This window comes from Delphinapterus leucas, chromosome 11, assembly GCF_059928025.1.
Source record: "Delphinapterus leucas isolate spDelLeu-1000000601 "Yukka" chromosome 11, BTC_Dleu_Yukka2, whole genome shotgun sequence".
NCBI lineage: Eukaryota > Metazoa > Chordata > Mammalia > Artiodactyla > Monodontidae > Delphinapterus > Delphinapterus leucas.
The window spans coordinates 27208868-27353046 of record NC_143139.1 but is presented as its reverse complement, the minus strand read 5'-3'; the positions used below and the strand labels follow the sequence as shown (position 1 = coordinate 27353046).

Here is a 144179-nt window from a genome sequence, read left to right as displayed (position 1 = left end):
GCCAAATTGAGGATTATAACCTTAAAACAGCCTCTCAGAAAACTCCTAGAACTGTTTCACCCATTAGAAGTCAAAACACAGCTACATAAGTTTTTTGAGATAGAGGGCTATACATTAGATGACATATTATTGACAGTTTACACAATCCAGGTCTAAGCATCATCATAGGTCACCATGGCCCCTTACAAGATTAAGAAGAGGGACTTTCCTGGTGGTCCAGTGGTTAAGACTCCATGCGTCCATTGCAGGGGGAACGGGTTTGATTCCCGGTTGGGGAACTAAGATCCTGCGTGGTGCAGCCAAAAAAAAAAAGAAAAGAAAAAAGATTAAGAAGGAATATTATCTTTTAAAAAATTGTCTTGTTGGTGCTAGAAGAATATTGCTCTTTACTGTTGAGCAATATTTCTGCCAATGGGGAAGTTCTGGTTGATGCATAATGCAGTTACACAATGCACAGCAGAGGGGAGTAGGTCAAAGGGCAGAAAAAAATTTTTATCTTTAATTTTTTCTTGTCTTGCCATAAAATATCAATATAAATTTTATTTTACACTTTATATGGATATACAATAATTTCTCAAGTCTATTGCTTGGCTATTATAACATTTTCAAATTTTTGATGTTAAAAGCAATGATGTGAGAATATTGTCAGGTTATTTCTATGGATACAATTCTACAAGAAAAATTGTGGATCAAAGGAAATTACGTATTTTAATGTACATGTTACTGAAAAAGTTACAACAATTTAAATTTTGAGAACTCCCCTTTTCACACAATTTTATCTAAATTGGAAATTATCATTTTATATCATTGTCAAGTGAAAATTAGTGTATCATGGTTACCTTAAATTGCATTTCCTTAATTGCTAGTGCATTTCAACAATTTTTTATACACGTACTCACAATATGAATTTTTAATTGCCTACTCATATCCTTTGCCCATTTTTCTACTGATATGTTTGTTCAAGTGGTTTTGAAAGATAAATCTAGTTAGGATATGCTAAAGAGATTGAGGCATGTGTGCCTCCTGACTGTAACTGAAGGAAGGTAAGATTTCAGAACCATAAATCTTCATTTCATTTATATTGTTGTAAAGCTGCAGCTTGTTTTGTTTAGGATCAGAATGATACTGTGGCCAGAAGAACAATATACTAAAGTAATTTCAATTTTTAACACAATATAGTCAATAATCATGGTCCATGTAGTCAAAAGCCATTTCAATTTTTAAACCCAAGTCTTTTACTCTGTTTCTTGAAGGCTGTGAAAGAAAATGGATATATAAGGTGACTAATAGTATTTGTTAAAAATTTTCTTTTTCCTCTCCCATCCATTCTCTCATTTTAGTGCCTTTTGACCCTAATTTCTCTCTTCAAAGCCACATAAAAACTCCTCCAAGTGCAGGCAACATTTGTTCCTATCCCCTCCCTCTGTCTCACTACTATTTATCATGTGTTGTGCAAATGTAATTAAAAACAAAATCTCAGGAGTGCCCTGGCTGTCCTATGGTTAGGGCTCCATGCTTCCACTGCAGGAAGCCCAGGTTCGATCTCTGGTTGGGGAACTAAGGTCCCGCAAGTTGTGCAGCAAAAAAAAAACTCCAAAAAACAACACTCCGGCCAACTCAGATATCCTCTCCACAAAGGTAGAAGGGAAAGAAAACAGTTTTATTATTGAATAAGCATTAAACCTGAATGTTACGCACATCACAGGTAATCCACTAAAAGACTGCAAAGACCGAAAGAAAGCTCACCCTTTTATATAGCCAGGCATATTCAACACATTACGTTCATGTTCTTAAGCTAAATGACAACTAGTCCTCAAGTAGGAACTTGAGAGCACCATTTGTCACACATTGTCCATCCTAGATTCACTTGGTAATTGGGGTGGTCATTTGGGTTACACAATTGGCTTTATCCAGAGGAGAAACAAACCTCTCAGATCTTTATGGCAGGAGGTAGTTTTGAAGTGAGGCTCCCACAGAAACTAGGCTCCTACCCTCAGAGGAGGAAAATGCTCTACTGTCCCTGAGGAAATTTTCCTGAGGTGATTAAAACACATTTAGACTAACAGTCAGTGTCCTCAAGCTCCAATCCTACTTCTGCAATTAATTTGCTAAGTGCTCTTGTGGCAAAGTAATTTAACTTTTGTAAATCGAAGTTTCTTCCTCAGAAAACTGAGAGAATAATTATTATGTAGTTCCTTCCAACTACAAAGTTCTGTTTTTCATGAAAAACTAAATGGTAATGGATTCTACAAAGAGATGCCCTAGTAAACACTGAAGTGGACAAATTTCCAGAAAATTGAAACATGACTTCAGATAATGAAGAGAAGCAGCTGAGAAGGTAGAGAAGCAGAAGGACCAGTTTTTCTCATCCAGAGCAACGTGGAGCCATTGACTTAGAACCACCAACAGCCATGAAGCAGCAGGCACAAACTATGCTGGGAAATGATTACCAAATCTCTGTGCACTAAATTCTACTAAATTACATCTCTGATCCTCCAGCCATATCCTGAAAAGTCATCAGTTCAATCATCTGGCATAGGATAATAACGATATCTAAATTATAAAACAAGTTTAAACACAAATACATAAATATAATGTTCTTATCTTACAGATTAAGGGTTATTCTGTTCTTTATTCCCTAATTTGTCAGTAAGTCTAAATAATATATATGTTAAATAAATGTAATTAGGTGTATCACTTTTCTACTGCACAATAATGCTGTATAGCAAACACCCACAGTGGCATCCAACAGCAGATATTTATTTAGCTCAGAGTCTGGATTTGAACAGATTTGGCTGAGCTCATGCATGGATGCATGGTCCACTAAAGATCAGCTGACATACGAATCCTCAGCTGGGAGAACTGGGAGAACACAACTCTGCTCACCATCCAGCAAGCCAACCTGAGCAATCTCCTCAAAGATGAGGCAAGAGTGGCAGATGAAGACTCCCTTCCAGCCTCTGCTTTGTCACTTTGCCAAGTTCTTAACGTGATAGACTCATCTTGGTTTGCCTGGTCTTTCCCAAATCCAGGAAGCCCCCTCAACTCCAGGCAAACTAGGGCAGTTGGTCACCTTGTAACGGAAAGTGGGGTCTGGCTGCTCACCACTCAAAAGCAAATAAGGAGGCAAGGTTGGTGGAAAGGAAAGTTTGCTTTATTTTGGATTCCAACAACTGGGGGTGGAGGGGGACGGTGGACTCCTGTCCAAAGGCCGACTCCCCCCGCCCCCAACAATCAGGGGGCAAGAGCTTTTATAGACAGAGGGAGGAGACTACATGCAGAAACAGCACAGTCAGCTCTGACAGCCTTGAAATTGGTCATCAGTGGTCTGACCAGCATCATCTTGATCGTTTTAAGTACAGTTAATCTTCAGTTCCATGATCAGTTTGTTCCCATTTCTTTGAGGCCAATTCTCGGACTTGTGGCAGCTAATGTCATGGCAGCTAACTTCTTCCATGTGGTGGAGGTTTCAGTACCTATAAGACAGCTCACAGGATATGGCTCAGAATATTATCTATAGCCCTTGAGAGGAAACTAAAAGTCCTTGACTATGCTTAATGACTAAACTATTATTATTTAGTCTTGTTGGACTGTTTTCCTTTGTTTCTGCATTTTCTCACTTCTCTGATCAAATTTATTCTTTGGCTAAAGTTTTTGTTCACAGACAAAAGGCAGGCTGAAGACATTGGGTGGGCGAAGGTACAGAGGGTCCTGCTTCCTTTCAACCTTACAACTACCCATTGGACAAAGCAAGTAACATGGCCCGGCCCAGAGTCAGAGTGGGAGGGCCCTACAAATTTACATAGCAAAGAGTGTGGATAGAGAGAGTCATTAATGCCATCAGTCTACCACACAAGGTTTTTAATTTCTTGCTGCTTAAGCGTTCTATTCTTGAGTTTCCAATAAAACAATCCACAGGGATGGTTTTGTGTCCCATGCCTATGATTCCACCTGGCTAAGGTGTGGTTTTTGCATTGCAAAAGTAGGGAAGTACAAAGCTCTTGACTTGATATTAAAACTGTCTGACCCAGTAAAATGATGTCTAACCTAGAGGCTTCAGACCTACAGAGATAAGCCCTTTGAATGTTCCTCCTCAAAAACACAGATCAAATACGTTCTGGCTTAACCTATTAATAATTTTCTCATTAACAAGAGACCTGCTAGAACTCACCAGTGTATCTCCAAATTCAAGAACTTTACTTAGACCTAACCTACAAAACTAATTAACAAAGGTGTATGAGACCCTCCCTCCTCAAAAAAAATTAAAAGGTTACTCTACCCATATGGTCAAATCACATAAACTTTCCCGTGAAGTGTGTAGCATTAGGCACATATTTCAGAGAAAAAAGAACATTCCATAGTTTGAAAAATGTAAATCTAATATTCATTTGTAGTCCCTCCAGTTGTTATTTCAACAGATGTGAAGGAGGCTTATCAGCTCCACATCTGAGCAATTTTTTCTTTCCTGTATTCTTACTAAAGTCTCTATTGCCCACAAGGATCTCATAGAACCTCTTTTAGGGAAGATAATATCATTAGTCATCTAATTTGGGTGGGATAATTTTTTGGCATCTCATTTAATCCTCATAATAACCTCATACAATTTACTAATATCCATCCTTCATCTTTTTTTTTTCTATTTCAGAAACTTGAGAATAAGAAAACTGTTATCTTGTTCTTTGGGATTATTCTAGTCTTTCTTTCAACTGTCCTTAAATATTTAATGATTATGTCTCCAGGAAAGGAGATAATGTGTTATTAAGAATATTTCTCAATGACTATGTTTCTCAAACATAAGCAAGACCTATCTGAGATGTCCCTAATAGTACATGTGAAAAACATACAAACTCCTACTCAGCACAGGGATTTTGTCACCATAGTCCCTTGTTATCTCCCATAATCCTCAGCTTTGACAGCAATTAAAGCTAGATCTTCATACATCTATCAATTTATATAATATTGGGACTATATTGACAATATTTATTAAATATGGTTACTGAATTTTTGCAAAGAAAAAAGTAATATATTCTGTCCTTTCCACAGTAAAAAATCAGGGAAATAAACAAATCTGTAAAATATAATAAAATTATAAGACAGATTATATGTTGTCATATATTATATATGAATATATCTTATACATTTTAATATATATTGTATATATAAATTACCTATGTTTACTATTGTATTATTGTTGTGTTTTGTATAGAGTTATGGATTGTATTATTATTATTATATGTAAAAATCATGACAAATGTGACACCTTAAATCAGTGGGGAAAGGATAGTTAAGTCAATAAGTGGTATTAGAAAATTATCTAAACTTATGAACAAATAAATTCTAGAATGATTAAAGATTTAAATGTCAGCATAAAAAATAAGTGATACTAAGTGAAAATATAGAAAAAGGTATATAAATATCAGGGTGGGACAGGCGTTTGCAATATAATATAAAATCATAATAATATGTGATGGGCAAGAAAAGCAGCAATACTGTTTCCAAAATATTACTGTTAAAAATAGATGTTACCAAAAATGAAGGAGGGCTCTGAAGATTTTATCAAATTATCCCCATTAACTCCAGTCTACTGGCACAGCTATTTGTATGGTGATGAGGGGATGGGTCAGAATAGATCCATCCATACCTATGAGATTACCCATGGTGTGCTAAGCACCATGGCAGGTTCTGGGAATGATGAGATTATCCCATATTATGATGGAAAAACTTGGAGTCTTGTGAATCAGATAGATTTCTGCTCATAAGACAGGGAGTTCTGGATAGGCAGGGAGACTCAGAAGGTACCAACCCTGCAATTGGATATATACCTTCAAGTAGAAAGATATATATCAAAGGTATTGGAAATGATGAAAATCAGAATAATAATCTAAAAATCTAAAGATCTGCTTAGATTTTACTCTGCTCATGAGTATGTTAGAAATTTTCCTGTGATCCTGAAAAATAATTTGTTTTCCCTTAACCTCAGTGACCTTAAGGTCACTTCTTGTTGTACCATTACAACAGTCTCTCAAGCAGCTTCATAATCATAAGACAGTTATCCAAGCCATAGATCACACTATGACCTGGAGTATATGTATTCATCTTATGTGCTAGAACTGCTTAGGTCTACTCTATAAATTTTCCTGAGATGAACTCTTTCTAGAATATACTATATCTCTCACCTTTCTGGGGTCTAGGAATTCATGAAAAATTCTCCTAAGTTTTCATGTATCTTGTGCTGGCAGTTTTGCATTCTCATAAAGAGATTTGCCTTGTATAAACTCCTCAGAAAATTTTCTTTTACAAGTTTGTAAGTATATAGCTTCTCAAAGACTTTGGTTAAGAAAATTAGGCAATTGCTTTCTTAAGTACATATGCTGTATATAATGGAAACAGCATTAGCCTGAGAGTGAAAAAACCTGGATCCTTGTTTCAGAAAAGTCAGTAGCCTGTATATCATTAGACAGTATCTTACACATAGCAGGCACTCAGTGAATGCCTGGGGAATTGGAGCTGCTAGGCCATTATTTTGAAGGATTTTGATGTTGTAACGCTACCACCTAGTGGGAAATCTGATCAGAAAAAAAATTCAAGGTACTGCTAAAAACATCCTTTGAACATCTTTGAATCAAAATATTTGAGGTCTATTTTTAAACAACAGCCAAATATAATGCAGAATTTCTTGATAGTTGGAGTCACAATATATGAATAGGTGATATATGAAAAAAGACATTTGTGGTCAAGTAATTTTGGAAAACCCTGGATAAAACAAAAATAAACAAGCTTTTTTATATGTGAGGCTTCTCAAAGCATTTTTTACCTTATAATGTTCACCTTGTAATGTTTTTAGAATTGAGGATTTGACCTATAATTGATGAGTATATTTCACGTAGCAATAGACTTTTCTCCAAAAGTTATTAATCAATGGCAAGACTTAAAATCACACCTACATGGGACTTCCCTTGTGGTCCATTGGTTAAGACTCCTTGCTTCCACTGAAAGGGTATGGGTTTGATCCCCAGTCGGGGAACTAAGATCCTGCTTGCCACGCCGCCAAAAAAAAAGATAAGATAATTTACACCTACACTTTTATTGAGGATAAATATAGCAATTTGCAGATCTCACAACCTTTATTTGAATATTGGTCTCTTTTTTCTTGGAGCATCCCATAGGAATATGTTCCACATAACACATTTCTATCATAGATCAAATTTAAAATGTTGATCTAGTTATACTGATAAATTATCATGATAAATTGGTTAATTGCACAATTATTTTGGCACTCTTGCTGTGCAAATCTGTTTCACCTTTGTGATCTGTTCAATGGCTTGAAGACCAGAATTAGAGCAGCTGGGAAAAGTAAAACCTGGCTAAAAATACTAAATTTAGTAGGATCATAGGAATATGTCCTATAGAAGAACAGTGAGGATATAGGGACTCATCTTTTTAATCTCAAATTGCACACCAGGGCACCCTGGGGCACTGCAGGAAACTTATAGGGTTAATGCAAGATATGTTAAATTTTCAAGTGAAACATATCTTGACCTCTATTGAATACTCCATTAACTATTATCCCAAGGTAGTTCAGTTTCACCATTAGTTCACACTACATTCCTTTAATTGACGTCATATCTTGTGAAGCTGAGTTTTCTATAGTTACTGTGATACAAAAAAAAAAAAAGGCACTGTTTGAAAATCAATTGGAATTATTACCTTTTTTCTTTTTTCTTTTTCCACCATGAACCAAGAAAGTTTGAGAACCTCTGGATTAATCCATTCACTATTTAACAAATATTTGAGAATTGACCAGATACCAGGCATTGTTTTGAAAGCTGTCAATAACAGCAATAAAGCAAAACAAAATCTCTACTCTTCTGGGACTTACATTTTAGAAAGGAAAGACAGATAATAACAACTTAATATGCATTTATACCAATGTGGTATGAAGAGCAATTTAGTGCTACCCAATTCTGCTTTGTTTCCATTAATCTTGTTCAAAAATCTCTGATGGATTCCCACTACCTATCAAATAAAATTTAAAGTTCTTAACCTGGCTTTCAAGTCCCTCCACAATGCATTCAATAATTTAATGGTTAAAATTTCTGCCATGAAATTCCTTGATATAGAGGTTTTTTACATACTGCCTTACAGACAGTCACCTATGTGAATGTATCATCTTCCTTATTAGGATACAAACTACTTGAGGGAAGGGACAGAATCTCATTCAATTTTATATTCCTTTCAAGATCAATATAGTTCCTTTTCTATGGAAATCACTCATTAAATAATTGTTGCATAAATGAAAGACAGTAGATAACAACATTGTACAACAAACAGGATCACTTCAATACCCAACCTCACTAGAGATTATTCATGTACATAAATTTCTTGAGGACTAATCCAATCTTCTCCACTTACTCAGTGGATATCCAAAATTGCATTCTTACATACCCATTCCTTTGGGTTAGGATCTCCAGTGCAATGAGAATATACCTCGAAAATCTTCTTAGCCTTTTTTGCCTTCCTAGAAATTCACTTTCTTAAATCTAAATTGTGAACAGTTTTAGGCATTCAGTAAATACTTGTGGGTTGGCAAATATCATCAATTACTTTTCTTGAACTGACAGGCTCACATTGCTCATTTTCAAGAAAAGTATGTTAATACCCAAGTCAAAATAACCATAGCTTTGTGTCAGTTGTTCTTCCAAGTAAATATTAGTTTCAAGGAAATGCTGCTTTTCAGCTTACAACTCAAGTGCTTTTCTTCAAGCTAACAATCATACTTGAGTAATCAGCAGAAGTACTTTATGTCTACTGCATATTTCATCACATAGAGTATTAAAAGTTTGCTCTTGAGGATAGAAAATTAATAAAATTATTAATTTTTACTGCTTCATTAAGTGAAAAAATACTTGTGGGTTGGAAGAGAATGAATTAATAAGTAGATGAGTAATAGTGAGGATGATTCCACAATTAACACAAAATACAGAACTTATGCCAATCCAAATATTACAAGATCTAGCTGGCTATCACTTTCCACTAGACATAGACAATCCTTATTAAAAATTCTCCTGATTGTGATTATTAAAGATAAATAAAACATAACAATTGAAAATTAAGTACCCTATGGTCTGTATACTATCATTTAATATAGGCTTTAACTGGTTTCCACTGCCAGGCTACAAATTAAAAAATTAAACGCCCCAATAATAGTCCATCTTAAGATTAAAATGAATGGAAAATGAATTATTCCCAGAAAGAGATTGAGTTAAAGGGGGAACAATTTGCTTAATATCACTTTGAAAACCATCAAGTCCAATATACTGCTAGTGCCTGTCTAGAAAATGCCATTCCTTTTCAGTAATTTCTACATATGGACTCTGTTCATAGTTATCTTGAAAAATCATGTTTATGTACTGTCCGAATACCATATATCTCACCACCACCACCACCGCCACTAGAATATAAGCTATAAGTCAGGGGCCTTGTCTGTCTTATTCTCCACTGTGTTATAGTGCCTACAATAGTGTGTAACCCATAATAAGCACTCAATTAAAGAAGATACCAATGTAAGCTTGGTTTACCACCAGATTTCTTTCCAATGCTGAAATGCATATTAGAAAGAACAATATTAGCCAGAAGACATTAAACAAATTTTTATAACATCTCTATTACAGTGAAAGTGTCTGCCAGGTCTTACCATGAATTTCTCATTTTAATAAGTCATTTTTTAAATTAGTGCTTTAAATTCCCAGGCTTCCCTTGTGGTGCAGTGGTTAAGAATCCACCTGCCAATGCAGGGGACACGGGTTCAGGAAGATCCTACATGCCCAGGAGCAACTAAGCCCATGAGCCACAACTACTGAGCTGATGTGTCACTACAACTGAAGCCCACACACCTAGAGCCCATGCTCCACAACAAGAGAAGCCACCACAATGAGAGGCCCACGCACCGAAACAAAGAGTAGCCCCCACTGACCGCAATGAGAGAAAGCCCGCACGCAGCAACAAAGACCTGAAGCAGCCAAAAATAAATAAATAAAAATTTTAAATCTTTTTTAAAAATAATAAATTCCCTAAAAGCAAGTTTAAACAAGAGAAATCCGAGCATTTTCTTTTCAAAACAATTTTGAGAAGTACGTTTGACTTTATTCAGCAGGCAAGATCTTCTCCCTTAGCATTACCCTGCCATGCTTGATTGGGGGTACTTTTTCAATATCTAGACATAGGGACTAGCAGGAATCTGAATTTACATATAAATGGAATCATCCTATGGTATTGCCCTGTGATTTTTTTCTTTATACTTAAAATGATATGTATCATGGATGTTTTTTGGTTTCAGAACATGTTGATCTTTCTTATCTTATTTCTGCTAATCACCTCCTGAATAAGAGAAATGACAGATTGTAGACAGATCGTGACATTGTTGACTAAATTTTGAGAATTCTGCTATCAACTACCCTATCCCTCACGCCCAGCTCCCCACCAAAAAGAAAAGGTTTACCTCTCCATAGATAGTAAATACCAATTTTTCTAGACTCTCCCATTCTTTCTCAAAACAGCCATTTGAGACTTTGTAGTAGTTTGATATGACTACCACAGCAAGTACCACAAACTGTGTGGCTTAAACAATAGAAATTTATTTCCAAACAGTTCTGGAGACTAGAAGTTCAAAATCAAGGTGTTGACAGGGTTGTTTCTTCTAATGCCTCTCTCCTTTGCTGCAGATAGCTGTCTTTTCCTTGTAGCTTCACATCATCTTTCATCTGTGCATGTCTGTATCCTAATCTCCTCTTCTTATAAGGACATCGACTTATTGGATTATGGCCCACCCAAATGACCTCATTTTATCATTTTTAAAGACCCCCATCTTCAAAAACAGTCATATTCTGAAGTACTGGAGGTTAGGACTTCAACATATGAAATTGGGGGAAAACAGTTCAGCCATATTTAAGAATATATTCATGTTTCCATAATATAACAAACATTAATTTTAGCAATAGAAACTATGAGACTAGAGTACTTTATCAAAATTCTAAGTTAAGTAGTGCATATGAGAGAACTACAACTATGATTAGAGATCTCAGTTACTGGCAGGGATAGAGGTGGGTTTGCTACTTTATTTATTACTTTTTCCATTTGGATTTGATGCTCATATATCAGAATGGATGTTTACTAGGAAACACACTTATCTTCCTTGTAAAATCATCCTCAGAAAATAATGTCATCAATGACAGCCAATAGCAATTGAGGAGATACGATTATCTAGATTACTGCCCTTGATAAAAATGAAGTACTTAAAATCTTTAACGCAGTCACTTATCATTCTGTCATCCAGACATTTCCATTTCCCAGTTAATACCCAAGCCTCAATTGCATCTTAAATTTATGTAGTATCTATTACCTTTGCCATTCAATGTGGCACAACCTTTTCATAAAGCACCTGCTGAGGAGTAATTTCTTGCATAATTTCCACATTGATTTCCAAGATACCAATGGCCTGAATCAAGGTGCATATTAATCTCCTGCTCATTTAAATTCTTTGATTTGGGAAGTATTTTTATGTATTAACCTTGGTGTGAACAATTTTCAACACCTAACCTACAAAAGGCAATTACAGAGACAGAGTTCACAGGCAGTTTTGAGCTCACAGGAACCTCACACACTTATTGTCACAATGGGGTCAATGACCCACTTGTTGATTCAGCCTTTTCTTGTGAGCTCAAGAAAGAAGTGGAGGTATTCAATGTATTCTGGCTTAGAAATAAAGACTCTCCTCTTTGATAAGGGAGATACAGCAATCTAGTCTATGTTGCTTTTTAATTTCTTGTGTGTATTGTGATAAACATAACTTTGGTTTAGAGTATGGAATAAAAATTGTGGAGAAAAAGTCCTGAGAAAATAAATTTCCTTTCATAGCAGAAGCAGTCGGCTGCACAGAAAAAGAAACTATAACTCTTTTTTTTTTTTTTTTTTGCGGTACGCAGGCCTCTCACTGTTGTGGCCTCTCCCGTTGCGGAACCCAGGCTCTGGACGCACAGGTTCAGCGGCCATGGCTCATGGGCCCAGCCGCTCCGCGGCATGTGGGATCTTCCTGGACCGAGGCACGAACCCATGACCCCTGCCTCGGCAGGCGGACTCTCAACCACTGCGCCACCAGGGAAGCCAGAAACTATAACTCTTATAGTGTTGTTCTATACCCCAACATCTCTTGTGATAATCAGTGGTCCCAAGATCACATTAAATTGGAGCTCCAGTTAACATGAAGGGGGACTATTATATACAGTCACAGGTGACTTCTGTGCCCCAGCTATCTTAGCAGGTGGGAAAGAGAATATTTTAAATGTCTCCATCATGGATAAATAACCAGAAAGTAATGTATTTGAGCTAAAGATCATGATCTGAACTTTACCATGACAAGTAGCTAGTGAATATATAAAGTTCTACAGAGCACACTTCACTCTGCAGCTGTAGATATGTTCCAAACACAAAGAACACAGTGGAATTCAACATCATAAATATTGCAAAAATTATTTTATTCATAAGCAAAACATTACTACATCTAGGAAAATCCATTTTAGCAATGTGGGTGGGGAGAGGTGTGCAGGGGATAAACTCACGTTTCTCTTTTCAAAATTACATAAACCCAAAAACTTTTATTAAAACTTGAAAAATCACAAACCAAAATTTATTAGATCACTGAGAAATGGCCTTTATTACTCACACACACACACACACACACACACACACACACACTGCATGTTTATTGATCTTTGCCTTGATATTCCTGAAGCTTCTAAGGGAGAGTTGAATCTCAAGTTCTATCTACCAGTTGATGATAGACCTTATGACCACACCTCTCTTCCACTCCTAGAGAGACAAAGCAGCACCTGTTAAACACTTCTCTCTTCTTCTAACCCAGGAGGGCCAGGGCCAGGCTTATGCCTTTTGACCTGGCCCCCCACTAAGACCCATGGATCACAGCAGGTGCTCTCGCTGGCGCGCGCGCGCGCACGCTCTCTCTCTCTCTCTCTCTCTCTCTCTCTCTCTCTCTCTCCCTACCCCCCTCACTTTTATAAGGAGGCACCTTCAGCACTTTGCCTAATAATCTCCTTAACTAGATCATCCAGTACATGAGGTACATTTTCTACTTTCTACATGAGCTCAGGTGACAATGTTGCTGAACTTTCTACCACCACACAAGAATACCTTTTTATCTAGTTTCCAAAAACATTTCCCCCAGTTTCCCTTAAGCCCTCACTGGCAGCCTCCTGAAAGGCCATCAGGCCTCTACTAACAGTCTCTTCAAGACATCTTAGTCTTTCACTTACACTCTCCTCAGAATTCTTCCAGCTTCTGCCTACTGCCAGGTCCCAAAGCCACACCCACATTTCTACATTTTGTTATGACAGCATTCCATTTCTGGGTACCCAAATATGTAATAGTTATACAGTGCTGCATAGCAAATGATTCCAAAACTTACCAACAATCAACATTCAACATTATTCAATAGCAATCAACATTTATTATCTCACACAGTTCCCATGGGTCAGGAAATTGGAAGTGGCTTAGCTAGGTGGTCTTGGCTCAGAGTTTCTCATGAGATTGCACTTCGGATATCAGATGGAGCTGCAGTTACCTGAAAGCTTGACTGAGACTGGAAGATCTGCCTCCAAGATAGCTCAATTACATGCTGATGATTTTGTGCTCATTGTTGGCAGGAAGCTTCACCTCCTTACCATGTGAATCTCTCTATAAATCTTCTGAGAGTCCTTAGATTTACCCTCCTATCTGAAACAACTAAAAGAAAAGGACAAAAATATATGAAACAATAGTTTTCAGACATTGGACATCAGACAGTGCAAGACAGTGATCCCTGAGAGAGGGAAAGCAAATAAAGTGAACCTGTAGTTTCCCCAGCTTCCTGCCTAAAGAGTTTCCAGGCAATAACACAGGGGGAAAGGAACCCAAGAGAAGCCTGGGCATCATCTGGAGTTGAAGAGATAGAGCTGGGAATCCAGGGAGGCCAAACAGCTATAGTTCACAGGGCAGAAGACCAGAGAAGAGAGAGCTACATAGAGAAAGAACTCTAGAGATCTACAGAGGCACCCCATCAAGTCTTCAGCTGAGTACTGATCAGCACATGTGTATGAGATTAAGGGGAAAATAACCAGAAAACAGTAGAAGAAACAATTCTCAGAGCTCACAAAGGGCCAGGAAATGTTCATGTTCCCACCTAGTAGAGTACACAAAAAGCCTCAGAATGGGGCCAAATTAGCCCTGACCTAAAGGTTGCTCTGATCCAGCCCAACAAAGTCTAAGAGCAAGCCTCAAAATAATTGAACTGTACTGAGTAACTTAACTGCAACCCAGAATAAAGCTCAGGAAATATTAATAGAAAATACAAAGTATCTAGCAGGCAGGTAAAATTCACAATGTCTGACATCCAATAAAAATTACCATACATGCAAAAAGCAGAAAAATAGCACCAATAATAAGGAGATCAATCAGCAGAAAGACTCAGAAATATACAGGTAATAGAATTAGTAGACAAGGATACTAAAACATATGTTTAATATATTATATATTCCTTATGTTCAAGGAGGTAGAGAAAAGATTGAGCATGTTAAGTAGAGAAATAAAAAGTATTTTAAAAATCAAACTTTAAGAGACGAAATATGTTTTAAGTAAAAAATATACAAGTTAGAATTACCAACAGATTAGACACTGCCAAAGAAAACACTTGTAAACTTGAAGGTGTAATAATAGAAGCTATTCAAAATGACTCACCAACAGAAAAACAGACCCAAAAAATTGGAACAGATGTTACATGTCAATTATACCTTAGTGTTAAAAAATTGGAACAGCACATCAATGAACTAAAAGGACCACTTCAAGCACGCTAATATATACATAATAGAAGTTTCTAAAAGAGAGGAGCGGACAGAAAAATTATTTAAATAATGGCTAAGATTTTTTCCAAATCTAGTGAACCCTGTAAGCTCATTCATCCAAAAAGTTCAATAGACCCCAAGAACAGGAAACATGAATAAACTTATACCAAACATCATATAATGCTTTAAATAAATAAAATAGCAACTCTGGAACTCCCTATCCCTTACTCTGCTGTATTTTCTTCACAGCTCTCATCACTACTTAATACCACATTTCATTTATTTATATAATTATGGGATTACTGTCCCTTTAACCCCTGGAAAAATGAGCTTCGTGACAGCAAGAAATCCATCTTGTTTATTACAATATATCCAACATCTAGAACTATGCCTAACACACAGTAGACACTCAATAATTATTTGTTAAATAGTTATTCAGAGAAGTGAGTTTAATTATTTTTGACCCAATTACTTTATCATACTTAAGGAGACAGAGCTTCATTTTAGAAATAAAAATATTATTCCAGATAGTACTCAATGAAGTGACTGCATTATCTCTGATTCATTTTAAACCAAAACATACTGAACATCCAGCTCAATTTTACTCAGTATGCTCTTACTTTTTATACTCTTTTGAAACTTTCCATATTCATGGTGACACCTGCTTTCCTTTTTCTACACCTTTATTCCAGATTTGGCCTCCTCCATAAATACATTCAGACACCATCCTAGGACAAACAGAAACACATTGAACGATACCAGAATATGCCACTCCAAAATATTTTGACATATCGATAGCTTTGAGCTAAAGGCCATTGAGAACCAGCAGCTGCAAGAAAAACTCTTTACCTCACCCTGACTAAAAATAGAGTATAAATTTCCTCTTTTATAAAAGAAATTTACATTTATAAAGGATATTTACACTCGTAAAGATGTTTCTTTACCAGGAAGAGAGATACGCCTGGAGACAGCTCTTATCACCTGAGAGACTCATCTACATAACAAGACAATGTTTACTTACCATACTTCTCCTCCTCTCACCTTCCCAGAACTTGCCTTCCTACCCAGGAGCACACCCACACTTTTATATTTAGTCTTAGGTGGTATATAAGCCTGGATCATCTAGCTGCCTTCTTGAGTCACAGTTTGCAAACTCCTGTGCAAACATAACAAATGAAAAGAGTTTTTTCTGCTGTTAATCTGTCTTTCATCACTTTAATTCAAAGGCCTCAGTCCTTGAATCTAGGAGAGTCCAGGGAAAAATATTTTTCCTCCCCTACAACATCCAGTCACACCCACACCCATGTACACACATACGCACAAGGATACACACTCATACACATATGCATACACATACCACTTAGATAAATAGACAGAGAGACAACCCATATAGGCAGACATACACAGTAAACACAAGTGGACATACACAAACTTAAATGAAGACACTGGAGGGGAACAAAACTTGCCAGCCCAAAATGTGTCTCTTGGGCTTAAGGATTATTTTGGACTGATTGTTTTCAAGAAAAAAAGGCTCAGGAAGAGCTTTTACCTCCTTCCCTTCACTGTCTAAAAGAATTTGGATAAAAGGCCTGTTCCAGGAAGAACTATCACCATAGATAACTAAAGTCTAATACGAACTGGGTGTAGTAGACTAGGGGAAACGAGGCCTGTTTGATCAAAGTTCTCTCTGTGTCCCATTGTCTCTGCATGGCCCAACAAAGATTTGTCTACCAAATATTTGCTGTTTTTCAGCTTCTTATAAATTGCCTTCCTTCCCTTTGAAGCCCCAAACCCCTACCCCCTTCTCCTTCCTTCAAATGGTTTATAAGTTTCAACTGTCCTTGGGCCTCATGTTCTTATGGAACCCTCATACATACATATTAAATTTCATTTTCTCCTGTTAATCTCCCTCATGTCAATTTAATTCTTAGACCATCCAGAAAACCCTAGAATGGTAGAGGAAAGTTTTTTCCACCCCCACAACACACAGACACAAAATGGAATTCTTATAAACAGACTTACAAAAATTTTTTAATCTATACAAAATGGCTACACACTATATCCTCCCTTAGAGATTCATAACTTGCTTTAAAGGAACTTATGTAAAGAAACTGGATTAAGTGAATTAGCATTTTCCAAACTTATCTGAACATAAAACTTCCTTACACTGATATTAGCATAAGAAGGAACAGTTTTCTGTAGGATACTGGCTTGGGAAATAATGAGCAAAATCATCCTGGGAAGTGGGTACATCAGATTATTTTAGCACAAGGAGTAGCCATATGACTTGGGGAGATTTTTCAGAATTCAGAATCTCAGAATCCATCCCAGATGTATTAAATTGAATCTATGCTCTAATCCATTATGAATTGATATACGACTAAAATTTAAGACAGCAATCTACTTTTTTCATTTCTAATTTCTTAGCTGTTAATCCCATATACATACAAAACTCTCTGGAATTCCTTACATGTGATGCCCAGTTGTCTGTTTCTGAGACCAGATGTCACCATCCCTAAGAAGCCCTCACTGGCCTGTCCAGATGTCAATCTGATCCCCCTATCCCATGATGTGGTATCTTTCTAATTGCAATGTTTCTTCCTATCCCTATGTCTGCAACTTTCATCATAATTATTTGTTTGTATGTTTCTCTATTTTCAGACTGTTGCTTCTTTACAGATAAGTCCTCAATTTTACATCTTTATATTCCTAGTGCCTTTCAGCATGTTTAACATAAAATAAATATTCAATAATTTTGCTGTCGTTGGTTTTGACTTGTTTAAGTTAAAGTGAATTGAAATCTCATTTTATTCTACACTGGTGTGGTTCTCAGTTCTCAGTTATTCACACATAACATCCATAAATATTGAGTCCTTTATGTATCACATACCCCACTTAATATATATTTGTCCTTATGTTAGGGAGACATTGTTACTGGCCCAGCCTAAACAATTGTGTCAAAATATTATAAGGAAGATAGTATTGAATAAGATGTCCAAAGTAAGCATTCAGAACACTAGTGTTAGTATGAACCAGGGCCCAGACTCCCAGCTCACTGATCTGCCAATGGCTACCACCTCCTGACTGAGACATACTAACCATGGTCATGTAATATTGGAGAGGTAAGAAGAGGTCAAATACCAAAAAGGCAATACCAAAGATTAAAATAATAATACAACAATAAGTAGTAGTAGTAATAATAATAGCTATCATTTATTGACTGCGTACTACTTGGCTGAACACTTTACATGTATTAACTCATTAATCTTTACAACAATTTTGTGAGGTAATTATTATTAGCTTCCTCTTTCTACAGATGAGAAAATTAAAGCTTAAAGAGTGTTATGGACTGAATATTTGTGTTCCCCAAATTTTATATGTCTAAGCCCTACCCCCCAGTGTATTTGGAGGTGGGGCTTTGGGGTGGTAATTAGGTTTAGATGGGGTCATGTGAGTGGGGCCCACATGATGAGATTAGTTTCCTTGTAAGAAGAACATTCCTTAAAATGTATTTCATCCTGCTCTTTATCCTCCTGGCTTCTGACTTTCCTTACCCTTATCACGTATGCTAAATTTGACAAACAGCACTGTCCTTATTCAACATTTAGTCAGTATTTATTATGACTTTCCATTCCAGACAGTGGCTCAACTTGGGGGACTTTCTCCGTGCTCTTTACTCTCAGCCCTTAATAATTATTCTTCCTCCAGCTGCACCATTTAACACTTTCCTTAACAAACAACCTCCTTCAATTGACTCAGCTTTGGAACTTGCCTTTCTCCCACCTAGCTAACCTGCCTTCATGGACAGAGTGTTTATCAGAGCTCCTATTAGTATGCTTTATTAACTTGTATGTTGATACAAGTAACAACAACAACAGCAAAGAAAAAAAAACCCTGATTAATGGAAGCTTAAACCACAAAAGTTTAACTTATGGTTAACAAAAGTCTAGAGGTAAGTGGTTCCAAGTGGCTCAATGTTGCCAGCCTTCCAGGTTGAAGTCTTTGAGATTCCATGGCTAAGTCAAGAGAATAAAGATGGCTACTATAGTTCCAGTCAGTACTTCCTCCCACTGGTGTACTTAGCAAAAATTGAGAGGAATAAGAAAGTACCTCCCCACCAAGTATATTCCGTTGCCATAACTAGAACTAAGCCCACCCTTTTCCCACTGGCAAAGAAGAATGAGATTAATGTGACTCGCTTAATCGGTTATGGTTCCCTTCTTGCACCAAGGGGCAGGCATAACTTCCATGAGCCCATTGCTGCCTATCTAATACCTCAACAAAAGCAAGGTTCAATTAGAAAGAAGAAAAAGAGGCAATGATTGTTGGGTGGATGAATAGCTGCATTGGCCACAAAGCCACCCAAGCCTCCAGGAGCAGGAACCAGCATGGCAGCCAGAGCCCTACCTGCCTCACTTTGTATCCATCACTTCATCACATAGGGTAAGTAATATTTTGAATGAATGAAAGACCTAAAGATGACTTAAGTAGGATGACAAAAACAAGAACAATAGTTCTCCTTTATGTATGGTGTTTGTGTGTAGTAAGAGGTATTAGGGTTAAATACATGAGTCACACTGATCTTTGAAAGACTGACTTTTTAAAAACTGAGCAAAAATATATAACATGTACAAAGATATAGAATAATTAATACTTATAGCTAAAAAGTCATGTATAGGGTATATAGTAGTATATGATGTGATGATTATTTTTAGGAAAGACTTCCTGAGAAACATGAATTTTCAAAAGGAACCTGAAGAAAGGAAACAACAAATAAGGAAATGAGTGAAAAGAGCACCCAGGGAATGACTGAACTGGAATCAGGAATGTCCAGTAAAGACTGTGTTTTTACCCCTTCTTATTTTTTTCCTTAATACCATTATTTTCCTCTCCTAGTAACCTCTTGTCATTCTCTGCCAAACTTATTTTATAAATAGTCTTTCCACACTGCCTCTACTCCTCACCTCCTAGTGACTGCTTGATTCTGGGCAATTTATCATTCACCATCATATTGCCAGACAAGAACAGAAAAGAAATCACTCTTGGAAGTTACTTAGTCTGCAACCCACTTCTTCTCCTCCAGTTCATCTACCCTAAAACATAGAACCTTATTCCAATAAGGTTGTACAGGAGAACATTTCTCTGGATAAAAGGAGATACTGGAATAAATTCTGAATTCCCCCTAAAATATGTAGATGACCCCTGGTATATCCAGTGTTGTCAGTAACGTTCTTCATTCCTCAGTGCCAGTTTTGCTTACCAGAATTTAGCCCATTAGACTTTCACATTCACTAAGTTGCAGTGATTAAGAAAGCATCTTAGGTCAGAAGATTTTTTATAGAAAATAATAATAAGGTTAGAAGAATATAAAACACAAGCCTGTGAAATAAAGATACACAGCAGTACTTCACACAAGGCAACCACATTAATTCTACCCTCCTCTCCATTCCTCCAGTTTCCCTACCTTTGGTCTCATCCCCCACCAAAATGTCTTACAGACTACCTGTTATGTCTTTCCAAGACCTGATCATCTCTTTTGTTTTCTTGAAAATATCCATTTATTGCTGAAGAAAATATGTGTCATTCATGTTCTGGCCCAGTCTACTCTTCCAGCTTTATCTCATGCTCAGTCAGTGCTTAATACATACTCATTGGAGGAAAAAAATTATAGAACGACTTGACAAAAGGACAACTATTATTGGCTACAATATAAACTTTTATGTTATGCCCATTGTCCAAGTAGACACAGTTTTGTTTGATCCATTTTAACATCTGATTGGGTAAAATAAAAGTGAAAATTCAGTCCTCTTATTTGGGGCCTTTACATAATTTCATAGAGATTTATAAAGTTCCCAGTATTTCAATCCAGGGACACTCTTGGTTTAAAGCAAGGCAAAGCACTCTTCCTCATCTTGGAATTGTTTATTGCTCAGAAGCTAAAGAAAAATACTCATTAATCTCTCCCTATTATTCCCATATGAATGTGAAATGCAGATGGATGCCTCATCACTCAGTCATTCACAAATTTTAGAACATTTAGCTCAAAAATAGATAATTCCTAAAAATTCTCTCCCTGCTTATTATTTCTGATCATTAAATTGTCAATGGCAGCAAGTTCATGATCCATCGTACTAAAAACTGCTGTTTTTAGTTTTTATATCAATTTTCCTCTTGCCAATTTTCTAAATGTGACAGCTTTCTACTAATGACTTAAAATGAGTAAGTATCTAGGAGCTAAACAAAGGACCAGTCCTTTCCCCAACTTAGATAGTGGTTAAATATATCATTTTAAAATGAGACATCTTTCCTTTGCTTTTCAGATTTTAGAAGTGTCGGATAGACATAATGAAGAAAAACTAAGAAAAATGACATTTGAGAAACACAGGAGGAAAAGTAAAGAGCACTTCCTGTAACTTGGTGACTTTGTTCTACAGTTCTCACAATAGCACAGGTAGCCTGGTATAAGTGGCTAATCTGGATGCTTACTGTTGATTCTTTAACCAAATCGGCTGGTTGGTTCTACATACAAAATGATGGTCCCTGAGACAAATAGACCAAGAGTGATCCCATTTCCTTTATGCTTTCTTCTTTATAATTGTGTTCTCTTCTGCCAGTGTTTGAAAGAGTCACGGTCCAGAGTAACTAAATACATTTTTCTTGTCTACATGCCAATTAATTGCCTAACTTCCTCTTCTTTCTTTTGTTTGTAACTTGGGCATGTCTTACTCTGTTTAGCAAATGTATTTTTTTAAGTGTGTATATAAAATTTTTATAAACTTAGTCATGGTATAACTATACTGGTGAGGTCACTGTTTAAAGGAGATCTTTGACAAATGCTATTATAAAGTAGAAATCTTGAGAGCCACCTCTACTTTCTCTCCTATAAAATCTGATTTCCACGGATTGAGTTGCATAAAGCGTTATGTATCAATAAACATTTTTGGTCTTTAGAGTATAAAAGCTTTCCAAATCACTTTTACTTTGTTTGTTTAATCAAGACATTTTGAGTGTTGTTGTTCTTTGGATACTTAAGCTTTAGCTTACCACAGATGATTACAAAGGGAGCTTTGACCTTCATGATAGTCTATTGAGTTCTTGGCATCAGCCTGGAGTATTCTCACTTTAGTCAAGTTCATAGTGCTCCCTAATTTATGTGTCTTATTATTTTAAATACACTGACCGTTTCATCAGCATTATCATAGTTTTTGCAAGTAGAGTTTAGTTTAGGCTTTCTTTCACTTCACTGAAATCACCTGGTTCTATAAACAACTAAACAAAGGTGTTTATATTGGATCAGCACTCAAAGCAGGATCACATGTCAGGGTCAAATTTTGTTTGTTGTTTTTTTCATTCTTTTAGCATTTCCAGAGAGTGAAATGTATAAGAACTAAAGAATACATTCTCTGTTTGGAGGAAGAAAAGGAAAACAACACTATTTAATTTAATTTGTTTAAATATCAAGGTCCCAAATAAAAAGGGAAATACCCTATAACAACCACTTGATGTCACTATTGTAGCTCATCTCTGGCTTTGGAGAGGAATAGAAGTTGCCTCCTTCCTAAGTCACCAGAAAAGAAAAATTAGACAAATGTACTTTTAATATTCTTATGGACATTTTTTAGAGGTAATGATTGTTTCAGTTTTAAATTGGGTTATTCCACCTTGTTTCTTTTTCTTGCTCTGCAGAGAGAAGGCAATTACATGAAGATACTGAGCAGACATTACTAGACAAAGACAAATATTCCACTCCCATATCAGCAGTTCTCAAATGTAGCTATGTATCAAAATTCATCTGGGGATCTTTTTAAAACACAAATCACTGGACTCCACCCAAGATCTCTGGAATGGGGTTCAGAACTCTGATTCAGAACTCTGGAATCAGAATCTCTGGAATGGGGCATAGGGATTTATATTTTAAGTTTCTCAGAGTGATTCTAAATATCAGTAATGAAACCGAGCAGGATCCTGTGGGGCTCCTGGGCATGGAAGCCATTCCTTGTTTGTAGGGAACAGACTCCAGCCTCCACAACCTTCCCAGAGTCCCAAAGGGCAGATTCAAAGAGTTGTTAATCAGGGAAGAGAGAGGATGCAGAGACAAGGAAAGAGCAGACAAGAAACAATAGTACAGACTTGGGGCAGGGTCCTGGCTCTGACACAAGGGATACACATAACAATATCTTTTGAACTTTTTATAGAACTAAAACCCCCAATAAATGGAAGATGTCAGCATTCTTCATTCCAGAGAATACCACCTGAGGCCAGATTAAAAGGAGTGCAGTCCCTGCACACACCCTAATCTTATCAGCCACACCACCCTTGAACCATTGCTATAAGACTCCTTACCAAATCCTTCCAGGTGGGACACACAGTTTTCGAGGGCAGGAGCCCACCATGTCCCCCTTTGCATGGCAAAGCACCCAGAACCCTGTTTCCAAGAATCAATTTGGCACCGGTGCACAGAGACCAAGTTTCAGCATCAGTAAGGATTGGAAATCTCTGTTCCACTTTGCCCTATACCTCTCCTAATTTGTAACATTAGAGAACATAAGCTGACCTGATATTCTATTTAACTGAACAATTTTACGTTTTCACATCCTCATACATCACTCAAAAGGAATTTTTTGGTTGCACTCCATTTCTCATTCAACTTACTCTAATCTTCTTTTTGTCATATTGCCTCTTGATTTTTCCCTTCTTTAAATATTACATAGCATACATTCCCTTAATAGCAATAATTTTATATTTTGCTTTATTGATATATCTATTTTTCAATTGAAAGAAAACTGAGCTGTTGATCCTCCCTTTTATGACAAGCAATAAAAACAAACTCCCTTATTAAATTTACACAATGTTATATGTCAAATATATTTTTAAAGCAACAACAACAGTAGCACTCCCTAAACTGGCCAATTACATACCTAATCTTAAATAAGACATTTTACATAGGTACATTCTCTCATAAAACCTTGTGTGAATAGTACCATTAACTTATCTTTACAAATGAAGAAACTGAAGCCAGCATATTGCCTCCTCCACCCCCACACCCTAATCTGAAGGTCAGAAATTCTAACTCAAACACCTTCTCAGGTTTTTGCACTCTCCTTTAGATGCTGCTTTGTCTTATCAGAAATATGATCACCTTGCTACTGACCAATTTATTAAGTGCCCAGTGTGCAGACCTCAAGGAAAATTAGACTACCAGTTAAATACAAAGAGCCCTGCATAATGGTATAATATGCAATCTTCTTGATGAGTCATATTGTTTCTGGTTACCAGGGAAGAAGGGCTGATGGCAAACTCGAGAACTGTGAGCCAGCAGCTCTGCCCCAATCCAACATGTATAGGATATTTCTCAAAATTTTGCTAAGTGAGGGACAGAAGAACCTATCCTTTGGACAAAGAACCTAATTAGTAATCCCACCTTTGGCTGATAAAATGAAGATTATGTTTTCTTGTGTTCTTTCTGTAACACTCAGTACATTTCTATAGCTCTCCTGTTAAAAAATGTCAGCAATATCAAGTTTCTTGCTTGCTTTTAGACTTCAAAGGAGATTTGTGACTAAAAACAGACTTGCCCAAACCAATCATTTATATAAGAAATACTGATGTGATTTTAACATACTGCCTAATTCTGCCTTTTTCCTGAAAAAACAACTAGGAAGAATATCAAAGAAAAAATTGCACTGCTAATTCTGATAATAGCCAAAATACTGATTACACTAACACCAGATACTTGAAATACGGCCAACAGAAAGAAAACAGGTATCATTAATTATGCTTACTTGAGTAAAATTGAAAAAGAGTTTCTGAATCTATGCCAAGTGCCAGGTTTTGTATCTCGTGATGACCCAGCCATGATTTTTTTCTTTAATTAAGGTGATATTCACCTAACATAAAATTAACTATTTTAAAGTGAACAATTCAAGTGGCATAAATTACATTCACAATGTTGTATAACCACCACCTCTAACTAGTTTCAAAACATTTCCATCACCCCAAAAAGAAAACTTGTACCCATTAAGCAATTGGGTTGGCCAATAAGTGCCTTCGGTTTTTAAGTAAAAATAAAACTCACATTTTTCATTTTCATCAAGAACTTTATTGAAAAACGTATTCACCCTTTTGTTCCCTACCTTTTGCCATTTTTCAAGCAAATTCATAATTCCATCTTCCCAAAACTTTTTATCTTTTTCAGCAAAGAACTGTTCCAGGTGCCTTTTACAGTCTTTTACAGGGAATTGAAATTTCTTCCTTTAAGAGAATTTTGTAAAGATTGAAATAAATGGAAATCTGAAGGTGCAATGTCTGGTGAATACGGCAGATGACTCAGAACTTCCCAGCCAAGCTGTAACAGTTTTTGCCTGGTCATCAAAGAAACATGTGGTCTTGCGTTATCCTGATGGAAGATTATGCGTTTTCTGTTGACTAATTCAGGACTCTTTTTGTTGAGTGCTGCTTTCAGTTGGTCTAATTGGGAGCAGTACTTCTTAGAATTAATCGTTTGGTTTTCCTGAAGGAGCTCATAATAGAGGACTCCCTTCCAATGCCACCATATACGCAACATCACCTTCTTTGGATGAAGACTGGCCTTTGGTGTGGTTGGTGGTGGTTCATTTTGCTTGCCCCACGATCTCTTCCATTCCACATTATTGTACAGTATCCACTTTTTATCTCCCATTGCAATTTGTTTTAAAAATGGAACGTTTTCTTTACATTTAAGTAGAGAATGGCACGTGGAAATACGGTCAAGAAGGTTTTTTTCACTTAAATTATCTGGAAACCAAACGTCAAAGGGATTAACATAACCAAGCTGGTGCAAATGATTTTCAACACTTGATTTGGATATTTTGAGTATGTTAGCTATCTCCAGTGTGGTATAATGTTGATTGTTCTCAATTAATGTCTCAATTTGATCGCTATCAACTTCAACTGGTCCACCTGACTGTGGAGCAACATCCAGCGAGAAATCATCAGCATGAAACTTTGCAAACCTCTTTTGACACGTTCAGTCAGTCACAGCACCTTCTCCATACACTGCACACATCTTTTTTTTTTTTTGCTTTTCAGTTATGTTTTTACCTTTCTTGAAATAATAAAACATAATATGCCAAAAACGTTGCTTTTATTCTTCCACCTTCAATATTAAAATGGCTATATAAAAATTCACCAATTTTGATAAGTGTTTTTTTAATGCACACTGATATGACACCTGTCACAATACAATCAACAAAATTGTTTCAAATGAAGTTAAAGACAACTAAGTGCTACTAGAGCCATCTTATGGAAAAACCCAAATGAACCTTTTGGCCAACCCAATGCTCCCCATTCCCCTCTCTCCCAGGCCCTGCCAACCACCAGTCTGCTTTCTGTCTCTATGGATTTACCTATTCCAGATATTTCATATAAACAGAATCATACAATATGTGACCTTTTGTGTCTGGCTTATTTCACTTAGCATGATGTTTTCAAGGTCTTATCTGTATTGCAACATGTATTGATACTTCATTCCTATTTATGACTGAATAACATTTTATTGTATGTCTATATCACAATTTGTTTATCCATTCATCTGTTGATGGGCATTTGGGTTATTTACACCTTTTGGCTAATTTGAATAACACTGCTCTGCAATGAACTTGTGTGTATTGATACATTTGTTTGAGTAACAGTTTTTAATTAATTTTGGTGTAGTTAGGAGTGGAATTGCTAGATCATATGGTAATTTTATGTATAACTTTTTGAGGTGCAGCTGTAATGCTTCTTGTACCACATCTCTTCTCCTGCCATCAGTCTCCGTTAAGACAGAAAACTAAAGGAATTGGTAGGACTACTTCAATTAAACCAGCAGTTCTCCAAATTTTTGGTCTCCATAACTCTTTACACTCTCAAACATTTTTAAAGAACCCAAAGAGCTTTTGATTGTGTTGGCCATGTCTATCAATATTTATTGTATTAGAAATTAAAACTGAGAATTTTTAAAAATAATGGAGCCATTACATATTAACATAAATATGTCTTAGAAAGATAACTATATTTTCCAAAATGAAAATATTTGGAGACAAGTGGAATTTTTATATATTCACAACTAATGTAAGACAGCTGGATTCTCATATCTGCTTCTACATTCAATCTGTTGTGATAAGTTGTTTTATTGAAGTATAGGAAGAAAATCTAGCTGCACACCGATATGTAGTTGAAAAGGGGTGGTGTGGTTTAATAGCTTTTTCAGATATTTGTAGGCATTTTCTTTGATACTACATGAAAATGTAACAAATGGTAGAATCTTAAAGGTTAGTTGTGATGTGGAATCCGAAAGTATATTAATGAATTTTTCCTAGTTGGTAACATTAAAATCCATTTTTCTATTTAAGCACTTTGAATAGCTCTTTCATCCATGCATGGTTTTAACATTATAAATGTTGGTTTACTGAGCTATATCTCTCCTCAAAATGTTGGTACATCATATTACACAATAACCAAAAAATCATATTTGTTAATATCACCATAAATCTCATTAGAAAAATATGGGAAGCTTTCAAGGTCACAATGGTGGCAGATACATGTTTTCTAAAATTCTAAGTTTTGCTTAAAAGCTTGAATCTTGTCATTTGTAACAAATACTTGTAGCTGGTATCCTTGAATTGGCAGACTTACTCCACTTATTTTCAAGAAAATACCTGCAAATTACCAAACCTGAATAATTATTTTGTCAATCCTCTTCTTACAAGTTGGTTGCAGTTTTCTATGATTCTCCACATTTTTCTATGATTCTATGACTCCTGCAGTTTTATCATAGAGTCCCCAAGGATATTTTTCCCTTTTAAAGATATCCACACATTACTAAATTTGAGAAGTGCTGTTACATAAAGGGCAAAACCCACTCTTAATATCCAAGGCCTTTGGAATTTGGACCTCAACTAAATTTCTTGCTTTATGGTTCACTAATCCTTCTTACTTGTGGTTCCCAAACCTAGCTGTTCATCACAATCACCTTGAAAGTTTTTTCAAGCTACAGATTCCAGATGCCACACCTCAGAGATTCTGATTTAATTGGCATTCTAAAAGATTAAATTTTAATTGGAATCTGTATAATTTTTAAAGTTCCCTCTTTCATTATAATGTCCAACTGGATCTGCGAATACAAGCTGAAGTTACTCTGGTTCAGACTACTTTCCTAGTCAGGCTTCCAACTATCACACTTTTCTACCTCCAAACATCTGCTGCCCACCTTCTTATACCCTCTGCCCACTTTCCACCTAATCAAATGCTACCCGCTCTCAAGATGTGGCTCAGTTAACACCTACAGACTCTACAAATATCCTTCTTGATTGCACCAACTGGAAAGCAATCTCTTACTCTTGGGACTTCAGGAATACTGTTTATCTTTCCAATTTATTTGGCACATCATACTGTACCACCTCTTTTACTGTTGCCTTGAATAACTTTTGACATGCTATTGTTATTTAAATTTTGACATATTTTTGTTTTATCTTCCTATCTACAATAGAAAGGCCTCCAGCACAAGAATGTGCCTTATTCTTTTGGATACCAAGTTCTCAGCTACTGTCTTGCATATTGTTAGCTTTAACACAATCTGTTACTTTGACGGTACATATCAAACATTCTAAAATATGCAAGATAATATTTAACATTCACATAATGCTTTATGATTTATAAAGAATGTTTATATCTGTTATTTCACTTGTCACATTAGCCCTATTAAATGTGGTATTATTTATTACCTCTATCTTCAAGCCAGAAACTAAGGCTTAGAGAAGTCTAACAATCTGACCAAGATGAAATAAGTATAAATTGTCAGAGTATGAAAAATAATCCAGGTTTATCTAATTCCAGAGGCTAAGTTCTGAATTATTATGGTATATTTCTTTATATATCATACACTTACTGGTTACTTTTTTATCCCCTGATTTTTATCTTATGTATATTACATAAGCAAACAAACATAAAACTGTGATCCTTATTCAGGAATGAGTGTGAACTCTTAAAAATGCCATCTCGTTTAATTCCCAGGAGCAAAAACAAATGAATCTAAGGAGTCTGGAGGGTGGGACAAGGGGAAACCCATGAGGGCAAATGAAATCAGCTTTGCTAAGGAGAAGAAGCATAAATTGGACCTTAAAAGACGGGTAGAAATAAACTAGGCAGCCACTGAAAATCAGAGTAAATGAGCACCAACAATTTTTAGGGTGTGATAAGAATTTGAGCCTGGCTAGTTCAGAATGTTTGCACTGGAGAGTTCCATACTGTGAGATAAAGTCAGCTTGGTACAGTGAGGTTGATGAAAAAGATCTTAGAATGCCATGAAATTAATGCTGTCTTGATTCCTTATGCAACCAATCGTTAATGGGGTCATTTCCTCACTTAAGTGCTTTCCTGATAACATTTTTGAAATTTCACTTGAGTCAACTATTGCCTTGTTATTTATGGCTCCAAAGCTTAACATTTCTGCTGAAACCTACAACATTGAAATATTAGCAGGGTCAATCAAAACACCCAGCAAATCATTCTGAACCATTTTATCAGAAGCTGTTGCCACAATCACAACTTCAGAAGGACTACTTTCTTACCCTTTTTTCTGTCTCACAGGGCAATCACTAGGATTCCTATGTGACTTTGGTTCTATGGCCAGAATATTTCTTCAAAATGTTTCCTGCTATCTAAGATACAACACTTAAAGCTTAAAAAGAGGAGACCTGGACATGTTCTAAATTTGGACTAGTGTAGTTCAATCTGGTGAAATAAAATTAGTATCAATAAATAAGTCTAGAATCCCATCTTCCATTATAAACCATTTTTTTCAGAAAAACACAAAACGATTTGTCCCCACACTTAAATTCTATTAAAGAGTGAAGAACTAAAATTAAAATGTATTTCTATTATGCATTCATTTAACAAATCCCATGAGCTTACTATATGTTGGATTCTAAGAACTTCAGATGAATTGGTGAACAAGAAAAACTTTCTGCTTCCATGAATCTTACATTTTAGTAGGGAAATAACAAATATGAATACATATACTTCTGTAAATAAGAAAACTATTAGGTCCTGTAAGTGCTTTGTACAGAGTGATAGAATAGGTACTTCAGACTGGTTGGCCAGGAAAATTCTTTCTGGGAAGGAGATATTTAAACAAATCTGAATGACAAGAAGTCAATCCTATGAAAATGTGGGGAAAGCATCTTCCAGGAAGAGGAAAGAACTAAGGCACAAGTGTATTTCATCAAGAAATAAAAAAGGTTACTACCCCCATTGCTCAACCTCACCTGGACAATTTTTAAACTGGGGTCCATTCTTCAGACCTAATAAAAGTGAACAGAACAGAATTGCTTTTGTCTGAATGTTTGTGTCCCCCTAAAATTCATTTGTTGAAACCTAATGCCCAATGTGATGGTATTAGGAGGTGAGGCCTTTGGGAGATGCATAGGTCATGGAGGTAGAGCCTTCATGAATGGGATTAGTACTTTTATAAAACAGACCCCAGAGAGATCCTTTCCCTATCTGCCATGTGAGGACACAATGAAAAGATGCCTTCTGTGATCCAGGAAGTGGGTTCTCACCAATCACTGAATCTACTGGTGTCTTGATCTTGGATTTCTCAGACTCCAGAACTTAAGAAACAGATGTTTATTGTTATTAAGCTACGCTGTTCATGATATTTCGTGTAGCAGCATGAATGGACTACGACTATAATGGAAAAGCAATGTGAAATAATGGTGTTGGACTAACAATTGTCTACCTTTTCTCATCCACATGTTCTCTTGGTAATTGCTCTTCATTTGGACTACAGCAACAATATTCCAAGTGAATAGTACGCTGTCCTTCTTATTATTGTAAAGGTGTCACGTATTCTTCTTTTATCATTATAAGTAGGAATGCCACAATAAAATTATACTATTAATCACTTTTGAGGTTCAAATTTGCATTTTTAATAATTTTTAAAATTATTAATAAGTATATATAAATATAATCCAAGATGACGATCATTGGAGCACCAGTGACATAACTGAGATGATGAAAATACTGGAAGTCCATCCACTTTTGAACCAGTAGGGGACCAACAGGGAATCCTTCACATCCAGTGAAATATGTCTGGATTAACTGCACTTGATTTCTAAGGGTATCCAAGCTTCCTCTGAATAGAGTTTAAACTGCTTTGATGTAACAGGCAGAGAGTTACATGTATCCACTATCTTGGGTAAATCAAGACTGCTTTCCTTTAGATTCATTCCTCCAGCCATCAAAAGGTAATAACAACAATCCTGCCAACCTTCAAGAGATAAGCCAATTCTGAATAATAATGATAATAATAGCAGCTACCTTTTATTGAGTAGAAAGTATGTTAGACAGTTTGCAAAGATGGCCACAATAAAACTTTGTGATCACTCCCTTAAGGAGTGGGTCTTTCACTGCCCTTTGAATCTAGACTGGTCTTCTGACTTGCTTTAATGAACAGACTGTGGTCAAATGACATTGGGCAAGTGTCAGAGCCTAGGCCTACAAGGTCTATTGCCTCTGCTCTTGCTCTCTTAGAATGCTGCTCAAGAACACTCTGTAAAGAAGCTGAAACCAGCCTACTGGAGAACGTGAGGCCACATGAAAAGAGAGGGTCAACCATCCTAGATGTTCCAGCCATACAAGTTGAGACCCCAGATTCATGAGAATGGCTGTCCTAGACCACCCAACCAGCCCCAACCAAGCCATCAGCTGACCTCAGCCACATGAATGAACCCAGGCAAGACCCACAGAAGAATTGTGGAGTCAACGACAAAAATCATGAGAAAGAAATCATTAGGTTTTTTTTTTTTGAATTTTATTTTTTTTATACAGAAGGTTCTTATCAGTTATGTATTTTTATACATATTAGTGTATATATGTCAATCCCAATATCCCAGTTCATCCCACCACCACAAACCCCTACTGCGCTTTCCCCACTTGGTGTTCATAAGTTTGTTCTTTACATCTGTGTCTTTATTTCTGCCTTGCAAACTGGTTCACCTGTATCATTTTTCTAGAGTCCACATATATGCCTTAATATACGATATTTGTTTTACTCTTTCTTTTTTTTTAAATTAATTAATTTATTTTTTTAAATATATTTAATGGAGTATAATTGCTTTACAATGGTGTGATAGTTTCTGCTTTATAACAAAGTGAATCAATTATACATATACATATTTTCCCATATATCTTCCCTCTTGCATCTCCCTCCCTCCCACCCTCCCTATCCCACCCCTCTAGGTGGTCACAAACCACCTAGCTGACCTCCCTGTGCTATGCAGCTCCTTCCCACTAGCTATCTATTTTATGTTTGGTAGTGCATATATGTCCATGCCACTCTCTCACTTTGTCACAACTTACCCTTCCCCCTCCCCATATCCTCAAGTACATTCTCTAGTAGGTCTGTGCTTTATTCTCAACTTGCCCCTCGGTTCTTCATGACCATTTTTTTCCCGTAGATTCCATATATATGTGTTAGCATACGGTATTTGTTTCTCTCTTTCTGACTTACTTCACTCTGTATGACAGACTCTAGGTCCATCCACCTCACTACAAATAACTCAATTTCGTTTCGTTTTATGGCTGAGTAATATTCCATTGTATATATGTGCCACACCTTCTTTATCCATTCATCTGTTGATGGACACTTAGGTTGCTTCCATGTCCTGGCTATTATAAATAGAGCTGCAATGAACATTTTGGTACATGACTCCTTTTGAATTATGGTTTTCTCAGGGTATATGCCCAGTAATGGGATTGCTGGGTCATATGGTAGTTCTGTTCATAGATTTTTAAGGAACCTCCATACTGTTCTTCATAGTGGCTGTATCAATTTACATTCCCACCAACAGTGCAAGAGGGTTCCCTTTTCTCCACACCCTCTCCAGCATTTATTTTTTCTAGATTTTTTTTTTTAACATCATTATTGGGGTATAATTGCTTTACAATGGTGTGTTAGTTTCTGCTTTATAACAAAGTGAATCAGTTATACATATACATATGTTCCCATATGTCTTCCCTCTTGCGTCTCCTTCCCTCCCACCCTCCCTATCCCACCCCTCCAGGCTGTCATAAAGCACCAAGCCAATATCCCTGTGCCATGCGGCTGCTTCCCACTACCTATCTACCTTACTACGTTTATTAGTGTGTATATGTCCATGACTCTCTCTCGCCCTGTCACAGCTCACCCTTCTCCCTCCCCATATCCTCAAGTCCGTTCTCCAGTAGGTCTGCGTCTTTATTCCTGTCTTACCCCTAGGTTCTTCATGACATTTTTTTTTTCTTAAATTCCATATATATGTGTTAGCATACGGTATTTGTCTTTTCCTTTCTGACTTACTTCACTCTGTATGACAGACTCTAGGTCTATCCACCTCATTGCAAATAGCTCAATTTCGTTTCTTTTTATGGCTGAGTAATATTCCATTGTATATATGTGCACATCTTCTTTATCCATTCATCCGATGATGGGCACTTAGGTTGTTTCCATCTCCAGGCTATTGTAAATAGAGCTGCAATGAATATTTTGGTACATGACTCTTTTTGAATTTTGGTTTTCTCAGGGTATATGCCCAGTAGTGGGATTGCTGGGTCATATGGTAGTTCTATTTGTAGTTTTTCAAGGAACCTCCATACTGTTCTCCATAGTGGCTGAACCAATTCACATTCCCACCAGCAGTGCAAGAGTGTTCCCTTTTCTCCACACCCTCTCCAGCATTTATTGTTTCTAGATTTTTTGATGATGGCCATTCTGACTGGTGTGAGATGATATCTCATTGTAGTTTTGATTTGCATTTCTCTAATGATTAATGATGTTGAGCATTCTTTCATGTGTTTGTTGGCAGTCTGTATATCTTCTTTGGAGAAATGTCTATTTAGGTCTTCTGCCCATTTTTGGATTGGGTTTTGTGTTTTTTTGTTATTGAGCTGCATGAGCTGCTTGTAAATTTTGGAGATTAATCCTTTGTCAGTTGCTTCATTTGCAAATATTTTCTCCCATTCTGAGGGTTGTCTTGTTTATGGTTTCCTTTGCTGTGCAAAAGGTTTTAAGTTTCATTAGGTCCCATTTGTTTATTTTTGTTTTTAATTCCATTTCTCTAGGAGGTGGGTCAAAAAGGATCTTGCTGTGGTTTATGTCATAAAGTGTTCTGCCTATGTTTTTCTCTAAGAGCTTGATAGTGTCTGGCCTTACATTTAGGTCTTTAACCCATTTTGAGTTTTTGTGTATGGTGTTAGGGAGTGTTCTAATTTCATACTTTTACATGTACCTGTCCAGTTTTCCCAGCACCACTTATTGAAGAGGCTGTCTTTTCTCCATTGTATATTCTTGCCTCCTTTATCAAAAATAAGGTGACCACATGTGCGTGGGTTTATCTCTGGTCTTTCTATCCTGTTCCATTGATCTATATTTCTGTTTTTGTGCCAGTACCATACTGTCTTGATTACTGTAGCTTTGTAGTATAGTCTGAAGTCAGGGAACCTGATTCCTCCAGCTCCATTTTTCATTCACAATATTGCTTTGGCTATTCAGAGTCTTTTGTGTTCCCATACAAATTGTGAAATTTTTTGTTCTAGTTCTGTGAAAAATGCCAGTGGTAGTTTGTGTTTTTCTCTTTCTAACTTAGCTCTGTATTACAGACCCTAGGTCCATCCACATCTCTACAAATTACCTAATTTCATTCCCTTTTAAGGCTGAGTAATATTCCATTGTATATATGTACCACATCTTCTTTACCCATTCGTCCGTTCATGGGCATTTACATTGCTTCCATGACATGGTTATTGTAAATAGTGCTGCCATGAACATTGGGGTGCATGTGTCTTTTTGAATTATGGTTTTCTCTGGGTATATACCCAGTAGTGGGATTGCTGGGTCATATGGTAATTCTATTTTAATTTTTTAAGGAACCTCCATACTGTTCTCCATAGTGGCTGTAACAATTTACTTTCCCACCAACAGGGCAAGAGGGTTCCCTTTTCTCCACATCCTCTCAAACATTTGTTGTTTGTAGATTTCCTGGTGATGTCCATTCTAACTGGTGTGAGGAAATACCTCATTGTTGTTTTGATTTGCATATCTCTGATAATTAGTGATGTTGAGCAACTTTTCATGTGCCTCTTGGCCATCTGTATGTCTTCTTTGGAGAAATGTCTATTTAGATCTTCCGCCCATTTTTGGATTGGGCTGTTTGTTTTTTTGTTATTGAGCTACATGAGCTGCTTGTAAATTTTGGAGATTAATCATTTGTCAGTTGCTTCATCTGCAAATATTTTCTCCCATTCTGAGGGTTGTCTTTTGGTCTTGTTTATGGTTTCCTTTGCTGTGCAAAAGGTTTTAAGTTTCATTAGGTCCCATTTGTTTATTTTTATTTTTATTTCCATTTCTCTAGGAGTGGGTCAAAAAAGATCTTGGTGTGGTTTGTCAAAGAGTATTCTTCCTATGTTTTCTCTAATAGTTTTATAGTGTCTGGGCTTACATTTAGGTCTTTAATCCATTTTGAGTTTATTTTTGTGTAAGGTGTTAGGGAGTGTTCTAATTTCATTCTTGTACATGTAGCTGTCTGGTTTTCCCAGCACCACTTATTGAAGAGGCTGTCTTTTCTCCTCTGTATGTTCTTGCTTTCTTTGTCATAGATTAGTTGACCATAGATGCGTGGGTTTATCTCTGGGCTTTCTATCCTGTTCCACTGATCTATATTTCTCTTTTTTTGCCAATACCATACTGTCTTGATTACCGTAGCTTTGTAGTGTAGTCTGAAGTCTGGCAGCCTGATTCCTCCAGCTCTGCTTTTTTCCCTCAAGAATACTTTGGCTATTCAGGGTCTTTTGTGTCTCCATAAAAATTTTAATATTTTTTGTTCTAGTTCTGTAAAAACTGCCATTGGTAATTTGATAGGGATTGCATTGAACCTGTAGATTGGTTTGGGTAGTATAGTCATTTTCATAGTATTGATTCTTCCAATCTTAGAATGTGGTATATCTCTCCGTCAGTTTGTGTCATCTTTGATTTCTTTCATCAGTGTCTTATAGTTTTCTGAGTACAGGCCTTTTACCTCCTTAGGTAGGTTTACTCCTAGGTATTTTATTCTTTTTGTTGCAATGGTAAATGGGAGTGTTTCCTTAAATTCTCTTCCTGATCTTTTGTTGTTAATGTATAGGAATGCAAGAGATTTCTGTGCATTAATTTTGTATCCTGCTACTTTACCAAATTCATTGATTAGCTCTAGTAAATTCTGGTGGCATCTTTCTGATTAGCTATGTATAGTATCATGTCATCTGCAAAGAGTGACAGTTTTACTTCTTCGTTTCCAATTTGTATTCCTTTTATTTCTTTTTCTTCTCTGATTGCTGTGGCTAGAACTTCCAAAACTATGTTGAATAATAGTGGCGAGAGTTGACATCCTTGCCTTGTTCCTGATCTTAGAGGAAAAGCTTTCAGTTTTTCACCATTGAGAATGATGTTTGCTGTGGGTTTGTCGTATATAGCCTTTATCATGTTGAGGTCAGTTCCCTCTATGCCCACTTTTTGGAGAGTTTTTTTTTTTATCATAAATGGGTGTTGAATTTTGTCAAAAGCTTTTTCTGCATCTATTGAGATGATCATATGGTTTTTATTCTTCAATTTCTTAATATGGTGTATCATATTGATTGATTTCCGTATATTGCAGAATACTTGCATCCCTTGCATAAATCCCATTTGATCATGGTACATGATCCTTTTAATGTGTCATTGGATTCTGTGTGCTAGTATTTTGTTGAGGATTTGTGCTAGTATTTTGTTGAGGATTTGTGCTAGTATTTTGTTGAGGATTGAGCATCTATATTCATTAGTGATATTTGTCTGTAATTTTCTTTTTTTGTGGCATCTTTTTCTGGTTTTGGTATTGGGGTGATGGTAGCCTCACAGAATGAGTTTGGGAGTGTTGCTTCCTGTGCAATTATTTGGAAGAGTTTGAGAATTATGGGTGGTGTTAGCTCTTCTCTAAATGTTTGATAGACTTCACCTGTGAAGCCATCTGGTCCTGGACTTTTGTTTGTTGGAAGAATGTTAATCACAGTTTCAACTTCATTACTTGTGATTGGTTTGTTTATATTTTCTATTTCTTCCTGGTTCAGTCTTGGGAGGTTATACCTTTCTAAGAACTTTTCCATTTCTTCCAGGTTGTCCATTTTATTGGCATAAAGTTGCTGGTAGTAGTTTCTTAGGATGCTTTGTATTTCTGTGGTGTCCATTGTAACTTCTCCTTTTTCATTTCTAATTTTATTGATTTGAGTTCTCTCCCTCTTTTTCTTGATGAGTCTAGCTAAAGGTTTATCAATTTTGTTTATCTTCTCAAAGAACCAGCTTTTAATTTTATTGATCTTTGCTATTGTTTCCTTCGTTTCTTTTTCATTTATTTCTGATCAGATTTTTATGATTTCTTTCCTTCTACTAACTTTGGGTTTTCTTTGTTCTTCTTTCTCTAGTTCCTTTTGGTGTAAGGTTAGATTGTTTATTTGAGATTTTTCTTGTTTCTTGAGGTAGGATTGTATTGCTGTAAACTTCCCCCTTTGAACTGCTTTTGCTGCATCCCATAGGTTTTCGGTTGTCATGTTTTCATTGTCATTTTTCTCTAGGTATTTTTTGATTTCCTCTTTTATTTCTTCAGTGATTTCTTGGTTTTTAATAACGTATTGTTTAGCTTCCATGTGTTTGTATTTTTCTCCCTGTAATTTCTTTCTAATCTCATAGTGTTGTGGTCAGAAAAGATGCTTGATATGATTTCAATTTTATTAAATTTACTGAGGCTTGATTTGTGACCCATGATGTGATCTATCCTGGAGAAAGTTCTGTGCGCACTTGAGAAGAAACTGTAATCTGCTGTTTTTGGATGTTATGTCCTATAATTATCAATTAAATCTATCTGGTCTATTGTGTTGTTTAAAGCTTCTGTTTCCTTGTTAATTTTCTGCCTGGATAATCTGCCCATTGGTGTAAGTGAGGTGTTAAAGTCCCCCATTTTATAGCTGTTAGCATTTGCCTTATGTATTGAGGTGCTCCCATGTTGGGTGCAAAAATATTCATAATTGTTATATCTTATTCTTGGACTGATCCCTTGATCATTATGTAGTGTCCTTCCTTGTCTCTTGTAACATTCTTTATTTTAAAGTCTATTTTATCTGATATGAGTATTGCTACTCCAGCCTTTTTCTGATTTCCACTTGCATTGAATATCTTTTTCCATCCCCTCACTTTCAGTCTGTATGTGTCCCTAGGTCTGAAGTGGGTCTTTTGTAGACAGCATACATATGGGTCTTGTTTTTGTATCCATTCAGTAAGCCTGTGTCTTTTGGTTGAAGCTTTAATGTATTCACATTTAAGGTATTCATATGAATGTTCCTATTACCATTTTCTTATTTGTTTTGGGTTTGTTTCTGTAGGTCCTTTTCTTCTCTTGTGTTTCCCACTTAGAGAAGTTCCTTTAGCATTTGTTGTAGAGCTGGTTTGGTGGTGCTGAATTCTCTTAGCTTTCACTTGTGTAAAGCTTTTGATTTCTCTGTTGAATCTGAATGAGAGCCTTGCTGGGTAGAATAATCTTTGCTGTAGGTTCTTCCGTTTTGTCACTTAAATATACCGGGACACTTCCTTCTTGCTTACAGTGTTTCTGCTGAGAAATCAGCTGTTAACCTTATGGGAGTTCCCTTGTATGTTGTCATTTTTCCCTTGTTGCTTTTAATAATTTTTCTTTGTCTTTAATTTTCGTCAGTTTGATTACTATGTGTCTCAGCATGTTTCTCTTTGTGTTTACCTTGCCTGGGACTCTCTGTGCTTCCTGGACTTGGGTGGCTATTTCCTTTCCTATGTTAGGGAAGTTTTCGACTATAATCTCTTCAAATATTTTCTTGGGTCTTTCTCTCTCCCTCTTCTCCTTCTGGGATCCTTATAATGTGAACGTTGCTGCGTTTAATGTCGTCCCAGAGGTCTCTTAGGCTGTCTTAATTTCTTTTCATTCTTTTTTCTTTATTCTGTTCCGCAGCAGTGAATTCCACCATTCTGTCTTCCAGGTCACTTATCTGTTCTTCTGCCTCAGTTATTCTGCTATTGATTCCTTCTAGTATATTTTTCATTTCAGTTATTGTGTTGTTTATCTCTGTTTGTTTGTTCTTTAATTCTTCTAGGTGTTTGTTCTTTAATTCTTCTAGGTCTTTGTTAAACATTCCTTGCATCGTCTCAATCTTTGCCTCCATTCTTTTTCCAAGGTCCTGGATCATCTTCACTATCATTATTCTGAATTCTTTTTCTGGAAGGTTGCCTATCTCCACTTCATTTAGTTGTTTTCCTCAGGTTTTATCTTGTTCCTTCATCTGGTACATTGTCCTTTGCCTTTTCATTTTGTCTATCTTTCTGTGAATGTGGTTTTCATTCCACAGGCTGCAGTACTGTAGTTCTTCTTGCTTCACTGTCTGCCCTCTGGTAGATGATGCTATCTAAGTGGTTTATGCAAGCTTCCTGATGGGAGGGACTGGTGGTGGGTAGAGCTGGGTGTTGCTCTGGGGGGCAGAGCTCAGTAAAACTTTAATCTGCTAGTCTGCTGTTGGGTGAGGCTGGGTTCCCTCCCTGTTGGTTGTTTGGCCTGAGGTGACTGATCACTGGAGGCTACAGGCTGTTTGGTGGGACTAATGGCAGACTCTGGGAGGGCTCATGCCAAGGAGTACTTCCCAGAACTTCTGCTGCCAGTGTCCTTGTCCCAGCAGTGAGCCGCAGCCACCCCCTGCCTCTGTAGGAGACTCTCCAACACTACTAGGTAGGTCTGGTTCAGTCTCCTATGGGGTCACTGCTCCTTCCCCCTGTGTCCTGATGCACACACTAATTTGTGTGTGCCTTCCAAGAGTGGAGTCTCTGTTTCCCCCAGTCCTGTCAAGTCCTGCAATCAAACCCTGCTAGCCTTCAAAGTCTGGTTCTCTGGGAATTCCTCCTCCAATTGCCAGACCCCCAAGTTGGGAAGCCTGATGTGGGCCTCAGAATCTTCACTCCAGTGGGTGGACTTATGTGGTATAATTGTTTTCCAGCTTGTGAGTCACCCACCCAGCAGTTATGGGATTTGATTTTATTGTGATTGCACCCCTCTTACCATCTCATTGCTGCTTCTCCTTCGTCTTTGGATGTGGGGTATCTTTTTGGTGAGTTCCAGTGTCTTCCTGTTCATGACTGTTCAGTAGTTAGTTGTGATTCCAGTGCTCTCGCAAGAGGGAGTGAACACACGTCCTTCTACTCTGCCATCTTGAACCAATCCAAAAAATCGTTTCTTTAAGCTCTTAAACGTTGGGGTGGATTTTTTGTAATTATAGATAAATGATATCCTTAGTATGGACTAGGAGATCTAAGTGTTTTATATTTAGTATCTAAATGAATTTTCTTAACAATACTGTGAGGGCAATACTATTAAAGACACCACGTTACAAATAAAGAACTTGAAGGTCAGTGAATTTAAGTAACTTGCTGAAGGTAAAGCAACAAATTAAATCAAGCTCTGGTCTCAGGAAACTATTTATATCACTCTACCATTCTATGAGGATGTTTTAAAGTATTGAGTTATCCCAAAGTTTCATTCAGTTTTTTCCGTAAGATGGCCCTAGTAGCACTTAGTTGTCTTTAACTTCATTGGAAACAATTTTGTTAGGTTGTATATGACAGCTGTCATATCAGCGTGCATTTAAAAAAAACTTATCAAAATTGCTGGATTTTTGTGTAGCCATTTTAATATAGAAGATGGAAGGAGAAAAGCAACATTTTTGACACATTATGCTTTATTATTGCAAGAAAGGTAAAAACATAACTGAAACTCAAAAAAAGATTTGCGCAGTGTATGGAGAGGTGCTGTGACTGATCAAACGTGTCAAAAGCGGTTTGTGAAGTTTCATGCTGACGATTTCTCGCTGGATGATGCTCCACAGTCAGGTGGACCAGTTGAAGTTGATAGCGATCAAATTGAGACATTAATTGAGAACAATCAACATTATACCACACTGGAGATAGCCAACATACTCAAAATATCCAAATCAAGTGTTGAAAATCATTTGTACCAGCTTGGTTATGTTAATCCCTTTTGACGTTTGGTTTCCAGATTATTTAAGTGAAAAAAACCTTCTTGACCGTATTTCCACGTGCCATTCTCTACTTAAATGTAAAGAAAACGTTCCATTTTTAAAACAAATTGCAATGGGCGATGAAAAGTGGATACTGTACAATAATGTGGAATGGAAGAGATCGTGGGGCAAGCAAAATGAACCACCACCAACCACACCAAAGGCCAGTCTTCATCCAAAGAAGGTGATGTTGTGTATATGGTGGCATTGGAAGGGAGTCCTCTATTATGAGCTCCTTCAGGAAAACCAAACGATTAATTCTAAGAAGTACTGCTCCCAATTAGACCAACTGAAAGCAGCACTCAACAAAAAGAGTCCTGAATTAGTCAACAGAAAACGCATAATCTTCCATCAGGATAACGCAAGACCGCATGTTTCTTTGATGACCAGGCAAAAACTGTTACAGCTTGGCTGGGAAGTTCTGAGTCATCTGCCGTATTCACCAGACATTGCACCTTCAGATTTCCATTTATTTCAATCTTTATAAAATTCTCTTAATGGAAGAAATTTCAATTCCCTGCAAAAGACTGTAAAAGGCACCTGGAACAGTTCTTTGCTGAAAAAGATAAAAAGTTTTGGGAAGATGGAATTATGAATTTGCTTGAAAAATGGCAAAAGGTAGGGAACAAAAGGGTGAATACGTTGTTCAATAAAGTTCTTGGTGAAAATAATAAATGTGTCTTTTATTGTTACTTTAAAAACGAAGGTACTTTTTGGCCAGCCCAATATCATTCTATGATAATATTTGTGAAGGAAAAATGGTGGGTGATGAGGCCTTTAAAATCAAAGCCTGTATTATTTTTCTACATGGAATATAATACTTCAGTTTTTGGAATTGCAAAAAACTAATAGTATGTATCGAAAAAGGAGACAAATCTAAAATACAGATAATTTATTTGTCACTGAATATACATACACGTATATCAATCAGTATCATGTATTCAAATAATTTCCAAACAACTCAAAAAGTGTATAGTGCAATAATTTTAAAAATTTAAACAATGCATGATGCTGAGGTGCTAGATCCTCTACAACAGTGGTCCCAAACCACGGTACCGGTCTGCTACCTGTTAGGAACCGGGTCGCACAGCAGGAGGTGAGCGGTGTGCAAGCAAGCAAAGCTTCATCTGCTCTTCCCCATCGCTCCCTATCCCTCGAATTGCCACCTGAACCATGCCCCCCCACACCGTGGAAAAATTGTCTTCCATGAAACCGGTCCCTGATGCCAAAAAGTTGGGGACCGCTGTTCTACAAAGTTACAAAAAATCAATTCTACCAAATTTCTCTGATACCTTCATAAACTTAAGCTTCATAACTTCATAAGCTTAAAAACACTAAACATTGTGCTCCCTTGGGCACTCAAGTCACTTTGAGATTTTTGTTTCAGGCCAAGCCACTGCCTTCAGGATCCCCAGCTGCACCTGGGCCCCCTCTGAGGCAAGCTAATTAATCAAAATGCCCATAGGTGAGAGGTTACATTCAATTAACTATTTATTGAGCACCTGCTAGTAATCTCATTGCTAGGTTCTGTGGCAGAGACAAAGAAGTAAGAAACATTGTCTCATAGGAAGCCAAAAATTTATGGTGGAAATCCACCAAATTGTTCCCTCCCTTCAGCCTCTTTGGCCATGAGATGGAAGATCTGACAACCATTAATGTATCAGCTGTAGTCATCCACCCAGAAAGTACTAGTTTTAACTGATATACCAAAAGCATACAGGCCCATGAGTCATGAAAGGAACTTTTGAAAGCCTCCGTATGAACAAATTGCTCATTGGTAGCCCTCATGGTTGCCCACCTGGTTTCCATCTCCCACATCATATTTGGGGTCTTTTAAAAAGAATAATTTTCAGACCTACACACTCACAATATATCCAAAATAGCAGATAAAATGAACGTCTGCATTAAAGATAAACACTTTAACCCTCACTGCTGTTGAAAGTCCCCATCAGAGAGTGGTGTTCAGCATCTTCAGCTTCAGCTTCCTTTTCCACTCCTGATCCAGCCTCATTATATGTGGCTAAAGATAAACCTGCTACCATTGCCTTGGCGACATATCCATTTGCTAAAAGAGGAAATAAAGCCCGTGGTTTATATTAAATTTTCTATCTGCCAGGTCTTTTACACTAATTTAGGAAATACGTTTTTTTAATTTATTTATTTGCCCGGGCTGCGAGGCTTGCAGGGATCTTAGTTCCCCAAGCAGGGATCAAACCCGGGCCCACTGCAGTGAAAGCACCAAGTCCTAACTACTGGACTGCCAGGGAATTCCCGGGAAATAGGTTTTAAAAGCAATAGATATTAGTAGCCTACAAATAGTAACAGGAAAATATTTCATAAGGGAAGATACTCATGAAAATGTTAGAGCTTATTTTTTAAATCTGAACCAAAGAGTGTTGGTGCCATTAATGTTCTTTAATGTTCTCTACTAAAATATTATTTATGCTCTAAAATTTATACTATGTTTAGTCTTTTAGTGACTTCCTGGGTTTTTCATATTGGAATTTATATATGGTTAAAGAAAGTAGAGATTATACTGAGGAAGCCCTAACTATAGATTTGAAAACAATAAAAGATTAGTGTTTTAAGGCTATAGTGTGTAAATCAGATAAAAATGCAAGTTTAAAACTCAAGAATTTTTGAATCCTTATTGTAGGTTTCCAGCAGAAGGAATTGTAGCCTCATAATTGTTATCTGTTATTTACACTCCACTTCAAACTTCCTGTGATTTTACTTTCTTTTTTCCTTTTATCAGATTCTGTTGGTAAATGAAAAAAAAAGAGATGGAAGAGTTTTCAAAGCTGAACCTAAACACTAAAAAGTAGCAGATTGTAGAACAGCAAAACACCACAAAAGTATTCATAGTGTTTAATTTCCATGCTTCAATTTGTTGGCTAGAAACTACGATTAGCAGTTATCTCACACGTATTGCTCACAGTTTAGGAAATTGGCTAGGCAGCTTTCCCAGTAAATGCAGAGAAAATGACAGGGCCTGCACTCTGTTGGAACAGAAGTACATCTAGACTATGTTTGGGGGCACAATGCCAGAGTTTGCATTTCTTACCTTGTAAATAACCATTGCTATTGCAATAGGATTCTCACCTCCAAAGTTATTCTTTTAATTAATTTCTATGTTTACCTTATTTTCAAAGGGATTATTCTAATAAATCATTGAATTCTGAAAGCATTCAAAAATTACCTCAGTTTAGTTTGTTTTTTATTTACAGGGACTATTACATAGCTAACTAGTAGAATACCTAAATACTAACAGTTGTTGAGTACTCATGTAATATATAAGTGTTTCTATACATCATTCATTCATTCATTCAACATATCTCTATCTTCTACTATGTGCCCTATTCTAGGTCCTAGAGACAGCTGTGGACAAAACAGTCCCTGCTCACATGGAGTTTACAGTCCAGTAGGGAAACAACAAATAAATTAAACATAAAGCATGTGTATGAAAATAAGTCTATGAAGAAAAATGAAGCAGAGAAGGCAAATAGTGACTGTGTGTGTGTGTGTGAGAAAGAGAGAGAGAGAGAAAGCATCTCATCCAAATGATAAGTTGACATATGAACAGAGACCTGAAGGAGGTGAGGAAATCCAAAACTGGACCTCAGGAGGATGTTCGTTAAAGAGTATTGAGCAATTATTCATTGGGTGTTTCTTATGAACCACTTATTTAATCCTCACAGCAGCACTTCATGGTAGGTATTTTTATTACTCCCATTTTACAGTTAAGAGGATTGAGGCTTAAAAATGTAAAGAAACTTGCTTAAGGCCACACTGTATACAAAGGACAAGTTAAGATTTGAACCCAGATCTGCCTCATTCACAAGCTGTGCTTTTAACCATCCTGTCAAATCATGCAACTACCCAATACCAAGATGTCTACGTGCTCAATAGGATATTAGGCTAGTCAGTTACAACATCACACTTGGAAAAAAAATCAATTTGAGAGGAAAAAAGTAAATGAAGTTTGGCTCAATCAAATAAATAAATGAGAAACATTCCTCTCCACCCCCGTGGTGAAGGATCTAGATGGAAACAGAGCTGACCTTGTAAGTTATGGCTCTCCAGGCACAAAAAACAAAGAATGACCCAGCTGACCCTGTGGGGCAGGTACTGAAATTGTCTTTCAAAGCAGCATTCACAGAGCTGCCAGAGGAGGCCAGGAGTAGGGAGGGGGGGAGAGGAAGAAGAAGGGAACAGGAATGGAGTTTGATGTTGGAAGTCTCTATATCACTTCCCCTTCAGTTCACCCTTCTCTTTTCAGTTGATTCTCAGCACCAGGTTTGGATGTTTACATCTGGCTATATAATTGAGTTCTTCACAAGGTATAATCTACCTCAAGACTGGTCCTGCAGGGATAGAAGGAATTGCATCCAAGACCCACCATCCACATGGCTTCACTTAAGCTGAGAAAGGGTGGCAGAGCTATCACCGCTCCAGCTGTCCAGGCTTTGGGCCCCTTGATTTCCTCTTCACCCCCGGAAGGCCTTATACCTGTGCATTAAGTGTGTGTGTAAAGATAGAAGGGTATGCTGTAGGAAAATGAGGACAGGGGAAGCTGTGTTCTCCAGCCACTGAATAAGTGGGGTTCTGCAATAACTGAGTGATTTGAGGGAAAGTGGACATACAATCCCAAGCAATCAAAGGGAAGATTATCTTAATACCAGGGGTAGATGTTTTCTTTCTGCTTCTCAAGTCTAAAGAGGGAAAGCAGGACGAATGGAGTGGCTTTGTTGTAAACTTTAAGGTCAAGGACTCTTTCTGTTGAGCTTAGCTCTCAAGTTCTCAGAAGTCAACTAAGTGTGAAACATAACTAATAGCCGGGTAAGTATAAGTTGTGGAAGATAGGACTGAAAGTCAGAGGCTCCTTCTATGGGTCCCCTACAAAGAGCCTATCATAAAGAGGACTTCATCAACGTTAGCAGGGCTGTTAGAAAGTATCACCTACTGCAAGTGTGCTCTCTTATTGGAGTTTCTCTGTGTGGGTGTGTTCCTAAGAGAGGAGTGGGTGAGCAAGAGTGTACTGGGTACAATTTGAGTATGTGCAAGAGAAAACAGAAACTCTCAGTGAGGAAAAACATAGGTTTACGGGACGGCATCTGTGCAAAAAAGGACACAGTCCCTGAAACTGTACTAAAGGAAAAACAAAACAAACAAACAATTTTAAAATGTCTTATTTTACACAAGACATCTTCTTGTCACATTTCCCTCCTACTTCCTTTTCCGCCTGACCAAATAGCCCCTTCTCACCCCAGGTCCACGAAATGTTTCGAACAGTCTGACAGAGCCTGACTAACCAGATAGACTACTCACTCCGGGATCCCAGAGGCAAACCCCAGCCCAAGAACAGAAGTTACTCTCCAGGGTGCACGTGCCTGGAGGTCGGCCCCTGAGCAATCAAGCGGAAATCACATCCTTTTCGAGGGCTGGACCGAGGCCGGGCGAGGAAAAGAGAGCGGTGCGCGGCCCCGGCCCACAGGATCCGAGGTGACTCGGAGAGTGTGCACGCCCTGGGGCGGACCGCGCCCCTCTCCCGTTTCCCTACAAGGAGTTCAACTAGTCAGGTGTCGGCGCGCGCGGCCCGCCCGGCCCAGCTCCCTGGCGGATTGCGCTGGCCGCGCTGGAGCCGCGCCCCCTCTCCCGGGCGAAGGCCCAGCGCCAGGATTCCCGAGGCCTTGCTCGCCGCAGCTCTGGCCTCTCACCGGCGCGAAGGCGGGGCCGGAGGCGGGGCCGGCGTGGCGGGGCGGGGCTCGCACCGGTGCCCCGGTCTCCGCCGCAGCTTCGCCCGTAGGTCTCGCGGCAGGCGCGTGGCTTGGTCGCCAGCTCCGGCCCCATGGCAGCTCTAGGCTCCTCGGCTGAGTGCGGCTACATCCGTACAGTCCTGGGCCAGCAGATCCTGGGGCAGCTGGACAGCTCCAGCCTGGCCTTGCCCTCCGAGGCCAAGCTGAAGCTGGTGGGGAGCAGCGGCCAGGCGGCCAAGAGCCTGCGGATCCAGGAGCAGGTGCAGCAGACCCTGGCCCGGAAGGGCCGCAGTTTCGTGGGCAACGGTGAGTGGAGCCCCGCTGTGCCCTGTACCGCCTCCACCCTGCCCCTTATCCCTTCCCTCCCCTCCCTCACCCTCAGCGCCCAGTTGCTTCGACTCGCTTCTTCCTGAGGGTGCGGAAACTGGTGTTCTGCCCACCTGTGGGTCGCCGGCCCTTTGTACGATCTGTCGCGCCTCCAGACTCAGACCACCTTACTTTGGGAAAGCACTGTTTTTAAAAACAAACTCTTACTCAGATGTGTCGTATATGTATCTACGTATATTGTTTATATATATATATATATATATATATGAAAAGAATTCAGTCCAAGATTCCCTTTCTTAACCTGTTCCCCTAGGCCCCCCGCCCCCACCCCCACCCCAGGGGACTTCATCTGGAGGCTCCGGCAGTCTGTAAATACTTTGAAATTCTCTGCAGAAATTTGGTATGATCATTTTTCTGGGAGAAAGCGCCCCTAGCTTTTACTAAAAATTTTAAAGGATCTATGACCTCCATAAATATTTTTAAAAAGAAAACCTGAAAACACTGGCGCTCCTACAACCTGTAAATTGCGATTGTGGTGCTTCGCCCAGGTACTTCGGGGCACTCCACCCAGTGTACTGAGCGAGTGGTTGATCTAGGAAGTGAAAAGATTGGGTAGGAGAGTTTGGGCTGGGGAACAATCACCCCACCCCACGGGTGACGAGGAGGAGGAGAAAGAAGGGGACTTCGGCCCCGCCGGCAGCAGCCCCGCCGGCCTTGCTGAGCCCCGCCAACGCACTCGTGAGCACAGCGCTGGTATCTACGAAAAATTAAACTTGGAGGTGAACAGAGTTAAAACAACACACACACACACACACAAAGAACACTATATTAGTAACTGATAGTCAAAGGAGGTGGAAGGGTAAGAAGATGGCAAACCAGTTGTGAAAATTAGAGAACGTGAAATATCATTTCTCTCCTGCTAAAAGTCAGATGATCAGAGCCACTCAGTAATTCTTTTACTAGTTGTTTAATTTATTTTTTCATTATAAAAGTATTCTAGGCTTATTATGGAAACGAGAGGAAAGAAATTAAACAGTTAAGTTGGGTTATCAGTTGTTTCCTGCAATGTTGAACTGTTTCTCTAGGAAGTTAACTCGAGAAATGGCAAATGTAGAACCCATTAGGAAAAAGAAAAATGCTTGCAGACCAGATCAGAGATTTAAAACAGCAGACCCTGCGAAGCTGTATTGTTTTACATTTATGTAAAAGAATTTTAAAGGATCAGGCAATTAATATTTACATACTTGAAAGGTAAAGAGATGTTTAATAATTACAGTTGATGTAATTGTGTACCTACTATGTGCCAAGAATTGAACTCTGTGGTTTGCATTCATTATGTTACTTATGTTTCCAGAAAGAAAAAAAAAAAAGCTTGTGAGGTAGGGTGCTTTAATCCCCATTTTACAGATGAGGAAACTAAGCAGTTAAGTAACACTCAATTTCCCACAGGTAGTAAGTAGCAAAACTGGTAGTACTTAAACTCCCAAGCCTGAATTTTTAAACCACTCATCAGCTATATTGTTAAGCTTTTTGGTAATTAATAGAAAGTGGGATTTTAATTCAACCTTAAGCCTCTCTAAGCCCCCATTCCATTTTCCTTTAAATAAAACTGAGATAGTTCTGAGAGAGTGGGGAGGTCTCAGTGACACAGAACTGCCACAGCACATGGAAAAAAAGAACGTATATTTACATTTAGGAGTCTGACTAAAGACCCTAGGACAACTGAGGTCAATTTTTGACCAGTGGGGTCATTGTACCCCTTTAGTCTGTGCAGATCCAGTGCCAAACTGAAACCAAATTAGCTGCTTCTGCATAGGGGAACACAAGGGATGCACCTGAAATATCCTTTCTTACCCTCTGAGAATGGCTGGCTAGGAAGAGCAACCAGACATCAACTATTCAATAAATGCAGGGAATGAACAGAAGGAAAGGGAGCATTGCCGAGCATCTGCTATGCGCCTGACCCTGTTCAAGAATATGTTTGCATTTTATTATATCCTTAAAACAATTATATGAGATAGATATGCAGATCCATTTCACATATGAAGAATGTGTCAGTCTCTCAATATTTATTGGACGCTTAGTCCCAAACCCACACATGATTTGTTCTCTTGACAATGGCACATTCATGTTGTTTGGTGAACTCAGGAACTATCAGGTGAGTCTGTTCTTCACGCAGGGCACTATGCACATTCTGAACTAAACATACACTCTCCTTGCTTTAAAGCAAGGAGTTCAAAGTCTGTAGAAGGAAAATGCTCTCTCTAAAAAAATGCGTTATCAAATAAAAAATGGTAAGCTACCCAAAGGAAGAACAGCCAACGAATTATGGAGTTTAGAAGAATGAGTTAGACTACTAGCTGAAGGGAATTTTGAAAAGCTTCTTGGATGAATTGGGATTTTAGGTCTCAAAAATTCAGTAGGATTGGACAGAGGAAGGGTTTGGAGGAAGAGCATTCTAGGAGGGAACAGCAGGAATATTGCACAGTTCACAGAATTGATATCGTAGATAGAACAAAGGGCACTGTCATGATGCTTCTGCTCCAACGCTTAGGGCAACTGCTTGAGTCCAACTAAGAAACAAAGTGTTTGAAATATTTTTATTGCAACAGGAGCTTCCCAACAAGCTGAACTACACTCAGCCTACACAGAAGTGCAAGCCAGGCAGAGAGATAAGGCAACAAACAACACCTACTTACTCTAAACCTCAGCTTTCTGAGACTCAAAGGGGAAATCAGCTTCAAAGGAATTTAGCGTTAACACACCATGGAACAATTACCAGGGGTGATTTGTGTATGTTGTTTAATTAAAGTTCTTTGAAAAGGTTTGGGGGCTCCTAATGGTTGTGAGTATTGTTTTTATTATTTCCCTATTACTATCCTGTCTCTAAAGTTGAAACAGGCAGGCAGTTGTTGAAACAGTGCTGGTCTGGAAAGAATCCTGTATCAACATAAATTCTGGGAAGAAATGACCCTGGTGTTAACTGCTGTTAGCTCCAGGGACCTGGAGAATTCTGAATTGTTGACATACCTGTAAGATTGAGGCAGCAGATAATATGCTGAAAACAGAGATGAGATAAATGTGACTGATTTGTTGATAAATACCCTGCAAGGGTCTTTAAGCTGTCAACTTCTCTCTAATGCCTTTATATAAGTGAATGGTTTTCATTGTAAATTACTCTAACTTTTGTTATTTTAGATTGTGTTGAACATTTTAAAATTGGCTGTAACTCTTGGGGCCGGGGGTGGGGGGGGCGGGGGGTGGTGGTGTGTGGAACAGAGGTGTATAGCAGCACTGTGAGATGAGTCTGTATTGTAGGAAATTTAAAAAATTCTTTTATAAAAGTCACATAGAAGACATTTAAGAATTGCAAGTGCAGTATTAGCAAAGGGAAAAATTTTTAGTGTCCATATTCTATTTATTACATTTACTTTGAAAGTACTACTACTTTACTTATTACAACTGTTCCCCCTTGGGTGCCTGGGTAAGGAAGAAAGTCATGCTTTAAATTATTGTATGTATACAATATGTATAAAACACAATGAACAATATCCTAATAAAATTTGCAGCTTCTTTGGAAATCAGCCAAAGGCATGCTGTTTACTTAAATGGTTTTCCTGGCCAAGATGTTTTGAATATCTGTAATCAGAAGGAATTTTGGAGAAAAGACTGAAAATCGGCTAAGGTAGCAAAAAAGGCAATTAATAGGTATTATTTGTGGGGCAGAGGCCTGGGGTGGGGTGGGGGGGAGTTAGACATTGTTTAAATCCTGTATGAATTATTTGTTGCCAAAAAAAGGAATGCCAGGAATGAAGCAATTCTGGAAGCGAGGCGACTGGTCATTTAGAAAGCAGGAGAAATCAAGAGAGAAGGAAAAAAAGTTAGATGGTGGGGTGGCAGGGACATGGCCATGCTGCTGTGATTGTAAAATGTCAGTAGTGCTACATGATTTAATGTACTTCCTTGTCTGCCAGTGTCTAGCAGATCAATTGCAATGACTTAAAAAAAAAAGTGCCTTTTTTTTTTTTTAGAAATTCTTCTGATTATAATAAGTCAAAGGAAATAGAATGTTAACAACATGGTGATTACAAAAAAATTAACTCCCCTCCCCTAGAAATGGTGAAAACACATCTTTTATGGATAAGGTCTTGAGTGAAAGCGTGAGTAGGGGTGCTTCAGAATCAATGGAAGTATTAACAGTGTTTGATTATAAAAGTACATTGCTCTATGTGTCCCAGATAAGGTGCAAGAAATTTCCTTAAGAGAAAACAACTGTTCACTTAGGCTTTTTAAAAGACTGCATTAATGTTATTTATGCCCTGTGTTAGTAAGTTCCAATCATGGGAACAACTTACTTGAATTAGATATTCTAGGTATTTGTTGTTCACATTGGCTTATTCTCCTAATTGTTTTGGATATCAGCTTAAAATTTTTCCCCTATGTGTTAAAATAAGGTCATACATATTTACTTTATTTTATCTTCAAATAGTCAACATTAATTTTACACTCATTGAATTTCTGGTCTGATCAATAGAAATTATTAAAAGCTTTATTTTTTTCTTTTCTGAGAGCAAGCATATTATTGACAACCTATCTATGATAATAATGTATAACAAATATGTTGCTAAAACCTCTGGAATTTATATATCAGACTTGATTAATATTGTCTGTAATAAGATCATTTGATACTATCTCAGATGAAATTCAAGAATTTTAAGTTATACAATTCTGAGATAAATGTTGGACTCCAACTATTTTGTGCCAGTACACAAATGTATGAAGACATAAATACCATACTCCTTCTAGGGAAGTAAACAGTAAAAGGAGTGTTGCAAGTGGGAATAGACACAATTAGTAGAAAACTTAATCTTTGTGCTAGAGTGAGCCATCTCACTCCCCTGACTTATTAATATAAGAACAATAAGCAGAATTTCAGGTCCTCTTATAATAGAATGATTGAAAAATCTATTGTGTAATTTTTGTGTTATGCCATTAATGGTGATTGGATATAGGACATAAAAACAGTTGCTCTATTCTTAAGTGCTTAAAGATGAGCTGGGGAGCCCAATCAATATGTAGACTTAAATGAAAAGGCATATTTAGAAAAAAGAATCTTGAGCATTTGAAACCACAGCTCACCATTACCATTAAAAGAATTCATATATTTGTTTTCTTGGAGTAATCAGCTTTAGGCTTAACAATATTAATTGGCCAAAGCATCATAATCAAAGTTTTGCAATTCCTTGATATCCAGAAGAAAATACTGCTCATTAGAAGCTTAATAAATTATTCCCACTTTATCTTAAATCTCACTAATATGTTCACAGGATATGGGTGAGAAGGGTCACATCCGAATTATTGTATCTTGATTACCTTTTTCTTTGAAGGAGGAAAATAAATGGAAACTTTTCTTGACAGATCATAGGAACTTACAGAATACCAAAATATTGCAGATAAAACACAAGCCATACAGATAAGAGAATGACAGTAAATATATATTATGCAGATGTAGAATCAACCTTGCCACAAAGAACATAGTCATCTTTTCTAATCACTTAGCGTCTGCCTGCATTTGGGGGAAAATTTTTTTTCTCTCTATATTCCTAGAATGACAGAGAAACAGTAGGAAATATTTGAGCACCTTCCATCCACTCCAAGACAAAAGCATACATGCAGCTATCATCTTCACATTTTGGCTCCACTGTGGTAATCCACAGGATAGATGTAGGCCTGAAGGATTAAGTGCAAACTGAATGTGTATAACTAGGATATTTTTAATGTACAAGGAAATACTGACTAATCAACCATTAACTTGTGAGGTGATGATGAAGGACTGTGCCAGAAATGGTAGTAAAATATGTGATTCTTTATATCAAGAAGGTAAATCTGGCCTCACTCCAATTCATTCCTCACCTAGGTAGTAAACTTTCTAAAATCTCAGCACATCATTTCCTGATTTAAATTACTTCGGTCTCTTGCTGTTCTCTATAGGAGCGAAATCCTTATTCAGTATGGCATTCCAAGTTCTCCATGCCTGCATCTTCTCAAACTTGGTCCTATCACCACTACTCCCACACCCAACCAAACACCAGCGATTTATCTTGCTCGATTCCTGTCCCTACCCCCTACTGCCCTCACTCCTCTCTCCCTTCTTTTGGCTGGGTTAACTCTTAAACGCCACTCAAAACTCAGTTCAGTTGTGCCCCTGTATAGGCAGCTGTCCCTCATCCATCCTGATCCAAGTTAAATATTTGATCACTGTGATGCGCACAAGATGTTTCAGTAGGGGAAAAACATGAAAAAATGCAGGGGTTTTCTGAAAATACATTTGGCAGATTTGGTGGATTTAAAGAAGGGACAGCAGTTATGTATCAGTTGGGAGAGAAGAGGTTAGTACTGTCAAGTGAGGGGCAGTGGAAATATCATGTCTTGAGTCATTACAAAAACCTATAGCAAGTTTTTTAAAGCAAAAAGTTCTTTAAATTCATCTTTTTTGACTATTAGTTGCATCACTGTGAGTATAATGTGCTATTTGTCATTGTGGTTCTAAAGTTTTACAAGTGATCATTATGAGGTATCTCAGAAAATGAATTGGCAAGAATGCCAAAGTAAGGTGATAAATTATAGTAATTCATATAGATTTAGAAACCTCCAGGGTGTACCAACTTAGTGCTTTACTAGTGTGCTAAGTTACCAGTTTATAATCACAAATTTTATGATCACATATTCTGGCTACTCAAACAAAATACATGATATAGACACCTGCAGTGTAAAAGGGCCTTTTTTTTTTTTAAGGGCCTTTTAAATATGTGTTTTGTGGTTATCTAGAGCAGTAATTTGAGGATTACCCCCAAAATGTCATAAACTGATGTCATAAACTGCATAAGAGGCTCCTGAAAAATAAGGACTTCTGGTGGCTAGTTAGTATATTATTAGTGGGTGATAGCCATTGACTTAGTGACACAGTGGCACATGGAGTGTGTGGACCTTTTGCTAGGATTGTTGGTCTGTCCCTGGCATATTCAACTTTGTTTGAAGCCAGCTCTGCTCACCACTGTACTACCAACACTGACTCCTGGCATATTCCACTTTGTAAGAACTCATAGCCAGTACTTTCCAACTGTACACTCAGTACACTGAGTTGTTCCTCATGGTTGATTATGTGAGCTTTCTTAACTGGTAAGTTACAGCACTGCACATTTTTTGTTAATTTTTCAATAATGCAAAACATTATTAGGCTTTGGTCTGCTTTAAAACAATTTTTCACTATAGTTTTTTAAGCCAACAAATTCCACTCCTCTTCCAGCCTGAGCAAGTGCTTACCTGAGTTGCACACAAGGTTGTAGAATTGCGGTTTGTGTGAATATCTGATCATTTTTCTTAGAAAGTAAAAACAGAAGAAGATAAAAGAAATATATTTTTTTTTAATGTTAAGTCCAGGAAAATGAATTCTATGTTATATGCCCACACAGGCAAAGGAAAATCCTTCAGCAACTCAGGAGTCCTGTTGTATGGTTCTTGATGGGTCCTTACATATTTTGTGTTTTCTTTTAAGTACCTACTTTTGTTAGTAAATTATTTTAAGGGTCTATTTAAATATGAATTGCTATACAAATTCCTTCTGATAAGTTTCAAGAGGTCACGTAGTTAAATCTTTTTAAGGTATATGGAGAAAGAGAGCTGTTGCTACCCAGAGGTTGCTGTGAAAAGACCAAATACAAGAAAGTGATAGCTTTTAGAGCTTTTAGACTTCCAGAATCTAATCTCTTTCCATCAAAAAGACCATTGTGAATCCACACAGTGAAGGCAACTGCTTGTGATTGTGAGCACAATAAATTGTAGCATTTAAATCAGTACTGGTAGTGAACACATACTGATTTCTATGCATACCTGTTTTCACGGGAATTTCTTATACCTCCATCTCTACACATTCTCCTTTTAAAGCTCAGTGTGAACCAAATCAGTTTTTCACCTATGCTCAGAGAGTGCTAGATGCTTGAAAGAAAAGATGCTTCTCTGAATGTGAATGCTACTCTCTTCTCTCTAATATAAGCAGGTTATTTAAAGGTCTTGTTTGTTTGTTTAGCAACTCTCTATCATCTACTTACCATAACGGAAGCTGTATTTTTAAACGTGCCCAGATACTGGTAATGGAGTCACAATAGAGGCTTGTCAATTTGATTTCATAACTATATTAAATTTAACCAATTGGGTAATAAAGCTGGTCACAAAAACTACAAAGAACTGATTATGGAAATTAATTTTCTATTTTTAACCCTAACAATATTTCATTATTTTGGACAACACTTGCATAGATGACCAGAAATCAAGATATTTTCCCACGAACAGCTGCTTAGGGATCACATCATTCAGATTAACATTCAGAATTGGAAAGAGAGAAAATTACATTTCCCGTGAGGTCTGCACCTCTGCAGTCTTCTGAGCAATTTGGAATCCTTCCATCGAAACCAACCCCCCTCGTTCTCACCCTCCCACCCTGCCCCCACAATTGCTTTGACCTGAATTGCTTGTTATCTGAGGAGGATGGAGTTCTGTAACTGCATCCTTCATTTCCCTTAAAGTGGGCTCCATAGATGTCCACAGTGTTCTTAGAAGAAAAGGTTTGGATAATGTTGCCTGAGTCAGTATTATTAATAATTTGAAATAGTCCCTTAAAAATCATTGCCTTCTTTAGGAGACAGCAAAAGCACATTATGCAGTGTGTAAGTGAAATGAATGACCAGTTAAAACCACAAAATGATCATCCTCAGTGGCTGGATCAATCAAAAATAACCAGAAAAAGTTAAATTCAGTACCCGAATCAAAACTCTTAGATACAACACTGTGTAAATTAAAGCATGCAAACTAGTTTATCCCTCTTTCTACAACAGATTAATTCATGAAAATGTGTGGAAAACAGATTTTGTGACCCAAATTCTTTTTTAAAACCGTATCTCATTTTTGCATGTTGCTTTACAATTTTAAAAGTATTTGAATGTATGCTTTCTCAGGTAAACCTCTCTCTCAGCAACTCTGTTAGTAGGTGGAATTATGGGAAATAAATCTAGGTGATTTGTCCAGACACACAGAAAGGAGTAGAGTTGGAGGCTCCAGACCAAGTCCACAGATTTCTTCAGCTTAGGGAAGGTACCTACATACTTCTGTGATGTAAGCAAGCCCTTTGAAATGTAGTCATGCTCTAATTTTCCATGTTAGAAAATATGGATTTTTATGTTGGATTTATTTAAAGCAGTATGTGCCTGTATGTATAATATGTTTTTGTTTTCTTATTTCTGTTTTTGGAGATAGGGCATGGCTGAGTTATTTTATATGTTTAACTGTCATATTATTATTTGTTTTATTCTCCAATTGAACAGAAAATAATGACTTGCCTTAAAGAGGTTAGTTTCCATTCTGATTAATACTTATTTTTTAATTCTACCCAGTTTAAAATTTCTTTAAAATCTTAGAACACAGCTGCTAATTCATTAATCCACTATGCTGATCTCAAACTCAACGACTGCCTAGGCAAATTAATCTGCGTTATTTGTTGTTTAAGATTGGCATTTTAACTAGAGAAACCATCTATTGAGCCATCCTGCAGGTTGACTATCAGGAGTCACAACTTTCCTTGAACAGGAAGAGAGTCTGTGGTTTAAAGATCTAATCTGATTTTATTCCCTGTTACCAACTACCTTGTAGTTATTTTGGGAACCAGTAAATCGGTCTCAATTCTTTCATCTGAAAACTGAAGGAGAAGCTTCCTTTTAAGGATTTATGTCAGCAAATAAAGAACTTTTACCAGAGTATTTGGAGTTGCCCAGGTAAAGGTTCTAGAGGAAAGAGAATGACTGTTTTTGGTTCTCATTAAAAAAAAACTCTGATAATAATATCTCTCCAGGGTTTTGATAAATGGCAATTTCAGAAGAGCCACAGTGCAGTCAAATAGTAGAGATCAGTGGAAAGGATGAGCCCAGAGTTCAAACCTGATATTAAATCTCTTCACAATTTGAAGCAAGTAATTTGTTTCCCTCTTTTTTAAGGGACATGCCAATAGCTAACTCTGCATCACAAAGTATTGAAAAATAAAATAATTTGAGCTCCTTAAAGAAAAGTAGTATTGAAATGTAAGGAGTTGCTTTAAAATGCCTTAGCAGCCTCAGCAACAACGTGAGTTAAAGAATGTAAACTAAACATTTAGCCTCCCTTCCCACACCAGCAGGACCCTTGCAGCCCTGCCTCCCTGATAGCCTGGGGTGGGGGTGGGTGTGAGAGAAGGAAGAGCGGGGCCGAGTTGGGGACTACCGACAGCCTGGGCAGCCTCAGCAGGAGCCTCAGGCAGGCACTGAGAGCTAGTACTTAAGCCTCTCACAGCTTTTGCTCTGGGGTCGGCCGGAAGATTCCTTTCCCTTATTCAATGTCCAGGTTCCAGGCATCCTCTGTCATTGAAGTTAAAAATTAAGGAGCTGCCTGACCTTTTGCTAACCCTTGAGAAGAAATCAGGCCCCTGGAAACAGGAGAAGACTGGCTTGACTCAACTCGCTTGGTCTTTAGGGTGACAGTTACAAGCCTGCAGCTGCCTCCCCCAGGACCCCTTGAGGCCTGAAACTTGTTTACCAGCCAGATTATTTGGCTCCCGGAAGTAACACACATATACAAACATAATTTGAGACGGATTCATACTTTTTAGCTCTCTGGCAACAACACTCTTCATTCCCCCTCTACCTCAAAATAACTTGTGAAAGTATTGTCAGTTAGACTCTATAACAATTTATTGGAAAAGTATGTTGCTATGTTCCAATTGTACTGGAAAGGGTCTACCTGTGTTGTTTTATTCCCAACATCTTTCACAAGTCTCTCAATCCTGCAAGAGTTGAGTATTTTATTTTTTTCCTCTGATTTCTAAAAGAATGCTACGTGACAGAGTAATTTTGGTTAAAGTTAGGGAAATAGAAATTACCTAGGTTTTAGAGATCTTTTATTATTTTGATTAGGCTTTTTTTTTTTTTTTTTGTAGGGCAGTGGGAGATCGCAAAAGAACAAACAAAAAGCTGGGAGCTTTTTAAGCTCAAAGAGGAGCATTTTAAGACTTGCCTCAGTTGAGAGTCCCTGCAGGCCCCACAGAGCTGAGCAGGAAGGGTTGCCTCCTGTGCAGTGTCTGCAGGAAAGGGCTGACTTGTTATACCCCAAACTAAGAACTAGCCGGCAATTCGTTTGTGGTGTACAAGTTGATTCTCTGTCCTGCATAACTCTCATGTTGCCAAATGCCTCAGGCCCAGGTTTGGCATTTTTCAAGCTGATCCATGTTTTCTTTGACCACACCACCCATTATTGGGTTCACCTACATCCTCTCAGGAAGCTTGAGAGTTTCTGCCTTGGGTATTCCTCTGACTTACCGAACTGTTAACTGTAATTAACATTTTTAGATTTTTGTGAAAATCTCCTCTCTCCTTTCTTCCCTTTTCTCAAAAAAATATTTTTTAAATAAATATTTTTAATTTTAATTCAACTTTTAGTTTGAAAAGCTTGTGGAAAATGTTGTCATAACCTGCAATCATTTGCCATATCCAAGGGTCCTGTTAATAACCTAGCACTTAAAAAACACTAATGTAAATCTAGTACTTGTCATTGACCTTAATTTTTTTTAAATAAATTTATTCATTTATTTTTGGCTGCGTTGGGTCTTCGTTTCTGCGCATGGGCTTTCTCTAGTTGCGGCAAGTGGGGTCTACTCTTAATTGCGGTGCGTGGGCTTCTCATTGCAGTGGCTTCTTTTGTTGCAGAGCATGGGCTCTAGGAGCAAGGGCTTCAGTAGTTGTGGCACGTGGGCTCAGTAGTTGTGGCACACAGGCTTAGTTGCTCCGTGGCATGTGGGATCTTCCGGAACCAGGGCTCGAACCCGTGTCCCCTGCATTGGCAGGTGAATTCTTAACCACTGTACCACCAGGGAAGTCCTGACCTTAACTACTTAAATTTAAAATATATTATTGTTATATAATCTTTACTGATTGGCCCACTTATTTTAATATGCTTGATTACAGGAAATCTTCACCGAACTAGCAGTGTTCCTGAATATGTCTACAATCTACACTTGGTTGAAAATGATTTTGCTGGGGGCCGTTCCCCTGTTACTAAAACGTATGACATGCTAAAGGTAGGATACCAAAGAATATAACCCTAGTTACCAGGTTACCAAGAAAACATTTTTAATCTTCTGTAGGTTATTTTTTAATGTTTACTGTTCTCAAGTATTACCATTTCCTAAATGAATTATGAGAAGTGGACACCATGGAAGACTGGAAACTTTAAACTATTAAATCCTGGTGCAAATAACTAGACAACCAAGTCTTATTTAAAGACAGATTTTACCCAGAAAGGAGCTGACTTCTCCATGTGATTCAGAGAAACCAACACCTTGTGTAATAGTCCTAGAATAGTTAATCTTCAGCAAAGATGAAAACTGATTCATGCCTCATTTAAACTTTATTTCTCTCTTGTGCAGACAGGTACAGCTGCCACTTATGAAGGTCACTGGGGGAGAGGAACTTCGCAGTACAGCTCTCAGAAGTCAGTGGAAGAAAGGCTCTTGAGGCAGCCTCTGAGGAGACTTGAGATTTCCCCGGACAGCAGCCCTGAACGGGCTCAGTACGCACACAGCGAGCACCAGTACAGCCAGAGAAGCCAGGCCGGGCACACCTCGCGGCAGCAAGAGAGCAGGAGGTCCACGCTTCTCGCGCCGCCTCGCTACGCCCGCTCAGAAATTGTGGGTTTCAGCCACTCCGGGGCGGTGGGCAGACAGCGCCACTACGACTCGTACAGGCGCTACCAGTACCGGTCTGTGAACGACGCCATCTTTGACGGCGCCCAGGTCCACCCGGTGGTGCTCACGTACCCCAGGCCTGGGACCAGCCACAGCCTGGGCAACCTCCTGGAGAAGGAGAACTACGTGACTGCGGCGCCCGCCGCGGGGCAGGCCAGGCCGGCGTCCGTGCAGCCGGGCACGCAGGGCCGGGCGGCGCGGTCGTCCTGGCATCAGAGCTCCTTCCACAGCACCCGCACGCTGAGGGAGGCCGAGTTCGGCGGGAGGAGGACCCACATGACTGTGGGCCAAGTAGCAGCAGGAGGAAGTGGAAACGTGCTCGCGGAGAGAAGCACTTTCACCGACGCGCAGGCTGGGTGAGTCCCCTACTCAATCTGCAGCACAGTCGGTGCCAGCACATTCTGTTCCCACAGCTCTTACCGTGTGAGCTGGTGCTCCTGGGGCTGCAGAGAAAGGCTTCCAGAGAGATAAGTGATTAAAACAATGACTTCTCAGGCAGCTGCCTAATTGACAGATTAGCCTGTTTGCCTCAGGGACAGGGGCCAAGCTACCTGCTTGTATGGCAGCTCGTCGGGGGAAATGTGACTTTTAATCCATCTGTTCCAAATTAGATGCTGGCTAAAGGGATGGCTGCCCCTTGGCTATATGAAAATATGCTTTGAATGAGAGCTAACTCCAGAGTAGACCAAGAAATGGATAATTGCATGCATCAATTATTCTCAATCATTCCTTGAAATGAAGGAAGAAGGCAAAAGTGTTTATTCCTGGTGCTAAGAGTGAACCTCAAATGCTGTTTTGATAACACTACCACAAAAAGATGGAGCTAAGCAAAGGCAGCTAATTTCTAGATGTCTCTTCCTTCCTTTGGTACCTGATAATTTTACTTTTTGATTCTGGTATCAGTGATTGGAGGGATTTTGTTTTGCAATACTGAATAATTAAAATAATTGAAGTTTCAAAGTCATTCCTTTGCCTCTCCTATTTACTTTATACCTTGACTAATCTAGTTTTTGGAACTTTAACCTTTATTCAAGTTTAATGGTGGAACACAAATTTCTTAAACTGAGGAACTCACTAAGAGAAAGGTTAAGAAATGGATGGATGATTACATCAGTAACTCCCAAAATAATGATGTGGTATCATTATGGTAAAACATTAAATACATGACTTTTTAAAATTTCTAATGGAAGTTGTTACCTTTAATCATCCCTTTAAGTGAAATTGTGCAGTATACTCATTGATTAGGTAGGCACTGGTGAGAAAAGATGTTAGGGCTAATCTAATCTTGAAGCAAGAAATATTTTTTATAAAGCAAAATTGAGCATGAGACTTCCAACATTTCTTGTAGAAAGCAGATCTTTGTCAATATGGACACACTTATAAAGAAGAAAAATACATGAGGTAATTATGGAGGAAAAAGCTGATCAAGTCTTTTAAATGGATAATTCAAGATGTATTAAATGCCTACTGTATTCTAGGATTTGTGTCAAGCACAGTTTTAACAAAATGATTCTAACAATAACAAAACTATTGTGCCACGTTCTCCAGCAACTGGCATTCTTCTCTTCTTGCACCTCTGTGTCCCCACACTGCTTCCACCACCTTGTCACTTCCCAGTCTGTCATCAACCCACTGCAGTATGGCTTTAGTCCCCACCATTTCGCTGGAATAGGCTCCCCACAGATCTACCAATGATTGCCTTAATGCTACATCTGAAGCAGTCCTTATATTACTCAGTCTGTGGGCAGCATTTGACACCACTATCTGTGAAATTCTCCCTTCCCTGGGTTGTCGGGGCACCAGCTTCTCCTGGTTTTCTCTAGCCATGTCTTAGTCTTCTCTGAGAAGACTTTTCTGCATGTCCAAGGAAGTCATCTTCATCAACCCTTCTCTTCTGGTCTTGGTGCTCTTCTAAAGAGGCCCTGTGTACTGCACTTGTATCCTGTGATTCCCAGTGTTTTATTTTCAGCTCTGTCCTCCATCCTGAACTCTAGATCTGCATGTATTTCTAACAAAGTCATGGACTCAGTATGTTCAAAACTAAATCTATCAGCTCTTCCCTACCCTCTACTTCTAACTATCTTCCCATACTAAAGTCCTAAATTTATGTCCTATCTTTACAAACCTGGGAGTCATTCTTATCTTTTCCCTCCATAGTCACATATCACCAAGCCATATTTTATTCTCCTTAATGGGTCTTAAATTTTTACCCTTCTTTCTGTCTCTATTGCATAGGTCTCTCTGCCTCTGGTCTTGCTCACTCAACCATTCTCTAGGACCATTAGAATGGTCTTCCCAAATATGATGATTCCTCTCTCCAATTTATAACCTTCCCATAATTCCACCAAATTTTTGTGCTTTTTACCATGGCACACAAGGCCCATGTTTTCAGCTATGCTTATTACTCTAGTCTCATCTCTTTCTACTATCCTCCACCTGTCATCATCACCTTCCCCGAACACATCCCCAAACAGTCAAACCACCTCGAACCTCTTTTACTTCCCTTAATGGAAAATATTTATTCACATATTTTCTTTCTCTTTCTGCCTTCCCTACTTCTTTCCTTCCTTTCTTTCCTCCTTCCCTCCTTCCTTCTTTTCTTTGTCTATCTATCTATCTATCTGTCTATCTATCTGTCTCCTCCCAGTAGCTTTGGCTGGCTACTCATGATTCTGGATTTATCTCAGTTACCACCCTTTCCCTGACCACTCCCCTCACAATCTAGTTTAGGAGCCCCAGATAGCTGTATTGTGTGGGTGTGTCTACCAGAATAGTATATTGTGGTTATTAGTTTTCTTATCTGTTCCCCTTCTAAATTCGAGTTATTGTTTTAATAGGGTGGATTTTATTACAATAATTGATCATATTTCAAAGACTAGAAGGAATATTTGGGGTCAAGAAATTTAAAATAAAGGGAAAGAATTCTATTCTTGATGATTCCCAAAGTTGCCATCCTGGAGACCAGAAATCATAGAAATGAACACTTCTTGAAATTTTTGCTATGTATGGAAAGGAAAGGGCATCAGGGATATTTCCTATAATGATCAAGGTGGCATCCATATCTGATTCTCTTCCTCCTTTGGTGTGCCCCATGGCTCATTTCAGTTCCCCGGGCTGCCCCCTGAGAGCTCTGCCCTTGAGAACACACACTCTGCTCTCCTTTGCCTTGCAGTGTCTCACATTTCAACCTCTATCCAGTCCCTATATTTGGAAACTGCTTTTTTATGTCTAGTGAAAGTCCCACATGTAAGGAAGTGTTCTTTCATATTTGTGGAACGTTCCTATAGAGTAGTTAGATAAAACTATAAACCTACATAATGACATAGGTATTAAACAATGGATCTTTGTTTCTAAAAGAAGAATGGCTGGTCAGTTTCCAATGCAGCTGAAAATCAAAACATTGGAGTAAAGAGAGATAGTGAACAACTGTTCTAAATCAGACTAATGAAAAAGGTTTAAGAAATCACCAAGTAAAACACTGTAGATCAGTTTTACTGAAAATATGATTTCTGTACCTATGGAGGACTAGTGGTTCAGCAAATGAATATTAGGTTGCTCCAGTGTACCCAACACTGCGGTAAGCACCATAGAGGATCCGTAAAAAAGAAAATAAGACACATCAAGTGCTAGATTGTACTAGTGTCTATAGGAATTCAGAGAACAAAAGAGTGATGTATTAGTAGAGGGAGAGAAAGGTGAGAGACTTTATCTCTGGTAGGATCACCAGTCAACTTTGTGACATAGAGCAGCACAGAGCAGAAAAGATGTCATAATAACTTCCCTTCACATCCTCTTAATTAACAACCTCTCTAGTTCTTTGATTCCTCAGGTTCCTTTTAGTTATATCTTTCTTTCCATTTCCATTTTTAACAGCCCAGTTCACAACTTTATTGCTTCAGCTAAGACTCTTGTAGTGCCCTCAAAACTGTGTCTAGAGACACATATCCACTCCAAAGTCATGTTTCCAAAGCAGTGCTTTCATCACACCTAAAATCTTTGTGAGGTAGGGTGATTTGCATTTCCTAAGCATCTGACAACACGAGGGAGCTCTTCATTCATCATCTGGTGTTTGCTTGGCCTTCAGAGCTATTCTAATATCTGGGAAACAACCTAGGGCAGGGCTGTATTATTATTGGCAGGAATGCGGTTGCTGAGGGATTGCACACCTAAAAAAAAGGACCGTTTTTAATTTTTTCGTATAATATCTCATATTCTGACCAGTGATATTTTACACTGCTTCCTCTTTACATTTTTGTAAAACATATATTGATATCATATTAACATATTAACTAAAGTTGTTGAAAAGACTCACTTCTGGAGAATCTGCTCAGTGGATAATGGGGCCGAGGAACAACTGCTCATCCTGATGCTTCCCTCCCCAACCCCATCTCCCAAGCCACATTTCTACAGGCTTCAAGAAATGTTTTGTGAGTGAGCAGAAAGGGGGGAAAGAAGGACGAAAGGGAAGCAGGGAAGGAAGTAGGGAGGAAGAGAGATTGAAGTGAAAGCAGGCAGGACCCTGCAGGGCCTTGCCTGGGTGCAAAATTCCCTCCATATCCCACGTTTCTTGTTTGAAGAAAGGCTTTTGTCTCCTAGGCCCTCTCTGAGTTCCAAAGAGCCGGCTCAAGTAGTTAATGATTAGAACATTGGAGTCACAGGACTCCTAGTTCATCCTGAAGGGATATAGATAACAATCTAACACATATCTCTGAGTTCTGCAGAAACTAGGACCGCCACTCATTGTGGATAGTGACTATGTGCTGACCACCAACACCAAACCCCATACTGGTTGGAACCAGAAGGTTGATTGTTGAGATTCCTGGAACATCATCCTGTTACCTCACCACCATCAGAAGAATGTCCACAATCTGATCAGGCACCCTGCAACCCTCACTCCTAATTTTGCCTTTAAAAACCCTTCCCTGGGGCTTCCCTGGTGGCGCAGTGGTGAAGAGTCCACCTGCCAGTGCAGGGGACACGGGTTCGAGCCCTGGTCCGGGAGGATCCCACTTGCTGTGGAGCGGCTGAGCCTGTGCACCACAACTACTGAGCCTGCGCTCTAGAGCCCACGAGCTACAACACTGAGCCCGTGAGCCACAACTAATGAGCCTGTGTTCCACAACTACTGAAGCCCATGCCTAGAGCCCATGCTCCGCAACAAGAGAAGCCACCGCAGTGAGAAGCCCATACACAATGAAGAGTATCCCCCCACCCCGCTCACTGCAACTAGAGAAAGCCCGCGCAGCAACAAAAACCCTATAAATAAATAAATAATTTTATTTAAAAAAAAAAAAAAAAAAAACCCTTCCCTGACAGCCATCTGGTCTTTTGAGCATGAGCTGCCCATTCTCCTTGCTTGGGTGCCCTGAAGTAAACGCTGTACTTTCCTTCACCACAACTCTGTGTCATTAGATTGACTGCTGTGTGTTGCACTAGCAGACTTCAATTTTGTTGGGAAACAGAGGGGAGGAGTGCTATGGGAGAATAAAGGAGGAAAAGAATAGCTCTGTCTGGGGGTAGGGCTACAGGAAAGATTTCACAGAAGTGATATTTGAATTGAGTCTTGAAAAATTAAGAATTAGGTAGAAGGGGGGCTTCCCTGGTGGTGCAGTGGTTGAGAGTCCGCCTGCCGATGCAAGGGACACGGGTTTGTGCCCCGGTCCGGGAAGATCCCACATGCCGCGGAGCGGCTGGGCCCGTGAGCCATGGCTGCTGAGCCTGTGCGTCCAGAGCCTGTGCTCTGCAACGGGAGACGCCACAACAGTGAGAGGCCTGCGTACCGCAAAAAAAAAAAAAAAAAGAATTAGGTAGAAGGGTGGGCTTTCTAGAAAAATCAGAGAGAGTGGCTTGTGAAGAGGCGTGCAGTGTTTAGAGAAGGATTAAAAGTCTGGTGTGATTGGAGGATGGGTTAGTCCATCAGGGGAGGGAGAGGAGATAGGGTGGAGGATGGCAGGAGATGGAGTCAGACTGAGGTCAGAACATATGCCATGTTATAGAGTTGGACTTTACAGACAATAACAAAACAGGAAATTGATGCCCTGACAGCTGTGGCAGACCTTCTTGTTGAGCAAGTCTTCCTTATGTTTTGGAATTGTTTTTAATGATAAAGTAAAGTAGCATTATGTTGGCTGGTAGTGAATGCAGAAGTTCTTTGTGAATCATGTTCAGGAATGGAATTAATTGTTGGTGTTAGAGACTTGGGAATTCAAACTTTCCTGAGTCATTTATGACTTACGAAGTACATTAATGGCTGAATCTTGAAAAAAAAGAAGTGTTAAACAGGAGGTTATTCTTAGGTTATGAATGACCTTTCATTAGTTTAAACACCTGTAGTGGTGGATGGTAAAAGACTTAAAACTAATTTCACTTTTGATTTCCCTGTAAAGGAATTGGAGTCCATGCATATGATATATTTCCATCTCTTTTTTTTAAATAGATCTTTATTGGAGTATACTTGCTTCACAGTACTGTGTTAGTTCCTGTTGTACACCAAAGTGAATCAGTGAATATGCATATACCTGTCCCCATATCCCCTCCCTCTCGAGCCTCCCACCCGTCCTGTCCTCCTTATCCCACCCCTCTAGTTCATCGCAAAGCACCGAGCTGATCTCCCTGTGCTATGCCGCTGCTTCCCACTAGCTAGCTATTGGAAAACAGGATGGAGGTTCCATCTCTTTTCAAAAGGGTGTTTATATTAAATAAAAGTGACTCAAATTCTAGTTTTAGTGAAAATAGCCTACATTTTTACCAATTAACTTGATTGCTAAGTCCCAACAGTTAAAAATATGAGATCATTATATAATTCTCAGTATAGATGCCAGAAGTGCTTCATTTTTAATACCCTTGTATTCATGAGGTAACACTTCTGTGTTTGAACATGTGTTTCAGAAGCAGTGGAAATTAGTTTTTAGTCATGAGGCCCATTACTCTTATCCTCACCTGTGCCACACCCACACACACAGCCATTCACAACATACACATGCTCACCTCTGTACACAGGCGCATGTATTGGTGGGTTAGCCAGCTGTAAGAGAGAATTTCCTCACTGTTCTTGCTAGCAGGTACTGGAAAATTCCCTCCCATAATGTCTTAGGAGTCTCCATTACCTGAAATGAATCAGGTGTAACCTTCTTTGAAGCCAAAAAAAGTCCTAGGTTACCTTTAAAGCATGTCTTTAGCCACAGTCCTAACGTGTTGCCATCCTGAGTATGGTTTCTCTGAGGCGATACTTAAGGAAGTGCAAATGTGCAAAAGAAAAAAAGGAAGTGCACATCTACCTTGGTAATAGGCTGCCTAACCTAGTCACCCTCTAGGCAGAAGTAAAAGGGGAGGAAAAAAATGCCACTTCTGTGAGGCATTTGGGAGCTATTGTTTTACACATAGCAATTTTATTTGTTCTCTACAAATTATCCTGTCAGTATCAAACTGAGTCAGATTTCATAACACTACACACCTGCAATTAGGAGAGGACAAAGTATGCTACTAGATAGATGTAAACTGAATGTCATTACAATGGCAAAGCAAATGGTAACAGAATGTTTATAAAATTGTCTTTTAAAAGGGCTTTTTATTGTTGCATGTAATCATTACCTTTCCTGATGGATTCTGTCACACTAGCATGACTTATTTTAACCAAACAAACTCAGTTTTCCTGGCTCGTACTGTTTACATACTACTATATTCATCAAATAAGAGCACTTTTAGAATGCTTCTTTTAAAACTGATTTTCAGGTGAAATAACAGATTTTGAGCAGCTGGTGAGAAAAATCTAATGATTTTTGAGGGAAGGTGTTTAACTTACAGGTGTGACATTACCAGGGTAGGAATAATTTTTAATTTCTGTGACCAAATTTCTTTTAAATTTCGTGTAAGATACATGTTTATCTTAAACAGAGTTAAGTTTCTTCTCAATTCAGTGGTATCTTTAGAGGCTAGTCTGACCAGAGCTGGAGTGTTTCTGCTGCTAGCTTCCTATACCTTCTGACCTCAGAGGCTGATTATTCCTCTGGCTGAAGAGGAGGCAAGGCTCAGACGTTCTAGGTGCTTCACGATATTAGCCAAGTCATCTCTGGAGGATCAAGTTGACAGGAGAGGGCAGGTTTGGAATTTTGCTGAATCTGTGACTGTTTGTCTAGGAATGCAGACACGGAGATGACCCTGGAGCGAGCAGTGAGTATGCTTGAGGCAGACCACACGCCGCCGTCCAGGATTTCTGCTGCAGCTACTTTCATACAGCATGAGTGCTTCCAGAAATCTGAAGCACGGAAAAGGGTGAGCATATCATATTAAGTCTGATGTAAAACTAGCACACTTTCACATCTATTACGGTGATACTGCAAACTGAAACCAATTTTAATTTATTTTAATTTTTGAAAATCTTCATTGAGTTATGTCAATTGTAGCTCAATTTTTTAAATTAAATAAATAAATAAATAATCTTTATTGAGACCTTTTAATTTAAAAGGAAATATACACTGATTGCCAAAAAAAATTTTCCTGCAATCCAGAGACTTAGAATGTAAATCACTACACATACCTCTCCCTTCTTTGTCTGACCTTTTAGAACCATCCCCAGAGATAATTGTTTGTGTCAGTCTGTATAGTTTCAGATTTTTCTGAGAGAGAAAGGGAGTGAGAGAGAGAAAATGAGTGTACATTTTAGGCTATTATTTTCTATGTTTAAAAAAATATATTAAATGTAAGCAATGTGTTCCAATTTTTGTTTTCCTTAAACAATTTCTTTAACATATTACAACAATGGATAGCTTTGTACATGTATCTTCTGGCATTTCCACCAGTGTTGCTATAGGACAGATCCTCCAAAATGGAATCAATGTTCGTTTTAAAGAGTGGTACATTTGTGGGGGAAAAAAAATCATAGTTCAAAAAGGTATGCAGTGAAAAATAAGTTTCTCTCCTACTCCAAACCCCAGTCTACCCCCCATTTCCCTCTTTCTCTCTCAGCCTCCCATTCTTATTCCTCCTCCCTCCCTCCTTCTCTCTTTGTCTCTCTCATCAATTTTGGGGTATCTTTCCAGAGATAGTTTATGCATGTAGAAACAATTATTGGATGGGTTGGTTGAATATCCTTTTTTGTTTAAAATAAAATCACAAATGGTAACAGGTTATTTACAGTACTCAGTACTTTATGTTTTTATCTAACACTATATCTTAGAAAACTTCAGTATTTATTAGCCCTACTTCATTCTTTAAAACTGCCACATAGATTTCTCTTGTATAAGTGCACCAATTTTGTTTGTTCAGTTTTTTAACAGACTTGCTAAGGTTCAAAATGACAAGGTTTTGACATATGTTTTGATACTGTGAAACCATCATCACAATCAATATAATGAGCATATCCATTACCTCCAAAGTTTCCTTGTGCCCCTTGGTAATCAATACATCCCACCCCTACACAACCCACTTCCAGTCCCAGGCAACCAGTGATCTGCTTTCTGTTACTATAGATAAGTTGAATTTTCTAGATTTGTATATAAATGGAATCATATTAGTAAATATGCATTTTTTGTCTGGATTCTTCTTCTTTTTTTTTAACGGTACGCGGGCCTCTCACCATTGTGGCCTCTCCTGTTGCGGAGCCAGGCTCCAGACGTGCAGGCTCAGCGGCCATGGCTCACGGGCCCAGCCGCTCTGCGGCATGTGGGATCTTCCCACACCGGGGCACGAACCCGTGTCCCCTGCATCGGCAGGCGGACTCTCAACCACTGCGCCACCAGGGAAGCCCTGTCTGGATTCTTTTACTCAGCTTAACTTAAATCTTTTAAGATCCATCCATGTTGTATGTATCAAAAGATGTGTGTGTGTGTATGGCTGAGTAGTATTTTGTTGTATGGATACACCATAATGTGTTTATCCATTTACCTGTTGATGGACATTTGAGTTTTGGCTATTACAAATAAAGCTGCTATGAACACATGTATACAAACAAATGTTTTAATTTCTCTGGGGTAAATTCCTTGAAGTGGAATGCCTGGATGACATGGTAGTTGTATGACTTTTTAAGGAGTTGCCAAACTGTTTTACAAAGTAGCTGTACCATTTTATATTCCCACTAGCAATGTATGAGAGTTCCAGTTCCTCGATATCCTAACACTTGACATGGTCAGTATTTATTAGAGCCTATAGGTTTGTAGTAGTATTTCATTGTGGTTTTAATTTGCATTTTCCTAATGACCTGTGATGTTGAACATCTTTTCATTTGCTTATTTATCATCTATATACCTTCTTTGGTGAAATGTGTTTCCAGATCTTTTGCCCATTTTTTTATTTGGGTCTTTTATTTTCTTATTGAATTCTGATATTTCTTTATAGATTCTGCATATAAATCTTTTTTCATATATATGATTTGGAAATATCTTCTCTCAGTTGTGTTTTGTTTTTTCATTCTCTTAACAGTTTTTAATTTTGATGGAGTCTAATTTATCAGTTTTTTCCTTATGGGTCATACTTTTCATGGTGTATCCAAGAAATCTTTCTGTACTCCAAGTTCACAAAAATACTCTTCTATATTTTCTTCTAGAAGTTTTTTAAGTATAATATTTTATAGTTGATCAACAGTCCTTTTGGGGTTAATTTTTGTATATATTGCAAGATGTGGACCAAAATTCCTTTTGTTAAAATATATGTATATGCAGTTGTTTAGGCAGGATTTGTTAAAAAGACTAGCCTTTTGGTACTGAGTTATTTTTGCACTTTTGTTGAAAAGGAATTGATCATATGCATATATGTGAGTTTATTTCTGGACTATGTATTCTATTCCATTGATCTCTATCTTTTTTTTTTTTTTTGCGGTACGCAGGCCTCTCACTGCTGTGGCCTCTCGCATTGCGGAGCACAGGCTCCAGAGGCACAGGCTCAGTGGCCACAGCTCACGGGCCCAGCCGCTCTGCAGCATGTGGGATCTTCCTGGACCGGGGCACGAACCCGTGTCCCCTGCATCGGCAGGCGAACTCTTAACCACTGTGCCACCAGGGAAGCCCTATCTTTATACAAATACCATACTGTCTTGATTACCATAGTTTTATATTAAGTCTTGAAATTAGGTAATGTTAGCCCTCTGACTTTGTTCTTTTTCAAGTTATTTTGGCTATTCTAGGTGTTTTGCATTCCATTTGAATTTTAGAAATGAGCTTGTCAATTTCTATATTTTAAAAAACTTCTGGGATTTTCTTTTGAGGTTGCATTGAATCTGTAGATCAATATGTGGAGAATTGACATCTAAACAAGTCTTCTGACCTCTGAACATGGTATACTGCACCACTTACTTAGGTCTTCCTTAATTTCTCTCAACAGTGTTTTGTAGTTTTTACTCTAGAGATCTTTCATTCTTTTGTCAGATCTTTCCCTAAAGATATCATATTTCTAGATGCTTTTATAAATGGTCAAGTTTTTTTTTTCAATTTCAATTTTTTGTAGTTCAATGATAGTAGATAGAAATGCAGTTGATTTTTTATATGTTGGTTTGTACCTGTGTTATTACCTAATTCACTTATTAGCACTTGTAGCATATTTGTAGATTCATCACATTTCTACATAGAAGGTCATGCCAACTGCAAATAAAGACAGTTTTGTTTCTTCCTTTCTAATCTGGATGACTTATACGTCTTTTTTTTTTTTTAATTTAGTACTGGCTAGAACCTCTAGTACAATGTTAAAAAGAAGTGAGAGTGGACATGTCCTGTTCCTGATTGTAGGGGAAAGCATTCAGTTGTGCTTACACTATTAAGTCTGATACTACCTGTAAGTTTTTTTTTTTGTTGTTGTTTTTTGAGGAATTTAATCTGGGGTATTTTTGTGGTTTTTCTTTTTTCTTTTCTTGCTTTCTTTTTTTTTTTTGGAAGAAAGGGAAAAGGCTTATACTTTAGTATTTTTAACAACAGTTTTTTCCAGCTTTTTGTTTTGTTTTTTTAATTGAGATATAATTGACATATAACATTATATTAGTTTCAGGTATACAATATAATGGTATGATATATGTATATATTGTGCAGTGATCACCACAATAAATCTGGTTACCATTTATCACCACACATAGTTACAAAATTTTTTGTCTTGTCCTGAGAAGTTTTAAGATCTACTGTCTTAGCAACTTTCAAATATACAATACAGTATTATTAACTATAGTCATCATGCTGTACATTACATACCCAGGACTTATTTATTTTATAGCTGGAAGTTTGCACCTTTTGACCCCCTTCACCCATTGCACCCTGCCCCAAACCCCCTCCCCACCTCTGGCAACCACCAAACTGTACTCTGTACCTGTGATTTTCGGGGTTTTTTGTTTTATTTGTTTCTTAGATTCCAGATGTGAGTGAGGTCATAGGGTGTTTGTCTATCTCTGTCTGACTTATTTCACTTAGCATAATGCCTTTAAGGTCCATACATGTTGTTGCAGTGGCAGTAATTCCTTCCTTTTTATAGCTGAATAATATTCCATATATACATATTTACACACCACAACTTCTTTATTCATCCACCGATGGACACTTAGGTTGTTTCCATGTCTTAGCTATTATAAATAATGTTGCAGTCGAGTTTCTCTGGTGGCGCAGTGGTTAAGAATCCGCCTGCCAATGCAGGGCACATGGGTTCGAGCCCTGGTCCAGGAAGATCCCACATGCTGCAGAACGACTAAGCCCATGCGCCACAACTGCTGAAGCCCGTGCACCTAGAGCCCGTGCTCTGCGATGAGAAGCCACCGCAATGAGAAGCCCGCACACCGCAATGAAAAGTAGCCCCCGCTCACCGCAACTAGAGAAAGCCTGTGCACAGCAACAAAGACTCAACACAGCCAAAAATAAATAAATAAATTTATTTAAAAAATAATAATAATGCTGCAGTGAACACGGGGGTTCATATATGTTTTTGAGTTAGTGTTTTCGTTTCCTTCAGATAAATACCTATAAGTAGAATTGTTGCATTATATGGTTATTCTATTTTTCATTTTTTGAGGAACCTCCATACCATTTTCCACAGTGGCTGCTCCAATTTACATTCCCACCAACAGTACACAAGGGTTTCTTGTCTTTTTGGTAATAGCAATTCTAACAGGTGTGAGGTAATATCTCATTGTGGTTTTGATTTTCATTTCCTTGTTGATTAATGATGCTGATTAGTGACACATCTTTTCATGTGTTTATTGGCCATCTGTCTGTTTTCTTTGGAAAAATGTCTATTCATGTCCTCTTCCCATTTTTTAATCAGGTTGTTTGTTTTGATGTTGAGTTGTATGAGTTCTTTGTATACTTTACATACATAAAGTATATATACTTTATATATATCCCTTATCAGGCATATGATTTGCAAATATTTTCTCCCATTGTATAAGTTGGCTTTTGTTGATCTATTCTTCTGCTGTGCCAGAAGCTTTTTAGTTTGATATAGTCCCACTTGTTTAATTTTGCTTTTGTTGCCTTTCTTTGGATGTCAAATCCAAAATATCATCACCAAGACCAACGTCAAGGAGCTTACAGCCTATGTTTCCTTCCAGGAGTTTTATGGTTTCAGGTCTTAGGTTCAAGTCTTTAATCCATTTCAGTTGATTTTTGTGTATGGTGTAAGATAGTGGTACAGTTACATTCTTTTGCATGTGGCTGTGCAGCCTCCCCAAAACCTTTTATTGTGTATTCTTGCCTTCTTTGTTGTAAATTGATCAAAATGTGTGGGTTTATTTCTGGGCTCTCTAATCTGTTCCACTGATCTATATGTCTGTTTTTATTCTAAAATCATACTGGTTTGATTGTTATAGCTTTTTAATATAGTTTGAAATCAAGGAAGCATGATGCCTCCAGCTTTGTTCTTTTTTCTCAAGATTCCTTTATCTATCAGGGTCTTTTGTGGTTCTATATAAATGTTAGGATTGCTTGTTCTACTTCCATGAAAAATACCATTGGAATCTTGATGGGGATTTCATGGAATCTGGAGATTGCTTTGGGTAGTATAGATGTTTTTAATGATATTAATTCTTCCAGTCTATGAGCATGGAATGTATTTCCATTTACTTGTGTCTTCTTCAGTTTCTTTCATCAGTGTCTTATAATTTTCAGTGTACAGGTCTTTCACCTCATTGGTTAAATTTATTCCTAGGATTTTATTCTTTTTGCTGCAGTTGTAAATGGGATTGTTTTCTTAATTTCTCTTTCTGATAGTTTGTTATTAAGTATACAGAAATGCAACCGATTTTTGTATATTAGTTTTGTATCTTACAACTTTACTGAATCTGTTGATTAGTTCTAACAGTTTTCTGTGACATCTTTAGGGGTTCCTGTACATAATATCATGTCATCTGCAAATAGTGATGATTTTACTTCTTCCTTTCTGATTTGATGCCTTTTATTTCTTTTTCTTGCCTAGTTGCTCTGGCTAGGACTTTCAATACTGTGTTGAACAGAAGTGGTGAGAGTGGGCATCCTTGTTGCTTCTGATCTTTGAGGAAAAGCTTTCAGCTTTTTACCATTGAGTATGATGTTAGCTGTTGGTGTAGGTTTTTCATAAATCACCGAATCAAGTTAAATAACTTCCCTTCTGTCCCTAATTTAATAGATTTTTCCCCCCTCAGGAATGACTGTTGAATTTTATTAAATGCTTTTTATACATTTATTGAAATACTTCTCTGGTTTTTATTTTAATTTTGCTAATACGATATATTACTTTGATTTTTAAATGTTACCCATTCCTACGATGAAACCCACCTGATCATGATATACTGTCACTTTTTATATTTTTGAATTAGATTTGCTAAAATTTTGTCAAGAAATTACAAAGCTAATTTACAAATGATATTGACCTGTAATTTTCTTTTCTTGTAATGTCTTTGTCCAGTTTTAGATTGAGGGTAATACTAGCCTAATAGAATAAATTGGAAAGTTTCCTCTTCTCTTCAATTTTCTGAAAGATTTTGATTGGACTTGGTATTATTTCTTCCTTAAATGTTTGGTGGAATTCACCAGTGAAGGTATTTTGACCTTAAGTCTTCTTTGTGAGAAGGTTATTAACTATAAATTTAATTTCTTTAACTGATATGGGGCTATTTGGACTATTTATTTCTTCCTATTGATTTTTGGTAGTTTATGTCATCCAAAGACCAAAGTCTTTGTTCATTTTATCTAAGTTGTTCCAGTGTTCTTCATTTCTTTTTGTAGGTGTCATCTGATGTCATTTCCCTTTGCCTGAAGAATTTTTTAAAACATTTATTGTAGTGCAAATCTCCGATTAACTATTTCAGCTTCGAATATCTGAAAAAGAATTTCATCTTTGCTTTTGAAAGTTATTTTCACTAGTAACAGAACCCTAGGTTGATGGTGTTTTAATTCCAGTACTTGAAAGTTGTTGCGCCATTGTCTTGTCACCTGCATTGTTTCAGACAAGAAATGTCCTGTCCTCCTTATTTTTGTACTGTACATGTGTCTCTCCCTGCCTACCCAAGCTGCTTTTAAGATTTTATCTTAATCATTGGTGTTGAGCAGTTTGGTCACAATGTACCTTTGTGCAGTTTTCCGTAGGCTTCTTAAGTTCATTAGACTTCTCAAATTGTTGATTTCTGCTTTTCATCAAATTTTGGAATTTTGTTTGGGAAATTTTCTTCTGTGCCACCTTTGGGAACTACAGTTACATATATATTAGGCTGCTTGAGGTTGTCCCACAGCTCATGCATACTCTATTTTTCTTTTTTAGTTGGTTTCTTTTTTCTGTATGTTTCTTTTTGGATAAATTCATTTTCTATGCTTTAAATATACTAAAATTTTCTTCTGCAATGTTTAATATGCCATTAATCTCATTCAGTATATTTTTTACTTCATAAATTATAGTTTTCCTCTCTAGAAGTTAAATTTGAGTCTTTTTTATATCTTCTGTGTCCCTACCTAATATGTTTCATCTTTCCTGAAGATTTCTGAGTGTAGGGAAGACTGTTAAAATAGCTGCTTGAATGACCTTGTCTGTTAATTCTAACATCTGTGTCCATTCTAGGTGGGTTTCATTTTTTAAAAATTTATTTTATTGGGGCTTCCCTGGTGGCGCAGTGGTTGAGAGTCCACCTGCCGATGCAGGGGACACGGGTTCATGCCCTGGTCTGGGAGGATTCCACATGCCACGGAGCGGTTAGGCCTGTGAGCCATGGCCGCTGAGCCTGCGCGTCCGGAGCCTGTGCTCCGCAGCGGGAGAGGCCACAACAGTGAGAGGCCCGCATACCGCAAAAAAAAAAAAATTATTTTATTGAAGTATAGTTGATTTACAATGTTGTGTTAATTTCTGCTGTCCAGCAAAGTGATTCAGGTATACATATATGTATTCTTTTTCATATTCCTTTCTGTTATGGTTTATTACAGAATACTGAATATAGTTCCCTGTGCTGTACAGTAGTATCTTATTGTTTATCCATTCTATATATAATAGTTTGCATCTGCTAATCCCAAACTCCCAATCCTTTCCTCCCCTACCTCCCCCTCCCACTTGGCAACCACAAGTCTGTTCTCTATGTCGGTGAGTCCGTTTCTGCTTCATAAGTAAGTTCATCTGTGTCATATTTTAGGTTCCACATATAAGTGATATCATATGGTATTTATCTTTCTCTTTCTGACTTACTTAGTATGATCATCTCTAGGTCCATCCATGTTGCTGCAAATGGCATTGTTTCATTCTTTTTTATGCCTGAGTAGTATTCCATTATATCTAATCACATCATCTTTATCCATTCATCTGTCAGTTGTTTCCATGTCTTGGCTATTGTGAATAGTGTTGCTATGAACATAGAGGTACATGTATCTTTTCAAATTATAGTTCTGTCCAGATATATGCCCAGGAGTGGGATTGCTGAATCATATGGCAACTCTATTTTCAGTTACTTGAGGAACTTCCATACTGTTTTCCATAGTGGCTGCACCAATTTACATTCTGAGTGGGTTTCATTTGATTGTTTTTACTCCTCATTATGGATAATATTTTTCTTCTTTGCATGCCTGGAAATTTTTTATCGAATGCCAGGTATTATGAATTTTATCTTGTTGGATGCTAGACATTTTTATATTTGTAGATATTCTTGAGTTTTCTTCACAAACTCAAGGATACAATTAAATTACTTGAAAACAGTTTGACTCTTTCAAATCTTGCTTTTGAGATTTGTTGGTGGGACCAGAGCAGCATTTATTCTAGAACTTATTAGTCCCCACTTCTTAAGGCAAGACACTTCTGAGAACTCTACCCAATGTACTATGAATTATGAGGCTTTCTGGCTGGCTAGTGAGAATAGGCCCTGTTCACGGGCCTGTGTGAGCATGAGGAGCAGTAACTTTTTTAGGCAGTTACTTCCCTGGCCTCAGGCAACTTCCTCACAAAGATGAACTGATTAATACTCTACTGAATACTAAATGGGGACCCTCTGCAGATCTCAGGAGTTCTCTTTCTGTGCAGCTCTTTTCTTACTGGTACTCCTCCCTGCAAACACTAGCCTTTTTGTTCTTCTTGGATTCTTCACTCTTTCTCCTCAGCTCTGCTTGTTGAATTCCACTTAGGTTTTCCCAAATCGCACCACAGCCTGGGAACTCTCTCTAGACTGTGATCTGAGGCAGCAGTAGGGCTGTCCTTGCTTGTTCTCCATCTCTTAGGGATCACTGTCCATCATTGCCTCATGTCCAGTTATTGAAACTATTGTATGTTTTGTCTGGTTTTTAAAATTGTTCAAATGGTAGGTAAATCCAGTCCTCATTACTAGTGAGTCACTTTTAATTTTGATAAATAGCCTCCTATAAATCTTCCCCCAAATTATACAAATTTACACTCCCACCAGCATGGTGTCAAAGTGCCTATTTACATGCACCATTACTACCGCAAGATATTATTCTTTTTTGTTCATTTTTGTTAATCTGATAAGGAGAAAGAAAGGTATCTCTTTATAGAAGAAATTCGCTGTTTCTGGAACTCAAGACGAATAACTGATCAGGTAATCAGAATTACAGAGAAATTCTTTTAAAAAATTATACACACACACACACACACTTACAGAGTTTGTCATTGTCTTTCATACATAAACTATGCCGATTATGTTTCATTTGCCATTTTTAGTTTTTTTGGAGTGAGATGAGAACTTAGTGGCCCTTATTCATCTGAGTTCATATCCTTCTAGATTCTTATATTTTTACCTAGTCTTTCAGGTTAATTTCTTCCACAACCAATTACAGAGCTTTTTAAAGCTCTTCACCTTTATCTAGTCTTTCTAAAGCATTCAAATTAGTTTTCAGAGACACAGAGCTTTTTCAGAATAGGTAAGTAAATTACATAATTACAATAACAAGTATAACTGACATAAAGGCATTGGGTAAGAAACCTAAGTTATTCTTGGTAAACTAGAAGAAATAAGAATGCAAAGACCAACATATACTAACCTACAGCTTTGATAGTACTCAAAATCCGTGGATGTCACAGAGGGAAAAGAGAATGTGATTAATCCTGCAGATCAGTTAGTAAGTCAGACAAATGAGCTTCCACTAATTTTTTTTCACTTGCATTTCATTAATTATTCATGAAGGTGAGCATTTTTTGATGTTTTTTTGACTTTGTATTTATTCAGTCAGTTGTCATTTTTTAATTCATTGACTATTTTTTCTAAGACGTGTTTCTGTTTCTTTTTTTTTAATATTTTATTTATTTATTTATTTATTCATTTATTTTGGTTGCACCGAGTCTTAGTTGTGGCAGGCGGGCTCCCCAGTTGCAGCTCTCAGGCTCCTTAGTTGCAGCTCGCTGGCTCCTTAGTTGTGGCATGCGAACTCTTAGTTGCGGCATGCATGTGGGATCCAGTTCCCTGACCAGGCATCGAACCTGGGCCCCCTGCATTGGGAGCGCAGTCATACCCGCTGTGCCACCAGGGAAGTCCCAAGACGTGTGTCTGTTTCTTAATTATTTGTAAGAGTTCTTTACCTATTATGCACGTTAATCCATTGCTACATATGTGACAGTGCTCTTTCCTAACTTTGCTTATGATATCTTACATTGTGCATGATTTTAAATTCTTTTCTTTTTCTTTCTTTCTTTATTTTTGGCTGCATTGGGTCTTTGTTACTGAGTGTGGGCTTTCTCTAGTTGCGGCAAGTGAGGGCCACTCTTCGTTGTGGTGCACGGGCTTCTCATCACCGTGGCTTCTCTTGTTGCGGAGCACAGGCTCTAGGAGTGTGGGCTTCAGTAGTTGTGGCACATGGGCTCAGTAGTTGTGGCTCGCGGGCTCTAGAGCACTGGCTCAGTAGTTGTGACACACGGGCCTAGTTGCTCCGCAGCATGTGGGATCCTCCCAGACCAGGACTCAAACCCGTTTCCCCTGCACTGGCAGGTGTATTCTTAACCACTGTGCCACCAGGGAAGTCCCTAATTTTAAATTCTTATGAAGTAAATTTGTCAATATTTTTCTTCATGATATCTGTATTTTATGTATTGCTTCAAAAGGCCTATCCCATCTATTTTACTTTTAAAAGTTATGTAAGTTTTGGGTATTTCTCACTGACCCTTTGCCTATGTTTATTCCATGGAAAAAATAAGTAAGCATTTTAATTTTTTTTATATATTTTATTTTTTTGCGGTACACGGGCCTCTCACTGTTGTGGCCTCTCCCATTGCGGAGCACAGGCTCTGGACGCGCAGGCTCAGCGGCCATGGCTCACGGGCCTAGCCGCTCCACGGCATGTGGGATCTTCCCCGACCGGGACACAAACCCGTGTCCCCTGCATCGGCAGGCGGACTCTCAACCACTGCGCCACCAGGGAAGCCCAGTAAGCATTTTTTAAAATAATATATTTAGCTAGTAATAAACCTTCTTTATACACAAATCTTTTTTTATTCCCAATTTTTAAAACTCAGCATTTTTATACATGCTTTCATTTTATAATGTGGAATTACATGAAATTTTCTCTTGTTACCCAAGTTGGGCTAGATTTCCACTATCCCCTAAATTACTAATTTGATTGTAAATACCATTTTGCTTGCATATAGGATTAAACCTATGCTTGCCTTCTTAGCTCTTATTCATTGTAATAAAGCTAGAACAAAGACTGGTTTTAAAATAATGAAACATGAAAACTATATGAAACCTATACACGTATACGCTTGGTAGAAAATCTAAGAAGTGAAAATATAACCCAAGGGCATTAACAAAATCCCATTAATATTAAGAATGGTACTATAGTTTTTTAATGTTATTTACAAAAAAAGTTACAGTTTGAATATAAAGATCAAAATTTTAAATCATAAACTTCAATGGCAACTTTTCAGTTATTATTTTATTTGATTAAGACTCAGCATTTAACACTGTCAATCCCTCATTCCTTTTTGAAACTTTCTTCTTTTGGCCCCAGAGTCTCCTGGCTCTTTTTCCACTTATCTGGCTCCTTCAGGTTTCCTCTGTTAAAAAAAAAAAAATTATCCTTAACCTGTACCTTAAATGTTTATGTTCCCTAGATGCTTTCCTGGGACTTTTCTTATTTGACACCATCTCCTGACCCACCTCATCTACTCCTCTGGCTTTCACTAATGTGTGATCTGAGTGCTAATGACTCACAGCATCTCCAGACCTTACCTTTCCCTGGGTTCCAAACCACATGTCCATCTATTTGCTAGACATCCCACTGAGCTCAATATCAACTTATCTAAAAATGAACACATTATCTTCATTGCTGTTTTTTCTCTACTGTCCAGTCAGTTCTCCTTCTAAACTTGTCCTTTCTGCTGAGTTGGCAGGTAGGGCATGTGGTGGTTTAAGCATTGACTCTCAAGAGTAGCCAGGGGCTGGGTGTGAATCCCAGCAACCCAATTACCTGGGTGACCTTGGGCAAGATATTTTACCACTCTAAACCTCAGCTTTGCTTTAAACTGGAACTAATAGTCCTACTACAAAGAGTTGTTGTGAGAATGCAATCAGATAATCATACAATGCTTGCCCTGAAATAATAACTCACTCCTCTGTGAGTGGTAGTTCACCCAGGTAGTTTGACACCAAAATAGAAACAGAGACTTTGAACCTTCTTTCTTCCTTACTTCTCACGTTCATGCAGTCTTCAAGTCCTATTAAGGCTGCTTTTAAAAGTGTCCCGGGGACTTCCCTGGTGGTCCAGTGGTAAAGAATCTGCCTTTCAATGCAGGGGACGTGGGTTCAATCCCTGGTCGGGGCACTAAGTTCCCACATGCCACGGGGCAACTAAGCCCGCACGCCACAACTAGTGAGCTCACGCGCCTCAACGAGAGAGTCAGCATGCCACAAACTACAGAGCCCATGTGCCCTGGAGCCCGCGCGCCACAACTGGAGAAGAGAAAACCTGCATGCCACAACTAAAGAGAAGCCCGTGCACCACAACGAAGAGCCAGAGCACCACAACACAAGATCCCACATGCCTCAACGAAGATCGCGCGTGCCGCAACTGAGACCCAACACAGCCAAAAAATAAAAATAAAAATAAATATTTTTAAAAGTGTCCTGAATCTGCCTACATCTTGCTCTCCCTAATCATGATGCTGATCCCTGTTACCATCATCCTTTTAATCCGGCTTCCTCCTAATTAATCTCTCTGCCTCCATTCTTATCCACTCCTAATCCCAGTCTCTTCACAGCATCCAGCAAGACCTTTCCAATATCTGCCCTGCTTGCCTGCAATATAAAGGACAAATCCCTTAATTTAATCTGCAAGACCCTTTTAAGCTGGTTTTGTTTCCATGCCTGCTTCAAATCTCATCACCGAAGCGGTGACTGCAATAACTGTCTTGCAAAATCTTATTGTAAAACTAATACAAACTCATTATAAGGAATTTGAGAAATTAAGAAAGAAAAAAGGAAAAAAGCCCACAGTCCTTCTATTGTTATCATTTGGTATTGCTCTCTGATTTTTTTAATGCATACATGTACACAGCTGTCATCAAATTGAATATGTAGCTTTGTTTATGGGGATGTTTTGTTTTTAAAAAGCATGCCTAAATACATGCTTGTTGTTTAAAAAAAAACAAAGTAGCATGCCCCATTCATACATTATAACCCCACCATTTCTCCCAAACCCCCTAGTTTCATTCCCTTCTTTAGGTCTGTGAGCAGAAATGCATTAGATATTTTATTCAACTTTTTCAATAACATTGCCTCAAGCATTTTCTCATAACATTAAAAATATTTTGTAAAGTGGTGGTCCCTGGTGGTCCAGTGGTTAGGACTCTGCGCTTCCACTGCAGGGGCACGGGTTTGATTCCTGGTCATGCCACTGCATGGCCAAAAAAATATATATATTGTAAACTTCATTTTAATGGTGGCATATTAATGGTCATAGTAGTAGCTATGATGTGTGGAGTAACTACTCTGGGCCTAGCACACTGCTAATGTTGCACAGTCCCCATTTGACTGATGAGGGAACTATATGACAAAATGTCAGTTCAAACATTGCTGTGCCTCTCCTGTGGACACCTCAGTATTATGGATATGTGACAATTAATCATTAACCAGTCTTCCCCCATCTTTGGACATTTATGCTTTCTTATTTTTCCATATTATAAATAATTTAGTTACTATTATCATGTTAGTCCGTGTCTGCATTTCAAATTATTTCCTAATGAAGTTTACTAAAAGTGAATATGTTTGAAGTTTTTGACACATATTGACAATTGCCTTCCTGAAAGGTTATACCAATTTGCAAGGAGTGATTAATTCTAATGGGAGGGAAGAGAGAGAAAGAAGGTGACACTCCACAGAGGAGGTGACATTTGAGCTGGCTTATGCAGGATGAGTAGGACTTTGCCGGAAAAAGCAGAGTGAGCAGAGCATTCCAGATAGGAAAGGAACTGAGAGCAAAGGCACCAGGCATGAGGGAGCCAACAGAGTTTGTTCCCTCAACTTATTTGCCACCAGAAACCCTCATCATTTAATTCTTCTAGAGTTGGCAGGGAAAAGAATCAGAACAGTCAAGGAGAAAGTTAAAATTCTAATATGCGATTTTGCCCTTTCACATATTTAGAAGCCATCTCAAATGGAGCTTTTTTTAAAGTTCTGAGATGTTTGTGTTAGTCTGGTTGTTTCCTTTCCCAAAGGGGGAACAAATCCCATGAGGATTCAGTATAACAAACATATGCAACCTCTCTGGTCCCACCTGTTTCCCTGAATTCAGAGGGGCAAGAACAGTGCATTTAACGTTGGAACTAATATGAATAGGAGTCACTACCAACTGCCCTAGTTATAGGCAATGAGCAGAATATTATCAACTTCTTGTATTTGATATGATATATATCTATTTGATAAAATGGATAATGGTAACTAAAATCTATTTTTAAATGTGAGGTAGGTGCCAGATACTAGGAGGTCACATTCTACAGTGAGCAGAGCTGTAGCTGGATTTCAGCATTTATCTGAGTATCAGGTGTCTGCAGTTCCTTCTTTCCAGGCTGGAGCAAGTGCTGAAAGCCAAGGGGATAAAGGTGACAGGGTAAGGGAATGGGTTAGAGTGCTGTTAGCAGAAGACAGCCATTCATGCCACCCAGGCAGGGCAGTAGAGGCTTCCACTAGCCACTTCTCACTCATGCTATCATCACAGCTGGAAATGCAATTTAGCCGGGAGGCCATTGCACATCATATTTTGAAGAAGGCAACTTATTAGTTGTAAATTAAGTAATGAAATGTTTCTGTCATCTAGCTGCCATTTATGAAGTCTAAAGCGTATGAATTCAACCGTCATAAAACCTAACTATGAAATAGAAATTGACAGAATTAGTGAAAAACATGAGTTACAGGCTGTTTTCAAATAAGCTGTGCCTTTCTGCTTTTAAGGAAGTGTAATAATAGGAATAGATGAAGTGATCAAATAGATGATCTGCTGGACCAGATCTTATTGATAGCTATCATTAGCATTTTCATACAAATACATTAGAATGGCTTTAGACATAGCCAGTCTCCCAGTTGTCTCCTGTTTTGCAAATGTCTCCTCTGAAGGGAGCCAAAAGTGGAAGTATTCTTCCTTACTGCTGCCACTGAAGCCTTAAAGGGACCAAAAGAGTACTTTCCTCTTAAGGTTCTTGCAAGTTATTGATTAGAGAATGTATATAAAATTCTTAACACTATGCCAACACCTCCTAATGATAGAAGTGGGAGGAAGAGTTGTTATTTTGTTAGTATTGTGGTTATTATTATGTTTATTATTTTTACTAGATTATTTTACAACCTTGACTTTTATTCCTGACTTTCTAGTCTACTCCCCAGTCCTAACAAAGGAAGATGTAAGATTGGAAGACAGTGTCTTAAATTCCATTTGTCTGTCTATGAGAGACATAGAAAATGTGAAATGTGCCACTGGACCAGGTGTGCAGCTCTCTCCTGAGTGGGAACTGTCGTGCAGTTAGGGCATCATTCATAAGTGATGAACATCATCTGAATGGGAAACTTATGCTCATTCACAGCAACTTAATTCCTAAAAATTTCTGCATTAAGATGGTGAAAATGACTGAGATCTTTACCAAAAAGCTCTTATCAACTTAAAAAAATTTTAATCAGATGCTAGTGGAAGCCTCTGAGAAAGAAAGCCCTCAGTCTGCAACTTAACATTTCTCTTCTGCAATGCTGCATCCTCCTCCTGATTTCTTTAGATAATATTTGCAGCCTAAAACACAAAGTCACTTTATTCAGACTCGTTATTTGGCCTCTTCTTAAACAGCCTTAGGTTTCAGAATCAAAACCTTCTATTTTTCTTTTTTATTCCTAGTTCTGACTCTCTGGTTCTTTCTCTAATATCATGTCCTTTCTTGCATATGTGTATAGAAGAAATATTTTTAAAATAGCACATTAGGGCTTCCCTGGTGGCGCAGTGGTTGAGAGTCCGCCTGCCGATGCAGGGGACACGGGTTCGTGCCCTGGTCCGGGAGGATCCCGCATGCCGCGGAGCGGCTGGGCCCATGAGCCATGGCCGCTGAGCCTGCGCGTCCGGAGCCTGTGCTCCGCAACGGGAGAGGCCACAACAGTGAGAGGCCCGAGTACCGCAAAAAAAAAGAAAAAAACAGCACATTAAAAAGCATAAAGTTATGTCATTTACCTAAAATGCTTGCATAATTTATTTCAGTGTCTTTAAATACTGAAAGCAATTGATCATAAAAATAGCTTGCACTCTTCCAATTATAAAATAAATAAGTCATGGGAATGTAATGTACAGCATGGTGACTGTAAAAAGTTTCTAAGAGAATAGATCTTAAGAGTTCTTACCACAAAAAAAATTAACTATGTGTGGTGATGGATGTTAAATAGACTTATTATGATCATTTTACAACATGTACAGATATCGAATCATTATGTTCTGCACCTGAAACTAATATAATGTTATATGTCATTTACACCTCGATTAAAAAAAATAGCTTGCATTTAAGGTTAGTTTTGCATTGCTACTACAGTTGCCATGGTAAATGAATTTTTATTTCTACTGCTGATGGGAGTGATTTCTATTATTTATATTGACTGTATAGGACTTCCCTGGTGGCACAGTGGTTAAGAATCCGCCTGCCAATGCAGGGGACACGGGTTCGAGCCCTGGTCCGGGAAGATCCTACATGCCGTGGAGCAACTAAACCCGTGCACCACAATTACTGAGCCTGCACTCTAGAGCCCACGAGGCACAACTACTGAGCCCACGTGCTGCAACTACTGAAGCCCGCGTGCCTAGAGCCTATGCTCTGCAACAAGAGAAGCCACCACAATGGGAAGCTCACGCACTGCAACGAAGAATAGCCCCTGCTCGCTGCAACTAGAGAAAGCCCATGCGCAGCAACCAAGACCCAATCCAGCCAAAAATAAATAAAATATTATTTTGACTGTATAGTTCTGTCCTGGAAAAAATTCGTGTAATATAGTATCCTTCCATAAAACTTTATTTCTCTGATTCCCAGTTCTCTTCATCTTCATTATGATTAAGGCTTTTATTATTCAACTCTTTCTATCCACTATCACTTATTCAACCCTTTATCACTTAACTTTGCCCTTTAATTTTTTCATAGGTTTCAGTCTTAATTTCGCAGATTTATTCTAAGCTCCTTGATGAGAGATACTGCCTTAGAGCAGGGGTATATTGTACACTGGAGTCCCAGGTTGTGCCACACATTGATTGGTGGGAGTTATCAACAAAGTCAGTGAACTTCATCTGTTCATTCATATTACATTGAAGATTTTTAATGCCACATCAAAATTAATAAATATCTGAAATATGCATCTACTTCTTCCCCAGGTTAATCAGCTTCATGGCATCCCCAAGCTTCTACAGCTCCTCAAAATTCAGAATGAAGATATCCAGCGAGCTGTGTGTGGGGCCTTGAGAAACTTGGTGTTTGAAGATAATGACAACAAATTGGAGGTAGCTGAACTCAGTGGAGTACCTCGGCTGCTCCAGGTGCTGAAGCAAACCAGAGACTTGGAGACTAAGAAACAAATAACAGGTAGTGCTTACTGACTATTACAGCGCAGTGCACCCCAGCCAGATGTGTTAATATCATCTGTTTTTTTCTGAGGTTTCCTGGAACAAATGATTGATGGGCTCATGGTTATCTGAGAGGGCTTTCAAGGAACATTATTACTGCTAGCTTAGACCCCAGATTCAAGTCAAGTTTGAATTCCTTTTTTCTGAAGTGGAAATGATTCTGAGGCTTTTGGTTAATATTTTTAATTAGAAGTTCTCTGCAGCTTCCATCACCTGGACCTCTCTCAATACGAGCTTCCTAGCTTACCTGTCCCTCTACACCCCCAAAAAAGAAAAAAAGCATGACTGGATATGTTTTTCAGTTCTCCATTTTATATTTCTACTCAAATACTGATTTGGAAAAATAAATATCTCCCTTCTGTGCATGGATTGGAAAACTAAAATAATCAGATAGAACTAAACTAACGGTTTTGGTAATTCTTGAAGCATGGAGAAAGGAGGACTAGTTTCATTTAAATGAATAGTACGTATGATAGAAGAGAAAATAGTTCATTGAAAATGAAATGCAAACGGTTCATCAGCTCTCGGCTAAAGCTCCATGAACACATTACAGAGTGCAAGAAACATTGCTGAGTGTAATCATCAGTAGTATTGCCTGGGGAGACTTTTAAGTATCTTCCGTGTCCCAGGTAGTAGACATTTTTAATTCTCACAAAAACCTTAGGTTTTGGGGTGTTTTTAGGTATTATTGGCTACTAAATCTCAGTTTTACAGATGACGAAACTAAGGTCCAAAGAACTTAACCCTTTCTAATATATAAAAGTTTTTTTAATGATAATAGTTGACAGTCTTTATACTTATTTAAAAGAAGTACTCCATAAATATTGTTTAAGTTGAACTGAATATATGTTGCACTTTTGCCATCCTTTATTAGACAACAGTATTCTTTTTTTCTATAAAAATATTGTCATTATATCCTCTCTATCCATTTATATCTCAAAATATCACATTTTTCTATCTCAATAGATTTTAATTTTATAAAACTATATGAAGGGTTGCACCGTACTACCCTTCTGCCAGCATGCTGTCATGTCCCATGAGAGATTTCCTTTCATATCCATGACTTATATTAAAATACCTACAGAAATTAAGAGTGATATCACTTATTCATTCATTCAGCCAACATTTAGAGGGCAGCCTTCAAGTACCAGCCAGGGTGAATCACAGTCTAGAGAGGTTGTGAATTTTATTTTCCATCTACTAAAACGTGAACAATTATGTGATGGTTGGCATTAAAAAAAAACAAAAACAAAAAAATAGCAACCAAACCTCATGTTTAGAACCTAACATTTTCTTTATTAAAAAACAGTTATGAACCACGAAAGAGAATCAAAGAGATTATTCTGTTTTACACTCAGAAAAGACTTCATGAGGAGATATATTTCACTGTGGACCTTAAAAGAGGTTTAGGCTTTGGACTAGCGTTTTGAAGGAGAATGAAAGTTATTCCCAGCAAAGTGAAAATCACTAGCAAAGCAAAGAAGCTGCTGGTCGTTCACAGGAAACTTGGGTAATAGAGTGATCGAGGTTAGGGTGTGTGGTAGCCAGAAATCTTGGGAGGATGTGTGGCTCTGTGTCAAGGAAATAATCCATTGTTTATGAACTTCCTCTTCTCTTGTGTAGGAAGAAGGAAGCTAAGGACAGAGAATGCTCTGTGGTATTGATGCCGCAGAAACCACTGTCTTCTTTAGATAATCTACTGAGGTGACAAATGGAGTTTGATTGTGCAGTTCCCAGGATTTCTGGTATAAGCTAAACATCCCTACCAGAAGGTGTTCATTACATATTAATTGAATTGAGTTGATAGTTGAATGTTTGATACAAATCCTACTAAATAACTTCCTTTAGCTCTATTAATGGAAGTGCTGAATAAGTGCTTTTTGGGCCTCAAAAATAAATTGTTGACTAATTTAGACATGTTTATATCTTTGTTTAGAAACACAAAATGATACAGTAGAAACTAACACAGCATTGTAAAACAACTATACCCCAATTTAAAAAAAAAAAAAAACACAAAGCGAGTAACCATATATGTGAATCTTTTCTTGTCTATTTTGTAAACATCTTTTTATTGAGCCTCTGTTACATGCTAGTCATAAGCTTGGGCTTTCCATTTTTTATCTCTGTTCTTCCTGACAGCTCCATAAGGTATGGTATTATTGACTGTTTACATATGACCAGTGCGAGGCTCAGGGGGTTGAGTTGCCCAAGGTTGCACAGCTAGCAAAGAACAAGGCCAGATTTGAACCCAGTATTATCTGGGTGTTTTGCTATATCAAAGTGGCTCCCACCTACTGTTTTGGGGGCAAAGAGTGACTCATTTTTACACTTCTTTAGGAAGGGGCTTTGTCTTTGAGATCTTGGATCAGAGAGCTCTCCGTTGCTCCTTTTTGGCCCTTCCTCTCTCCCCTCTTGCCACTGCCTTGATTCAAACCCTCTTCATCTCTCTGGTCTACTCTTGGAGTAACCTTGTGCCTGGCCTGTATGATTCAGTATTGCACATTCCCAGTCTGTCCACCACTCTGCTTCTAGTGATTTCTTTCTAAAATAAAAATATTGTCCCTTTATTTTCTCCATTTCCTATGTTGAAGTCTGTACTCTGTAGCATCTCACACAAAGATTTTATGATGTGAGCCTGGTGACCATTGGCAGCAGTGTCTCTTTTCATACCCTTTTAGCCCAGGCTCTGAAATCCTAAAGAATTTGCTGCTCTGTCCCATGTCTCATCTGTCTCGATACCTTTGCTTCTGCTGTTGTCTTGGAGTGGAATCCTTTTTCATACCTAGACCACCTGGTAAACCTTCTCATTCTTCAGTAGTTACTCAAGTATCACTTCTCTCTCTGAAGCATTTTCAAATACCATCCTTCTGTACTTTACTCTCAGGTCCCACCTTTCCTCTCAGCAGAGTTTTGAAGGAAGGGGCTTCTCTGAACTACCTTTGTGTCCTTTCATATTAAGTTGCCACTTATTTTGTGCCACTATGTTATTGCAGTAACAACTGTGGTACTCATAGAAGTTTCTCAATAGCTGTGGATGCCTGACCAAATATAAAAAAAGAGTTTTATGGCCTGGGAATATCTAGATTACACACAAATGAGAGAATCAGGTGTGTTTTCAGATAAGACTCTGACTTTTCTGGCCAGGATATAAAAAAATAAACCATCTGCTTCTATATATGCATGAGAAGTTTAGCACCAGAGCTTTGTTGGCTGGGAAAGAAAGTCAACTCACTTAACTTTTCTGGCATGTTCAGTACCAGCCTAGGAGGGAAGCTCTTCCCTCTTCTGAAGAAAAGACTTCAGGATCAAAGACTTTCCTCCCGTGAGTGTGTTCCCCCTCCCTTACCAAGTGAGTGTGGTAGTGTATTTAGTTGAAATGAGAACAGTACATACTAGTCTCAAAAGTTCATCTTTAAGGTCACTGAATAATGAGCACTTAACTGGAGTGAGTAGGGCTCTGCCTTGGGTTAAAACAGGTCATGATAAGAATGAAGTAGGTTATTGTCCCTCTTCTGCAAATTGCATAAGGAAGAGTCGGGATGATTGTCAATGTTGAAAATGCATATTGATCTCTGCAAATTATATGAAAATATTTCATTGGATTTCTGTATTTTCATAAAATACAAAAATATTTTACTATATAAAATATTCATTATGGGGCTTCCCTGGTGGCTCAGTGGTTGAGAGTCCGCCTGCCGATGCAGGGGACGCGGGTTCGTGCCCTGGTCCAGGAAGATCCCACATGCGGCAGAGTGGCTGAGACCATGAGCCATGGCCGCTGAGCCTGTGCGTCCGGAGTCTGTGCTCCGCAACGGGAGAGACCGCAACGGTGAGAGGCCCGCGTACTGCAAAAAAAAAAAAAAAAATCATTATGCACGTTCTTTAAATGTATAATTATTTTGTTCTGCATTTGTAATGGTGCAGTAAGGTACCTTGAGTTTATTTATAGTTTTGAATAAATGGCCTTTGCTATAATGTGATATTCCAGGTAAGACTTAACAGAAGTTAGGTGAAAGGAGGAGTATGTCCATGCAAGGGAAATTGCAAAAACGTATTCCTCCTGCTCTGTGATAATTTTGAAAAACAAGTTTAAAAAGAACCACTTCTCCTCCTCCTGTTCCTCCTTGAAGATTTAATCATAAAATTTACAAGTTTTGCTACTAAACATTATACAGATTTAGTTAAATAACTATATTTCCAGTCCTAAAGAGCAATATTAATAAAACATGGGTTTCAGTATCTATTAAATTCCTTTACTAGGTAGCTGCATTTTGTAGATATCAATTGGCAATAAGTTTCTAGATAATGCAGTTATCATTATCTTTCTTATAATTGCTAATTATTAAAAGTATATCCCTTACCAGAATCCAGTTCCCCTTCTTTTTGGCTAGAATGAGAGCTTAGTGATAGAAAATTACAGACAGAACAGCTACAACAGAGAACTATAATAATAGAAATTTAGGCACTATGATTAAATTGACCGGAAGTTAAAGGTGAAACAAATGAAAATCCAAACCCTAAATATAATACAGTATTGGGGAATATAGAATCTAATCATTGAAAGGGACATCTGTTTAGGGTCATCTAAACCATTAATTTCCCAATGAGAGAAATTGGAATCATATTTTAAGTATAAATTCCTGGAATTCATCCTGGGAGTCAGGCTTAGTAAGTTTGTGGTGTGGCCCAGGAATATGTGATTCTAATTTGTCACTGGGCTCATTTGGTGACTGCTAGTCTCTTCGAACACTATAGTTTTAAGATAAAACCCCCTTGTTGATATTTTGATAAAGGATGAGCTCATTTTTTTTTATTGGCTCCAGTGATAGTGCTGGATCTTATAAGCAGATCTTTCTGTTTTCTTCAAAGCTGTCTTAGAAGTTTATACTTTCACTGAGCCAAAATCTCCATCCTCAGAATTTCTGCTCATTGGTCTGGTTTTGTCTTCTATAGCCACAGAAAATAATATGTAGTTGTTGAATTTGCATTTCTTTAGTTATTAGAGAGCCTGCATTCCTATGTATATTAGACTCTTTTAGCTTTGGGTTAATTTTTCTACTAGTAATTTAATTTTTAATGATTTATAAGAACTCTATATTAATGATATTTAACCCTTTGTCCTATATCAGCATGCACATTTTCCCAATTTGTAATTGGTCATTTATTGATTTTGTATGTATGTGTGTGTGAGGGTGTGTGTGTATAAGTACAATCCCGAATTTCTAGTGAACATTTAAGCTCTTCCTTAGCCTTGTACCATACAGAAATTTGGCAAGCATGACATTTCTGTACAATATCCTACATTAAAAATTCAAAAATTATACTAAAACTCCCCAAACCTTATACTTCTTTAGAAATAATACAGCATGACAAGCTACAAAGGACATTGACTGTTGGAGGAAAATTCCACTCCCTTTATTCAAACTAATCCTCTCTGGTTTTTATTGTAAGGTGTACTTTTCCTTTGAGTGCTCTGTGTGGTCCTTTTTAAAGAGGAAATATCATTATGCTTCACATTTTTAAGCCTCTGACAGGCAGAGACTGTTAATTTGTTTGCTTATTTAGAAGAGGAAGCTTGTTTTTTTCTTTTCTTTCGTATCTTTAGCTTTCTTTTATAGCTTAGTAACCAAAACTCAACGTCAGACCTCCCTTTCAATTGTTTTCAACCACCTTAGGAGTTTTTGGAGTTTTATTCTGTCTGTCCCTCTCCAGGGCCTCTTAAGATGAGGTGTGACCCATGAAGTCATTGTGTTGCAAAACCTGTGGCGGAGGGACACTGCTCATGACTAACCCCAAATGCCAGTTTGATCAGGAAAAGACCTTCTCATCAGCCAGAATTCTAGTCCTCACGAAGCACTAGACCCAGCATTGCTCTGTCTAATGGCAGCTAGATATAAGCTATGGTGGAAATTTGGTTATTTAAAAAATTAGTTACTTGTACACAAAGTAAACTGTTTAAGCCCAAAAGACTACATTAGGCCTAGAGTGTTCTAACTGATGGGCCAAATAAAAGTATGGTTGATTAACTACTAAGCTTTAACCATACAGACTATTATTTTCAGTCATTAATATCAAGGGAGGTGATATCTCCATGTAATTCTGGCAAGACCACCATGTTTGCTTTTTTCATAAAGTGGACTGTCCTGTATATCTGTGCTTCCTCTGTCCTTCATGCAGATGAAGCAGTAAATTTAAGATGTAAGATTTAACTGACTGGGCGGTGGGGGCATAAATAGGAAGAAAATGAAGATTCCTTCTCTTTCTGTCCCCTCTCTGTTTCTCCTTTCCTGGATGATAGTGAGTTAGGGTAACTTACTGAAGAATGAATGATGGCAAAGCAACTTGACACCTGCTGGGAGTCACTGGAATAACAAGCAATAGGGGTATAGTCCTTCCACTGAATCAGAGGTATTTAAGCACCAAATTTGTGAGAAAAACAAATCCTAAGTGTATATGCCACTTTGTATTCTCTCTCAGTACCCAGCTTCAGTCCCTGTCTCACAAATGCCCTGGGAAATACAGTATCCTGTTATCTTAATTTCTTCCTGAGTTGGCTTATATGGCCTTTCTTTTTAATTGGGGGTGGAGGGGATTCAAGAGGAATAGGAAAGTTAAGTGAGTAAATGTGGTACCAGTCTTAGACCAATGCTTAGGCCATGCAAGTTGGCAGGTAGATAAAATGCTCTTGTCTCTCCTTCTCTGCCAAACTGTAATATAAGAAGTAGATGAGGTAGAGCCAGCATAAATTCTGGCAGGACATAAAGTCTGCCATTGGGTAGGAGTTAATAAATATTAATTGGTGATGTTGAGAAGCCTGCTGTTGACAGGCATAGGCAAAAGCTTTCTAGAGGCTCTTCCTGCTATTATTGGAAGGCAGATGTCAAGTGGGAGTTGCAGGCAGTGGGGAGCAGTAGGCAGGCAGAGATGTCCTTAGATATGTATGTATCTAAGGGAGAAAACTACGACTTTTAAAATGCTGAACTCTTAATTACAACAGGATCATTTCAAGCTTTCCTGTTGGTGAGCCCAGAATTTATACTAATGAGGTCAGCTTTGTGGTAGGGTCATTTAAGAGAAACAGCAATAAGGATTTTTGGCATTCATTTATGTTCTTGATTAAACATGTATAGTTTTACATTGTAAGTTCTCTTTCTCCCTCTCTCTCTCTCTCTATGTATATGTGTGTGTATACATATATATATATATATATATATTAAACATCTTTATTGGAGTATAGTTACTTTACAATGGTGTGTTAGTTTCTGCTTTACAACAAAGTGAATCAGTTATACATATACATATGTCCCCATATCTCTTCCCTCTTGTGTCTCCCTCCTTCCCACCCTCCCTATCCCACCCCTCTAGGTGGTCATAAAGCACTGAGCTGATCTCCCTGTGCTATGCGGCTGCTTCCCACTAGCTATCTATTTTACTTTTGGTAGTGTATATGTCAGTGCTACTCTTTCACTTCGTCCCAGCTTACCCTTCCCCCTCCCCGTGTCCTCAAGTCCATTCTCTAGGAGGTTTGTGTCTTTATTCCCGTCTTGCCCCTAGGTTCTTCATGACCATTTTTTTCTTTTTAGATTCCATATATATGTGTTAGCGTACGGTATTTGTTTTTCTCTTTCTGACTTACTTCACTCTGTATGACAGACTCTAGGTCCATCCACCTCACTACAAATAACTCAATTTCGTTTTTTTTTATGGCTGAGTAATATTCCATTGTCTCACCACTAGTATACATATATTTTTTTTTTTTAATTTTTCTTATGGAACAGCTTCCATTGCCATCTAATGAGGTCTAAACAGGTTCTTTCCCTTGGGAAAAGGGCTGTCTCCCCCACCTTGTTTTTTTTTTTTTTCCTTTTATAACTAGCCATAGCTCTAGGGGTGACGGTCTTAACTGATCTTTTCAGCAGTCATTTTGACCCAACCCTGCACTGTCTTGATGGTACTCTTTGCTTTTCTAGGTTTGCTGTGGAATTTGTCCTCTAATGACAGACTTAAGAATCTCATGGTAACAGAAGCCTTGCTTATCCTGACTGAGAATATCATCATCCCCTTTTCGGGGTGGGCAGAAGGAGACTACCCCAAAGCAAATGGTTTGCTCGATTTTGATATATTCTACAATGTCACAGGATGCCTAAGGTAATACCACTCTACAACCGCCCTCAACCTTATCTCTGTACACTTTAAATATTGCATCCAGATCTGTCTAAAACTCTACCCAGTTACCTGGAGATATGGTAAAAATTATAAACATCACTCTAAATACTAGAAGCACAATGTAGAAAGAGTATTTTTTCCAGACATGTTTGATTCCAGAAGCTACCCACATTAGCTCATGAGAGAGAGCATGTCCGCCAATAAAGAAACTAGAAATCCAGTCCGAACACCTAGAAGTCCAGGCACACTGGCCTTTCCTGTCTCACAGGATTTAAGCCAGGCTCCATGCTGTATTTTTAGTTCACAAAAATATAATTTAATGACATGATTAAAAAAATAGTTTTGAACCTGCAGTTTTTAAATAGGCAACAAAGCCTGAAAGGATAGAATGTCTTGCCACAAGAATAGCTTACAAAAAACGTTAGTTTGATTGGGATGAAAAAATGCTAGAACTGTTTTCTCCCCTGGGCTGTCAGATGCCAGCTAAACCAAGAGGAAATAGAAACACATGCAAGAGGAAGAAACGTTAGTCTCAACTTTTGTAGAAGCGTGCCTCTCAAGCTTTCTTATATATATTTGAAAATAATCATTGTCCTTTATGTCCAAGGATTAAAAGAAACCAGATAGATATGTAATCAAAAATAGGCAGCCCAGAATAAGTTGGGTCATATTCTGCCTTCTGATCTTTTCTCTAGTTTCACAGTTCACTTCTTGAGGGAATCTGTTTGGATGATAACAGAGGGAATTTATTATGGTAAGATGTTTATCTTATCTCCACAGTTAATCACACAGTAATGCATATCAAATGCCAGTTTTTTATAAAGAATTATGTTAGCCACTGAGAGTTTTACAAAGATGAATAAGAAAATTCTTAACTGACCTTTAATCTAGCAGGGGATGCAGATAAGCAAGTAAACTAGAATGCAATGAAATATGTTACAGCAGTGATTCTCAAAGCGTGGCCCCTGGACTAGTAGCATGTATATTACCTGGAACTTATTAGAATTCTCAGCTTTCACCCCAGACCTACTAAATCAGAAGTTTCAGGAACACGTGTCAGGAACAAGTGAAGTGCTGCAGGAATGCAGAACAAAAGGACCATTCATGCCCGCTGAGTGGGATCAGAGGTGCCAAATGAGCTGGGCTTTGGTGGGCTATTTCAGTAGACAGAAATTCTCTAGGTAGTATCCCTTGAAATTTATTTGCTATACAGTCCACTAGAACTGCTTTTCTTTTTTTTTTAACGTCTTTATTGGAGTATAACTGCTTTACAATGTTGTTAGTTTCTGCTGTATAACAAAGTGAATCAGCTATATGCATACGTATATCCCCATATCCCCTCCCTCTTGCGTCTCCTTCCCACCCTCCTTATCCCACCCCTCTAGGTGGTCGCAGAGCACCGAGCTGATCTCCCTGTGCTATGCGGCTGCTTCCCACCAGCTATCTGTTTTACAGTTGGTAGTGTATACATGTCAATGTTACTCTCTCACTTCATCCCAGCTTACCCTTCCCCCTCCCCGTGTCCTCAAGCCCATTCTCTACATCTGTGTCTTTATTCCTGTCCTGCCCCTAGGTTCATCAGAACCATTTTTTTTTTTTAGATTCCATATATATGTGTTAGCATATGGTATTTGCTTTTCTTTTCCTGACTTACTTCACTCTGTATGACAGACTCTAGGTCCATCCACCTCACTACAAATAACTCAATTTCCTTTCTTTTTATGGCTGAGTAATCGTCCATTGTATATATGTGCCACATCTTCTTTATCCATTCATCTGTCGATGGACACTTAGGTTGCTTCCATGTCCTGGGTATTGTAAATAGTGCTGCAGTGAACATTGTAGTACATGACTCTTTTTGAATGATGGTTTTCTCAGGGCATATGCCCAGTAGTGAGATTGCTGGGTCATGTGGTAGTTCTACTTTTAGTTTTTTAAGGAACCTCCATACTGTTCTCTGTAGTGGCTATATCAATTTACATTCCCACCAACAGTGCAAGAAGGTTCCCTTTTCTCCACACCCTCTCCAGTGTTTATTGTTTGTAGATTTTCTGACTATGGCCATTCTGACCAGTGTGAGGTGATACCACATCGTAGTTTTGATTTGCATTTCTCTAATGATTAGTGATGTTGAGCATCTTTTCATGTGTTTGTTGGCGATCTGTTTATCTTCTTTGGAGAAATGTCTATTTAGGTCTTCTGCCCATTTTTGGATTAGGTTGTTTGTTTTTTTGATATTGAGCTGCAGAGCTGCTTGTATACTTTGGAGATTAATCCTTTGTCAGTTGCTTCATTTGCAAATATTTTCTCCCATTCTGAGGGTTGTCTTTTGGTTCTGTTTATGGTTTCCTTTGCTGTGCAAAAGCTTTTAAGTTTCATTAGGTCCCATTTGTTTAGTTTGGTTTTTATTTCCATTTCTCTAGGAGGTGGATCAAAAAGGATCTTGCTGTGATTTATGTCATAGAGTGTTCTGCCTATGTTTTCCTCTAAGAGTTTGATAGTGCCTGGGCTTACATTTAGGTCTTTAATCCATTTTGAGTTTATTTTAGTGTATGGTGTTAGGAAGTGTTCTAATTTCATTCTTTCAATGTATCTGTCCAGTTTTCCCAGCACCACTTATTGAAGAGGCTATCTTTTCTCCACGGTATATTCTTGCCTCCTTTATCAAAGATAAGGTGACCATATGTGTGTGGGTTTATCTCTGGGCTTTCTATCCTGTTCCATTGATCTATATTTCTGTTTTTGTGCCAGTACCATACTGTCTTAATTACTGTAGCTTTGTAGTATAGTCTGAAGTCTGGGAGCCTGATTCCTCCAGCTCCGTTTTTCTTCAAGATTGCTTTGGCTATTTGAGGTCTTTTGTGTTTCCATACATATTCTGAAATCTTTATTTCTAGTTCTGTGAAAAATGCCATTGGTAGTTTGATAGGGATTGCATTGAATCTGTAGGTTGCTTTGGGTAGTATAGTCATTTTCACAATATTGTTTCTTCCAATCAAAGAACATGATATATCTCTCTGTATCATCTTTAATGTCTTCTATCAGTGTCTTATAGTTTTCTGCATACAGGTCTTTTGTCTCCTTAGGTAGGTTTATTCCTAGATATTTTATTCTTTTTGTTGCAGTGGTAAATGGGAGTGTTTCCTTAATTTCTCTTTCAGATTTTTCATCATTAGTGTATAGGAATGCAAGAGATTCCTGTGCATTAATTTTGTATCCTGCTACTCTACCAAATTCATTGATTAGCTCTAGTAGTTTTCTGGTAGCATCTTTAGGATTCTCTATGTATAGTATGTCATCTGCAAACAGTGACAGCTTTACTTCATCTTTTCCAATTTGGATTCCTTTTATTTCTGTTTCTTCTCTGATTGCTGTGGCTAAAACTTCCACAACTGTATTGAATAGTAGCGATGAGAGTAGGCAACCTTGTCTTGTTCCTGATCCTAGAGGAAACGGTTTCAGTTTTCACCATTGAGGATGACGTTGACTGTGGGTTTGTCATTTAGTGTGTTGAGGTAAATTCCCGCTAGGCCCTTTCTGCAGGGTTTTTATCATAAATAGATGTTGAATTTTGTTGAAAGCTTTTTCTGCATCTATTGAGATGATCATATGGTTTTTATTCCTCAGTTTGTTAATACAGTGTATCACATTGATTGATTTGCATATACTGAAGAATCCTTGCATTGCTGGGATAAACCCCACTTGATCATGGTGTATGATCCTTTTAATGTGCTGTTGGATTCTGTTTGCTAGTATTTTGTTGAGGATTTTTGCATCTGTGTTCATCAGATATATTGGCCTGTAGTTTTCTTTTTTTGTGACATCTTTGTCTCGTTTTGGTATCAGGGTGATGGTGGCCTGGTAAAATGAGTTTGGGCGTGTTCCTCCCTCTTCTATATTTTGAAAGAGTTTGAGAAGGATAGGTGTTAGCTCTTGTGTAGATGTTTGATAGAATTCCCTTGTGAAGCCATCTGCTCCTGGACTTTGTTTGTTGGAAGATTTTTAATCACAGTTTCAATTTCAGTGCTTGTGATTGGTCCGTTTATATTTTCTATTTCTTCCTGGTTCAGTCTCAGAAGGTTGTGCTTTTCTAAGAATTTATCCATTTCTTCTAGGTTGTCCATTTTATTGGCATATAGTTGCTTGTAGAAATCTCACATGATCCTTTGTATTTCTGCAGTGTCAGTTGTTACTTCTCCTTTTTTATTTCTAATTCTGTTGATTTGAGTCTTCTCTTTTTTTCTTGATGAGTCTGGCTAGTAGTTTATCAATTTTGTTTATTTTCTCAAAGAACTAGCTTTTAGTTTTATTGGTCTTTGCTATATTTCCTTCATTTCTTTTTCATTTATTTCTGATCTGATCTTTATGATTTCTTTCCTTCTGCTAACTTTGGGGATTTTTTGTTCTTCTTTCTCTAATTGCTTTAGGTGTAAGGTTAGGTTGTTTATTTGAGATGTTTCTTGTTTCTTAAGGTAGGATTGTATTGCTATAAGTTTCCCTCTTAGAACTGCTTTTGCTGCATCCCATAGGTTTGGGGTCATCGTGTTTTCATTGTCACTTGTTTCTAGGTATTTTTTGATTTCCTCTTTGATTTCTTCAGTGATCTCTTGTTTATTTAATAATATATTGTTTAGCCTCCATGTGTTTGTGTTTTTTACAGTTTTTTTCCTGTAATTGATATCTAGTCTCATAGCATTGTGGTTGAAAAAGATACTTGATAACGATTTCAATTTTCTTAAATTAACCAAGACTTGATTTGTGACCCAAGATATGATCTATCCTGGAGGATGTTCCATGAGCACTTGAGAAGAAAGTGTATTCTCTTGTTTTTGGATGGAATGTCCTATAAATGTCAATTAAGTCCATTTTGTTTAATGTGTCATTTAAAGCGTGTGTTTCCTCATTTATTTTCATTTTGGATGATCTGTCCATTGGTGAAAGTGGGGTGTTAAAGTCCTCTACTATTTTTGTGTTACTGTGGATTTCCCCTTTTATTGCTGTTAGCATTTGCCTTATGTACTGAAGTGCTCCTATGTTGGGTGCATAAATATTTACAATTGTTATATCTTCTTCTTGACTGATCCCTTGATCATTATGTAGTGTCCTTTGTCTCTTGTAATAGTCTTTATTTTATTGTCTACTTTGTCTGATATGAGAATTGCTAGTCCAGCTTTCTTTTGATTTCCATTTGCATGGAATATCTTTTTCCATCCCCTCACTTTCAGTCTGTATGTGTCCCTAGGTTTGAAGTGGGTCTCTTGTAGATAGCATATATATCGGTCTTGTTTTTGTATCCATTCAGCCAGTCTGTGTCTTTTGGTTGGAGTATTTACTCTATTTACATTTAAGGTAATTATCGATATGTATGTTCCTACTCCCATTTTCTTAATTGTTTTGGGTTTGTTGTTGTAGGTCTTTTCCTTCTCTTGTGTTTCCTGCCTAGAGAAGTTCCTTTAGCATTTGTTGTAAAGCTGGTTTGGTGGTGCTGAATTCTCTTAGCTATTACTTGTCTGTAAAGCTTTGGATTTCTCTCTCAAATATGAATGAGATCCTTGCTGGGTAGAGTACTCTTGGTTGTAGGTTTTTCCCTTTCATCATTTTAAATATGTCCTGCCACTCCCTTCTGGCTTGCAGAGTTTCTGCTGAAAGCAGCTGTTAACCTTATGGGGATTCCCTTGTATGTTATTTTTTGTTCTTCCCTTGTGCTTTTAATATTTTTTCTTTGTATTTAATTTTTGATAGCTTGGTTAATATGTGTCTCGGCATGTTTCTCTTTGGGTTTATCCTGTATGGTGCTCTCTGTGCTTCCTGGACCTGATTGACTATTTCCTTTCCCATGTTAGGGAAGTTTTTGACTATAATCTCTTCAAATATTTTCTCATACCCTTTCTTTTTCTCTTCTTCTTCTGGGACCCCTATAACTTGAATGTTGGTATGGTTAATATTGTCCCAGAGGTCTCTGAGACTGTCCTCAATTCTTTTCATTCTTTTTTCTTTATTCTGCTCCCTGGCAGTATTTCCACCATTTTATCTTCCAGCTCACCTATCTGTTCTTCTGCCTCAGTTATTCTGCTATTAATGCCTTCTAGAGTCTTTTTAATTCAGTAATTGTGTTGTTCATCACTGTTTGTTTGCTCTTTAGTTCTTCTAGGTACTTGTTAAATGTTTTTTGTTTTTTCTCCATTCTGTTTCCGAGATTTTGGTTCATGTTTGCTATCATTACTCTGAATTCTTTTTCAGGTAGGTTGCCTATTTCGTCTTCATTTTTTTGGTCTTGTAGGTTTCTACCTTGCTCCTTCATCTGTAAGATATTTTTTTTGTCATTTCTTTTTTTTTTTTGATGGGTGGTTCTGTGTTCCTGTCTTACTGGTTGTTTGGCCTCAGCCATCCAGCACTGGAGTTTGCCGGCAGTTGGATAGAGCTGGGTCTTGGTGCTGAGATGAGGACCTCCAGGAGGCCTCACTCCAATTGATATTCCCTGGGGTCTGAGGTTCTCTGTTAGTCCAGCAGTTTGGATTCGGAGCTCCCACCACATGAGCTCAGACCCAACCTCTGGCCTGGAAACCAAGATCCCACAAGCTTTGTGGTGTGGTTAAAAAAAAAAAAAAAAAGAGAAAGAAAGAAAAAAAGGAGCAGTACAATATCAAAGAATAAAAAACAAAATAAAATTAGAAAGATTAAAAAATATATTAGGAAAAATAAAACTATAATTAACAACCAATCGCTGGGAGTTCCTCCTGTACCCTTAGCTGTCCATGGTCCCCCACCAGTGCCTGGTAAGTGCCCTAGTTGTGTGGAGACGCGAATTCCACATCCTCCTAGTACTCCACCCACTTGGAACCACTTTTTAATGTATTTTTGATTCATTAAAACATTTTGATTCATTTAAAAACATTTTGCATCTTAAAATTTTTCTGTCGCTCCCATTGCCTTACCATGTGCGACAGAGTTCTTAGCCTGACAGACTCAGGACTCTTTCAATTGAAAATGGCAGATACACAATTCAAAGTTCCTTAAATCAAGTGGCTCATGTGGCTGAGATGTTGACGGGCACTTGTGGAAGTGAAAGAAGTGCATCAGGAACCATGGCCTCAAGGACTGGGACGTAAATTCAGCATCTCTAGAACTCAGTCTCCTATTTACAGGCATACCTCGGAGATATTATGGATTCAGTTCTAAACCACCGCAATAAAGTGAATATTGCAATGAAGCAGGTCACACGATCTTTTCGGTTTTCCAGTGCTTATTTAAGTATGTTTACATTATGCAACAGTCTATTAAGTGTGCAATGGCATTATGTCTTAAAGAAATCAATATACATACCTTAATTTAAAAATGCTTTATTACAAAAAATGCTAACCATCATCTAACAACACAGGGTTGCCACAAACCTTCAATTTGTTAAAAAAAAAAATGCAATGTCTGTGAAGCTCAATAAAGCAAAGCACAATAAAACGAAGTATGCCTGTATATCTTATCTCTGCTTACTCGTCTTCTTTGAAGACTACTGGGCTCATTCTCTAAAAATGCAAACAAGCCTTCTCCACGTAGCAGATCCCTAAATCACAGGCAGCCCTTGCTTAGCCACCCAGCAGAAAAAGTGCACTTCTTTCTTTAAATGTCAATCTCCTGGAAGGTTTAACCCTGACTCTGCTTCTGAAAGCTGTGTATCGTTTGAGCCTCTGTTCCCCTAGATTGACCAGACCTGGATCAGACACTTGCTTCATGGCAACAATGGCAACAAGGTCTGTTAAAGTAGCAAGAGGGAGGGGAACACTTGGTGGACAAACAAAACAAAAATAGAAGACACCTTCCTCAATTACAGCATATGCAACCTCAGTCTATCCACAACCTTCTTTACAATCTTACTCCCATTTTCCTGCAAACATATCCCAAAGTACAAGCAAGCTACAAAGTACTTGCTTTCCTTAGATATTATAGGTAATTTCATATAGCCAAGGCTTTATTCAATTTTACTGCCTGGTAAACATTTTCTATTATCTGCCTACTGATTACTTAATCTCCTAATCATATAATAGTAAAGATAAAGTTCACCTTTTCTGTAAAACATTTTCCTGCCTCAGGCAAAAGCCATTACTTGTTTATAAGAATTCAAACAGGACTTTTTACAGGTAAGTCACCTCTGTACAGACTTTGTATTACATTACTATTTTTATGAGAAGTTGTTTACATACCTTTTTTATTAGATTGTGAACTCTAAGAGTTTTTCTAATCTCTAATTCCTAGCACATAGCAATGTTTCTGACATATAGTAAGCAAGTATAAAGTATTTGAGTGAAATGAGTAATGAACGAATGAGCAAATGAAAATCCATTAGGAATTAGGTGGATAATCATGTCTGGCAAGGTATCAAATTTGTGATGGAAAGTAATCAAACAGAAGTTGGAAACATTAGCTAAAGCCAGACTGAGGGGGCCTTATAAATCATGTTAAGGAGTTAATATTTTTCTTCTGTAAGCAAAGTTAGTAGTGTGGGGAGGATAGAAATATAAGTTCTGCATGAAGAAGAAAAATTATCCACATGAAAGGTGTATTGGGAAGGTGGAAATCTAAAAATAAAGATGTTGGTTGCACATCTTTTCCTGTAGTCTCCTTTTATGAACAAGGAATAACAGACTTGCTTGGTTTGGGTGAAGCAGTGCCCTTGTTGGCACACATTTTTCAGATATGTTATTGCCTGAATCCACTCCCATCATAATGACACCATTTTAAACAGTGTTTGCAAAGTCAGTCCAAACCACTGATTTGAACTACTTTCAGGAGCAGAATATTGCAAAATATTTGGGAAATTGAGTATCATAGTATTTGCTTACTAAAATATCTATTCTTATTTCACCTGTATATGTAATTTATAATAATAATAGCTAATATTTACGTTGTAAAAACTGTTCAGAATGCTTTATGAGGATTTCCTCAGTTTATTCTCAGGGCAACCCTTGTAAAGTAGGCCTTCCCATTTTATAGATAAGGAAACTGGAGCTCAGAGAGCAGAGGTTAAGAGATTTTCCCAACATCATTCAGCTAGTAAGAGACAAAGCTGGAATTCTAATCCAGGAAGGCTGTCTCCAGGGCCAAGCTCTTCATCAGTGTGCTGGATACATTGATATTAGTCACATGTCTACAGACTGCTCTGCTGTGGATTAAGCCTCTGCCCTTCACAGTCTCGCAACCTCACAGGGTCAGGTTGGCCAGTGTACAGGCCAGTGTACAGTCACGTTCAGGTCTCATTATGGGCATTGTGTCTGCATTTCAGTGTTGTCTTTTTTTAGGAGTTCTATGCAAGTGCATACCACTGGCACTGAATTTCCATTAGTTGATTAACATCAAGATGTGGATAATTAAGGTAAAGGCATATTTCTCCTTACATATCTCTTTTCAAAGAAGAAATATTTCCTTTGTCTTCTTGGAAGGCATTATGAAGCATTATCCACCCCACGTTTTTTTTTGAGTGGAGAAAACCTACTAAGATGCCCCGTTCTTTTTTTCAAAATTATTTTTATTTACTTAGGACAAGAAGTATAACAGTTAAAATATTTAATAATTTATTTTGATTAGTAGGATACTCTTCCAAACATTTCAAACTGCAAAAGACTTATGTGACAACCATAGAATTGTAAATTACCAAAGAGCATTAGCTGCCTTCTTTGATTGTACACCCTTCCTACACATACTTATTGCGAGCCCCTGTTTGTCAATTTAGTATGGGTAACTCATTGGGAATTGGTGTGACATGGCTGTCAATTCTCTATGTTCCACCTCACTGATTGCCACACTTTTGGGACACCTTTGGATGTGACATAAATAAAACCAATGGTCATTATCAGGGTGTATGTTCAAAATTCCTACCAAAGATTTACTATTATTTCTCCATTCTTCCATTTGGTTGTCACTCTTTCTTTCCTTCTCTTACCTTCTTTCCTTCTTTCCTTTCTTACCTCAGTCTTCTTTGTTCTCTTAAAAGGGAAGAGGTGGAAACAATTTAGAGGTCAGAAATTAAAATGCCTCCAGGGGTCAGACAGGCACTTAAGTGGACAGGTGTGAGACTATGGGCTGCTATCACACTAGAGAATGGAAAAAATGCCTACCCCAGGAGCAGTGACATTCAGAGTTCTGGAAAACACTTCAGGCCAAACACAGACTCTTCTGAGAAAGCCTCTGTTAGCAGTCTCATTCTTCAGCTGAAGAAATTAAGTACTAGTGACCCTTCCACAATAATAGAAGCAGTTATCAGAAACTTGAGAAAAGCAACTAATCCAGCCTTCTTGGGATTTTACCACTTGGTCTGTCTTCCCTCTTGCTCTTATCCAATCCTTTCCAGTACTTGAGTGCCTGCTGTATCCAAAGCACTGTTTAAATTTCTGAAATTTCAAAGGGGAATGGGACCTATCTTTGCCCTGGAGGAACTCCAGTTTTAGTGGGGGAAAGGCACCAGAAGAGATTATCAGAGTCCATTTGATAAGAAGTGTAGAAGAGGTTTGAAAAGACTTAATGCAGGCATTGAGTTGCTTAACTGATGTTGCCTAGGGATTGGGAAAAAATGTTGACTGGAGAGTCACATTTAAGGAGCTGGTAAAGGAAGAGTAGCTGTTTGAATGTCCCTCTCAGTCTTTAGCTCATCATGCTATCACTAGTTCATCTCTAACCTTTTTCAATATAGTCATTAAAAATATGAATTCACAAAACTCTGAAAAGTTGTTTTCCTAAACTCCTATTGTTTGTTAACCATTTGCTTATGAGAAAGCCTTATAAACTTGCTGCCTTAATGTTATCGCCACAATCTGATTAACAACTGTTTCTCAGACTCACAGACTTAGAGAACCAATTTATGGTTATGGGAGAAAGGGTGGAGGGGAGGGATAAATTGGGAGTTTGGGATTGAAACTGCTATATTTAAGGTAGATAACCAACAAGGACCTACTGTATAGCACAGGGAATTCTCCTCAATATTCTGTAATAACCTAAATGGAAAAAGAATTTGAAAAAGACTAGATACATGTATATGTATAACTGAATCACTTTGCTGTACACCTGAAACTAACACAACGGTGTTAATCAACTATGCTCCAATATAAATTAAAAGTTAAAAAACACACAACTGTTTCTGCATTGTAAAGACCACCCCAGAATTTGCCATTTTGTTTAGGATAATAGGACAAAATGACAAAACATTACTATAAAGCATTATGAAATATACTCCTTTTTCTTAATTATATTTTATGCCAGTTGAAGAGGAAAAGCAATCGGTAATGCATTTCTCCTGCAAGTGACTTAAACTTCACTCTTTCCTATATGTGTCATAGTGTAGTAAATGTATTTTAATGAATGTGTAATATAGTTATTTGTGCTAAAATTTATGATGTCTTAAAAGAAACTTCCATTGTCACTTATGATAAATCTAGCTAAGGTGGGGAGTGGTCAGAGGAAGCAAACTACATTTAGAAAGAAAAGCTATAATTATCAGCCTTAATCCTGTTGAGCCTCTGGGTTAAGGGCAAGATTTTTGGTAATATCAATACCAACTACTTTCTGGAAAAATAATATCTCTATGTAAATTTTTAATATATTCAATTATATCTATCTACTCCTGCACAATAAAACATGTCATTGTGTTCCTGAATTTAATTTTTTATGTATATCTGGATATCAAACTTCAGAACTTTGCTGAATCTGAATTTCCTTAATTATGCTTTTCATTCTATTTACCTTTGCTCAGTTATCCCTTATTCTGAATACTCCTAACAGGAAAGGATTTATCTGGTCTGTGTCTGTGCATAATCCTATTTAGTTATTTAAAGAATTAAGAATTAGATAATTAAATGAGAGTCTAATTTCCCTTATTATCAAATAAGTATTTTCCTTTTTTGTAAGACTATAGATTTAAAAGCAGGCCAGAACTTATTTTTTTTTTAACATGTTTATTGGAGTATAATTGCTTTACAATGGTGTGTTAGTTTCTGCTTTATAACAAAGTGAATCAGTTATACATATGTTCCCATATCTCTTCCCTCTTGCATCTCCCTCCCTCCCACCCTTCCTAGCTAGGTCAAAAACCACCTAGCTGATCTCCCTGTGCTATGCGGCTACTTCCCACTAGCTATCTATTTTACGTTTGGTAGTGTATATATTTTTTAAAACCATAATCTAAATAGTGGTTATTTACTTCTAGAAAATAGTTTAACATAAACTAGAAGAATGTTAGCTGAGACAGTGTAAACAACACAGAAACCTGATAGAAGTATCCAGATAGTTCAGTCTGGAGAATGACTTTTCCAGAAATAAAAAGTTGAATTATCAACTTCATCCTGTTATTTGGTTAATTATTGAAACTCTTAACATTTGATGTATAAACATAACCAATATAAAGTCCATAAATAATGGAATTGGCAGTATTTCTAGTCATATTACTCTGTTGGTCATAATCACATTTTATACATTGAATATTTTAGATATACAAACAAACGTGGCCTAATGAGTTAAATTATTTTTTTTTTTAATTTATTTTTGGCTGCATTGGGTCTTTGTTGCTGTGCGCGGGCTTTCTCTAGTTGCAGTGAGTGGGGTCTACTCTTCGTTGTGGTGTGCAGGCTTCTCATTGCAGTGGCTTCACTTGTTACGAAGCATGGGCTCTAGGCAGGCGGGCTTCAGTAGCTGTGGCTCACAGGCTCAGTAGTTGTGGCTCGAGGGCTCTAGAGCACAGGCTCAGTAGTTGTGGAGCATGGGCTTAGTTGCTCCGCAGCATGTGGGATCTTCCTGGACCAGGGCTCGAACCGGTGTCCCCTGCATTGGCAGGTGGATTCTTAACCACTGCGCCACCAGGGAAGCCCTAATGAGTTAAATTCTTGTGTAAGTTTCTCTTTAAGTAATTTTAAAAGGTGTAAGTGATTTTTAAAAATAACTTTTATAAAGTAAGCCTCAGGGGTTTTAGGTCATTTTTAAATCTCTCAACGATAATTAACTTGTTAAAGCAGACACATCAAACAAACGAAGCAAATATGGCCATGATTACCTGGTCACCCCTGTCTGGTCTCCCTGAGTCTAATGTTTTAAAGAATATTTGTCTTATTAGAAATGTTAAGCAGCCCCCTTGCAAAGGTCCCCACTCTTCAGAGTAAATTTTCCACTATCTTATTCGTGTCCTTAGCAGGTAGGCCCAGATTAAAAGTTGTACTTCACAGAAATTATATGACATTTCAGTTTGCCAAAGAAATTCTTCATTCTTACCAACCAGTTCATAAATATCATTTGTCTGCTTTGGGTCCAGCCCCCCTGGGATAATTGTTAAAAGAAAACACATGAATAGGGATAATATGGAGGAAGAAGAATCAGCGAAGGAAACAGAAGAATAATTTTTATTATATCAAGAGGACTGTATTTGCTTGTTTTTCTGCATCAGTTAGTTTATGAGATGAGTCTTGAACAGAAAATGAAATTCCCAAGAATGTCTTTATCAGAGATTTTTTTTTTTGACTGTATCAGTATGGGTTTATTGAATTGTTTCTTCAAGATTAGATTCAAGTCAAACTTTTTAGTAAGAAAAGTCGGGAGTGATGCTGTGTACTTCTGTTGGGTGTCATGGTATCCTTCTGGCCTATTATCCATGATGTCAAGCTTGATCACTTGGTCAAGGGTGATCTGGCAGTTCTCTCCACAAAGGTCCTGTCTCCCTCTGCAACAGATAATATCTGCAGCGCTAGGCTGAAACCAAGTGTGTATTTTTGTCAGAGATTTTTTTTAAAGCATACTCATGTTTAAAAATTCTGTGTGGGGCTTCCCTGGTGGCGCAGTGGTTGAGACTCCGCCTGCCGATGCAGGGGACACGAGTTTGTGCCCCGGTCTGGGAGGATCCCACATGCCGCGGAGCGCCTGGGCCCGTGAGCCATAGCCGCTGAGCCTGTGCGTCCGGAGCCTGTGCTCCGCAACGGGAGGGGCCACAACAGTGAGAGGCCCGTGTACTGGGGAAAAAAAAAAAAAACAAATTCTGTGTGTATCTTAAATTGAAGGTAGTTTCTTATTAACTGTATCTTATGACACTCGAAGTCATTTTCCAAAAAAATTAATACTGTCATAGAACTACTGTTAAATTTTTTTAAATTCTTCATCAAAAAAAAGTGAGTTGATATATTTGGATAAAGCCACTGATGACTTTATTACTATCCTGTGGTTAAAGTTTATGCCGTCATGGACCTTGAGGGTATTACACTAAGTGAAATAAGTCAGATGGAGAAAGACAAATACTGTATGATTTCACTCATATGTAGAAAATGATTTCACTCCTATAAAAAACAGTCAAAAAATCAAAATAAGTAAACAAACCAAACCTAGCAAAAATAAACACATAGATACAAAGAACAGAGTAGTGCTTACAAGAGGGGAAGGGGGCAGGGGAGGGTTAAATGGATAAAGGAGATCGACTGTATGGTGAAGGATGAAAACAATTCTTGGTGGTGAGCACGCTGTAGTGTATACAGAAGTAGAAATATCAGGCTGTACACATGAAACTTGTATAATATTAAAAACCAATGTTACCGCAATAAAAAATAAATTTTAAAAAACATATGGCTATCTTGGAGGTACAGCCTGTCTGAGCACCATATTCTTGAGTAGAATACTATTCTAGATCTTAAGCATCTTCATCTGTCCTAGTCTAGCATCCCAAACTTCTCCTTTAGGTGTTAAGAATGTCTACTCAAGTTCCAGTGGCTCCTGGGCATATTTTTTAAATTCGTTTGCTGTTATAATTCATTTAAAATGGAATTTGACATTCTACCTTGAACAGCCTGCTAAGTCAAGGGGAAATGACTCTTGCTGACCAACCAGATGATTTCTGGCTGAACTGACTTTTTTTTTTTTTTTTTCATGAAGCTGTTTATTCTTGTTATTAAAAGTTGGACTCAAGTAATCCTGGTTATTCTGGAAAAAGCACCTGTTGTAGGGATCATTTAATCATCCTTTTCGACAATCACCTCTCCGTGAAGCACCTTTCTTCTCTGACGTTAACGTATGAAAGTAGAGTTGTGGAAACAATGGTATATACGAGGCCCTGGTAATAAGAAGAAAATAATAGTAGTCAAAAGAGACATTGTATTTATTGGGAAGTCTTATTGAGAACATTCTTGTTTTCTTCACATATGGTAAGGCAGCGTATATTGTAAGAAGTTCACCAGCAACTCCAACAGGATATAAGATGATAAAAAAAATTATATTGGTTTTACACTGTGAATAACGAGCCACACCATAAAGATTCTTGAACTCACTTGGACCCCAGCCACAAGCACAGAAGTAGGTACAATTCCAATTAAACAGTGGACTACCTCAAACAAGGCAGATGTCTGGAAAAATTTAAGTGTCTTCTGAATACTTTTATATAAACCTTTGTGTGTTCCTTTTTCCATATAAAAACGTACCATGGCAATAGCTAGTACCAGCCACCCCGCGGTCATAGCGATGTTGTAGAAGGTGAGCCAGGCGGTGGCCAGCAAGCCCCGGTGCCTCCTCTTGCCCGCGGCCTGCCTTTCCTCGCCGGCCTCCCTCTCCTCGCCGGCCTCCGAGGCGCCGCCGTTGGTGCCGTCCTCCTCGCTGGACGCCATGGTGGCCGCGCAGCGGGGGGACGTGGACGAGAGGGGCAGGGGAACGGGAGGGGGCCCGGCTGTCAGGCGCCCCATGTGCCGCGCGCAGGGGGCTCTGAACTGACTCTTCAGCATACTTTTGGAAGACCTGAAAATGTAGGAAAGCAGAACTAAAGGATTTTTAAGGATAGATTTTCTCTTCCTACACCTTCTAGTTTCTTGATGTGTAATAGATGCTAGCACATCTTTATTAAGTTGATGTTCCTTGTCCTGGAAGCAACAAGACGTGTAGGTTGTACAGCTTTGTTCTATTCCCAACATTGCTTCCTTTTGCAGAATGAACAGCTGACTTTGGCTGATGTTTGCGGATACCTGCAGGATCTGATGTTGACTCAGAATAACAGACAAACCCTTCTTTTGACATAGAGTTTTTGTTCCTCTGCCAGTTCAAATGAGGCTCCCCTTTTGTTCTGTGCAACCACAAACTGCCTCTGCTGTTTTCTCTAGGTTAATCACAGACAAGGCCCAACTGTTTGATATGTATCAGCTGAGAGTTAAACAAAAACCCAGACCTAAATCTCAAATAACCAGAGGAAGAAGGATGCCTCCTTATCAGCCAATGTCTTATCAAGTACCTATTGGGTCTTTGAATGGACTTGGACCAAGCACTTAATTGACTGGTACCACTTGGGATATAATTTATAACACATGGTATTAGGAAGCCTATAATTATTGATGAAAATGAAGATACAGCCACAATTTTTTAAAAACCACTGTGGTGCTCACTATCTCAGTATGCTGGTTAGACCTTTAAGACAGGTCACATTAATACACATGTAAATTGTATGTTAGTAGGAAACCACCTATTATCAGTAGAAATAGCCCCATTTTTTAATAAAAATCTCTGTATCTTAGAATTACCTGTTAGTGAGATGTCTTGAAAAGATTCACTCCTGCCTTATTATTGCCTGCCATTCTCATGCCCTGGTAACTAACTATAGCCTTTTACTTTAAACATTTCATATTAGCTCATCATTTCACCAGGCCAGTTGTCCATACCCCAAGTTTGGACATTCTGTGTTATAACAAACTTCCTTCCAGTGCTGGCAGACTAGCTGTATTTGACAACATGCCTGCACGTAGCCCCACACAGATAACTTTTTATCGAAGAGGCATTAAAAATCCCATTAGAAGCAGGTAATTCTGACTTTAAACAACAGTCATAGGTCAGGGTTCTGAATGAGATTCTAGCACACCCTAATTTAAGGAATTTTGTAAAAACATAATATTTGCAAGGTATCTATAACAATGTCTAGCACACACACTAAATTGCAGTTGTTCTTATCATTTGACACTTCACTCTTTGGTTTGCCGTACAAATTTAAGATTTAGTCACACTGTCCTTAATCTTAACAAAGACCATTCTTTATTTTAATTCTAGCAAGGTCCAGGGTGTTTGGTTTTCTTTTCTCCTTTTCATTGTGACACTCAGGAATGTGTGAGATAAATGGTCCTGGAGAGAGTCAGGAATCACTGATTTGCTTTCAGATAAATCACCTGAAGCCTCCTAAATATGTGAAGTTTTGTTCAGAGACATACAGAGGTTCAGATTCTATTTTTTCTCACCCTTTATAAGTCATATTAGCAGAAAAATTCTTCTTAATATCAAACACAAGCCACAGTTCGTGCTGGTATCCTCCCACTCAGGGCCAGTGAAGGTGAAGAGCTCTGAAACAGTCCTGCTTTTATGTTTAGAGTAGTTCACATCCTTCTCTACCCACCTCCTCCTGAGGCCCCAACCCCTAGTCCCAAGGACCTGGTATTTAAATTTCAGTATACAACAGTGTGCAGTTCTAATTTCCTAAAAGGTACTCACATATTTACTCAGACTTCTGCTAGATTATACCAGGGGAAATAGACTCATTTAATCAAATTCAAACCATAGACACTGAATTAAACATTTCCAATATGTTCATTGGTAACTCTGATAATCAACTTTTATTGAGTGACTACTGTGGTTTTTATGCTCTTTCTTTTTTACTTTTCAACAAGATAATTGTTTTGATATATTTCATGTATAGTTTTGAGATAGTTTTCCAGATTAAACCTCTGTTGGGCTGCATATAGGAAACAGTGATAGATAAATGTTTCTCGGGACTCAGGAGATACAGTGTAAAAGGATCAATTCTGCCTAAGATTGGCCATGTTAATTCTCTGATTCCAAAAAACTTATGTATTAGCTGTTAAAAAATACTTCAAGATGAATATATCATTTTCTAATAATTTCTGATTATTTTCAGAGTGGTACAATAACAAATTCCTTTCTGACTAGTGACCTCTATTCATGGATGTATTGCTATAAAATAATCCACCCTTATCATTCATATTTCTGGGTAGTTGAGTAAGGTAGGAACTATTTTTGATATGCAAGAGCAAATACTGAAGCAGTGGGGTTCCATGCACTTTCTGTCAGCAAAGGTATCAACTGTCAGGAACCACTGATAAGTCCCATTTCAAGCCAGTAGAGTCTGGATAATACCAGACTACAAGACAACAGTTAGTGTGTGTGAACTGGCAGTACTGCCAAATTGAATTACCATTCTCACCCAAAATAAACAGACTTGAAGTTAAACAAAGCTGAGTCATCCATCTGCAAGGTATGTAGTGGGCTTAGCTAGGGAGAGAGACCTTTTGATTTGTCAAAGCAATTTTAAAACTACTGCCATCTCTCAAAGCCAGATGTTGAAAAGGTCAAAGGGAGCTTTAAAATATGATAACGCTGTCTTGGAGTTGGGGGACATATGGTACTTGCTAAACAAATGGCAGACTGAATGAATGTTAGGTAAGGTTTGCTCTACTCTGGAGCCGCCCTTAGCACAGAATAAAGAACAGCTCTCCTATCCTGACTTCACCAGTAATTTAATCTCACCAGGAAAAGTAACTTAAACTCTTTGGTCCTCAGTTTCTCCATGTGTAAAATAAGGAGACCGTAAAAGATGCTTTTTCAGTTTTGTCAAGCTTCTTAAGATCCCATGACCTTAAAGGGCTCAGAGAGTAGATAGAGGATCTTGGTTCAAATAATCATTTCTTGAAAAAAAAACTATAGAAAAAATGGTTTTATTTACAGCTTATGAGCCTATTCATTATCTTTTTTTTTAATGGACTAAGTGTTAAAGTCTTTCAGGTACAGTGAAAAGTAGGACGGGAATAATTACATTAGAAACCTCAAATGAGAATCAAAGTCACAGAAGGGATTTTGTTAAAATCACAAACTCATTGTGTCAGTTCAGCAACCACTAAATTATTAGTATATCCTTAGTTTTAGGTGTATTTGTCTTATCTCCTCAACTATTAGGTTGGATTATGAAATTGCATTTTCATGGGTTAGAAACAGTCAAGTATTATAGATGTGATCTCCCTGGGAGCAGGGTGCAATGCTGGATACTCCTCCCTTGTTCCCTGCAGTTCTTGATATAATGCTGGGCACATTTGTTCTTTGACAAAATGTATTGAAAACAGTATTTGGGAACAGAAACTTTTTTAAATCACTTAGTGTAATATATTAAAGAAGAAGAAAATGCTACCCCAAAATTTCTCAGAATTGTAGTTCTTTTGATGTTCAGAATCACGCTGAGACATTATACACAAAAACAGTATGCTTTGTGAGCCACAGAACTTCAGTTGAAAATTTTCACTTTTTAGCACGCTAACTATATATCTAAGTTAAATATCCTGTTTAATGGCCATTTATAAATTCAAACACTACCACTGGTCAGTTTTGTAAAATAGGATAAAAGGATGTTATCTGCAGTGTAAGTACAGCACACTGTCGAATTCTTTTCCTTAAGGTGCATAGTAAATGTACAGATAGTCATAGGCAACTGTTTTGTAATGTATTACATTTCTAATCTGTTATTCCTAACCTATTATAAATGTTTGCAGAGACAGAAGAATTGAATTTTTCTAATCTGTAAAATGATGCCAACTTCAACAAGTAGGCATTCTAAATAAAATTTTTAAAAAGGAGCAAACTAAAAAAAAAAAAAAAAAAAAAAAAGAATATGCTTTGAATGTTCTACCTACCAGTGAAAGGAACTGGTCTGATAAAATTTATAGGAATAGTTCTTAGCAAGTGAAATTAACAAAAGGGAATAAGGGTGGTTCTCAAAATTCTAAAAACCTGAATGCATTGTTCTTTTGCCATTCTTGTTGATGGAGCTGTTAACATTTTTGGAAAACAAAATTTTTTAAATAGTTAATGCTGACAAGAAGAACTTAATGCAAAGGAACATAGTAACAGTAATACCAGAATATAAACATGATGTGAATCTGAAACATAATCCCTAAATGTATTACTTTGCTGTGTTTGATAAGCTTCAGTCTCTATAAGGAAGCAACTTGCACTTGTAGATTTAATCACTGTTTATAGAAAGGTGTCATGGCTTAGCCAAATTAGAAATAGAGGGCTTCCCTGGTGGTGCAATGGTTAGGAATCTGCCTGCCAATGCAGGGGACACGGGTTCAATCCCTGGTCCAGGAAGATCCCACATGCTGCGGAGCAGCTAGGCCCACACACCGCAACTACTGAAGCCCATGCTCCACTACAAGAGAAGCCACCTCAGTGAGAAGCCCTCACACCACAGCAAAGACCCAATGCAGCCAAAAATAAAATAAATAAATAGATAAATTTATTTTTAAAAAAACAGATTAATTGCAAAGATGTTTATAGGTCATGCTTTTAACTTAGGCCTTACACAGTGTAAAACTGCATTTTTCGTGACATCACTCTGCCATTTAAATTATAGAATTATCACATTTTAGATCATTTGGTTTAATATTTGTCAATAACAGTTTATGCTGAAACCCACAAAACCTCCAAATAATATAGTCTAACACCCTGTATTTACAAATGAGGAAACTGAAGCCCAGAGAATTTAAGTAGCTTTAAGTTACTTAGAATTAAGGCATGGCACAAGTTGGGACTTGGACATGTGTATTGCTATGGCTAATGTGCCATTTGTTCTCCTTTTAACTGCAAAATGTTTTCCTCATATATTTATACCCTCTCCAAAATGGTGCAAAGATTAAATAAATAATGCTCTGACCTTGGTGCTTGGAATGAAGTAGACAGAAGACTTTTATTGACATAATAATGTGTTATGAATATATTTACAAGTTGTGTCTGGATTTGATGACCATAGGCAGTTGATGATTTATTGACCCCAGGACAAGTCTGTCATACTTTGACAAATTTGACAGTTTTCCGAACCCTTGGAAGAAACTTTGAAACAAAAACCTATTAGATACACTGCCTGTCTTATGATTGATCGTTTATTTGTTTGTTTGTTTGTTTTTCCTGATAGAAACATGAGTTCAGCTGGCCCTGAAGGGAGGAAAGTGATGAGAAGGTGTGATGGACTGATTGACTCACTGGTCCATTATGTCAGAGGAACCATTGCAGATTACCAGCCAGATGACAAGGTGATACAAGAATTAGATGTCTCTCATATTGAATTACTTATTTTGTCTTAGTAAGACTCTTCAGAGTATTCTTGAAGTAGCTGTTTGGGTTTGGCTTTATTTATTAACTGATTTGCTGAGCTTAAGATTTCCCATACATGCTCATAAATATTAATATCTATCTAGCCTCATTTTTTTTTCTACTTTCCAGACCCAAATTTCTAACTGTTTAACAACTCTGGATATTTGAAAGGAGCCCAAATGCTACATATTCAGCAATGAAATTCATCTCTTCCCTCATCTCTGAACTTACTCCTCTGTATAAACCTTCTTAATAATTATTACCATCTACCAAATGAAAATAGAAACCTGAGTAATGTTGGACTTCCTCTCTTCCCTCACATCCGACATCCATTGGACAACAAATCTTGTGCATTTTACTTCTGAAATGCTCTTTAGTTTAACCAGTTCTCTTTAATGCTACTACTGCTGTCATAGTTTGTGCATCTTTTATACTGATTATTGTAGTCGACTGGTCTCTATAAGCAATATCTCCTCCTATTTTCCAAGTCCACGTGGCTACTAAACAATGTACCTAAAATCTAAAATCATTCTGAACACTCTTTAAAAGTAACCTAGAACTGCTCCTCAATGTTTTAAAACATTCAGCCTCTACTTCTTAGCATTGTGCTCATGACCATTTATGATTTAGCCCTAGCCTTTCTAGCTGTACTCATTTCACTCCCCCAGCCACCCTGCAGTCCAAGCGCACCCTGTTGCATCCAGTTAACCTTGTAAGATCTAAAGCCTAAGAGGTCCTGTGGTATAACACTTGCAAAGGGATATCTATATGTATATGATCAATATTCATGTCCTATTTTCTCAGGCCACAGAGAACTGTGTGTGCATTCTTCATAACCTCTCCTACCAGCTGGAGGCAGAGCTCCCAGAGAAATATTCCCAGAGTATCTATCTTCAAAGCCGGAATATCCGGGCTGACAACAACAAAAGTATTGGGTGTTTTGGCAGTAGAAGCAGGAAAGTAAAAGAGGTATGTTGGGGGAGGCCTTTGAAAGTATAAGTGTGTGTGTGTGTGTTTCTGAGTACTTAGTATATGTCAGTCTCCATTTTAAGTTTTTTTAATCCTTATATCTACCCTATGAGGTATGTATTATTAATACCCTCATTTACTGATGAGGAAACAGAGGGTACAGAAAGGTTAATTCAGAATAATTCAAATTAGTGGAGGAGATGGAATTGAATCCCAGGTAATCTGGCCCCAGATTTACACTATTAGCCATCAAACCATACTGCTTTGTGCCCTGCAGGTTAGGAAGTAAGCTTAATGCCACATGGCCAGTGGCATAGCATTGTTTTAACATTAAAAGCAGCCCTGACATTCAGCTTTAAACATTCTAAAAACAAACTTTTACATCTGAAAAGCAAATCCCATACATAGGAAGGACTGCTGTCCAGACTGGCATTTCATGAAATAGAAGGAATGTGATCTCTCCTACTTCTCAGAGTATCACGGTGTATGTGAACTTGTAGGACGACTGGTAAATTTAGAATCCTGGTGCTATCCTGGACAACTTCACAAGACTGAGGGAAGAGGCCTGTTTTTCTTATCTTCAGAGTGGATGTGACTAATTTAGCTTTTATCTTAACAGCAGCCTGAAAACTATTCTAGAACAGTCAATGCTTAATTCTTTGCAGTGTCTCTCGCTGTGAAATGTAAAGTTGTGAGTATGGGGTATTGTGAGAGAGAAATAGTCATCATGGGCTAAAAGTTAAATGATTGTGAATCATACATATTTGCTTTTTCATTTTTATTTTAAGGGCTTCTTATTATGCTAATTATTAGTCTCCCTAGACAAGACAGTACTTCTGGTCTCTTGGTTTGGGTGTGGAATTATAGAAATGACTTGAAGGCATTAATTTTGGATTTCATCATGTGTGTGGTTAGCAATACCAGGACATGCCAATGCCAGAGGAAAAGAGCAACCCCAAGGGCGTGGAGTGGCTGTGGCATTCCATCGTGATACGGATGTATTTGTCCTTGATTGCCAAGAGTGTCCGAAACTACACTCAAGAAGCATCTTTGGGAGCTCTCCAGAATCTCACAGCAGGAAGTGGACCAGTGAGTATCATGCTTACTTTTTAAAATAATGGCATTGTAGACACACCTACATTAAGTTCAGAAATGACAGTGAAGTAAGAACATAAGTTTTCTCGCTTCAATCGAGACAGTTCTCAGGAATTGCCAGAGAGAGTTCAGCTTTGCAGGACTTTCAGCCTCAGCTTCTGCAAACCCAGGTCAGACTGCGAGTGAAAGACTCGTTGGTATTTATGAGTATCAGTCAGAACTCTTTCTGTTACAAGTCTCAGAATCCTACCTGAACTGGCTTAGGCAAAAGAGAGGACTTTCTTGACTCATATAACTGAAGAGTCCAGGGTGGGTTTTCCTTCTGTCATGGTGGGACATAGGTGCCCAGCAATTGTATTTGTGATTCTCTATCTCTGGACTCTGTTTTCCTCTGTTGGTTTCATTCTCAAAGGCTAGCCTCATATTACAGCAAAGATAGCCACCAGTGATTTCAGGCTTACCTCTTATCCAGCTCAGTGTCTCCACAGGAAAAGAAACTACTACTATTTTCCCAATAGCTCTGTTAAGAACTGGGGGAATGAGTCTCACTTGCCCATTTCCAAACCAGTACCTGTGGCCAGGAGCCTGTGATGTTCTAATTGGCCAAGTCTGGGTTATGTGCTCACATGTGAATTTCAGGGGCAGGGGTTTCAGTGAGCGAGGGTCACTACCACTTGTACCACATGGAGTGGCTCCCTAATGGAAAGTCAGAGTGTTGTTACCAAAAGGAAGGATGAACGCTAGAAGGCAGAGACAACACATGTCCACTGCAGTTGGAAAGGCTATCTGTGCTTTTGTGTCCCAGAAAGTCAACTATAAAATAAAGAGTTACTTCTCTTTCCAGATGTACTTTATACCAGCAAAATCAAAATATTAAAAAGAGTAAAAACTTACAAGGTCCTGTGATAAACCATAATGGAAAAATATATGAAAAAGAATGTATATATATTTATAACTGAATCACTTTGCTGTACAGAAATTAATACAACATTGTAAATCAACTATACTCCAATAAAATAATTTTTTTTAATTACTTTAGAAAAGAGTAAAAAGTTGTTCCTTTCCCCATGTATTTTACAGCTTGCAACATAATAAAGGATTCTATAAATATTTAATTATTTGAACTAAGCTTGTATTCTTTGCCTTGATCATAAAATGATTAAACTCTCCCCAAGTAGTTCACTCTATGGCCAGTCTAATTATCCATCATCATAGAGGAAAGCACTCTTGTTGATAACAAAAATATTATTTATTCTTTACTTGAGAAACCATGTTCATTCTTTAATGAACCATGTTCATTCTTTGCTCAGTTTTGAATTGTGAAATACTAAAACCAGTATTTCTCTAATTTTAGCACTGTGGTTAAGAATACAACCCAATTTTAATCTCTTTGAAATTCTTCAGAATATACTTGTGCACAAAGAGAAAGAAATGGAGAGTGACCAGGGAGCCCTGACAGACAGAAAGACATAATTTACTGTCTTATCTTCCCATTTCCCCATGCTTGGTTTCCCAAAACCATTTCTTTCATTTTCCCAAACTACAGAAGCCCTCTTATTAACTGACTACCAGCCAACTTAATAGAAAAGGTCAGAAATTAAATTGCTGTATCTGTATGTATTTAAGCTCACTATGCTCTGAGGATGGTTCAATATGAGCTAACTCTTTAAGCTTGGATTTTAGCCTCTTCCACTCCAGAATCTTTCATGGAATCCAAACTATCTAGAGGTGTTTCCATGTTTCTGTCAATACAGGAATATTTGCCACCCAATATACAAGAATATGCCATTCTGAATATGTAGTTTATTCAGACTACATAATTCCTTTACTCATTTATCAAACAAACAGTATTTGAGCACCTTCTACATAAAAGGCACTAGCCTAGTGCTAAGTATATAGTGGTGAAAAAGACAAAATCCCTGTGTTTGGTAATAATCTAGCTGGGAAAAAGAAATAAACAAACAGAAATCTAAGAGTTCCAAGTCCAAAAGGAATCCAAGCAATGGATTTTAAATCATACCTAACAGACCAGTCCAGTCCCCTGAAAGGAGACCTACACTAAACTGGTATTAATCCATACTCAAGGCTATTAGAGTTGAACTTGACTAGAGATTTATAGGAGAAAATCATTAGCAGCATGGGACAATGATATGAGGACCCTTTGTTCTTTTAAGTTACAAGATGCTTTTTATTAAAATTTTGACTTACATGTATATTTTTTCTAATTATTACTTTCCCTAATTTTGCTATGTTTAGATGGTGTGATAAAAAAATGCCTGGCTTTGTAATTTCTAAAAGGAATCACTGAATAGAAAAACATGAAAAGCAGACCATTAAACATAGTTCCAAAAAATACCCAGTCCATTCACCTGTGTTCATAACTGAGACAGCACTGAGCATTGATGGCCATGTGCCTTAGATGGCAAAGAACCTGAACTGGACTGAATAACTTCTAAACAATAAATTCTATAATTTTAGTATAAAATTATGGCAGTAATTTCTTGCTGGTAAGAATACCTTAATGTAAACTTTATTAGTTCAGGTATAATGGTCAGTATTTTTTAAATGATACAAAAAAGCTACAAAATAATAAGGGAAGGGGATGGGTTGATAAAATTTACCCATTTAGCAAATTCTCTAAGGATAGTGTAAAGTATAAAGTATAAAGTACAGTATAAATAACTCCTGGGGGTGTAATGTACAGCATTGTGACTATAGTTAACAATATTGTATTGTATATTTGAAAGTTGCTAAAATAGTGGATCTTAAAAGGCCTTATCACAAGAAGGAAAAAAAATTTGTGACTATGTGTGATGATGGATGTTATCTAAACTTATTGTGATAATTATTTTACAATATATCAACTCATTATGTTGTATATACATGTAAAATTAAACATTCATTGTACAAGTTAAAAATCATTGAAATAAACAGTTTTCAAGTTTCTAAAACACTTTAAAGGCACTTAATTTGATGTCCAATGAAAAAAAAACAAAATGTGTTCCCTGTCTCACACCTTACACACAAATCAGTTCCAACAGCAATGAGATTTAAATGTGGAAGGTAAAACAGTAAAGCTTCTAAATGATAACATAGAATATCTTCCTGACCTGGAATAGGGTAAGATTTCTTAACAGTAGACATAAAAAGCACATAAAGTCAATATTTTATAAATTGACTACATTAAAATTATTAACAAGCTATCAAAAGACAGTAAAAAGGCAAAGCACAGTGGAGGAAAAGATTTTTGTAACATACATAAGTAACAAAGTTGGTATCTAGGAAATAAAAGAAAACTCGTCAATTTAACAATAAAAAGATAGACAACTCAATAGAAAAATGGACAAGAGATTTGAACAGGCACTTCACAAAACATAATGTATATATGGCCATTAAACATTTGAAAAGGCGCTCAACCTCAGGGCAATATGAACTAGAAGTGCTGTTTGTAAATAACTAACAGTCATTCTCACAAATTCCCTAAAGCTGGAATATGAAATCTCTATTTGGTAAATCTGATTGTTTATTTTCCTTAATGAGCAAATTCTAAAGACCATTCCACATCAGCCTCTCCCATTTCCCTCAATGAATCAGAATTCTGTGATCATTTTTATATACTAGGCCTTGAGATGACAAAGAAAACGCTATGAGAGAGATAGAGCTGGACGACATTGACTCAGAAGAGCAGAGCTTTTGCATATGAGGAGAGATAATCACTTAGATGGGCCATTGGGAAGAGAGAGGGATGCTAAATCTACCTCCATGTCCAAGGAGGAGTTGTACAGAATGGCTGCAGGTGAAGGATTCTTCCCAGAGGAAAGAAAAGACTCTAATGGAATGTTCTGCAAATTAGTGAAAGACAAAGTGTAACTTCGGAACAAACATTGCAAAATAGTGGTTATTAAACTTCTTTGAGTCATGGACACTTTGAGTATCTAATAAAAGTTATGGACTCTTTCCCTGAAAAAGATTACTATAAACACAAAAATAATTTTAAGGACCTCCTGTTCCCTCCCTGAAACTTATCCTGGATCCTGTATTAAGAACCCCTTTTTTAGACGGTACGGTGGAGAATGTAAGGAGGGCGCTGTGCAGGAGGTAGGGGAAGCAAGCAGAGTTTAGATAAACAGAGAAGATAGACACCCTGAAGAATGGTCAAGAATACACGGATTTTTGTCATGGTAGCCTCATGTTAGCTTCAAATAAAAATATATAAAGTTGCAGACACAAGCTAAGGTCTTAGTATTGTTGGACGTTTGCTGATGCTAGGAAGGGCCTAGTTGGTACTCAGACCCTGTGAAAGTAGGTGACCAGCCTAATTCCAAACAAGGTTTGCCTCTGGTGGACCTAGACTTGGACCAGCAACTTACCCATGCAGCCTCTGATACAGAGAATAGAATTACAGGTAATCTGACTAGCCATACATTCCTTTCTTTAAAAGCCCAATATCTCTTTCAGAATAAACTAGCTTTTTAGAAATGAATAAGTTTATTAAATATGTAAAATGCCAAAATTTGAACAAGACAGAGAAGATGAATAAGCCAACAACCAGTAAATACATTGAAATAGTAATCAAAGACATCTCCCTTTAAAATTTTTCTCAGCTCAGTTGGCTTTAGAGCTAAGTTCTACCAGACCCCCAAAGTTGAAATTATTCTTATATTACACAAATAGTTCAAGAAAATAGAAAAAGGGAAAAAAACTTACCCACTAAATTTTATGACATTAGTGTAACTGTGATTGTAAAACGTCCTTTTCTTTTCACAATGATGAACTGAAAATGTGAATAAAAAGATTATGATAAAAAAGAAAGGAAAGGGAAAGACAGACCCATTTTATTTATAACCAGATGCAAAAAACTTAATAGCTAACCAAATCCAGTGTTATATTTAAAAATACTGAATAAACTGTATCCAGTAATTAAATTGAAAACCTAATAAGAATTTAAAGAAAGTGTCTCTAGCTTTTAAAACATCTCGCTCAATCTCTAGTAATCTACAGAAATTAAGAAATTTTAACCATGAAGTAAAATACAATAGTATTTATAGAATATGTCTCACAAAACAGATGCCAGCATCAGTAGCTCAGACAGTTGTCCAGAAAGAAAATGGCCTTCAGCACACACGAAAGATGCTGCATGTTGGTGATCCAAGTGTGAAAAAGACTGCCGTCTCTCTGCTGAGGAATTTGTCTCGGAATCTTTCTCTGCAGAATGAAATTGGTAAGTCAGTATAAGTCTCTAGATGTAAAGTGTATATATTGAAAATACAAATGCAATAAAGCATTGTCCTTATCACATTCTTTTTACAATGATGAGCTGAAAATGTGAATAAAGAGCAAAATGTGATAAATACAACTGGTTTTTGTGTACCCAGACATCAAGCGTTGGCTTTCGCACTGGTCTCAAATAGGATTTTTCTTAATATCCAGCTTTGGTTTTGTTCTAATTACTACCAAAGAGAAATTTTAGACCATACTAATAATTAATGAGATAGGTAATATATTTGATATTTCCCAGCCCTCAGCTATGCCATCCAGTGAAGTCTTTTTAAGCCATGTCTTTCAGAATGTTCTCTGTGTGGCCTGCTTAAGCACCAGTCTTCTGAAACATTAAACAAACACACACACACAGTGGTTGTTCACCTCAGAACCTTGGCCATTGTTGTACTAGAAAAAAATGGTATGGTTGGACAGATAATCACAAAAAGAAGGAATCATGAATATAACAGATTTGGCATAGGTTTTAGAATAAATATGATGAAACACACTTGCTCCTTTTTTTCTAAGTCCGTATTATTGACAAAGATGATAACTATGTTACACTTTCAAATAACATTTTTCATTCATTTTCTTTATACCTGAAAATGTGTTTTGAATTAAGTCATAAACTATAAAATTAGATAATAGGAAGATAATGCTAAAGTTACTCATGCTTTCTAATGCTCCATAAATTAGTCATTTCTGACAATTTAAAACTCAGTTTTTCAAAAATTCCACTAAATTTTTTTTTGTTTTTTTAATGGATTGGATTATTTTGAAATCTACACACACACACACACACACACACACACTGACACAGTGCCAAAAGGTCTGTGGTTATGTTTTAACAGTGTCATTTTCAAAAACAGCCAATAGCACAACATGGAACAGGAGGTTTCATACAATGCCTTTGTGCCCATTATGAACGTAGAGAGCCTGGAAATTTTTCAGTGAATCTGAAAGAAACCTTGCCAAAGGCACTGTCTCAAAATTATGAAAGTGTTCTTCTCATTGTCTTTCATGGACTTTTGTGCTGCACTTCAATCAGGTGTATTATCCTTTGACTTATTTTTTCTCAAATGAAATGTTAAGTCCATCTTTAGGGCATAGCTGATGAGAAGAACTGTGCTCTGCACACTGTGCCTATGCCTTCAGGACAGAAATGCTGTTGTCTCAAGTTCCACAGTCCTCCAGCTGTTGGAACAATACAGCTGTAGCCCCACAATTTATATAAGGTGATTTCACTGATCAACCTCCCCATGATTGTTTTAAGGACAATCGTGAGAAGAGGCTTCAGCAAGATAAATGCAATTTTTGAATTCCAAATTGGCTTTATGTCAAATATGTAATTTGAGTAAAAGTACTTGTGTTAATTCAGGGTATTAATAGCCAGGAATAAATGAAAATCAGTTTGAAATACAAGCTTTGTGTTTTTCATGAGAGATTTCTAGGCCAAGTAAAACTTCCCATGGGCTGACCTGGAATGAAGTCATCACATTTCACTTAGATTTAACAGAAATAAACTTGAAACATATTTTCTTAAAAACTTGAAGATAGGCAACTTAGCATGGTGACAGAGTAACAGGTCTCATGCAGAAGACATTGGTCTGCATCCTATAATGTTACTTTGCCACATGTCACCTTGGATAGTCATTTAACTGCCCTAAACCGAATGAAATTAGTAATCACTACAGAACAGTGTTTTTCCAGGGATCAGATAACATAATGTATGTGCAAGCACCAGCATTAACTAAAATCTCCTTCAATAATATGACATTGAGCTGTAACCCTCCAATATCATGATAGGGCCTTTGATTTTATATTTCACTATTAAAGATCTAACTTTGTCTCAAAGTGAATGTATTTACTCAGGCCCTCAGGGTGTGTGTGTGTGTGTGTGTGAGTAGAGAGACGGAATGACCCCTCCTTTACTGTACTGTAGTGTTTAACTTTGTCGGTGTAAACAGTTATACTACTCTTCTAAGAAAAACAAACATGATATAAAATGTTAGAGATTCTAACTTCTCTTAATTCTCACTCCTCCTCAGACATAACCCAAAGCTTCGACCGTAAAATTGATCTGTAGAATTGAACATTCTTGTTGGTCATACTGAGGGAGGAGAGGTGGAACTCTCTCAGCAGGGATCAGTCTCAGTGTGGGCAGCCTGGTCTCAGCCAGCCATTGATGCACCCTGCAGAGAGATCAGTTGTACATTTTCTGTTGTGATTGTCTCACACTTGTTTTCATGCTGTCGACCTAAATTCAGCAAAAGGAAAATTCAGGCTCTCAAGGCCTTTCATTCTGTGGTTTAACTTACTAAGATGAGGAAGCCTTCTGGTAGTTACTCACATCTGTGGAGAGCTTACTATGTGCTGGGAACTGTGATACAGTTAGCACATGGTAACTCATTTAATCCCTCAAAACAGTCCTGTGAAGTAAATACTATTATTATTCCGTTTTACAAATTGGGAAAATGCAGCATAAAGAGGTTAAGTAACTTACCCAGACCACACAGCCATGAAGTGGCAGAGACAAGACTAAAACTAAAAAAGTGTAACTTCAGAGACTGAGCTCTGAGCTCCTAACACTATGCCAAGATGCTTAGACAACAGTGAAAAAGGAAGTGTTCGGGCCTTTGAGCAGAAGGTATGTCTTTCCTGTCAATCAGGTCCAGGTATTATCAAAGGAAGACGTATGGTTCCATTCCTTTTATTGAGTACCTCTCTATTTTAGGCATAGTGATCGATGCTGGAAATCCAGAAATGAATACAATAATTGTCCTCAAGCAACTCATGGCTCCATTTGGAATTCAGACAGGCACATAACTAATTACAGTCTGGTATCAGAGAGAGAAGTGCAGTTCAAGGTGTCACATAAACTCAGATGAAGAAAATAAAATTAGGCAGAAGTATTTGTACAAAGCAATAGAAGCATGCTCTCTATCTTTCAAGGAGAGTCCAAAGTAGTTACAGGAAAAAAAAGCATACATGGAAAGAACTTTTGCAAAATATCAAGTATAAATTCGTATTGCCTGAAATATATACCATAGGACAAAGTATAATGACATCATCAAATATTAATACCTCTCTTGTTACTACAGAAAAAGCTAAATGAAAACCCTATAACCAAGATTTTATATATGTAGTGAAAAAATAAATTTTAAATAGTTTCTTTACCTTTTTTTTTAATAACAGTTATTTACGTATTAAAGAAACTTTGGGCAGTACAGATAATTTTTTTTTAATATTTTTAAATCACCACTAATACTATTGTAGAAGAACAAGGGCTGTTACTGTTTTAGTGTATTTCTTCTCAGGTTTCTTGTATATGTGTTTATCCTTTAAGTATACTGGTTATTTTCACATAGAATATTAACAAATATTTTCTTGTTATTATACACGCTTCATAGATATGTTTTGGGGTGCATAATATTCTTTGCAGATGTGCTTTAGTTAATCATATTCATATTATTGGGATGTTTAGGCTTTGTAAAATTTTTTATTATATATATAATACTATAATAAAGATCTTTGCTTTTACCATTTTTAAAGTGATGTCTTTAGGATGAATTCTCAAAAGTGGAAATACTGAATCAAAAAATATGAAAATTTAAAAAAAATTTTGACATTTCTGTCAACTTGCTTTCTGGAAAGATCTCCAGTACACTGAGCATGAAGTATCACCTTTTTAAAAATCTTTTTTTTTTTGGTAATTTGAGTATTAAAATGGTTACATCCTTCCATATGTTTGTTAACCAAATGTTTCTTCTTAAATGTTATTGGGATCTTGAGGTTAAGAAACAATCTTTTTAATCAAGTGTTCTTTTTTTCTTTCATTTGTAGCCAGAGAAACTCTACCTGATTTGGTTTCCATAATTCCCAACACAGTCCCAAGTACTGATCTTCTCATTGAAACTACAGCCTCTGCCTGTTACACATTGAACAATATAATCCAAAATAGTTACCAGAATGCACGGGATCTTCTAAACACTGGGAGCCTGCAGAAAATTATGACCATAAGCACAGGTGACACGTAAGTCCTTTAGCATCTGCCTGTCAGCGTCTCCCCTTTCCCCACCACCACTCTCATATGTAAATAATGCAGTTGTGAATGTCCAGGCATTGAGTACCATGGGCAACATGGCCAAAAAATAAGATTGTAAAGCCGGACCAGATCATCTCTTCCAGTCCTTGGTGATCAGGCAAGTGAAAGCTGAATCCTCTAAGCCAAGTAGTTGCTCATTCTCTAATAAAATATCCAGAAATAGTAAAACTCCATAGCTTATCTGGGTCGTGCATTCCAGCATTTTATTGACCTAATTAATTGTTTCCCAGAATCACAGCTGTGATTTAAAAAGAGAAGAAAGTAGGCAAATTGGAGTCCTATGGACAAGGAATGCCCTTTTCCTCACTTAAATATGTGAAGCAGGTGTCACCCGTAATAGCATGAGGAGGGGAAGTAGGAGGCAGCGTAACAAGAAATTCTTGCTTTCTCAGTTTTCTTTATCACATCTCTTCCATCTCTTATTCTCTTTTGAAGTAGAAGGTTTAATGCATGTAAGTCATCCCACATCCTTGTGTCTGTGTCTTCAAATATTCCCCATTTTAAAAATAAAAGGTGAAGAAGAGAATGAAAAATATTGTGTAACCAAATTATTACTGTTAGTTAACTTAGAGTGATGGGATCCCAAGGCGGTATGAAGAGTATTATTTTTTTCTCTTTATATGACTCTGAATTGTTTGACTTGTTAAATAAAGTTAGTTTTGTAAGTAACCAAAAAAGAAAACAAATGTTATTATAGGCCAGTTCTAATGAGTTGCAAAGCAAACGGACTTGACCTGTAGTAGATAAATGTGTGCTTGGCTGCACAGAAGCTAGCATAGGGATCTGTGGTATCCCGAATGAGCACAACCCTTCCCCCCACAGCCCCGCCCAATTTAGGCCCCTTGTGCTCTGCAGTTCCCCTTTGGCAAAGCTCACATGGAAGGAGGACTACATTCAGAGTCACATGATTAAAAGGAGCCCTAGTTAGAATGTCCATTTCCCAAAAGCAGGGAATATTTACCCGCTCCCAAGTAGCAGTTGCTCAGCCTTTGTGGAAAGTATGATTTATTGCTGCAAAGCAGAAACGACTATTCCAAGTTCTCATCCAAACTTCTAACCAAATCTCTATAAGACAGTATGACTTTAATTATTTGAGTATTCAGACGTAAGAAGCACATGGGAATACACCATCACTTTTGGAAATTTCTTGTAGCTTAGAAAATTACAGGGTATGCTATTCTGTTATTTTTCGTTGCACTGAGTGTCCCATTTGTGAGCCAGTCCTCATATGCCCTGTCTCCAAAAAGAAAAAAAAATTCAACAAGGAACTCCTACCAGTTGGGTCTACTGTCTCTTCCTTGCTAGAGTGTTGTATAGCTAACCCATAATTTATGGGCTAGCCTGATAACCAATCACCATGTACATTTCATCTTTGAATAAATGAGTTCCAAGTGCCAAGCAACCAACTTATGAACAAACTTCATGACTATAACACCCTTGCAATTTAAGAACTTACAATTTTAAATATTAGAGATCCACAGCTTTCATGGATTTATTAGTACTTCAGTTATTAGCAAGTGACTCTGAAAAGTCCCTGAGGTACTAAAAAAAATCTGTAAGGTGCTAATTTTACTTACCCTCCTTACACTGCTGGTATGAAAGACAAGGTCTTTTAGCTATTAAATGAACCCAGCATGGGCTTCTTCATACAGCTTTGCATTCTCTGTTCTTGGTTGCATGCTTACAAACTCCTATGATAGGAAAAATAAAATCTTTGTTTCTTTGTTAAAAGAAAAAATGCAGCCATGTGCTAATTCAAGTGATGGAAGAGAGAGACCTAAGAAAGCACTGATCCTTAGCCAGAAACAAGAAGTTTGAGACAAATTTAAAAGAACATCAAAAACATATAAAAATAATAAAGTTTTTTAAAAAGTACATATAATAATAATAAAGTTTAAAAAAAAAGTAAGGGGACTTCCCTGGTAGTCCAGTGGTTAAGACTCCAAGCTTCCAATGCAGGGGGCTCATGTTCGATCCCTAGTCGGAGAACTAAGATCCCACATGCCGCACGGTGTGGCCAAAAAAAAAAGTAAGTACAATGTCAAATTCAGTGCGGACTTGGATTTATAACAGGAACACACTTTCCATTTGCTATATACAAAAACATAAATTTTGAAACTGTATTAAAATAACAGTTGCTCCAGTAAGAATTTATTAATTTGAAAAAGGTACATAATCCCTACATTCATGGAGTCACTAAGTCTAAGAGTTATACATATTTTTCAATCATACTTTCATGCGTTTGTACTATATAAATATGCGTTATAAATATACAAGTATTTTCTAAAAATATATAATATAAATGTACAAATATAAATTTTATTCTATAAATAAATTCAAGAAATTATAAAACTCTAAGAATACATGCCTTATAAATATCAGGAATTTGCTTTATAAACTATTTGTTAGTACTTTGCTAGTGGTTTGAAAAGATTTTTAAAAAAACAAAAGCACCAACGTGGCCCCTGGCCTCCTAAAGCTCACCATCTAATCTCTTGTCATGGTGAGTGGCCTGACTTAATGGATGGCTCCTGAGTGACAGCAATTGAAGAAGATTTACAGAATGTCCAAAGACAGCATCCAGAAGCCTCATACTTTCTCACTGATCTCCAAAAAATGTCCTTTTCTTCTTTTCAGCTGTGCTTCCAACAAAGCAAGTAAAGCTGCTTCTGTTCTCCTATATTCTCTGTGGACCCACACGGAGCTCCATAATGCCTACAAGAAGGTAAGAATGCTAAAAAGAGCCATATAATAATGTCCCGCTTGACTTGACCCTGGTGAGAAGTCACTAAAAACTGCATTTTCTTGTGTGAAAATGTTGTTAACCTTTCACATTTCTGTTTGCTTATTCAAAGGCTCAGTTTAAGAAGACAGATTTTGTCAACAGCCGGACTGCCAAAGCCTACCACTCCCTGAAAGACTGAGGAACATGAAAAAGTGCTCTCAGAAATATGAACCTCATCATTCTCAGTCACAAAAAGCCCCAAAGGAAAACACCTATTTTTCTACTTCCCAGCCCAATAAACTTCAAAAAAGCGTGTCCTGTTGCTGTCCTTTTCTATTTCCATGGTCCCCAGGATCCAGAAAACAAATAATCAAAATATAATTTTATTAGTTTTCCAGAGGACATTTGCAAGTTTGCCACCAGTGGATACTGGCAACAGGCTCGATTTTACCCTCTACAAATAGTGGTCTTTTTGATCACGGCTGACGGTGTATGTCCTACTGGAATCAAAATGTGAATTCATGTGGAATGGACGTTAACAGAATAAATAAGGAAGGAAGCTGCTGTATTACTAGGATTTTAAAAGTTTGATTTACATTTATATTCCTTTTCTGGTTTCCATGTTTTGTCACTCACATGCACGTTGCTTCACCATTGAGCCATGAGTGTCTTGTTCTGCAGTGTTGAAACAGAATGGAAACAACAAGAAATATTTGGGGTTATCCAGGTGAAAATGTAATGACAAAATTACTTGTTTGTTTACTTTGTGTTTGTTTTTATCCTCTTGAATTTTTTCTCTGATTTTCAATGAACTTAAGAAATTTAGGTCACAGAACATGCATGACTATAAGGAAAAGAAATTGAAAGGAAGTGATCATAGCAAATTTAAAAGTCTTTTCTACAGAGAAAGTCAACTATGGTTATGAAATTCAGTGTTCCCTCAAAATACTGAATAAGTAGGATTTTTACTCAAGGAAATACTTCATCTATATTAACACCATTAAATGCAAATCTCTTCTGACAGTAGCATTCAGTGTAATCTATTTCCTGGACTTCTTCAGCCACTGCTATGGACTGGTGGAAGAATGGACTCTACTGTTTGGCTACAAAAGAAACCTAGGCCTCTCAGACTACTGGATCAGCCAGGGCCCTGAAAACACAGCTCATTTTAATGAAGTACATTATCAACCAGCCCTACTTTGCCCAACATTTAAAAAATAGAACCACTAAACTCATGTGACCTTCCTTAGGCCATTATTTTAAGTCAAGGAAAAGCTAGAAAAAAAATGAAGTTATGTTGAGGAAAAATGTGTCTAGGCCATCCAGAAATGATACGAGAAATACTAATGTTTTAAAGTTGACAGCATCATCTATTGAAGTGAGTCTATATTAAGTGTTATTTTAACTGGGCTGTGATTAATACCATTCAGATAGAATTAGTTTTCTTAACTATAATTCTGTTTTATTTTGCTTTTTAAAAAAAAATCTGACAATATCTGTTGTAAGAAAGTAAGAAGGAAAAAAATCCTTCAGCTCCTTTTGGCCAGAAAAGTGTAATAGGAAATAAATTGCCACTTTCAATTTGAATGTGTACTTAAGTGTTTATTATATTTGTTTTGTTTTGGTTTTTTTGGCCACACAGCTTGTGGGATCTTAGCTCCCCAACCAGGGATCGAACCCGAGCCTACGGCAGTGAAAGCACCAAGTCTTAACTACTGGACCACCAGGGAATTCCCAAAGTCTTTATTATATTTGGAACTTAAAATTTTTTCAATTTCAAAAGCTCAATGAAGAAGACTTAGGTTACTAACCTAGTTCAAAATGAAATTATTTAGATACCAATTTTTAAAATACTGAAGAAAGAAATTATATCCCTTTTATCAGAATTCTGATGATAAGCATTTGGAGTATATTTATTCCTCCAGAGAATTAATGTATATTCAAGAAGTTTCTATGTTTTTAAGACATTAGTAGAGCCTTCAATAATATTAAACACAAAATGAGGCAAAAATAACATTGCCTGCCTTGGTATCTGTGTGTATCTGATTTATTTGTGTATCTTGGTGTATGTGGTATGATTGACATGACATAAATTCAACTTTAATTACTAAGGGTTTAATACTTTGTAATTGCTGTATTTCTTCCCTAATTAATCCTAAATTCTTTACCAAGAAACACTTCCTATAAGAAAGATGGGACTAGCTAGCGACTAAAACATGTAAAAATGGAGAGATACAAATCTAGGTATTGCTAGATTTCAGTAAATTGAGTGAGTCTGTGACCATGAAAAGATAGACTATGCTTGATCCCCATGTCCTGCTTTGTCCCTTTGTTTACAAAAACCTCACTTCTTTATTTTCTATGAACACTGCTGAGGGAGGTCCTTATGCAGTTGAATATCACTTTTATTTTTTTTTATAAATTTATTTATATTTATTTTTGGCTGCGTTGGGTCTTCGTTGCTGTGCGCGGGCTTTCTCTAGTTGCGGCGAGCACGGGCTACTCTTCGTTGCAGTGCGCGGGCTTCTCATTGCGGTGTCTTCTCTTGTTGCAGAGCACAGGCTCTAGGTGCGTGGGCTTCAGCAGTTGTGGCCCTTGGGCTCAATATTTGTGGCTTACGGGCTTAGTTGCTCTGCAGCATGTGGGATCCTCCCAGACCAGGGCTCAAACCCGTGTCCCCTGCATTGGCAGGCGGATTCTTAACCACTGTGCCACCAGGGAAGCGCCCTGAATATCACTTTTGATCACAGGTCTATACACAAAGCTTTTTTTCTTTTCTATGTGTCCCAGACTGTACCCATGTCATCAAAGGAACAAAGGGACTGAGCTGGGACTCTGCATGCATTTATGTTAAGAGATCTAAAGGCCTTGCTGCCTTGTCAAGAATTCTTAACGATCTTCTGGAATATGGGAGGTTGCTGCCCTGGATTTCTATCAAATGAAAAATTTTATACCAGATGGAAAAAACCCAAAGGGTTGTCTGATAAGATAAAGAGGGGATTAACAAGTCAAATGGGAAAATAAGCAGCATGAGTAGATAAACCACTTTAAAACCAATTTTATCACCCTATGAAGAAGCAATTCCTTAGAAGAAAGAAGGAAATGCTGGGGGAGAAATATATATATATACACACACGCATATATATATATGTTTAAATATATAAATAATATGTATGTTTTAATATATATTGAAACGTGTATATATATATGTAATTTATATACTATAGTTACAAATGAAATTTCCTCTGAATAAAATATATAATGAAGGCACTGCATTGGAATGAGCAGGACTTCAGTATGTGTGTACTTTGAACAAAATTGCAGAAGCCTTGAATCACAGAATCTGAGGATTAGGAGGGAATTTAGAGGGCATCTGGTCAAGTCCTCTTTAGAGTATCTTCTTGCATCATAAAAGACTCAGTTCTTATTAAAGTAACAGAAGAAAAACATGCAATCATTCATTCAACTAATGCCTAACATGACCCTGTAACTGGCCTATCTTCAGATTCAGTAACTGTTGCATTTTAAAGTATTCATTGTGGAAGTGAAAATAGATTAAAAAGGAAACAAACTCTTCAAAACAAAACTCGGCTTTAGATTTAATGTTTTATTTATAGTGGAAAGACAGTTTCATCTCTTATGAAATAAACTTCAACCCTTTAAGAACTGTAACTAAAAGGAAAACTCTTTTTTTTTTTTTTTTTTTTTGAGGTACGCAGGCTTCTCACTGCTGTGGCCTCTCCCGTTGCGGAGCACAGGCTCCAGACGCGCAGGCTCAACGGCCATGGCTCACGGGGCCCAGCCGCTCCGCGGCATGTGGGATCTTCCCGGACCAGGGCACAAACCCGTGTCCCCTGCATCGGCAGGCGGACTCTCAACCACTGCGCCACCAGGGAAGCCCGGAAAACTGTCTTTTTTTATGATCTATTCAGAAAGAGAGACCAAAATGCCACACATTGGCATAGAAGTTGTTTAAAATATGTTAAGGGAAAGCATTTTGAAAGTCCTAGGGAGACACAAAGAACCCAGCAATATCCAGCCTGGAAGAAGGGTGTTGTGTTATCTGCCTTTAAATATCTGAGAGACCACGGTGTAGAAGATGACACAGTCTTCCTGACAGAGTAGAAGACAGACCAGGGTGAGTAGGCAGAGGCTTGTGTGACTGGCTTTGACTGAACCAGAGTGGACATATGTTGAGCACTTCTCATAGCCTCCTCATGAGGTATGTACTTCTTTTTCTTTCTTTTTTTTTCTTTTAATACATTTTACACATGAAAATAACCTGGAGCAGAGAAAGGTTAGGTCACATTCCAAAGCTGCATAGCTAGAAAGTGCAGAGGGGCCATGTAAACCCAGGTGGGATGGCTTCTCTCTGGGTTCCCTGGGAGCCAAGAATCAAGACTCAGGTCTCCGTGCTAGGGAAATGTGGGGCTCTCTTTGGCTTGTCTCTTGGCAAGTTAAGAGGATAGTCTGACATAATGGTTAAGAGGATTGATTCTAGGACCAGCCAGCCTGAACTCAAATTGTGACTGTTCTACTTACTGGGAGGGTAAGGGTAAGGGTTAGGGTTAAGGTTAGGGTTAGTTGGGGGAAGTTTCTCACTTCTCAGATAGGTTGGCTCAATTAAAAGCCCGACCTTCCCCCCAGCCATGCATTTTGTACACCCACACATACACATACTGTTTCATTCCTCAGAAGGCCAGGTAGAAATGAGGAAAATAAATATGGCCCAGACAAGTGTTGCTGAAAGTCTGTTCTTCAGAACACAAGTTCTTTGGGAGTATTTATAAGTGTTATGTGAAAAGAAATATCCCATACTTGAAGTCTGAAAAGGGCTGAGTTATACAAATATTGAAAGAATCTGGATTACAAGACTTCTCACAGCCCCTAATATGCAGCGTACATTGTGAAATCTCCAAAAAGGGCTAGACTATGTTGCATGTCACAAGCCTTTGGTTCAATCAATGAACCTAGATGATTCTTTGGTTCAATCAATGAACCTAGATGATTCTTGAATCTGTGCTTCTGTTGTAAACACTGTGACCAGCAGTGATGTGAGCCATAGTCAAGAGGAAAAAAGGCATTTATCTTGTTCACAGTCTAGCCCAATTCATCTTGCTAAAGCCTGGACTACTAGTAAACCATACCTGGGCTTAGTCATCATTTAGTAAAATCTGAAAATCAGCGACTTCAATAGATCTAGGACTAGTTCCTGAACATTTTGTCTCATTCCCACCTGGAGTGCTGCATCTGTGGATGAGAAGGTAACTCAGGAGGTACGTATTAGCCCAGAGAAGCAGGTTGAGACAGCGACAGACATTCTTACATCTGGCTGATCAGACCTCTTCATAAATCCCACTTCAAGAAGCAGTTAAATCTCTCCGAAGCCTGAATTTTGCCTGTAAGCGGCTAACACACATCTGGCAAGGAATAAAAATCAAGTCCAAATTGTTGCAGATTTTCTTAGAACCATTGCAGTATGTTCTTCCCAGTAACAGTGTTTTGGGTGTTTTTTTGTTTTGGAAAGGAAGTTAGGGGTATCCATTTTCAATTAGGATATCTTTCAACATACATGTATTGAGCACTTGTTCCTGGAGCTGAGGACCAGTGAGATGTACCTTTCTGAGGAAGCTCTCACAGCTCTTCGTGAAACTGACTTCACTGTGACAGTTTACAGTTTACAGTGCCCTTTGCTTCACCTGGGAAATGAAAAGTCATCAACTGTGTGGTGAGGGTTAAGTTGCTCTAGACCTACTGGAATAGATCTCTCTCATAAAACAAGAAATGGTTAGAGTGAGAAGCAGAGAATAATTAAGAAAATACCTTTGTTTTTAGCCAGAAGGGGTTAAGTCAGAATTGACACTCCTGTAATGAGTGCATGAAAATTTTAATATTTTGAAAATAGACAAAATTTATTTTCCTCAGGAACTTGTTTCTTTTACTCCTTGCTCTAATTGGAGATTTTTGCAGTCCTAAATTTAAAAGACATAAATAATCTATTTTAGTGGTACGGTCAAAACAGCTTTTTTTAAAAAGAATTAGGTGTGAACATATTAAATAGCATATTAACATGCTCCAACTTTTGGTGTCTCATCTCTAAAATGACCCAATTCTTCATCTCATGTTGTGTTTCTCCTGTTTTAGTTTATCACTTAAGATGCTTCATTTGCAGTTGAGTAAGTAGAAAGTCCAACTCAAAATGGCTTAGGCAATAAATGATTTTTGCCTAAGTAACAGGAACATCAGGTTTAGGCTCAGGTTTGGTTATTTCAGCAGTTCATTGAGGTCATCAAGAACTGATTCTGGGACTTCCCTGGTGGTCCTGTGGGTAAGACTCCACTCTCCCAGTGAGGGGGGCCCGGGCTCGATCCCTGGTCGGGGGACCAGATCCCACAGGCATGCCAAAACTAAAGATCCCGCATGCAGCAACTAGGACCGGGCACAACCAAAATAAATAAATGAATATTTTTTTAAAAAAGAGAGAACTCAGATTCCTTTAATCTTTCTGCTGTCATCCTCACCATATTAGGTTTTGTCTCCAGGTTGATTTCTTCATGTTGACAAAATGGTTGCAGCAACTCCAAACATCTCACCTTCACAGAGCCATGTCCAAAGGCCAGAAAAGTAAACATTCCTTTCTTGCATTCTTTTTTTTAAAAACAAAGAAAAATTTCCCAGAAGCTTCCATCAGACATCCCTCATTTCATATTGCCCAGAATTACATCACACATCCATTCCTAAATCAATTCCTGGTGAGAAAAATGAAACTACTATTCCTTTCTCTTTTTTTATAAATTTATTATTTTTAAAATTATTTATTTATTTATTTATTTGGCTGTGCCAGGTCTTAGTTGCAGCACATGTGATCTTTTTTGTGGCGTGCAAGATCTTTAGTTCTGGCATGTGGGATCTTTTAGTTGCGGCATGTGGGATCTAGTTCCCTGACCAGGGATGGAACCCGGGCCCCCTGCATTGGGAACGTGGAGTCTTAACCGATGGATCACCAGGGAAGTCCCAGAATCTACTATTCCTTTCTTAAACCAATCATATTTCACCGAAGGCAGGGGCTACCTTCCCTGAGACTCATGAATGATGAATACTTGAACAAAGTCAGTGTATAATTGAGCAAGGAAAAAGGGGGCTGCAGAATAATCAACCAACATTGCCTGCCCTATGTAGAGACACTCAAAGAAAAAAGAATTAACATTTTTTAGCAAACTGATTTCATTTAACTTATAAGACAACTGTTATTTCAAATGCTGCAGATAAAAGAGCAAGTTTATCTACTATGGCTGTTGCATTGCATTTAGGACAAAGTCCTTGAAAGTTTATGGTTGAAGAATGATAGGAGAGCTAGGAACTGCAGTTAAGCGAATAATCATGATTTCAAGGAGAACAATAAAAGAAGATGATGCTCAATTGAACTGTAGAGGTAGAATAAAATCATTTCAGAAACTACTGTGTCTCTTTTTTATTTTCTCCTTTTTTTTTTTTTCATTCTCTCCTTTTCTTGACATCTACTATTCCTCACCTTTAACTGCTAATTATGGAACAGAAGTTGTACCTTCATTGACCAAATTACCTTGGAAGAAAGTTGGCTTGAGCTTGAGGTGTTTGGATAATCTCCAGTTACTTCAATGAGACATTAGTTTAGCTGAGTAGAAAGAATTGGGTTTGGATTCTGACTTTACTTCTCAATGGCTGTGTGACTCTGGGGAGTTTAACTTCCTGAGTGTCAATTTTACCTCATTGGTAAATGGAGTTGAAAATTATTGATTATAGGATTGTTGAGGGAATAAACTGAGATGATGTTTTCAAAATGCCTGGCTCCTAGTGATTACTTCCTTTTACTCTCCTTTGTAGATCTGGCTGCTGCCCAGAGGTCCCCAGGCTTCAGTTTCTGCCTTCAGTTTTATTCCTCTGCTTTTCGGTGTCCCAGGGATCACCTTAAAGCAGAAAGCAAACTCCATAGTGGTAAAACAGGAAATGATAGAGGAAGGAAAACCTGGGTGTTGAATTTCCTTGCCCCCTCCAGCCCTTCCTCATGCCACCAGGTTTCGCTTACTGTTCTTCTGCTGACCTGAGATCCACAACCCCACAGTCCCTTATCCTGCCCATTTTTACACCAAACTCCATCCTCCTGAAGAATTCAAATCAGGGGAAACTTCGAGGGGCACAAAGTGAAACAACTCCCTTTCTTGCTGCTTAGGGGTGCAGCAGGAGACAATGTGTTCTTGCTAACCTAGGTGGAAATATTGAGTATGTTTTTCTATTAAAATAATTTGTTCTACCCAAGGTAAATAATGTGTCAGGTCAGCCAAACAGTAAAACTTAATTTCCTTTTCTGAAAAAAGTGATTTTGCAGGGAGAGTATTCAGATAACCTTCAAGAGTAAATATTTGTATGAAAGTTGGGTAAGGCATACACTTGACTTTTAACAGGACACATGGTGCCCAGCATAAAGACTACATTTCTCTGCCTCACCTGCAACTGAGTAAAGTCATATGACTAAGTGCTAGCCAGTGGGATGTAGGTTAAGTGTAACCCAACAGCTCCTCAAAACCTTCCTTAAGAGACAGTGGGCATGTGCCCTTTGCTCTTTTTGTCTCCTTTATCCATTCTTCCTGGAATGCTGATGATACTCACCTGGACCACGGGATGAAGGCCACGCTCTGGTATGGCAGCACGGTGACCTGAGTGGAACCTGGTCACACTAGCTCTAGACCACTTTTTTCAGACATTGCACACAAGAGAGAGAAATAAAATTTTATTGGGTTTATGCTATTATTATCTTAGTTTTTATAACTCACGATAAACTTAATCCTAACTATTGCTTCTTGACACCATTATCTAGCACAAAATCAAATTTAAAAAAATTTTCAAACCAGAAGATATCAGTACAATGCCTCTGTCCTAGATCAAAATGCAAACTACACAGTTAAACTGTTAGCAAGAATACAGAGAAAGGGAAGTTAATTCAGTGAGTTAATTTTGGACCTCAGATCCCTTTAACCTGTTGATAACATCCTTTACAAAGCAGTCTTCAGCCGTGTTGTGGAATTAATTCTACTCAATGGAAAAATAAATAATGGTATCAGATTTCCTCAGAGAAGCATATTCTGGAGCATATTGCCTGGTGGGGGAAGAAGTAGTAGCTGAAATACAGTACATAAAGCTATGTGACTATAAAAACTTATTTTCTATGATATATTTGCTGACAAATGTCAAGAGAAAATAGTTTCTATGCAATGAAAAGAGACTTAAGTAGACACCTAACTTAGGTCATAAACATTTTTAAAATGTCAACTGGAAAACCATCTACAGTTGTCTAATACCATGTGTCTCACAGGGGCTCTGTCTGACAAAAGGCATCTAATATCTGACCTACATATCATGGTATTTAGGAAACATTACCAAGTCATGATAAATAGACCTATATAGATTTGTGGAATTTTTGCTTCATGGATCTTGTCTTTGGACACTTAGCACCCACTCCCACCTCTTCTAAATTCCCTCCTGTGCCATAGGGGCTAGAAGGCAAAAACCTACATTTTTCAGACTGTCTTATAGCTGGGGTTTTAGATGCAGCTTAGGTTCCTCAAGCATGACACAGTTGGGTATGAATGTGGAGGCCATTTTCCAGCTGCTGTTGTGTTTGGGAAGCAAGTCCCAACAGATATAAGTGTGCCAGTGTCCAGTTACCAGCTTTGTGAGTTGTCAGCCGTGTCAGCGACACATGTGACGGCAGGAATAGCAGCAGCTGGCCTCCTGATTTCTGCTCCTCCAACTCTTTCACAAGTGTGTAAACACCCAAATTCCTGTGTTAAGTCCTCTCTACTCAAATATCTAGAGTGAATTCTGTTTTCTTCACTGAACCCCGATATGGTATTCCAGTCGTTTATGTTTTCTAGGAATTAGGGAAATTAGTTTCCCAGAAGAGCCTAATTTTGTTTGTTAACCGAGTTGTTTAATGTTAAAAAGGGATCTTTGGCATATCATAAATATTTGTATTTCTTAAACATAAGCGTAATTTAGATATCTGGTCATTTTCAATATAAATCTAGTAATTTTTCCATAAACCTTTTACTTGATCTTTGATTACTATTTTAATAACTGATAAGTTTAACAGAATAATTAATCCCAAATAATTAACACCATCATTAATTATAAGAAGTTTAAACTACAATCACAAAATTTCAATGTATCTCTGGGCCTTCATAGATCTAACAGGATAGACCTAGACATTTAGCAAACTAAAAGCTATTGATTTTTTCTGTCTTTAGCTACTGGAAATTACATTGAAGGTCAAGGTTTCCTGTAGGAATTTCTTCTGCATGAGGAAAACCATTAGAGAAAGGCCATTTCCAGAAATGTTGTGCTTGGCAAATTAATCTTTTTTGAAAAGCTATTCACCACATTAGTACAATATGAAAACCCAAGCAATTAGCAGAATTCTTCATTCTTAGAGTTGGAGGCTTAAGTTCAACATTTCTTGATTCATTGCCCATGATTCATTATTTTGAATAGCTGTGTTCCAGGCTAAGACCCCATGTTTGACAATCACAGCAATAAAACTCAGAAATGATGTTCAGTATTATTCATGAGGTGCCCATACACAAAATTTGTTTCTATATATCACAATTATTTACTGACTCCTGGTTAACTTTTCAATCTCATTTTTTAAAATGAGACGTCTTTTTTTTTTTTTGCGGTACGCGGGCCTCTCACTGTTGTGGCCTCTCCCGTTGCGGAGCACAGGCTCCGGACGCACAGGCTCAACGGCAATGGCTCACGGGCCCAGCCGCCCCGCAGCATGTGGGATCCTCCCGGACCAGGGCACGAACCCGCGTCCCCCGCATTGGTAGGCAGACTCCCAACCACTGCGCCACCAGGGAAGCCCAAGAGGTCTTTTTTAAAGACGGTATTCCTGAATATAGTCTTTCAACTGTAAAGTCACAAAATGTTGAATTTTAAAATGTTAACTGTGCCCTGACAAAAATCAACCATCCTTTGTGGGTCAACAGAGTCTGATTAGGTGGTATAAGGAAGATATTTCTATCAAAATAAAAGGTTCCTACTTGAATAAGATATTTACATCTAGTTTGTCACAGTACTTGGAAGTCAACAATTAGAGATTAAGGCTTTGGTTAAATTAGAAGCTCTTAAAATACAAATTCTCATAGGAAAGGTAGCGCCAATAAAAAATTTTTTTAATTTAAAAAAAATTTTAATTAAAAAGGAAAAAAATTTAAAAAAGGATGTCTATATGTGGATAACTGAGTCACTTTGCTGTACAGCAGAGATTGCCACAACATTGTAAATCAACTATACTTCCATTAAAATTTAAAAAAAGAAAGGAAAGTTAACACCAAAAGTCCAACCAACAAAAGAAGACCATACAAAACAAATCAGTGGCATTACATTATAAATTGTCATACAATGAGATGATATACAGTAAAGAAGAATGAGCTACAGCTACAAGTATCCATAAAAATAAACCTAAATGAGATCATGTTAAGCAGAAAAAGGCAATATAAAATGGGGTGATTCCATTTATATAAAGTTCAAAAACAAAACTAAACTAAAAAATATATTGATTAGGAATAGTTACTTATATGGCTTTAAAAAGCTATAAAAAAGAGAATGGACTTGAGGACACAGGGAGGGGGAAGTATAAGCTGGAACAAAGTGAGAGAGTGGCACTGACATATATACACTATCAAATGTAAAACCGATAGCTAGTGGGAAGAAGCTGCATAGCACAGGAAGATCAGTTCAGTGCTTTGTGACCACTTAGAGGGGTGGGATAGGGAGGGTGGGAGTGAGGGAGACGCAAGAGGGAAGAGATGTGGGGTTATATGTATATGTATAGCTGATTCACTTTGTTATAAAGCAGAAACTAAGACACCATTGTAAAGCAATTATATTCCAATAAAAATGTTAAATAAATAGTGAAAACCAAAAAAAAAAAAAAGCTATAAAAAGAAAGCATGCAGAGAAGCATTTAAGAACACATATAAGAAAGATGCTTGTAAGAGTGCTACTTGCTTGTCATGTTGAGAACAATCAGTACTATATCAGTGAATGCATGAGGCAGCCTTTCTGTAATGCATGTACAGAAGTGCTTAAGAACACATCTGGACTTCCCTGGTGGCACAGTGGTTAAGAATCCGCCTGCCAATGCAGGGGACACAGGTTCGATCCCTGGTCTGGGAAGATCCCACATGCCGTGGAGCAACTAAGCCCATTCGCCACAACTACTGAGCCCACATGCCACAACTAGTGAAGCCCACGCACATAGAGCCAGTGCTCCGCAACAAGAGAAACCACCGCAATGAGAAGCCCATCCACCACAATGAAGAGTAGCCCTCCTCGCCACAACTAGAGAAAGCCCATGCACAGCAAAAAGACCCAATGCAGCCAAAAAGGAAGGAAGGAAGGAAGGAAAGGAAGGATGGAGGGAGAGAGAGAAGGAGGGAGGGAGGGAGGAAGGAAGGATTATTAAAAAGAACACTTGTAATAAAGATGTTTGTAAGGAAAAAACAATCTTGTTATAGACTGAACTGTGTACCCTAACCCAATCTGCCTGACGTTCTTATTAAGAAAAAAAAAAAAAAAAAGCTGTGAAGAGTAGCCAGTAAATGATAAACACTAAACTTAGGTCAGCAGTTACCTCTGGAGAGAATACAATTAAGGAGATTCGTGTGGGGGCTTCCAAGTTATTGAAAATGGTCTATTTGTAATACATGTATTATAAGTTCTCTAGTATGTTATATGTCATGATTAAAAAGTTTAAAACTAATTTTAAAGTTAAATATGGGCTTCCATGATTAAAAAATGGAGGGAGCCCGAGCTATGGGCAGTCACACACACTTTTTGCACCTCCATTTCTAGTAGAGGCCATTGTGTACCACCAAGATCCCTTACCCTGGGTCTGAAGTACACACACCCACCTCCTAGGAGTGCTGGCAACCACCATCTCTCAGCTGAGTTCCTCTTTGGGACTTGACTTTGGCCAGAGACAGCCATAAACCCCCTTCCCAGGGAAAGCCCATATCCACAGATCGGTTAAATTGAGATTATAAAGGTCTAGCTCCTTTTTTCCTCAGAAAATTTAAATGTGATGACATAAACATGCTCTAAATCGTTATGTAAAATATTAGAAATATTTGAGGTTCATTGAGAAAATATGACAGTTACATATTATTGAAAACAGGTATCATTCTATAAAATGACAAGTTATCAAAATTGTGTACTGTCCAGAAACTCTTTAACTTGAGGAGGTGTTTTTCATCAGAAACCTCTTATAGTAATAAAGGTGCTGTACCATTTTGAATACAAAACACCAAAATGGAATTTCTAGTTTTACTTTATATGGATGTGATACATTCTTTCTTAAATGTAGTGAAAACAAAATATAAAAGCCTAATTTTGCCTTCTAAAGAAATATTACCAATGTAAGTAATTCCACGTTAGTTATCACCATGCTGCTGTTAAAAGGCTGATATATTTAGAGACAGGAATTCAAGGGACAATGCATCTTGAACATGATACCAGCATTTGTCTTTCAGCCCTATTTGAGAATCAGGTGGTAACTTCTAAGGTCTGCATTAAACAGAAAAATTTCACCTTTGGTCAGTTCTGCTTAACAACAAGGTAAGCTCTGAAGGGGCCTCCTAAATGACAAAACAAGTGGGAAATTTTGAGAGAGGCAGAAAGAATCTATTGTGACTTAAAATACAAAAGAGTACAGAAAGCATCTGAAGGCTCCTAGGTTTCAGATTAAAAGTGGAATGTAAAAACTTCATTAACGTTTTGATTCCTTTCTTCAGTCTGTTTGTTTAACAATGTCCATTCAGATATGAACTCTCTAAACCTACCCACCTGGAATTCTCAAGAACTTCATCTGCTCAAGGATTCATCCAGTGAAATATTCTCTCACTGAAAATGGTGCTAAGGAATATTTACTGGGATAGTATGACAGTTATTACATCAGTGTCAACATAAACAAACCAGTATACCCAAAAAATACTTATCAACTTTCCCTCGGATTATGTTAAGGCTCTGCTATCTTTGAGCATACCTAAACCTTTTCAATACTATTCAACCTTCATTCATTTATTCAACAGATATTTATTTGGTGCCTGTGATGTGTCAGATACAGTGCTCAGCACTAGGGATATGATGACAAGATGAAGATGACCCAGCTCTTGTGGGGCTTACAAGGGTCTGTGATTTCACTGAGAATCGGCAGTCACCATATAACATTAACTGGTAAAAAGTTTCACATAGTTATCATTTGCCCACTGTGTAAA

General features: G+C 37.8%; 1 protein-coding gene and 1 pseudogene across 1 annotated transcript; one reads left to right on the top strand and one right to left on the bottom strand.

Moving 5' to 3' along the window:
- The first annotated feature begins 46436 nt into the window (after window positions 1–46436).
- Window positions 46437–133022, top strand: PKP2 (plakophilin 2). Its single transcript, XM_022577079.2, has 13 exons — window positions 46437–47095; window positions 59158–59270; window positions 59619–60292; window positions 68072–68207; window positions 86168–86375; window positions 94387–94564; window positions 115533–115650; window positions 116516–116680; window positions 117596–117769; window positions 122843–122996; window positions 126878–127067; window positions 129777–129864; window positions 129995–133022. The coding sequence occupies exons 1-13, from the start codon at window positions 46882–46884 to the stop codon at window positions 130061–130063; spliced, it is 2481 nt and encodes an 826-aa protein (XP_022432787.1). The 5' UTR covers window positions 46437–46881; the 3' UTR covers window positions 130064–133022.
- On the bottom strand, window positions 109442–112097 carry LOC111176545 (very-long-chain (3R)-3-hydroxyacyl-CoA dehydratase 1 pseudogene; annotated as a pseudogene).
- Window positions 133023–144179: the final 11157 nt, after the last annotated feature.

Bases quoted from the DNA above. Each gene is read 5' to 3' on its own strand.
- PKP2 (XM_022577079.2), top strand. From the start codon at position 46,882: ATGGCAGCTCTAGGCTCCTCGGCTGAGTGCGGCTACATCCGTACAGTC. The intron at 117,770-122,842 runs GTGAGTATCATG...CTCACAAAACAG, and splicing joins TCACAGCAGGAAGTGGACCA to ATGCCAGCATCAGTAGCTCA. The intron at 122,997-126,877 runs GTAAGTCAGTAT...TTTCATTTGTAG, and splicing joins TTCTCTGCAGAATGAAATTG to CCAGAGAAACTCTACCTGAT.